Source organism: Oncorhynchus masou, chromosome 13 (assembly GCF_036934945.1).
Source record: "Oncorhynchus masou masou isolate Uvic2021 chromosome 13, UVic_Omas_1.1, whole genome shotgun sequence".
NCBI lineage: Eukaryota > Metazoa > Chordata > Actinopteri > Salmoniformes > Salmonidae > Oncorhynchus > Oncorhynchus masou.
In genome coordinates this window covers 76,201,068-76,344,237 of record NC_088224.1, presented here as the reverse complement: position 1 = coordinate 76,344,237, position 143,170 = coordinate 76,201,068, and the positions used below count along the sequence as shown (strand labels likewise).

The following is a 143,170-nucleotide window of genomic DNA, read 5'->3' as shown; positions in this document are numbered from 1 at the left end:
ACTCGTTCTGTATATATCCCCTCACCCTTCCCCCTCTGCCTCACTCTTTCTGTATATATCCCCTCACCCTTCCCCTCTGCCTCACTCTTTCTGTATATATCCCCTCACCCTTCCCCCTCTGCCTCACTCTTCTGTATATATCCCCTCACCCTTCCCCCTCTGCCTCACTCGTTCTGTATATATCCCCTCACCCTCCACTCACTCTTTCTGTATATATCCCCTCACCCTTCCCCCTCTGCCTCACTCGTTCTGTATATATCACCTCCCCCTCCACTCACTCATTCTGTATATATCCCCTCACCCTTCCCCCTCTGCCTCACTCTTCTGTATATATCCCCTCACCCTTCCCCCTCTGCCTCACTCGTTCTGTATATATCCCCTCACCCTTCCCCCTCTGCCTCACTCGTTCTGTATATATCCCCTCACCCTTCCCCCTCTGCCTCACTCTTTCTGTATATATCCCCTCACCCTTCCCCCTCTGCCTCACTCTTTCTGTATATATCCCCTCACCCTTCCCCCTCTGCCTCACTCTTTCTGTATATATCCCCTCACCCTTCCCCCTCTGCCTCACTCGTTCTGTATATATCACCTCCCCCTCCACTCACTCTTTCTGTATATATCCCCTCACCCTTTCCCCTCTGCCTCACTCTTTCTGTATATATCCCCTCGCCCTTCCCCTCTGCCTCACTCGTTCTGTATATATCCCCTCACCCTTCCCCCTCTGCCTCACTCTTCTGTATATATCCCCTCACCCTTCCCCCTCTGCCTCACTCTTTCTGTATATATCCCCTCACCCTTCCCCCTCTGCCTCACTCTTTCTGTATATATCCCCTCACCCTTCCCCCTCTGCCTCACTCGTTCTGTATATATCCCCTCAACCTCCACTCACTCTTTCTGTATATATCCCCTCACCCTTCCCCCTCTGCCTCACTCGTTCTGTATATATCCCCTCACCCTTCCCCCTCTGCCTCACTCTTTCTGTATATATCCCCTCACCCTTCCCCCTCTGTCTCACTATTTCTGTATATATCCCCTCACCCTTCCCCCTCTGCCTCACTCTTTCTGTATATATCCCCTCACCCTTCCCCCTCTGCCTCACTCTTCTGTATATATCCCCTCCCCCTCTGCCTCACTCGTTCTGTATATATCCCCTCACCACCTCCCCTCTGCCTCACTCGTTCTGTATATATCCCCTCACCCTTCCCCCTCTGCCTCACTCTTTCTGTATATATCCCCTCACCCTTCCCCCTCTGCCTCACTCGTTCTGTATATATCCCCTCACCCTTCCCCCTCTGCCTCACTCTTTCTGTATATATCCCCTCACCCTCCACTCACTCTTTCTGTATATATCCCCTCACCCTTCCCCCTCTGCCTCACTCGTTCTGTATATATCCCCTCACCCTTCCCCCTCTGCCTCACTCTTTCTGTAAATATCCCCTCACCCTTCCCCCTCTGCCTCAAACTTTCTGTATATATCCCCTCCCCCTCCACTCACTCTTTCTGTATATATCCCCTCACCCTTCCCCCTGTGCCTCACTCGCTGTATATATCACCTCCCCCTCCACTCACTCTTTCTGTATATATCCCCTCACCCTCCATTCACTCTTTCTGTATATATCCCCTCAACCTCCATTCACTCTTTCTGTATATATCCCCTCACCCTTCCCCCTCTGCCTCACTCGTTCTGTATATATCCCCTCACCCTTCCCCCTCTGCCTCACTCTTTCTGTATATATCCCCTCACCCTTCCCCCTCTGCCTCACTCTTTCTGTATATATCCCCTCCCCCTCCACTCACTCTTTCTGTATATATCCCCTCAACCTCCACTCACTCTTTCTGTATATATCCCCTCACCCTTCCCCCTCTGCCTCACTCGTTCTGTATATATCCCCTCACCCTTCCCCCTCTGCCTCACTCTTTCTGTATATATCCCCTCACCGTTCCCCCTCTGCCTCACTCTTTCTGTATATATCCCCTCACCCTTCCCCCTCTGCCTCACTATTTCTGTATATATCCCCTCACCCTTCCCCCTCTGCCTCACTCTTTCTGTATATATCCCCTCACCCTTCCCCTCTGCCTCACTCGTTCTGTATATATCCCCTCACCCTTCCCCCTCTGCCTCACTCTTTATGTATATATCCCCTCACCCTTCCCCTCTGCCTCACTCGTTCTGTATATATCCCCTCACCCTTCCCCCTCTGCCTCACTCTTTCTGTATATATCCCCTCACCCTCCACTCACTCTTTCTGTATATATCCCCTCACCCTTCCCCCTCTGCCTCACTCGTTCTGTATATATCCCCTCACCCTTCCCCTTCTGCCTCACTCTTTCTGTAAATATCCCCTCACCTTCCCCCTCTGCCTCAAACTTTCTGTATATATCCCCTCCCCCCCCACTCACTCTTTCTGTATATATCCCCTCACCCTTCCCCCTGTGCCTCACTCGTTCTGTATATATCACCTCCCCTCCACTCACTCTTTCTGTATATATCCCCTCAACCTCCACTCACTCTTTCTGTATATATCCCCTCACCCTTCCCCCTCTGCCTCACTCGTTCTGTATATATCCCCTCACCCTTCCCCCTCTGCCTCACTCTTTCTGTATATATCCCCTCACCCTTCCCCCTCTGTCTCACTATTTCTGTATATATCCCCTCACCCTTCCCCCTCTGCCTCACTCTTTCTGTATATATCCCCTCACCCTTCCCCCTCTGCCTCACTCTTCTGTATATATCCCCTCCCCCTCTGCCTCACTCTTCTGTATATATCCCCTCACCCTTCCCCCTCTGCCTCACTCGTTCTGTATATATCCCCTCACCCTTCCCCCTCTGCCTCACTCTTTCTGTATATATCCCCTCACCCTTCCCCCTCTGCCTCACTCTTTCTGTATATATCCCCTCACCCTTCCCCCTCTGCCTCACTCTTTCTGTATATATCCCCTCACCCTCCACTCACTCTTTCTGTATATATCCCCTCACCCTTCCCCTCTGCCTCACTCGTTCTGTATATATCCCCTCACCCTTCCCCCTCTGCCTCACTCTTTCTGTAAATATCCCCTCACCCTTCCCCTCTGCCTCAAACTTTCTGTATATATCCCCTCCCCTCCACTCACTCTTTCTGTATATATCCCCTCACCCTTCCCCCTGTGCCTCACTCGTTCTGTATATATCACCTCCCCCTCCACTCACTCTTTCTGTATATATCCCCTCACCCTCCATTCACTCACTCTCCATTCACTCTTTCTGTATATATCCCCTCACCCTTCCCCCACTGCCTCACTCTTTCTGTATATATCCCCTCACCCTTCCCCCTCTGCCTCACTCTTTCTGTATATATCCCCTCACCCTTCCCCCTCTGCCTCACTCTTTCTGTATATATCCCCTCCCCTCCACTCACTCTTTCTGTATATATCCCCTCAACCTCCACTCACTCTTTCTGTATATATCCCCTCACCCTTCCCCCTCTGCCTCACTCGTTCTGTATATATCCCCTCACCCTTCCCCCTCTGCCTCACTCTTTCTGTATATATCCCCTCACCCTTCCCCCTCTGCCTCACTCTTTCTGTATATATCCCCTCACCCTTCCCCCTCTGCCTCACTCTTTCTGTATATATCCCCTCACCCTTCCCCCTCTGCCTCACTCTTTCTGTATATATCCCCTCACCCTTCCCCCTCTGCCTCACTCTTTCTGTATATATCCCCTCACCCTTCCCCTCTGCCTCACTCTTTCTGTATATATCCCCTCACCCTTCCCCTCTGCCTCACTCTTTCTGTATATATCCCCTCACCCTTCCCCCTCTGCCTCACTCTTTCTGTATATATCCCCTCACCCTCCACTCACTCTTTCTGTATATATCCCCTCACCCTTCCCCCTCTGCCTCACTCGTTCTGTATATATCCCCTCACCCTTCCCCTCTGCCTCACTCTTTCTGTAAATATCCCCTCACGCCCCCTCTGCCTCAAACTTTCTGTATATATCCCCTCCCCCTCCACTCACTCTTTCTGTATATATCCCCTCACCCTTCCCCCTGTGCCTCACTCGTTCTGTATATATCACCTCCCCCTCCACTCACTCTTTCTGTATATATCCCCTCAACCTCCACTCACTCTTTCTGTATATATCCCCTCACCCTTCCCCCTCTGCCTCACTCGTTCTGTATATATCCCCTCACCCTTCCCCGTCTGCCTCACTCTTTCTGTATATATCCCCTCACCCTTCCCCCTCTGTCTCACTATTTCTGTATATATCCCCTCACCCTTCCCCCTCTGCCTCACTCTTTCTGTATATATCCCCTCACCCTTCCCCCTCTGCCTCACTCGTTCTGTATATATCCCCTCACCCTTCCTCACTCTTCTGTATATATCCCCTCACCCTTCCCCCTCTGCCTCACTGTTCTGTATATATCCCCTCACCCTTCCCCCTCTGCCTCACTGGTTCTGTATATATCCCCTCACCCTTCCCCCTCTGCCTCACTCTTTCTGTATATATCCCCTCACCCTTCCCCCTCTGCCTCACTCTTTCTGTATATATCCCCTCACCCTTCCCCCTCTGCCTCACTCTTTCTGTATATATCCCCTCACCCTCCACTCACTCTTTCTGTATATATCCCCTCACCCTTCCCCCTCTGCCTCACTCGTTCTGTATATATCCCCTCACCGTTCCCCCTCTGCCTCACTCTTTCTGTATATATCCCCTCACCCTTCCCCCTCCGCCTCACACTTTCTGTATATATCCCCTCCCCTCCACTCACTCTTTCTGTATATATCCCCTCACCCTTCCCCCTCTGCCTCACTCTTTCTGTATATATCCCCTCACCCTTCCCCCTCTGCCTCACATTTTCTGTATATATCCCCTCCCCTCCACTCACTCTTTCTGTATATATCCCCTCACCCTTCCCCTCTGCCTCACTCGTTCTGTATATATCACCTCCCCTCCACTCACTCTTTCTGTATATATCCCCTCACCCTCCACTCACTCTTTCTGTATATATCCCCTCACCCTTCCCCCTCTGCCTCACTCGTTCTGTATATATCCCCTCACCCTTCCCCCTCTGCCTCACTCTTTCTGTATATATCCCCTCACCCTTCCCCCTCTGCCTCACTCGTTCTGTATATATCCCCTCACCCTTCCCCCTCTGCCTCACTCTTTCTGTATATATCCCCTCACCCTCCACTCACTCTTTCTGTATATATCCCCTCACCCTTCCCCCTCTGCCTCACTCGTTCTGTATATATCCCCTCACCCTTCCCCCTCTGCCTCACTCTTTCTGTATATATCCCCTCACCCTTCCCCCTCTGCCTCACTCTTTCTGTATATATCCCCTCACCCTTCCCCCTCTGCCTCACTCTTTCTGTATATATCCCCTCACCCTTCCCCCTCTGCCTCACTCTGTTCTGTATATATCCCCTCACCCTTCCCCCTCTGCCTCACTCTTTCTGTATATATCCCCTCACCCTCCACTCACTCTTTCTGTATATATCCCCTCACCCTTCCCCCTCTGCCTCACTCTTCTGTATATATCCCCTCACCCTTCCCCCTCTGCCTCACTCTTTCTGTAAATATCCCCTCACCCTTCCCCCTCTGCCTCAAACTTTCTGTATATATCCCCTCCCCTCCACTCACTCTTTCTGTATATATCCCCTCACCCTTCCCCCTGTGCCTCACTCGTTCTGTATATATCACCTCCCCTCCACTCACTCTTTCTGTATATATCCCCTCAACCTCCATTCACTCTTTCTGTATATATCCCCTCACCCTTCCCCCTCTGCCTCACTCTTTCTGTATATATCCCCTCACCCTTCCCCCTCTGCCTCACTCTTTCTGTATATATCCCCTCACCCTCCACTCACTCCTGTATATATCCCCTCAACCTCCACTCACTCTTTCTGTATATATCCCCTCACCCTTCCCCCTCTGCCTCACTCGTTCTGTATATATCCCCTCACCCTTCCCCCTCTGCCTCACTCGTTCTGTATATATCCCCTCACCCTTCCCCCTCTGCCTCACTCTTTCTGTATATATCCCCTCACCCTCCCCCTCTGCCTCACTATTTCTGTATATATCCCCTCACCCTTCCCCCTCTGCCTCACTCTTTCTGTATATATCCCCTCACCCTTCCCCCTCTGCCTCACTCGTTCTGTATATATCCCCTCACCCTTCCCCCTCTGCCTCACTCTTTCTGTATATATCCCCTCACCCTTCCCCCTCTGCCTCACTCGTTCTGTATATATCCCCTCACCCTTCCCCCTCTGCCTCACTCTTTCTGTATATATCCCCTCACCCTCCACTCACTCTTTCTGTATATATCCCCTCACCCTTCCCCCTCTGCCTCACTCGTTCTGTATATATCCCCTCACCCTTCCCCCTCTGCCTCACTCTTTCTGTAAATATCCCCTCACCCTTCCCCCTCTGCCTCAAACTTTCTGTATATATCCCCTCCCCCTCCACTCACTCTTTCTGTATATATCCCCTCACCCTTCCCCCTGTGCCTCACTCGTTCTGTATATATCACCTCCCCCTCCACTCACTCTTTCTGTATATATCCCCTCAACCTCCACTCACTCTTTCTGTATATATCCCCTCACCCTTCCCCTCTGCCTCACTGTATATATCCCCTCACCCTTCCCCCTCTGCCTCACTCTTTCTGTATATATCCCCTCACCCTTCCCTCTGCCTCACTCTTTCTGTATATATCCCCTCCCCTCCACTCACTCTTTCTGTATATATCCCCTCACCCTTCCCCCTCTGCCTCACTCTTTCTGTATATATCCCCTCCCCTTCCCCCTCTGCCTCACTCTTCTGTATATATCCCCTCACCCTTCCCCCTCTGCCTCACTCTTCTGTATATATCCCCTCACCCTTCCCCTCTGCCTCACTCCTGTATATATCCCCTCACCCTTCCCCCTCTGCCTCACTCTTTCTGTATATATCCCCTCACCCTTCCCCCTCTGCCTCACTCGTTCTGTATATATCCCCTCACCCTTCCCCCTCTGCCTCACTCTTTCTGTATATATCCCCTCACCCTCCACTCCTCTTTCTGTATATATCCCCTCACCCTTCCCCCTCTGCCTCACTTTCTGTATATATCCCCTCACCCTTCCCCCTCTGCCTCACTCTTTCTGTATATATCCCCTCACCCTTCCCCCTCTGCCTCACACTTTCTGTATATATCCCCTCCCCCTCCACTCACTCTTTCTGTATATATCCCCTCACCCTTCCCCCTCTGCCTCACTCTTTCTGTATATATCCCCTCACCCTTCCCCCTCTGCCTCACTCTTTCTGTATATATCCCCTCACCCTTCCCCTCTGCCTCACTCTTTCTGTATATATCCCCTCCCCTCCACTCACTCTTTCTGTATATATCCCCTCACCCTTCCCCCTCTGCCTCACTCTTTCTGTATATATCCCCCCCCTCTGCCTCACTCTTTCTGTATATATCCCCTCCCCTCCACTCACTCTTTCTGTATATATCCCCTCACCCTTCCCCCTCTGCCTCACTCTTTCTGTATATATCCCCTCCCCCTCTGCCTCACTCTTTCTGTATATATCCCCTCACCCTTCCCCCTCTGCCTCACTCTTTCTGTATATATCCCCTCACCCTTCCCCCTCTGCCTCACTCTTTCTGTATATATCCCCTCACCCTTCCCCTCTGCCTCACTCTTTCTGTATATATCCCCTCACCCTTCCCCCTCTGCCTCACTCTTTCTGTATATATCCCCTCACCCTTCCCCCTCTGCCTCACTCTTTCTGTATATATCCCCTCACCCTTCCCCCTCTGCCTCACTCTTTCTGTATATATCCCCTCACCCTTCCCCTCTGCCTCACTCTTTCTGTATATATCCCCTCACCCTTCCCCTCTGCCTCACTCTGTATATATCACCTCCCCTCCACTCACTCTTTCTGTATATATCCCCTCACCCTTCCCCCTCTGCCTCACTCTTTCTGTATATATCCCCTCACCCTTCCCCCTCTGCCTCACTCTTTCTGTATATATCCCCTCACCCTTCCCCCTGTGCCTCACTGTGTATATATCCCCTCCCCTCCACTCACTCTTTCTGTATATATCCCCTCAACCTCCATTCACTCTCCCCTCCCCTCCACTCACTTTCTGTATATATCCCCTCACCCTTCCCCCTCTGCCTCACTCTTTCTGTATATATCCCCTCCCCCTCCACTCACTCTTTCTGTATATATCCCCTCAACCTCCACTCACTCTTTCTGTATATATCCCCTCACCCTTCCCCCTCTGCCTCACTCTTTCTGTATATATCCCCTCACCCTTCCCCCTCTGCCTCACTATTCTGTATATATCCCCTCACCCTTCCCCCTCTGCCTCACTCTTTCTGTATATATCCCCTCACCCTTCCCCCTCTGCCTCACTGTATATATCCCCTCACCCTTCCCCTCTGCCTCACTCTTTCTGTATATATCCCCTCACCCTTCCCCCTCTGCCTCACTCTTTCTGTATATATCCCCTCACCCTCCACTCACTCTTTCTGTATATATCCCCTCACCCTTCCCCCTCTGCCTCACTCGTTCTGTATATATCCCCTCACCCTTCCCCCTCTGCCTCACTCTTTCTGTAAATATCCCCTCACCCTTCCCCCTCTGCCTCACTCTTTCTGTATATATCCCCTCCCCCTCCACTCACTCTTTCTGTATATATCCCCTCACCCTTCCCCCTCTGCCTCACTCACTCTTTCTGTATATATCCCCTCACCCTCCACTCACTCCTGTATATATCCCCTCACCCTTCCCCCTCTGCCTCACTCTTTCTGTATATATCCCCTCACCCTTCCCCCTCTGCCTCACTCTTTCTGTATATATCCCCTCACCCTTCCCCCTCTGCCTCACTCGTTCTGTATATATCCCCTCACCCTTCCCCTCTGCCTCACTCTTTCTGTATATATCCCCTCACCCTTCCCCTCTGCCTCACTCTTTCTGTATATATCCCCTCACCCTTCCCCCTCTGCCTCACTCTTTCTGTATATATCCCCTCACCCTTCCCCCTCTGCCTCACTCTTTCTGTATATATCCCCTCACCCTCCCCCTCTGCCTCACTCTTTCTGTATATATCCCCTCACCCTTCCCCCTCTGCCTCACTCGTTCTGTATATATCCCCTCACCCTCCACTCCCCTGTATATATCCCCTCACCCTTCCCCCTCTGCCTCACTCTTCTGTATATATCCCCTCCCCCTCTGCCTCACTCTTTCTGTATATCCCCTCACCCTTCCCCCTCTGCCTCACTCTTTCTGTATATATCCCCTCACCCTTCCCCTCTGCCTCACTCGTTCTGTATATATCCCCTCACCCTTCCCCTCTGCCTCACTCTTTCTGTATATATCCCCTCACCCTTCCCCTCTGCCTCACTAGTTCTGTATATATCCCCTCACCCTTCCCCTCTGCCTCACTCTTTCTGTATATATCCCCTCACCCTTCCCCTCTGCCTCACTCGTTCTGTATATATCCCCTCACCCTTCCCCCTCTGCCTCACTCTTTCTGTATATATCCCCTCACCCTTCCCCCTCTGCCTCACTCTTTCTGTATATATCCCCTCACCCTTCCCCTCTGCCTCACTCTTTCTGTATATATCCCCTCACCCTTCCCCCTCTGCCTCACTCTTTCTGTATATATCCCCTCACCCCTCCCCCTCTGCCTCAAACTTTCTGTATATATCCCCTCCCCCTCCACTCACTCTTTCTGTATATATCCCCTCACCCTTCCCCTGTGCCTCACTCTTTCTGTATATATCACCTCTTCCCCTCCACTCCTGTATATATCCCCTCTCCTCTTTCTGTATATATCACTCTTTCTGTATATATCCCCTCAACCTCCACTCACTCTTTCTGTATATATCCCCTCACCCTTCCCCCTCTGCCTCACTCTTTCTGTATATATCCCCTCACCCTTCCCCCTCTGCCTCACTCTTTCTGTATATATCCCCTCTGCCTCACTCGTTCTGTATATATCCCCTCACCCTTCCCCCTCTGCCTCACTCTTTCTGTATATATCCCCTCACCCTTCCCCCTCTGCCTCACTCTTTCTGTATATATCCCCTCACCCTCCACTCACTCTTTCTGTATATATCCCCTCACCCTTCCCCCTCTGCCTCACTCTTTCTGTATATATCCCCTCACCCTTCCCCCTCTGCCTCACTCTTTCTGTATATATCCCCTCACCCTTCCCCCTCTGCCTCACTTTCTGTATATATCCCCTCCCCCTCCACTCACTCTTTCCCCCTCACCCTGCCTCACTCGTTCTGTATATATCACCTCCCCTCCACTCACTCTTTCTGTATATATCCCCTCAACCTCCACTCACTCTTTCTGTATATATCCCCTCACCCTTCCCCCTCTGCCTCACTCGTTCTGTATATATCCCCTCACCCTTCCCCCTCTGCCTCACTCTTTCTGTATATATCCCCTCACCCTTCCCCCTCTGCCTCACTCTTTCTGTATATATCCCCTCCCCTTCCCACTCACTCTTTCTGTATATATCCCCTCACCCTTCCCCCTCTGCCTCACTCTTTCTGTATATATCCCCTCCCCTTCCCCCTCTGCCTCACTCTTTCTGTATATATCCCCTCACCCTTCCCCTCTGCCTCACTTTCTGTATATATCCCCTCACCCTTCCCCCTCTGCCTCACTCGTTCTGTATATATCCCCTCACCCTTCCCCCTCTGCCTCACTCTTTCTGTATATATCCCCTCACCCTTCCCCCTCTGCCTCACTCGTTCTGTATATATCCCCTCACCCTTCCCCTGCCTCACTCTTTCTGTATATATCCCCTCACCCTTCCCCCTCTGCCTCACACTTTCTGTATATATCCCCTCCCCCTCCACTCACTCTTTCTGTATATATCCCCTCACCCTTCCCCCTCTGCCTCACTCGTTCTGTATATATCACCTCCCCCTCCACTCACTCTTTCTGTATATATCCCCTCACCCTCCACTCACTCTTTCTGTATATATCCCCTCACCCTTCCCCCTCTGCCTCACTCGTTCTGTATATATCCCCTCACCCTTCCCCCTCTGCCTCACTCTTTCTGTATATATCCCCTCACCCTTCCCCCTCTGCCTCACTCTTTCTGTATATATCCCCTCACCCTTCCCCCTCTGCCTCACTCTTTCTGTATATATCCCCTCACCCTCCACTCACTCTTTCTGTATATATCCCCTCACCCTTCCCCCTCTGCCTCACTCGTTCTGTATATATCCCCTCATCCTTCCCCCTCTGCCTCACTCTTTCTGTATATATCCCCTCACCCTTCCCCCTCTGCCTCACTCGTTCTGTATATATCCCCTCACCCTTCCCCCTCTGCCTCACTCTTTCTGTATATATCCCCTCACCCTTCCCCTCTGCCTCACTCTTTCTGTATATATCCCCTCACCCTTCCCCCTCCACTCACTCTTTCTGTATATATCCCCTCACCCTTCCCACTGTGCCTCACTCGTTCTGTATATATCACCTCCCCCTCCACTCACTCTTTCTGTATATATCCCCTCAACCTCCATTCACTCTTTCTGTATATATCCCCTCACCCTTCCCCCTCTGCCTCACTCCTGTATATATCCCCTCACCCTTCCCCCTCTGCCTCACTCTTTCTGTATATATCCCCTTCACCCTTCCCCCTCTGCCTCACTCTTTCTGTATATATCCCCTCCCCCCCCTCCACTCACTCTTTCTGTATATATCACCCTCCCCCTCCACTCACTCTTTCTGTATATATCCCCTCACCCTTCCCCCTCTGCCTCACTCTTTCTGTATATATCCCCTCACCCTTCCCCCTCTGCCTCACTCTTCTGTATATATCCCCTCACCGTTCCCCCTCTGCCTCACTCTTTCTGTATATATCCCCTCACCCTTCCCCCTCTGCCTCACTATTTCTGTATATATCCCCTCACCCTTCCCCCTCTGCCTCACTCTTTCTGTATATATCCCCTCACCCTTCCCCCTCTGCCTCACTCTTTCTGTATATATCCCCTCACCCTTCCCCCTCTGCCTCACTCTTTCTGTATATATCCCCTCACCCTTCCCCTCTGCCTCACTCTTTCTGTATATATCCCCTCACCCTTCCCCCTCTGCCTCACTCTTTCTGTATATATCCCCTCACCCTTCCCCCTCTGCCTCACTCTTTCTGTATATATCCCCTCACCCTTCCCCTCTGCCTCACTCTTTCTGTATATATCCCCTCACCCTTCCCCCTCTGCCTCACTCTTCTGTATATATCCCCTCACCCTTCCCCCTCTGCCTCACTCTCTTTCTGTATATATCCCCTCACCCTTCCCCCTCTGCCTCACTCTTTCTGTATATATCCCCTCACCCTTCCCCCTCTGCCTCAAACTTTCTGTATATATCCCCTCCCCTCCACTCACTCTTTCTGTATATATCCCCTCACCCTTCCCCCTCTGCCTCACTCTTTCTGTATATATCACCTCCCCCCCCTCTGCCTCACTCTTTCTGTATATATCCCCTCCCCTCCCCTCACTCTTTCTGTATATATCCCCTCAACCTCCACTCACTATATCCCCTCACCCTCCCCCCTCTGCCTCACTCTTTCTGTATATATCCCCTCACCCTTCCCCCTCTGCCTCACTCTTTCTGTATATATCCCCTCACCCTTCCCCCTCTGCCTCACTCTTTCTGTATATATCCCCTCACCCTTCCCCCTCTGCCTCACTCTTTCTGTATATATCCCCTCACCCTTCCCCTCTGCCTCACTCTTTCTGTATATATCCCCTCACCCTCCACTCCTCTTTCTGTATATAACCCCTCTGCCTCACTCTTTCTGTATATATCCCCTCACCCTTCCCCTCTGCCTCACTCTTTCTGTATATATCCCCTCACCCTTCCCCCTCTGCCTCACTCTTTCTGTATATATCCCCTCCCCCTCCACTCACACATTCTGTATATATCCCCTCACCCTTCCCCCTCTGCCTCACTCTTCTGTATATATCCCCTCACCACTTCCCCCTCAACCTCCACTCACTCTTTCTGTATATATCCCCTCACCCTTCCCCCTCTGCCTCACTCGTTCTGTATATATCCCCTCACCCTTCCCCCTCTGCCTCACTCTTTCTGTATATATCCCCTCACCCTTCCCCCTCTGCCTCACTCTTTCTGTATATATCCCCTCCCCCTCCACTCACTCTTTCTGTATATATCCCCTCACCCTTCCCCTCTGCCTCACTCTTTCTGTATATATCCCCTCCCCCTCTGCCTCACTCGTTCTGTATATATCCCCTCACCCTTCCCCCTCTGCCTCACTCGTTCTGTATATATCCCCTCACCCTTCCCCTCTGCCTCACTCTCGTTCTGTATATATCCCCTCACCCTTCCCCCTCTGCCTCACTCTTTCTGTATATATCCCCTCACCCTTCCCCCTCTGCCTCACTCGTTCTGTATATATCCCCTCACCCTTCCCCCTCTGCCTCACTCTTTCTGTATATATCCCCTCACCCTTCCCCCTCTGCCTCACACTTTCTGTATATATCCCCTCCCCCTCCACTCACTCTTTCTGTATATATCCCCTCACCCTTCCCCCTCTGCCTCACTCGTTCTGTATATATCCCTCCCCCTCCACCACTCTTTCTGTATATATCCCCTCACCCTCCACTCACTCTTTCTGTATATATCCCCTCACCCTTCCCCTCTGCCTCACTCGTTCTGTATATATCCCCTCACCCTTCCCCCTCTGCCTCACTCTTTCTGTATATATCCCCTCACCCTTCCCCCTCTGCCTCACTCTTTCTGTATATATCCCCTCACCCTTCCCCCTCTGCCTCACTCTTTCTGTATATATCCCCTCCCCCTCCACTCACTCTTTCTGTATATATCCCCTCACCCTTCCCCCTCTGCCTCACTCTTTCTGTATATATGCCCTCACCCTTCCCCCTCCCTCACTCTTTCTGTATATATCCCCTCACCCTTCCCCCTCTGCCTCACTCTTTCTGTATATATCCCCTCACCCTTCCCCCTCTGCCTCACTCTTTCTGTATATATCCCCTCACCCTTCCCCTCTGCCTCACTCTTTCTGTATATATCCCCTCACCCTTCCCCCTCCCTCACTCTTTCTGTATATATCCCCTCACCCTTCCCCTCTGCCTCACTCTTTCTGTATATATCCCCTCCCCCTCCACTCACTCTTTCTGTATATATCCCCTCAACCTCCCTCACTCTTTCTGTATATATCCCCTCACCCTTCCCCCTGCCTCACTCTTTCTGTATATATCCCCTCCCCTTCCCCCTCTGCCTCACTCTTTCTGTATATATCCCTTCACCCTCCCCTCCCCCCTCCCCTCCACTCACTTTTCTGTATATATCCCCTCCCCTCCACTCACTCTTTCTGTATATATCCCCTCACCCTTCCCCTCTGCCTCACTCTTTCTGTATATATCCCCTCACCCTTCCCCCTCTGCCTCACTCTTTCTGTATATATCCCCTCACCCTTCCCCCTCTGCCTCACTCTTCTGTATATATCCCCTCACCCTTCCCCCTCTGCCTCACTCTTTCTGTATATATCCCCTCACCCTTCCCCCTCCCTCACTCTTTCTGTATATATCCCCTCACCCTTCCCCCTCTGCCTCACTCTTTCTGTATATATCCCCTCACCCCTTCCCCCTCTGCCTCACTCTTTCTGTATATATCCCCTCACCCTTCCCCCTCTGCCTCACTCTTTCTGTATATATCCCCTCACCCTTCCCCCTCACTCTTTCTGTATATATCCCCTCACCCTCCCTGCCTCACTTTTCTGTATATATCCCCTCCCCTCACTCTTTCTGTATATATCCCCTCACCCTCCCTCACTCTTTCTGTATATATCCCCTCACCCTCCCCCTCCCTCACTCTTTCTGTATATATCCCCTCACCCTCCCCCTCACGCGTTCCCACTCCCCTTCCCCTCACTCTTTCTGTATATATCCCCTCTCCCTCCCCTCCCCCTCACCTCACTTTCTGTATATATCCCCTCACCCTCCCCCTCTGCCTCACTCTTTCTGTATATATCCCCTCACCCTTTCCCCCTCTGCCCTCTGCCTCACTCTTTCTGTATATATCCCCTCCCCCTCCCCTCACTCTTTCTGTATATATCCCCTCCCCCCCCCTCACTCCTGTATATATCCCCCTCTCCCTCCCTCACTCTTTCTGTATATATCCCCTCTCCCCCTCCTCTTTCTGTATATATCCCCTCTCCCTCCCCCTCACTCTTTCTGTATATATCCCCTCTCCCTTCTCTTTCTGTATATATCCCCTCCCCTCCCCCTCACTCTTTCTGTATATATCCCCTCCCCTCCCCCTCACTCTTTCTGTATATATCCTTCCCCCTCTGCCTCACTCTTTCTGTATATATCCCCTCACCCTTCCCCCTCTGCCTCACTCTTTCTGTATATATCCCCTCACCCTCCCCCTCTGCTCTTTCTGTATATATCCCCTCTGTATATATCCCCTCACCCTCCCCCTCACTCTTTCTGTATATATCCCCTCACCCTTCCCCCTCACTCTATGTATCCCCTCTCCTCCCCCTCCACTCACTTTTCTGTATATATCCCCTCACCCTCCCCCTCTGCCTCACTCTTTCTGTATATATCCCCTCACCCTCCCCTCACTCTTTCTGTATATATCCCCTCACCCTCCCCCTCCACCTCACTCTTTCTGTATATATCCCCTCACCCTTCCCCCTCTTCTGCCCCTCACTCTTTCTGTATATATCCCCTCACCCTTCCCCCTCTGCCTCACTCTTTCTGTATATATCCCCTCACCCTCCCCTCTCCTCTCTTTCTGTATATATCCCCTCTTCTGTATATATATCCCCTCTCCCCCTCCCTCACTCTTTCTGTATATATCCCCTCCCCCCCTCACTCCCCCCTGCCTCACTCTTTCTGTATATATCCCCTCCCCCCTCCCCCCTCTCCCCCCCCTCACTCCTATATATATCCCCTCTCCCTTCCCCCTCACTCTTTCTGTATATATCCCCTCCCCCTCCCCTCACTCTTTCTGTATATATCCCCTCTCCCTCCCCCTCACTCTTTTCTGTATATATCCCCTCCCCTCCCCCTCACTCTTTCTGTATATATCCCCTCTCCCTCCCCCTCCTCTTTCTATACCCCTCTTTCTCTTTCTATATATCCCCTCACCCTCCCCCTCACTCTTTCTGTATATATCCCCTCCCCTCCCCCTCACTCTTTCTATATATATCCCCTCTCCCTTCCCCCTCCACTCACTCTTTCTGTAATATCCCCTCTCCCTCCCCCTCACGCCTGTATATATCCCCTCTCCCTTCCCCCTCACTCTTTCTGTATATATCCCCTCACCCTCCCCCTCCACCTCACTCTTTCTGTATATATCCCCTCTCCCCCCTCCCTCACTCTTTCTCACTCCCCTTTCTGTATATATCCCCTCCCCTCCCCCTCCTCTTTCTATATATGTCCCCTCTCCCTCCCCTCACTCTTTTATATATATCCCCTCACTCTTCCCCCTCTGCCCCCTCACTCTTTCTGTATATATCCCCTCTCCCTCCCCTCACTCTTTCTGTATATTCCCCCTTCCCCCTCCCCCTCACTCTTTCTGTATATATCCCCTCACCCCCTCACTCTTTCTATATATATCCCCTCTCCCTCCCCCTCACTCTTTCTGTATATATCCCCTCTCCCTTCCCCCTCACTCTTCTGTATGTATCCCCTCTCCCTCCCCCTCCACTCACTCTTTCTGTAAATATCCCATCTCCCTCCCCCTCCACTCACTCTTTCTGTATATATCCCCTCTCCCTCCCCCTCACTCTTTCTATATATATCCCCTCTCCCTCCCCCTCACTCTTTCTATATATATCCCCTCTCCCTCCCCCTCACTCTTTTCTATATATATCCCCTCTCCCTTCCCCCTCACTCTTTCTGTATATATCCCCTCTCCCTCCCCCTCCACTCACTCTTTCTGTAAATATCCCCTCTCCCTCCCCCTCACTCTTTCTGTAAATATCCCCTCTCCCTCCCCCTCACCCTTTCTGTATATATCCCCTCTCCCTCCGCCTCACTCTTTCTGTAAATATCCCCTCACCCTTCCACCCTCCCCTCACCCTTTCTGTATATATCCCCTCTCCCCCCCCTCACCCTTTCTGTATATATCCCCTCTCCCTCCGCCTCCCCTTTCTGTATATATCCCCTCTCCCTCCCCCTCACTCTTTCTGTATATATCCCCTCTCCCTCCCCCTCACTCTTTCTGTATATATCCCCTCTCCCTCCCCCTCCACCTCACTCTTTCTGTATATATCCCCTCACCCTTCCCCCTCCACCTCACTCATTCTGTATATATCCCCCCTCACTCTTTCTGTATATATCCCCCGCCCCCTCCCTCACTCTTTCTATATATATCCCCTCTCCCTCCCCCTCACCTTTCTATATATATCCCCTCTCCCTCCCCCTCAGTCTTTCTATATATCCCCTCTCCCTCCCCTCACTCTTTCTGTATATATCCCCTCACCCTTTCTATATATATCCCCCTCCCTCCCCCTCACTCTTTCTGTATATATCCCCTCCCCTTCCCCCTCACTCTTTCTGTATATATCCCCTCTCCCTCCCCCTCCACTCACTCTTTCTGTAAATATCCCCTTTCCCTCCCCCTTCTTTCTGTAAATATCCCCTCTCCCTCCCCCTCACCCTTTCTGTATATATCCCCTCTCCTCCGCCTCACTCTTTCTGTAAATATCCCCTCTCCCTTCCCCTCCCCTCACCCTTTCTGTATATATCCCCTCTCCCTCCCCCTCACCCTTTCTGTATATATCCCCTCTCCCTCCGCCTCACTCCTTCTGTATATATCCCCTCTCCCTCCCCTCACTCTTTCTGTATATATCCCCTCTCCCTCCCCCTCACTCTTTCTGTATATAACCCCTCTCCCTCCCCCCCTCACTCTTTCTGTATATATCCCTCTCCCTCCCCCTCCACTCACGCTTTCTGTATATATCCCCTCTCCCTCCCCCTCACTCTTTCTGTATATATCCCCTCTCCCTTCCACCTCACCCTCCCTTTTCTGTATATATCCCCTCTCCCTGCCCCCTCACCCTTTCTGTATATATCCCCTCCCCCTCACTCTTTCTATATATATCCCCTCTCCCTTCCCCCTCACTCTTTCTGTATGTATCCCCTCTCCCTCCCCTCCACTCACTCTTTCTGTAAATATCCCATCTCCCTCCCCCCACTCACCCTTTCTGTAAATATCCCCTCTCCCTCCCCCTCACGCTTTCTGTATATATCCCCTCCCTCCCCCTCTCTCTTTCTGTATATATCCCCTCTCCCTTCCCCCTCACTCTTTCTGTATGTATCCCCTCTCCCTCCCCCTCCACTCACTCTTTCTGTAAATATCCCATCTCCCTCCCCCTCCACTCACTCTTTCTGTAAATATCCCCTCTCCCCCCCCTCACGCTTTCTGTATATATCCCCTCTCCCTTCCCCCTCACTCTTTCTATATATATCCCCTCTCCCTCCCCCTCACTCTTTCTATATATATCCCCTCTCCCTCCCCCTCACTCTTTCTATATATATCCCCTCTCCCTCCCCCTCACTCACTCTTTCTTTCCCCCCTCACTATATATCCCCTCTCCCTCCCCCTCCACTCACTCTTTCTGTAAATATCCCCTCTCCCTCCCCCTCACGCTTTCTATATATATCCCCTCTCCCTTCCCCCTCACTCTTTCTGTATGTATCCCCTCTCCCTCCCCCTCCACTCACTCTTTCTGTAAATATCCCATCTCCCTCCCCCTCCACTCACTCTTTCTCTATATATCCCCTCTCCCTCCCCCTCACTCTTTCTATATATATCCCCTCTCCCTCCCCATCACTCTTTCTATATATGTCCCCTCTCCCTCCCCCTCACTCTTTTATATATGTCCCCTCTCCCTCCCCCTCACTCTTTCTGTATATATCCCCTCTCCCTCCCCCTCACTCTTTCTATATATGTCCCCTCTCCCTCCCCCTCACTCTTTCTGTATATATCCCCTCTCCCTCCCCCTCACTCTTTCTATATATATCCCCTCTCCCTCCCCCTCACTCTTTCTATATATATCCCCTCTCCCTCCCCCTCACTCTTTCTATATATATCCCCTCTCCCTTCCCCCTCACTCTTTCTGTATGTATCCCCTCTCCCTCCCCCTCCACTCACTCTTTCTGTAAATATCCCATCTCCCTCCCCCTCCACTCACTCTTTCTGTATATATCCCCTCTCCCCCCCCCTCACTCTTTCTATATATATCCCCTCTCCCTCCCCCCTCCAGTCTTTCTATATATATCCCCTCTCCCTCCCCCTCACTCTTTCTATATATATCCCCTCTCCCTTCCCCCCTCACTCTTTCTGTATGTATCCCCTCTCCCTCCCCCTCCACTCACTCTTTCTGTATATATCCCTCTCCCTCCCCCTCACTCTTTCTGTAAATATCCCCTCTCCCTCCCCCTCCCCTTTCTGTATATATCCCCTCCCTCCGCTCACTCTTTCTGTAAATATCCCCTCTCCCTTCCCCTCCCCTCACTCTTTCTGTATATATCCCCTCTCCCTCCCCCTCACCCTTTCTGTATATATCCCCTCTCCCTCCGCCTCACCCTTTCTGTATATATCCCCTCTCCCTCCGCCTCACTCTTTCTGTATATATCCCCTCTCCCTCCCCCTCACTCTTTCTATATATATCCCCTCTCCCTTCCCCCTCACTCTTTCTGTATGTATCCCCTCTCCCTCCCCCTCCACTCACTCTTTCTGTAAATATCCCATCTCCCTCCCCCTCCACTCACTCTTTCTGTATATTCCCCCTCTCCCTCCCCCTCACTCTTTCTATATATATCCCCTCTCCCTCCCCCTCAGTCTTTCTATATATATCCCCTCTCCCTCCCCCTCAGTCTTTCTATATATATCCCCTCTCCCTCCCCCTCACTCTTTCTATATATATCCCCTCTCCCTCCCCCTCAGTCTTTCTATATATATCCCCTCTCCCTCCCCCTCACTCTTTCTATATATATCCCCTCTCCCTTCCCCCTCACTCTTTCTGTATGTATCCCCTCTCCCTCCCCCTCCACTCACTCTTTCTGTAAATATCCCCTTTCCCTCCCCCTCACTCTTTCTGTAAATATCCCCTCTCCCTCCCCCTCACCCTTTCTGTATATATCCCCTCTCCCTCCGCCTCACTCTTTCTGTAAATATCCCCTCTCCCTTCCACCTCCCCCTCACCCTTTCTGTATATATCCCCTCTCCCTCCCCCTCACCCTTTCTGTATATATCCCCTCTCCCTCCGCCTCACCCTTTCTGTATATATCCCCTCTCCCTCCGCCTCACTCTTTCTGTATATATCCCCTCTCCCTCCCCCTCACTCTTTCAGTATATAACCCCTCTCCCTCCCCCTCACTCTTTCTGTATATATCCCCTCTCCCTCCCCCTCCACTCACGCTTTCTGTATATATCCCCTCTCCCTCCCCCTCACTCTTTCTGTATATATCCCCTCTCCCTTCCACCTCACCCTCCCTCTTTCTGTATATATCCCCTCTCCCTGCCCCCTCACCCTTTCTGTATATATCCCCTCCCCCTCACTCTTTCTATATATATCCCCTCTCCCTTCCCCCTCACTCTTTCTGTATGTATCCCCTCTCCCTCCCCCTCCACTCACTCTTTCTGTAAATATCCCATCTCCCTCCCACTCCACTCACCCTTTCTGTAAATATCCCCTCTCCCTCCCCCTCACGCTTTCTGTATATATCCCCTCTCCCTCCCCCCTCTCTCTTTCTGTATATATCCCCTCTCCCTTCCCCCTCACTCTTTCTGTATGTATCCCCTCTCCCTCCCCCTCCACTCACTCTTTCTGTAAATATCCCATCTCCCTCCCCCTCCACTCACTCCCCTCTCCCCCCTCACGCTTTCTGTATATATCCCCTCTCCCTTCCCCCTCACTCTTTCTATATATATCCCCTCTCCCTCCCCCTCACTCTTTCTATATATATCCCCTCTCCCTCCCCCTCACTCTTTCTATATATATCCCCTCTCCCTCCCCCTCACTCTTTCTATATATATCCCCTCTCCCCCCCTCACTCTTTCTATATATATCCCCTCTCCCTCCCCCCCCCTCACTCTTTCTGTAAATATCCCATCTCCCTCCCCCTCACGCTTTCTATATATCCCCTCTCCCTCCCCCTCACTCTTTCTGTATGTATCCCCTCTCCCTCCCCTCCACTCACTTTTCTGTAAATATCCCATCTCCCTCCCCTCCACTCACTCTTTCTGTATATATCCCTCTCCCTCCCCCTCACTCTTTCTATATATGTCCCCTTTCCCCCTCACTCTTTCTGTATATATCCCCTCTCCCTCCCCCTCCTCTTTCTGTATATATCCCCTCTCCCTTCCCCCTCACTCTTTCTATATATATCCCCTCTCCCTCCCCCTCACTCTTTCTGTATATTCCCCTCTCCCTCCCCCCCTCACTCTTTCTATATATATCCCCTCTCCCTCCCCCTCACTCTTTCTATATATATCCCCTCTCCCTCCCCCTCACTCTTTCTATATATATCCCCTCTCCCTCCCCCTCACTCTTTCTATATATATCCCCTCTCCCTTCCCCCTCACTCTTTCTGTATGTATCCCCTCTCCCTCCCCCTCCACTCACTCTTTCTGTAAATATCCCATCTCCCTCCCCCTCCACTCACTCTTTCTGTATATTCCCCCTCTCCCTCCCCCTCACTCTTTCTATATATATCCCCTCTCCCTCCCCTCACTCTTTCTATATATATCCCCTCTCCCTCCCCCTCACTCTTTCTATATATATCCCCTCTCCCTTCCCCCTCACTCTTTCTGTATGTATCCCCTCTCCCTCCCCCTCCACTCACTCTTTCTGTAAATATCCCCTCTCCCTCCCCCTCACGCTTTCTGTATATATCCCCTCTCCCTCCCCCTCACGCTTTCTGTATATATCCCCTCTCCCTTCCACCTCACCCTCCCTCTTTCTGTATATATCCCCTCTCCCTCCCCCTCCACTCACTCTTTCTGTAAATATCCCCTCTCCCTCCCCCTCACCCTTTCTGTATATATCCCCTCTCCCTCCGCCTCACTCTTTCTGTAAATATCCCCTCTCCCTTCCACCTCCCCCTCACCCTTTCTGTATATATCCCCTCTCCCTCCCCCTCACCCTTTCTGTATATATCCCCTCTCCCTCCGCCTCACCCTTTCTGTATATATCCCCTCTCCCTCCGCCTCACTCTTTCTGTATATATCCCCTCTCCCTCCCCCTCACTCTTTCAGTATATAATCCCCTCTCCCTCCCCTCACTCTTTCTGTATATATCCCCTCTCCCTCCCCCTCCACTCACGCTTTCTGTATATATCCCCTCTCCCTCCCCCTCACTCTTTCTGTATATATCCCCTCTCCCTTCCACCTCACCCTCTTCTTTCTGTATATATCCCCTCCCTCCCCCTCCCCTTTCTGTATATATCCCCTCCCCCTCACCCTTTCTGTATATATCCCCTCTCCCTCCCCTCACCCTCACCCCTCTTTCTTTCTGTATATATCCCCTCTCCCTCCCCCTCACTCTTTCAGTATATAACCCCTCTCCCTCACTCTTTCTGTATATATCCCCTCTCCCTCCACCTCACTCCTTCTGTATATATCCCCTCTCCCTCCGCCTCACTCTTTCTGTATATATCCCCTCTCCCTCCGCCTCACTCTTTCTGTATATATCCCCTCCGCCTCCCCTTTCCCCCTCTCCCTCACTCTTTCTGTATATATCCCCTCTCCCTCCCCTCCCCCTCTTCCCGCCTCACTCTTTCTGTATATAACCCCTCTCCCTCCCCTCACTCTTTCAGTATATATCCCCTCTCCCCCCCCCCTCCACTCACTTTCTGTATATATCCCCTCTCCCTCCCCTCACTCTTTCTGTATATATCCCCTCTCCCTCCCCCTCACTCTTTCTGTATATATCCCCCCTCTCCCTCCCTCTTCTGTATATATCCCCTCCCTCACCCTCTTTCTGTATATATCCCCTCTCCCTCCCCCACTCTTTCTGTATATAACCCCTCCCCTCCGCCTCCTCCTTCTGTATATATCCCCTCTCCCTCCGCCTCACTCTTTCTGTATATATCCCCTCTCCCTCCGCCTCACTCTTTCTGTATATAACCCCTCTCCCTCCCCCTCACTCTTTCTGTATATATCCCCTCTCCCTTCCACCTCACCCTCCCTCTTTCTGTATATATCCCCTCTCCCTCCCCCTCACTCTTTCATATATATCCCCTCTCCCTCCCCTCACTCTTTCTGTAAATATCCCCTCTCCCTCCCCTCCCCCTCACCCTCACCCCTCCCTCCCCCTTTCTGTATATATCCCCTCTCCCTCCCCCTCACCCTTTCTGTATATATCCCCTCTCCCTCCGCCTCACTCTTTCTGTATATATCCCCTCTCCCTCCCCTCACTCTTTCAGTATATAACCCCTCTCCCTCCCCCTCACTCTTTCTGTATATATCCCCTCTCCCTCCCCCTCCACTCACGCTTTCTGTATATATCCCCTCTCCCTCCCCCTCACTCTTTCTGTATATATCCCCTCTCCCTTCCACCTCACCCTCCCTCTTTCTGTATATATCCCCTCTCCCTCCCCCTCACCCTTTCTGTATATATCCCCTCTCCCTCCGCCTCACTCTTTCTGTATATATCCCCTCTCCCTCCGCCTCACTCTTTCTGTATATATCCCCTCTCCCTCCCCCTCACTCTTTCAGTATATAACCCCTCTCCCTCACTCTTTCTGTATATATCCCCTCTCCCTCCGCCTCACCCTTCTTCCCCTCTCCCTCCGCCTCACTATTCTGTATATATCCCCTCTCCCTCCGCCTCACTCTTTCTGTATATATCCCCTCTCCCTCCCCCTCACTCTTTCTGTATATATCCCCTTTCCCTTCCACCTCACCCTCCCTCTTTCTGTATATATCCCCTCTCCCTGCCCCCTCACCCTTTCAGTATATATCCCCTCTCCCTCGCCTCACTCTTTCTGTATATAACCCCTCTCCCTCCGCCTCACTCCTTCTGTATATATCCCCTCTCCCTCCGCCTCACTCTTTCTGTATATATCCCCTCTCCCTCCGCCTCACTCTTTCTGTATATAACCCCTCTCCCTCCCCCTCACTCTTTCTGTATATATCCCCTCTCCCTCCCCTCACCCTCCCTCTTTCTGTATATATCCCCTCTCCCTCCCCCTCACTCTTTCTGTATATAACCCCTCTCCCTCCCCTCACTCTTTCTGTATATATCCCCTCTCCCTCCGCCTCACTCTTTCTGTATATATCCCCTCTCCCTCCGCCTCACTCTTTCTGTATATAACCCCTCTCCCTCCCCCTCACTCCTGTATATATCCCCTCTCCCTTCCACCTCACCCTCCCTCTGTATATATCCCCTCTCCCTCCCCCTCACCCTTTCTGTATATATCCCCTCTCCCTCCCCCTCACTCTTTCTGTATATATCCCCTCTCCCTTCCACCTCACCCTCCCTTTCTGTATATATCCCCTCTCCCTCCCCCTCACTCTTTCAGTATATAACCCCTCTCCCTCCCCTCACTCTTTCTGTATATATCCCCTCTCCCTCCGCCTCACTCTTTCTGTATATAACCCCTCTCCCTCCCCCTCACTCTTTCTGTATATATCCCCTCTCCCTTCCACCTCACCCTCCCTCTTTCTGTATATATCCCCTCTCCCTCCCCCTCACTCTTTCAGTATATAACCCCTCTCCCTCCCCCTCACTCTTTCTGTATATATCCCCTCTCCCTCCGCCTCACTCTTTCTGTATATATCCCCTCTCCCTCCGCCTCACTCTTTCTGTATATAACCCCTCTCCCTCCCCCTCACTCTTTCTGTATATATCCCCTCTCCCTTCCACCTCACCCTCCCTCTTTCTGTATATATCCCCTCTCCCTGCCCCCTCACCCTTTCAGTATATAACCCCTCTCCCTCCCCCTCACTCTTTCAGTATATATCCCCTCTCCCTTCCACCTCCCCCTCACCCTTTCAGTATATAACCCCTCTCCCTCCCCCTCACTCTTTCTGTATATATCCCCTCTCCCTTCCACCTCCCCCTCACCCTTTCTGTATATATCCCTCTCCCTCCCCCCTCACCCTTTCTGTATATATCCCCTCTCCCTTCCACCTCCCCCTCACCCTTTCAGTATATAACCCCTCTCCCTCCCCCTCACTCTTTCTGTATATATCCCCTCTCCCTTCCACCTCCCCCTCACCCTTTCTGTATATATCCCCTCTCCCTGCCCCCTCACCCTTTCTGTATATATCCCCTCACCCTTTCTGTATATATCCCCTCTCCCTGCCCCCTCACCCTTTCTGTATATATCCCCTCTCCCTCCCCCTCCACTCTTTTCTGTATATATCCCCTCTCCCTCCCCCTCACCCTTTCTGTATATATCCCCTCTCCCTCCCCCTCCACTCACCCTTTCTGTATATATCCCCTCTCCCTGCCCCCTCACCCTTTCAGTATATATCCCCTCTCCCTTCGCCTCACTCTTTCTGTATATAACCCCTCTCCCTCCGCCTCACTCCTTCTGTATATATCCCCTCCCCTCCGCCTCCTCTTTCTGTATATATCCCCTCCCTCCGCCTCACTCTTTCTGTATATAACCCCTCTCCCTCCCCCTCACTCTTTCTGTATATATCCCCTCTCCCTTCCACCTCACCCTCCCTCTTTCTGTATATATCCCCTCCCTCCCCCTCACTTTTCTGTATATATCCCCTCTCCCTCCGCCTCACTCTTTCTGTATATATCCCCTCTCCCTCCACCCTCACTCTTTCTGTATATATCCCCTCTCCCTCCCCCTCACCCTCACCCCTCCCCTCTTTCTGTATATATCCCCTCTCCCTCCCCCTCACTCTTTCTGTATATATCCCCTCTCCCTCCCCCTCCACCTCACCCTCCCTCCCCCTCACTTTCTGTATATATCCCCTCCCTCCCCCTCCCTCACTCTTTCTGTATATATCCCCTCTCCCTCCCCCTCACTCTTTCTGTATATATCCCCTCTCCCTTCCACCTCACCCTCCCTCTTTCTGTACCCTCACCCTCCCCCTTTTCTGTATATATCCCCTCTCCCTCCCCCTCACTCCTTTCTGTATATATCCCCTCTCCCTCCCCCTCACTCTTTCTGTATATAACCCCTCCCCCTCACTCTTTCTGTATATATCCCCTCTCCCTCCCCCTCACTCCTTTCTGTATATAACCCCTCCCCTCCCCCCCTCTTTCTGTATATATCCCCTCTCCCTTCCACCTCACCTCTTTCTGTATATATCCCCTCTCCCTGCCCCCTCACCCTTTCTGTATATATCCCCTCTCCCTCCCCCTCACTCTTTCTGTATATAACCCCTCTCCCTCCGCCTCACTCCTTCTGTACCCCTCTCCCTCCGCTCACTCTTTCTGTATATATCCCCTCTCCGCTCCTGCTCCCCTCACCCTTTCTGTATATATCCCCTCTCCCTCCCCTCACCCCTCTTTCTGTATATATCCCCTCTCCCTCCCCCTTCTTTCTGTATATATCCCCTCTCCCTGCCCCCTCACCCTTTCTGTATATATCCCCTCTCCCTCCCCTCCCCCCCTCTCCCTCCACCCTTTCTGTATATATCCCCTCTCCCTGCCCCCTCACCCTTTCTGTATATATCCCCTCTCCCTCCCCCTCCTCCTCTTTCTGTATATATCCCCTCCCCTGCCCCCTCACCCTTTCTGTATATATCCCCTCCCCCTCACCCTTTCTGTATATATCCCCTCTCCCTGCCCCCTTTTTCTGTATATATCCCTCTCCCTCCCCCTCCACTCACTCTTTCTGTATATATCCCCTCTCCCTGCCCCCTCACCCTTTCTGTATATATCCCTCTCCCTCCCCCCTCCCCTCACCCTTTCTGTATATATCCCCTCTCCCTCCCCCTCACCCTTTTCTGTATATATCCCCTCTCCCTCCCCCCTCACCCTTTCTGTATATATCCCCTCTCCCTCCCCCTCCACTCACTCTTTCTGTATATATCCCCTCTCCCTGCCCCCTCACCCTTTCTGTATATATCCCCTCTCCCTTCCACCTCCCCCTCACCCTTTCTGTATATATCCCCTCTCCCTGCCCCCTCACCCTTTCTGTATATATCCCCTCTCCCTCCCCCTCCACTCACTCTTTCTATATATATCCCCTCTCCCTGCCCCCTCACCCTTTCTGTATATATCCCCTCTCCCTCCCCCTCCACTCACCCTTTCTGTATATATCCCCTCTCCCTGCCCCCTCACCCTTTCTGTATATATCCCCTCTCCCTCCCCCTCCACTCACTCTTTCTGTATATATCCCCTCTCCCTCCCCCTCCACTCCCTCTTTCTGTATATATCCCTTCTCCCTCCCCCTCCACTCCCTCTTTCTGTATATATCCCTCTCCCTCCGCCTCACTCCTTCTGTATATATCCCCTCTCCCTCCACTCACTCTTTCTGTATATATCCCCTCTCCATCCCCCTCACTCTTTCTGTATGTATCCCTTCTCCCTACCCTTCACTCTTTCTGTATATATCCCCTCTCCCACCCCCTCCCCCTCACTCTTTCTGTATATGTCCCCTCTCCCTCCCTCCCCCTCACTCTTTCTGTATATATCTCCTCTCCCACCCCCTCCCCTCACTCTTTCTGTATATATCTCCCCTCCACTCTTTCTGTATATATTCCCCTTACCCTCCCCCTCACTCTTTATGTATATATCTTCCCTCCCCCTCACTCTTTCTGTATATATCCCTCCCTCCTCCCCCTCACTCTTGCCCTCACCGTCAGTCAATCATCCATACCCTTCTAACCCCCCCCCCCCTATCCTGCTGCCACCATAACACTTTAATTACACTAAATAAAAATTACGAGCCGGAACACCAAGTCGCAAGCAGGTTGGCTTTAATTGCCTTGTGTTTTAATTCCATTCAGAGGAGGGAGTTTCATAAGAGAGAGTGAGAGAGGAAGAGAGGGATGAGAGGGGAGGGAGAGAGAGAGGAAGAGTAGGATGAGAGGGGAGGGAGGGAGAGAGAGAGTGTGACTTTCAGATGACCTTAATCAATCGACAGCCAGTAGCGTGAAGTAAATTGCGTTTTTCATCTCTCCTGCACAGACAACACCTCCTCCATTCTACCCATCCCATCCCTGTCTCCATCCCTCTTTCCATCTCATAAATGTTCACCCAACTCTGTTCGTGTACACCATGGATGTTGTTGATGCTTAGAATATGACAATGGAAGATTGGGTGTGGAATTCCCAATATTAGTAAATCAATCTGTTCCCTAAGCCTAGCTACAAAACCCTTTTAGGGTGAGAGTCCTAGATACAGCTCTTAGCTGTTGTTGCTTCTTAACATAAGTCATTATAACATTTGCTTATTGGCATATGTCAGTCTCTGGTACAGAGTGTAATAAAACAGAAAGCTAGCTAGGGGACAACCAAGTGCCCTTCGACCTGTCTGTCTATTAAAGAAAAAGAGAAGACACACCCCCACCCTCCCTCTCTCCCGCTTCCCTCTGTGCATTTATAATGAGTATGACTAATAGACCCTCCCACAGCCAGGGTTACCACAGTAAACACTCAGAGATATTAAAATGGAGGCCCTGCTGCTGCCCACTTTCAAATCTAGACTGCTGGGAGAGGAGGATGAGATGCCAAAATAACAGCACTGGATAGTTACCATCATCCAAACAAGCCTGAATGCCATTACTGTAAATACAAACACTACCCACACCCTGATGGTTGGCGATTCTTTGGTTACAATCTATCTGAACCTATACTACTAACTAAACCACATCCATTGTCGAGGCTACACTTCCTCTCTCCACTAATGGTGTATAAGTATTCATGTCCTTTGCGCTAAATGGTAAATATGGATCAGGGTTGGAGTGAGGATAAGTGGTGTGGAGGTGCAGTGATACTGACAGTGACAGAACTGTAACTGACAGTGGCATCTGATCAAGTGCTTCATATAGGATGACATCACACTGTTAGGGCGTGTTTGAGAGAGTGGGGAGGAGTGCGGTTGTCAGCGAGGCCTGAGCTCAGAATATCAATGAGAGGACATCACTAACTCGCAGGCACTGAATCTCACTCGTCTCTCTCCCAGTCTCCTCCATGCCCCTCCTACTCTCCCTCCCTCCCTATCTATAACTCCTTCCCTCGCTGGCTTTTATCATCAGGCCTGACTCCTGTCCTCTCTCCTGTTTTCCCTCTCTCCTGTTTTCCCTCTCTCCTGTTTTCCCTCTCTCCTGTTTTCCCTCTCTCCTGTTTTCCCTCTCTCCTGTTTTCCCTCTCTCCTGTTTTCCCTCTCTCCTGTTTTCCCTCTCTCCTGTTTTCCCTCTCTCCTGTTTTCCCTCTCTCCTGTTTTCCCTCTCTCCTGTTTTCCCTCTCTCCTGTTTTCCCTCTCTCCTGTTCTCCCTCTCTCAGAATCTGCCTCAGATGGTGTATCCAGTTCTCCTTCTCTCTCCCACACTCTCCGCCCCTCAAATGGCTGGTGGATGGTGTATTTACAGTGACTTCAGAAGGTATTTATACCCCTTGACTTATTTTTGAATGTTTTGTGTTACAGCCAGAATTTAAAATTGATTAAATAGACATTTTGATCTCCCATTTACACACAATAACCCATAAAGACAATGTAAAAACATGTTTTTAGAAAATGTTGCAAATTCATTGAAAATGAAATACAAAAATATAAGTTATATAAGTATTCATACCCCCTTTGCTATGATAATATAATATAATATATCCCATTTAGCAGACGCTTTTGTCCAAAGCGACTTACAAGTCGGCTGGGGCCACTACTTTTACATATGGGTGGCCCCAGCGGGAATCGAACCCACGACGCTTGGCTTGGCAAGCGCCATGCTCTACCGACTGAGCCACATGACACTCCAAATTGAGCTCAGATGCTTTCAATTTCCTTTTATCATCCTTGAAATGCCATTACAACTTGATTGGAGTCCACCTGTGGACAATTGAATTGTTTGGACATGATTTAGAAAGAAACACACCTGAGTATATAAGGTCCCACAGTTGACAGTGCATGTCTGAGCAGAAACTATACCATGAAGTCTGAGGAACTGTCTGTAGATCTCTGAGATAGAGCTGTGATGAGGCACATATCTGGGGAAGGGTATACAACTATTTCTAGAGTGTTCAATGTTTCCAAGAGCACAGTGGTCTCCATCATCGGGAAATTGAAAAAATGTGGAACTATGCAGACTCTGCCTAGAGCTGGCCGTCCGACCAAACTGCACAACCGGGCAAGAAGGACCTTGGTCAGGGAGGTGACCAAGAACCCATTAACCACTCTGACAGAATTACCGAGTTCCTTGGCTGAGATGGGACAACCTGCCAGAAGGACAACAGTATCTACAGGACCTCACCAATCTGAGCTTTATGGAAAAGTGGCCACGGAAGCCAACCCTGAGAAAAAGGCATATGACCGTACGGCTGGAGTTTGCAAAAATGCACGCAAACGTCTCTGAGAACATAAGGTAAAATATTCTGTGGTCTGAGGAGACAAACATTTTACTTTTTGGGCTGAATGCAAATTGCTATAACTGGATAAAATCAGGTACAGCTTGTCTAACACCATCCCTACCGTGAAGCATGGAGGTGGCGGCCTCATGCATGGGGATGCTTTTAAGAGGGAACTGGGAGACTGGTAAGGATGGAGCCAAATACAGGAAAATCCTTTTTATTTTAATTGTATTTAACCTTTAGGTTAGGCAAGTCAGTTGAGAACAAATTCTTATTTACAATGATGGCCTAGCAAAAGGCCTCGGGATCAAAACTAAAAATACATCAAATAAAATAAGAGAGACAACACAACAAGAGATATCCAAGACGACAACACAACAAGAGATATCCAAGACGACAACACAACAAGAGATATCCAAGACGACAACACAACAAGAGATATCCAAGATGACAACACAACAAGAGATATCCAAGACGACAACACAACAAGAGATATCCAAGATGACAACACAGAAACATCACAACATCGTGGTAGCAGCACAAAACATGGTACAAACACCATTGGGCACTGACAACATCACAAAGGGCAAGAAGGTAGAGACAACAACACATAATGCAAAGCAGCCACAGCTGTAGGTAAGAGTGTCCATAATTGAGTCTTTGAATGAAGAGATTAAGATAAAACTGTCCAGTTTGAGTACTTGTTGCAGCTCATTCCAGTCAATAGCAGCAGCGAACTGAAAAGATGATCCTTTATCATCCTTGAGAACCTGCTTCAGGGTGCAAATGACCTTAGACTGGCAGCAAAGATATACATTTCTACAGGACAATGACCCCAAGCATACAGCCAAAGCAATGTTGGAATGGCTTCAGAAAAAGAATGTGACAGTCCTTGAGTGGCCCAGCCAAAGCCCAGACTTGAATCCCATTGGAAAGATCTGAAGATTTCTGTTCACTGCCACTCCCCATCTAAGTTAATAGAGCTTGAGAAAATATGCAAGAAAGAATGAGAAAACATACCGAAATCCAGACGTGCAAAGCTGATGCAGACAACTCAATGCTGTAATCGCCACAAAAGGTGCTCCTACAAAGTATTGACTCAGGGGTGTGAATACTTATGTTAGAGATATTTCTGTATTTTCTTTTACTTTTATTAAATGTTTAATACATACAATATACTTGCAGTGAAGCCGCTCAACAACTACATCACATTAGTCATCTAACAGACTCCCATTCAGAGCGACACACAGAAGCAACCAGAGTCAACGCCCTGCTCAAGGGCACGTCAACAGATCTCCCACAAGGTACAACAAAAAAACGGGGAACTGAACCAGCAATCCACCCTCCAAGTTCCCCCGCCAGGCCACCAGCCCTCCAAGACCCCCCCCCCCCAGTTCCCCAAGAGCTGCCCTTCAACCATCCAAGACCCCTCCCCACACCCCCCTCAGAAAAATAAATAATCATAATTAAAATAATAATTACAAAATGTAATTATTCCATTCCCCACCCCCACCCCGAAAGCACCAACAACTAACAAAAAGAAAAAAAGAAAAGAGAAAGACAAAAAACAGAAAACAACAATGCAAAAAACAAGGACATCAGGGACAACAAAAATCATAACAGCAAGGCCAACTGACTATGTCTGAGTGCATGTATGGCACTATTTACCTGTGTGTGCATTTGAATGAGAGTGTGTGTATATGCATGTGTACAAACACCTGCACGGCATCAGCCTCAGGCAACCTGGCATTAGCTACAAAAACACTGCCCCTCAGTGCCATTGAAACATAGTTTTTGTTATGTTTAATTTTGACTTTATTTTTTTATACTTTTATCTTTTACCATCATTCTAACCCCCATCCAGCAACTCCACTCCCGCTTGCCTCCAATTCCAGGCCTGGTCAACAGCTCTGGACCCCACATAGCAACTTGCTCAATCCTCCTCCATTTCGACACTCTCAACCCAAACTGTTACAAACCTATATCTATCCTACCCTGCCTTTCTAAAGTCTTCGAAAGCCAAGTTAACAAACAGATCAATGACCATTTTGAATCCCACTGTCGTGCCTTTACTATCATTAAATTGAACACTTAGTTTTTATCAAAGATTTTCTGTAATTAGTATTATGCCATTAAACTGATTAATCATGTAACTGTAATTAGCTAGGAAGCCAGGGCACCAAGGAAAATATTCAGATTACAAAGTTATAATTTCCTAAAATAACTTTTCAGATATGTTATATCTGATCAAATAGTCTTTGAATAAATGAATTATTTACTTTACCTCACGTTAGTCTCATTCCAAACGTTGTAAATTGTTGGTTATCTGCACGAACCCAGTCTTCACTATGAGTCATCCATACATCAATTGTCTTAAATCATTTATTTATTACTAACTAAGTAATTCACAGAAATGCATATACAAACAAACAAAGTCAATATGGTTGCAAGAAATGATAAGGGAATGTGCCCTAGTGGGCTAAACCGGCATCGCGGCTTGGTGGACAAAACGGGGAGTGGGGGTCAGCTGAGAAGTCTCAGAGAAGTCAACAGAGTTGATAATTATAACAATTGAAATGCTAATCCTTTGCACATGAACACTCACTCATTCGGGAACAATTGCAATCAATATATATATTTACACTCAGTGTGTCGTCTTGATCGCTGGTGAAAAGTTTGTTTCTTTTGTAGAATTGTCCGTCTCTCTCCCATTCTCTCTCTCTGTTGTGGTTAGAGTGGTTTGTTCAGAGTGACATTCATTCATTCATTATAGAATAGATGTTTCGGCGGTTGTCGTTCTTCGAGTTCAATGATACCGAATTCCGAGCTGCAATATAGTAATTAATATCAAAGACTTGTTCTTATTATGTCGGTATCGATAGTCTAAGAGTTTAACCACGTGGTATGGTTAAAAGATTCAGCAATGGTCTGCAACCTTTGTACTCCCGTGATTGAGAGAAACATGGTCTACTTGAAAATTTCTCAAAGTTGGGTTTTACTCGGAATTGCAGAAAAGGGGCTGTCCCTGGATGCCTGACCCTAACTGGCTCATGGGTGGTCCTCTGATTTAGTTCAACTCAAAAGGGAATTGGAGTTTCCTTCATTAAACAGTCCAAAATCACATTACACAATTTTACAAACAGTCATACTCACTCATTCATCTTATACAACAATTAGATGTAAACCTCATATCTGAGGCTATTACAGTGCCTTGCGAAAGTATTCGGTCCCCTTGAACTTTGCGACCTTTTGCCACATTTCAGGCTTCAAACATAAAGATATAAAACTGTATTTTTTTGTGAAGAATCAACAACAAGTGGGACACAATCATGAAGTGGAACGACATTTATTGGATATTTCAAACTTTTTTAACAAATCAAAAACTGAAAAATTGGGCGTGCAAAATTATTCAGCCCCCTTAAGTTAATACTTTGTAGCGCCACCTTTTGCTGCGATTACAGCTGTAAGTCGCTTGGTGTATGTCTCTATCAGTTTTGCACATCGAGAGACTGAAATGTTTTCCCATTCCTCCTTGCAAAACAGCTCGAGCTCAGTGAGGTTGGATGGAGAGCATTTGTGAACAGCAGTTTTCAGTTCTTTCCACAGATTCTCGATTGGATTCAGGTCTGGACTTTGACTTGGCCATTCTAACACCTGGATATGTTTATTTTTGAACCATTCCATTGTAGATTTTGCTTTATGTTTTGGATCATTGTCTTGTTGGAAGACAAATCTCCGTCCCAGTCTCAGGTCTTTTGCAGACTCCATCAGGTTTTCTTCCAGAATGGTCCTGTATTTGGCTCCATCCATCTTCCCATCAATTTTAACCATCTTCCCTGTCCCTGCTGAAGAAAAGCAGGCCCAAACCATGATGCTGCCACCACCATGTTTGAAGGTGGAGATGGTGTGTTCAGGGTGATGAGCTGTGTTGCTTTTACGCCAAACATAACATTTTGCATTGTTGCCAAAAAGTTCAATTTTGGTTTCATCTGACCAGAGCACCTTCTTCCACATGTTTGGTGTGTCTCCCAGGTGGCTTGTGGCAAACTTTAAACAACACTTTTTATGGATATCTTTAAGAAATGGCTTTCTTCTTGCCACTCTTCCATAAAGGCCAGATTTGTGCAATATACGACTGATTGTTGTCCTATGGACAGTCTCCCACCTCAGCTGTAGATCTCTGCAGTTCATCCAGAGTGATCGTGGGCCTCTTGGCTGCATCTCTGATCAGTCTTCTCCTTGTATGAGCTGAAAGTTTAGAGGGACGGCCAGGTCTTGGTAGATTTGCAGTGGTCTGATACTCCTTCCATTTCAATATTATCGCTTGCACAGTGCTCCTTGGTATGTTTAAAGCTTGGGAAATCTTTTTGTATCCAAATCCGGCTTTAAACTTCTTCACAACAGTATCTCGGACCTGCCTGCTGTGTTCCTTGTTCTTCATGATGCTCTCTGCGCTTTTAACAGACCTCTGAGACTATCACATTGCAGGTGCATTTATACAGAGACTTGATTACTCACAGGTGGATTGTATTTATCATCATTAGTCATTTAGTTCAACATTGGATCATTCAGAGATCCTCACTGAACTTCTGGAGAGAGTTTGCTGCACTGAAAGTAAAGGGACTGAATAATTTTGCACGCCCAATTTTTCAGTTATTGATTTGTTAAAAAAGTTTGAAATATCCAATAAATGTCGTTCCACTTCATGATTGTATCCCACTTGTTGTTGATTCTTCACAAAAGAATACAGTTTTATATCTTTATGTTTGAAGCCTGAAATGTGGCAAAAGTTCGCAAAGTTCAAGGGGGCCGAATACTTTCGCAAGGCACTGTATATAAACAGCATTATGGTAATGTGGCCACACCGTCTCCCATGAGCTTCTCCAAGTTGTAACAAATGGACCAGTTCGTAGCTGGATTCTTCACCGATCTTTTATACCTTCTCCGGAACATGAAATTTGTTCTGACCTCAAGTTCTGTGAGGTGGAAGAAATTCCTTTGATCTCTATGAAAATGCACTCAGTATAAGAGACAATGTGGCCATGAGGCAGGGTCTTCTCCTCAGGAATTTACGACCTTTCTTCTGACCACAGCAGTCTGATTGTAGAAGCAGAGAGCGGGGGATGGTGCTCGCTGTACCCAAAGAGGGCAACGTCATGACATCACTTCTCCGCAATGCAATCTAGTTTTCGAGCTGGTCATGGGTGCACCTCAGCCACGCTCAAGGTCCTAAATGACATCATAACTGCCATCGATATAAGACAATATTGTGTAGCCATCTTCATCGACCTGGCCAAGGCGTTCAACTCTGTCAATCACCACATTCTTATCGGCAGACTCAACAGCCTTGGTTTCTCAAATGAATGCCTCACCTGGTTCACCAACTACTTCTCTGACAGAGTTCAGTGTGTCAAATTGGAGGGCCTGCTGTCCGGACCTCTGGCAGTCTCTATGGGGGTGCCACAGAGTTCAATTCTCGGGCCGACTCTTTTCTCACATATACATCAATGATATTACTCTTGCTGCTGATGATTCTCTGATCCACCTCTACGCAGACGACACCATTCTGTATACTTCTGGCCTTTCTTTGGACACTGTGTTAACTAACCTCCAAACGAGGTTCAATGCCATACAACACTCCTTCCGTAGCCTCCAACTGATCTTAAATGCACGTAAAACTAAATGCATGCTCTTCAACCGATCGCTGCCCACACCCGCCCGCCTGTCTAGCATCCCTACACTGGACGGTTCTGACTTAGAATATGTGGACAACTACAAATACATAGGTGTCTGGTTAGACTGTAAACTCTCTTGCCAGACTCACATTAAGCATCTCCAATCCAAAACTAAATCTAGAATCGGCTTCCTATTTCACAACAAAGCATCCTTCACTCATGCTGATAAACATACCCTCGTAAAACTGACTATCCTACCGATCCTTGACTTCGGCAATGTCATTTACAAAATAGCAGTGCCATCAATTTTTGCACCAAAACCCAATATACTACCCACCACTGCGACCTGTATGCTCTCGTTGGCATTAACTTGCTTCATATTCGTCACCAAACGCACTGGCTCCAGGTCATCTATATGTCTCTCAGAAGACTCTAGGTAAAGCCCCGCCTTATCTCAGCTCACTGGTCACCATAGCAGCACCCACCCGTAGCACGCGCTCCAGCAGGTATATTTCACTGGTCATCCCCAAAGCCAACTCCTTAATTGGCCACCTTTCCTTCCAGTTCTCTGCTGCCAATGATGGGAACGGATTGCAAAAATCAGTTGAAGTCGGAAGTTTACATACACTTGTTGGAGTAATTAAAACTTGTTTTTCAACCACTCCACAAATTTCTTATTAACAAACTATTGTTTTGGCAAGTCGGTTAGGACATCTACTTTGCACATGACACAAGTAATTTTTCCAACAATTGTTTACAGACAGATTATTTCACTTATAATTCACTGTATCACGATTCCAGTGGGTCAGAAGTTTACATACTCTAAGTTGACAGCTTGTAAAATTCCAGAAATGATGCCATGGCTTTAGAAGCATCTGATGGACTAATTGACATAATTTGAGTCAATTGGAGGTGTACATGTGGATGTATTTCAAGGCTCTTTGCTTGACATCATAGGAAAATCAAAAGAAATCAGCCAGGACCTCAGAAAATAAATTGTAGACCTCCACAAGTCTGGTTTATCATTGGAAGCAATTTCCAAACTCTTGAAGGTACCACGTTCATCTGTACAAACAATATTACGCAAGTATAAACACCATGGGACCATGCAGCCGTCACACCGCTCAGGACGGAGACGCATTCTGTCTCCTAGAGATGAACGTACTTTGGTGCGAAAAGTGCAAATCAATCCCAGAACAACAGCAAAGGACCTTGTCAAGATGCTGGAGGAAACAGGTACAAAAGTATCCATATCCACAGTAAAACGAGTCCTATATTGAGGTAACCTGAAAGCCCGCTACGCAAGGAGGAAGCCACTGCTCCAAAACCTCCATAACAAAGCCAGACTATGGTTTGTAACTGTACATGGGGACAAAGATAGAGAAATGTCCTCTGGTCTGATGAAACAAAAATAGAACTGCTTGGCCACAATTACTATCTTTATGATTCGAGGAAAAAGGGGGAGGCTTGCAAGCTGAAGAACAAATGCCAACCATGAAGCACGGGGGAGGCAGCATCATGTTGTGGGGGTGCTTTGCTGCAGGAGGAACTGGGGCACTTCACAAAATAGATAATTTTCTTTCCTCATGAAGCTATGTGGATATATTGAAGCAACATCTCAAGGCATAAGTCAGGAAGTTAAAGCTTGGTCGCAAATGGGTCTTCCAAATGGACAATGACCCCAAGCATACTTCCAAAGTTGTGGAAAAATGGCTTAATGACAACAAAGTCAAGGTAATGGAGTGGCCATCACAAAGCCCTGACCTCAATCCCATAGAAAATGTGTGGGCAGAACTGAAAAAGCATGTGCGAGCAATGAGGCCTACAAACCTGACTCAGTTACACCAGCTCTGTCACGAGAAAGGAGTAATAATTCACCCAGTTTATTGTGGGAAGCTTGTGGAAGGATACCTGAAACGTTTGACCCAAGTTAAACAATTTAAAGGCAATGCTACCAAACACTAATTGAGTTCATGTAAACTTCTGGTCCACTGGGAATGTGATGAAAGAAATAAAAGCTGAAATAAATAATTATTTCTACTATTATTCTGACATTTCACATTCTTAAAATAAAGTGGTGATATTAACTGACCTGAGACAGGGACTTTTTACTAGGATTAAATGTCAGGAATAGTGAGAAACTGAGTTTAAACGTATTTGGCTAAGGTGTATGTAAACTTCCGACTTCAACTGTAGGTTAATGAGCCAGATCTCTTTTTCATCCATTTTCATATTCAATTCAAAATTTTTGTTCATTAATATCATCACACCTTTTGAGTTCCTTTGTCCATGACAGAAAACTATTTCACCACCCCATTCCCTTTTCCACGCAACATCATCTCAGGATGCGAGTTTCCTGTAAACAGTATATGTTACATTCCTTATATTTTAGCCATGTAAAGACTGATCATCTTTTTTCATAATCTGCTAAACCGTTACAACTGGCTATACTTATTTCACCCCTTCCCATAACTAGATGCTATTCTCAGTCTAAATTAAAGCTTGTAAAGTTACTACCATAAGAGGTATAATGACAGTCAAAATTTGAGATTTCAAATGTCTGAAATTTAGAATTCAAGAAACAAGACCTAGTAATATTTGTTTTATTCCGTTGTCTGTTTGCGCCACTCAGGAGGCTCCAGCCACAAAGTTTGAATGCGTATCTATCGTCTTGCACAAAGTATCAAAATACTCAAATACTACACAGGACCCTTAAACGATTTCATTTAAATGTTCATTGTATTTGTTTTATCACAGAAACAATGATAAAATATGGAAAAATAAATAATGAAATGTTATTTATATAAAGCAGCCCATGTAATCATCTGCCCGAGAGTAGCCACAATCGGTCCGAGCCCCAAGTAATACATTTGGGCCAGATAACTCACACCGGAATCGGCCGGAGCTCAATTCCCACATCCTAGCCATAAGTAACACTGCCGAAGGCAGCCTAGACTTGGGCCACATGACATCGGCTGAGTCTGACTCTCAGCTGGAATCGGCCCAAATCCACTGTGCTAGGTTGGCTGTGAGTGCCTTGTTTTCTCTTTGGAGCGAGAGAATTTCACTCTGGCTAAACTCCAAAGTCCCCCTCAGCCCTGCTACCTCCTCACACACACACACAGGGGATGTCTTTCCTACAGCCTCCAGCTGAGAGGCAGATCCTGTTGGTTGGTGGTCAGGAATATATATATATATAGTTTTATTTTAACCTTTGTTTAACAAGGAGAGTCAGTTAATAACAAATTATTATTTTCAATGACGGCCTAGGAACAGTGGGTTAACTGCCTGTTCAGGGGCAGAACGACAGATTTATACTTTGTCAGCTCGGGGATTCGATACAGCAACCATTCGGCCTCTGGCCCAACGCTCCAACCACTAGGCTAAGTGCTGGCTCCCTACTTCACTTCCTATCAGTCTGGCTGAGTCAGGGGGGGCATGGGGCAGCAGGGCATAGGCAGGGTCAGGTGGTGCTGAGTGAACAGACACAGAAAACACATTCTTTCTGTTTTGTCCTCAACCTTTTGGCCCTCTTTCTCATGCTAAATCACCTGCCTTTAATCCCACTATCACCCCTCTCCAAAACTATAGAGATGTTGTTTCTAATTATTCACATTATTCTAAACTGGAAACAGACTTTAGCTTTGAAATATCGAAACTCTTCATGTTGGATGTCATTTTCCATTTTAATTTGTTTTAATTACATTCTGTTCTATTTACATGTCTGGCAGTTAGGCAACATTTGCAAGGTGTCCTGGACCTGAATGAACCAGTAGCCTACTTAATTCATATTTTTAGAAGCTCAAACACAGACTCAAAGTTAAGACTCAAAAACTCTTCGATTTTTGTCCTGAAATGGTTGTATGGGTGAGGTTAACACGGTGTGGGTTTCCTCGTTCGTGGCACTGGCGGCAGGTGCACCGTAATTAAACTCCGATGAATAAAAGTCCCAGGGTACCCGCACGCGCCACTCATCCGAAAGCCCGTGTCAAAAACACTAATCGATCGTGGCTCATCTGTTTTCATCGTCCGTGCCCCCCCCCTTTATAATGATAATGACTGTAGGCTTGGTGTCGCAGTGTAATTTCCCGGAGTGCTCAGTCCCCTTGGACGTTACACCTGAGCGAGCAGACCAGACCAGACAGGCCTATGGTGGACCGGCTCAGTGTCTGTCTGCTGCTTCTCACCCGTGTTTACCTTTCAGTTTCCCCTCAGAGCTAGTTTAGGCTACTGGCAGTAGCTTAGTAACACATAACGCTAATGATCTCTCCACACTGACGGTGTGTTCAAAGTGATACCTGTCGATATACGGCTATAGATCTTCTGAAATCAAGTAATTTGACACATACCCACAGGCGTCATCTGAAATGTTTTCCTTTTCTTTGGGTGAGGGATCATGGTCAGCAAATGGTTAGTATATCCAGTCACCGGGAGGCATTGAGAGCAACGAACCTGTTTGATTTATTTTGTCCATCTGTTGACATCTTTACAACTTTTTTGGTCAGTCTAGTGTCAAGATCGGGCGCAACAGCATGGTTTCCCGCCGCCTCTTATTCTGGCAAACGCCCTATGAGATAAGGTGTAATGAAATGGGCAGTTATTTCACTGATTTGCATAGTAACTTTAAATGTAATGTTTGCATTATGTGTGGCTCTATGGGCTTGGATTAGGTTTCTCCACAGTTTAATAACCTCTTAAACTGACTTTTGATGATAATGTAGACTATTTCATTATGTTTAGGCTATAGCCTTGTGCGTATGTTATATTTGATGAAAATAATCAAATGGCAGAATTGAAGACAGGCTATTCACTTATTATAGAAGCAACATTGAAGGCAGGCTATTCACTTATTATGGAGGCAACATTGAACGACAGGCTACTCACTTATTGTCAACCGTGGTTGCGGTAGGCTAAATCTTCAATCTCAGTCTCTCCCTCTCTCTTTCCTAACTCCTCTCTCTCCCTGTCGGTCAACATACGCTATCTCTCTCACACTCACATACGAAGTCTCGCATTTTTGGATTTGCGTTTCATGCTGGGGGGTCAGCTGCTGCAGCGGAGCAGCAGTGAGTGGCTTGTTCCAGCGTCTAGCCCCCTGACCAGCTGCCGTAAGTACATGCATGGACAGGACACGATCAGAACTACTGTCGCAGACCAGACTTACATCTGAAGCGCATGGACAGACTCTGAACACTGACTTCGTGCCGGTAAGTGTGTGTGTACCCATTCTAAGTGTATATCGTGGCATGCCTGTCTAATTCCAAGCAGTTAAATGTGTTTGCAATAGCACAGGCGTTAAATTAATATTGTTTTGCATCGCTTTTATAGCCACTAGCAGAGAGTAGAATTGAAATGTGTTATTTCAGGATGCTCTGTTTGATGAATGTGTTCTATAGCCCCTGTATGTAAACCGTGGAGCAGTGTTCTGGTTTCTCCAGTAGGACCAACGCAATCACTACATCCCAAATTAGTTTATGTGTGAACGTTTAGTATGAAAGTTATGAAGATGAACATTGATCATTTTGCCTTCAGTTGTCAAAATGATGTCAGAATAAGATTAGGAGGCTATTACATGGGATTTCACGCGCCATGTATTTTCCACAGACAAAGTTGGATTTTAAATAAGACTTTCGTCGGTTCGTTTACAAATTGAATGTGACACTCAGTAAAACAGAGAGATCTCCGATCATCTGCCTCTTTCTCACTGTCGTAGCTCCGCCGCTTATCATTGTATCCATTTCAGTGGCACTGATGATATCGAGTGGCCATGGCGAGCGAGTTGACTGAGTGTGTAGAGCCTCGATGTGGTCACCCAAGCCGGGTTAATTGAATTAGCATCCTGGTGGCTGCGTGACAAGGGTGAAAGGAAGAGACCCGGGATGCCCTCGAGGGTCTGGGGCGCACAATCGTTTGTGTAACAGCGTTCCAGCTAGTTACACAAAAGGGCCAGTGGCTGTGTGTAAGAGAGACACGAAAAGTGTAAATTCCTGTCAGAAATATTTCTGTTTCAGGTTCCTTTTGGTTCTTATGCAACAGTGTTCTCTAAAACTATTTCACACTATAGCGTGTCTGTAGCCCTACACCATCACTACGGCTCTCTGCTGTGTGCGCAGCCTCTGGCAGGCGGTGATAAGAGTTGGTGGGAACCAGCCTGCTCAGAAACTCCAGTACTACTGAATGTGATCCGTCAGGGTCCGTGACCACTTTGATTAGAGGGAAATAAACCAATTTACAGTATGGCGCTGTCCTGGGTCTCCAAGCCCGGATGGATGCGTGTACATGGCAGGCAGCGGGAAAGCCAGAGACGCGTGATTCCTCCCCTGCTCCCCATTCTATACGATAACCTATTGTGCGCTGAAATTAATTGGATCATAATAGCATTGATCTTAACCTGACCCCTCCGGCGTCGTGCTCTTCGGTCCATTGATCGTATTTAGGATTTATGAAGGGTGGTTAGCGACTCAGGACATGCTCTGGACAAGATGGGTGTAGTGGGCCTGTGTGCATAAGAGGTTCTTGTGTGCAACCTTTGTTTTATTTGTGTGTGTGTGTGTGCCTATAGTTGTTTGAACTGAACTGTGTCCTAAAGGCTATCTATGTTCTCTGTTTGAGAGGTGATATATGAGAAGAGCTTGACAACTGGTGGGGTACTATGCATCATCCTGAGTGTATTCATGATGCATTTAGGCTGTGTGTGTGCGCAAGTGCAATATGTGTATGAGAATGTGTGTGTGTGGACTGTGCAGGACAGAGCAGCATTCATTTCACTCTCAGACATTAGACCTATCATGTCTGGTAAACAGCCATTCATCAGCTTCTCCTCTCATAGCGATGCCAATCAGAACCAATCCATTAGCCGCACAGTGTGGGCAATACAATTTTATGTTTGTCCACTGCAAGAGGACTCTGTTAGTGTGTGTGTTATGATTCTGTAATTGTTTTCAGGATATATTGGATGTTAGTGTGTGTGTCCCTCTCCATGCACGAGGTTATCCTACCAATTTGTGCCTATGTGTGTATGTTGATATGAGATACAGCATTCGGTGAGTGTATGTATGGTCCATCAAGAGTGAATATCAGTGTTTATAATACATTCATGTGTGTGTGTGTGTGCGTGCGACAGAGGGGGAGAGTCGTGACTTGTGATGGATGATGGAGAGGGTAGATAATGGCATCTTGTGAAGAAACACAATTCTCACTTTTCCTCCCCCTTCATTTCATCTTTCATCCCAGCTCCTCCCCCCACCCTCTTCCCACTCCCCTTTATAGTCAACCCCTTTCTCTTCCTCTTTTACCCTTCCACAAAAAGAGCAACAAATATGTTCTTCCTCACTACCTCTCTCCCTCAATTACACATTCTCTCTTCCCCCTTTCCCATTGGCCAAAAACTGGTTGAGTCAAAGTTGTTTCCCCATCATTTCAACCCAAAAAATCAATGTTATGATGTTGAATCTATTTAGAAAACTCATTGGATTTGCAAAATGTCATCAACGTAAGGGCATATAGGTTTTTAACTTTGAACCTAAATCCAATGACATGCTGACATTTTTGGTTAATTTCACATTGAATTTACGATAGTTGACAACTCTATCAAATGTAAATCCAAACTAGATGTTGAACTGACGTCTGTGCCGAGTGTGTTCTCTCCTCACACACTGAGAAACAACTCTGCCTCTTCCACTCTTACTCCCACTCTCCTCTCCTCTTCTGCTCTCCCTCTCTATAGTTCCTGTACTGGCTAAAGTTGAGCAGGTGTGAATAGCAATGTTGATTTGCAGTCTGGTATCTCATCAGTGGGAGGCAGGTCATCAATGTGATTGTGTCTGTGTCCCTACTGTCCCTACTGTCTCTCCCTCCGCACAAACATCTTCCTCCTCTCTTGTTCCAGATGATGTGAACCACAATTATAGTTAGATTCATTTATATATACAGACATGCTCAAATTCAGATTCCACGCACACATACGCTGATATAATGCAGACTGTGTGTCGTTCTTTCTCACACTCAAAAACAATGACTTTGGTGTGTATTTCTTATTTTTTTCCTCTTGTTTATGAATACTATATATATATATATATATATATTTAGTTAGTTAGTTAGTTGTTCCTGTCAAAACCAGCACTGGACCTCGATCCACTTCTGTGCACAGAGTTTTGTTTTATTTCTTACACTCAAAAACAATATTTGGTGTACTGGACCATAGTGGACGACAGGTCATCATAGAGTACATATTGAAAAGTTTAGTTCCAAACGCTATGTATCCATTTTCAGAAATGTTGGTAAATTAGCTTTTATTGTTGAAAGAAATAATGAAAGGTGTGTTTTTAACATTATCTAATCATGGCATGGGGTTGTTCAATGACAGGCATATAACTGTATTTGTTTAAAATCTATCACTTGATGGTTTCATTTCAGAGAGACAAATAATGTTTGTTTTTTTAAAAGCTCCTCACTCTCAGATAAATAAGTAGTACTGCTAGGTTTTACCCAGACAAATGTAACATAAGTACACTTTCAATAAGAGATGTACAAATTATACATTTCTATTATCAATATTTTAAAATATAATTTAAAATTCTAATTAAATTGAGTAATATGAGATCTGTATGTAAAACATTTGCATTTTACATTTGTCATTTAGTAAATGCTCTTATCCAGAGTGACTTACAGTAAGTGGGTTCATAAGATACTGTAGCTAGGTGAGACCACCACATATCACAATCAAATATACAGGATACTAACATTCTATTCCAGCTAAACAATGGATATGCAGTATAGCGTTTGTCCCCTCCCCTCCGCTCAAAAAAAACAACATTTTCATACACATCTAAAATCTGTGAATGAAAAATCTGAGAACAATAATCATTTACACACACATGAAGGTAAGCAATCATTTACACACACATGAAGGTAAGCAATAATTTACACACACATGAAGGTAAGCAATCATTTACACACACATGAAGGTAAGCAATCATTTACACACACATGAAGGTAAGCAATCATTTACACACACATGAAGGTAAGCAATCATTTACACACACATGAAGGTAAGCAATCATTTACACACACATGAAGGTAAGCAATCATTTACACACACATGAAGGTAAGCAATCATTTACACACACATGAAGGTAAGCAATCATTTACACACACATGAAGATAAGCAATCATTTCTGATGAAAAAACACAATGTGGAAAAAGTGTGGATATATCATTTTAGAAATAAACTCTTTAATGCTGAACTGTACAGAAGGTAAGACAATCACAAGTATCAAGTTACTGATGGCTGCCAAGTCTAACTTCAAGGGACCCACAATTCACTGGGTTCATTTGGTAGACAACTAACAGCCAAACAAACACAGAGCAAGATGCTCATGCACCCTGGCCTCAACACGCACCCTGGCCTCAACACGCACCCTGGCCTCAACACGCACCCTGGCCTCAACACGCACCCTGGCCTCAACACACACCCTGGCCTCAACACGCACCCTGGCCTCAACACGCACCCTGGCCTCAACACGCACCCTGGCCTCAACACGCACCCTGGCCTCAACACGCACCCTGGCCTCAACACGCCAAACAAACACAGAGCAAGATGCTCATGCACCCTGGCCTCAACACACACCCTGGCCTCAACACGCCAAACAAACACAGAGCAAGATGCTCATGCACCCTGGTCTCAACACGCACCCTGGTCTCAACATGCACCCTGGCCTCAACACGCACCCTGGCCGCAACACACACCCTGGCCTCAACACGCACCCTGGCCTCAACACGCACCCTGGCCTCAACACGCACCCTGGCCTCAACACGCCAAACAAACACAGAGCAAGATGCTCATGCACCCTGGCCTCAACACGCACCCTGGCCTCAACATGCACCCTGGCCTCAACATGCACCCTGGCCTCAACATGCACCCTGGCCTCAACATGCACCCTGGCCTCAACATGCACCCTGGCCTCAATACACACCCTGGCCTCAACACGCCAAACAAACACAGAGCAAGATGCTCATGCACCCTGGTCTCAACATGCACCCTGGCCTCAACATGCACCCTGGCCTCAACACACACCCTGGCCTCAACACGCCAAACAAACACAGAGCAAGATGCTCATGCACCCTGGCCTCAACATGCACCCTGGCCTCAACACGCACCCTGGCCTCAACACGCACCCTGGTCTCAACACGCACCCTGGTCTCAACACGCACCCTGGTCTCAACATGCACCCTGGTCTCAACACGCACCCTGGTCTCAACACGCACCCTGGTCTCAACACGCACCCTGGTCTCAACACGCACCCTGGTCTCAACACGCACCCTGGTCTCAACACGCACCCTGGCCTCCACACGCACCCTGGCCTCCACACGCACACTGGCCTCCACACGCCAAACAAACACAGAGCAAGATGCTCAAGCACCCTGGCCTCAACACGCACCCTGGCCTCAACACGCACCCTGGCCTCAACACACACCCTGGCCTCAACACGCACCCAGGTCTCAACACGCACCCTGGCCTCAACACGCACCCTGGCTGCCCTCTTTCCAAATCTTTGACATCTCCGCTCACTTTCCTGAGGCAAAACAAAGAAAGAGAGTGTCATTGTGTGTGTGTGTGTGTGTGTGTGTGTGTGTGTGTGTGTGTGTGTGTGTGTGTGTGTGTGTGTGTGTGTCTGTGACTGTGTGGAACTTGTGTGTGTGGTGTGTGTGTTGTGTTGATGTGTGTGTGTGTATGTGTGACTGTGTGTGTGTTGTCTCACTCCACTATAGTGAAAAGCCAGTCTCAGACTGATGGAACTTCTGGAAGCTGGGAAACGATCTTTGTGAATTGATACTCAATATCTCCTCTGAGAGTTTAAAACTTTGGCTCTGATGTCTTTAACAGTCTTTTCTTCTATTGCTAAGTGTTTTTTACGTGCTTGTGAATTTATCACCTGGTGTGGTGTGTGTCTGTGTGTGTGTGTGTGTGTGGTGTGTGTGTGTGTGTGTGTGTGCTCCCAGCTCTCACGGTCTCACGTCAGAATTGGACATCCATCCATGTTCCACACATGTCAAATTTTGAAGTTGTTCCAAACGTCAGCATTCAAAGTGTTTAAGGTTAAGTTTAGGATATTAACTCAGCATTACTAAGGATTGGCATTAACTTGGTTAAGGTTTGGGATAGACTTAAAACAAAAATATCAAAAACCACTTTCTAACTATAAATTCAAACTTGCAACCTTTGGAATCAGAGGCAGATGCTTACGTCTATCCACCATCCCCATCGCCCTAGCAACCTACTCCAAGGTAACAGCATTCACTGTTACCCCTAGTGACCAGCTTCCACATCATCTCCTGATGTCCTCAGACATGGATGGATGTCGAATACTGACTTGTACCACGGGTGACCTGGCTGGTATGTGTGTCCTCACAACCAGTCCTGCAGAATGTCTATTCCTGCCTGTCTAAATAACTCTTCCATGCCATTTCCATCCCTCTTTCTTCCTTCTCCCCCTTTTTCTGCATCTTTATCTACCCCTCTCCCCTCCCTTTGCACACTCCCCCATCCTCTCTCTCTCTCTCCCTCCCTCTCTCCTCTCCTCATCCTCTCTCTCCATCTTCCTACCTCTCCCTCCCTCTCTCCTCTCCTCATCCTCTCTCTCCATCTTCCTACCTCTCCCTCCCTCTCTCCTCTCCTCATCCTCTCTCTCCATCTTCCTACCTCTCCCTCCCTCTCTCCTCTCCTCATCCTCTCTCTCCATCTTCCTACCTCTCCCTCCCTCTCTCCTCTCCTCATCCTCTCTCTCCATCTTCCTACCTCTCCCTCCCTCTCTCCTCTCCTCATCCTCTCTCTCCATCTCCCTCCCTCTCTCCTCTCCTCTCCTCTCCTCTCCTCATCCTCTCTCTCTCCCTCCCTTTCGCCTCCCCTACTCCCTATTGATCCATCCAAAGTCATGAGTTACAGAGCAAAATCATCTCCCTGATGGATGGGTGTCAGAAATCAATCCAAAGAACTTTAGGAAAGAACGACAGACTGAAAGAAGAGCATCTCAAAAGAGACAGAACCCTTTGTCTTATCTCAGTGCTGTAATCATGGATTCCATCTTCTGTCTCATCCACTCCCTCCCTCCCTCTTCCTCTCCTCCTTTTCTATTGCCAGACAGGCTGAGGCTCCACTGGGTGAAAAGGAAGAGAGGAAGACAGGGCAAAAGGGAAAGAGAGACCAAGACCCAGAGATATACTGACAGAGAAACAGAGAGAGAGCCTCAGTGTTCCCTAACTCTGTAAGGGTAGCAGAGGAGACATACAAGAGGCAGTGTGTTTAGGAGAGCCCAGGGCATTTGGCCTGCATTACCCCTTTAGCCCTCTAGTGGGTGCCCTCGCCCATATCAGGCCGGAAGGGACATGGCCATCTGAAAGACTCTTCTCTCTACCACCTTCCACCACTCCCTCTATCAGTCTCTTTTTTTCAACAACGTAACTCTAATCAACTCTCGTTGCCATGGAGAAGACATACTCCCTCACAGCCCACTACGATGAGTTCCAGGAGGTGAAGTATGGTGGTCGCTATAGCAGCGGCACCCTTAGCAACGGCATGAGCCTGCACCTGGGCGGGAGCCTAGACCGAAATATTGGTCGTGGCCGAGGCAAAGGGGGCGGGGCCAGTGATCGGAGTCGGGACCTGAGTGGCATCAACAGAGGACAGGGACTTCCTCGTTGGAGCCGCAGGGAGATCTGCCTGCTCTCTGCTCTGGTGTTTGCTGTGGGGATGTGTGTCATCCTGGGCAGCATGCTGGCACTCAAATACATCTCCCTGGACTTCCAGCAAGAGGCGCACTGCAGACAGGACTGCCAGAAGAAACGCTCGTTAGTCCGCGCCGCACGCTTCATCCAGGCCAACATCGACCCCACCATCCAGCCCTGCCAGGATTTCTACAGCTTTGCCTGTGGCGGCTGGCTACAGCGCCATGGCATCCCAGAGGACAAGCTGAGCTATGGCATCATCACCTCCATCGGAGAGCACAACGAGGAGAAGCTACAACGTCTCCTGCTGGAGCCAGTGCACCGGCACACCGTGGACTCGGCGGAACGCAAGGTGAAAGAGTTCTACCGCTCCTGTGTGAACATCCAGGAGATTGACAAGCTGGGGTCGGGACCCATGACGGAGGTGATTGACAGCTGTGGTGGGTGGGACCTGGTTGGAGTGCCCTCTGGTGGTGCGGGGTGGGAGAGCAGTACTGCACCAGCCAGACCAGACTTTAACGAGTTGCTCTATAGGACCCAGGGGGTGTACAGCACTGCGGTCTTCTTCTCTCTGACTGTCAACGTGGATGATAAGAACTCCTCACGCAACGCTATCAGGGTAAGAGTGTCTCTGTCAGAGTGTCTCTCTGCGTGTGTGAACACCTTACTGTTTATCATCTGACTGATATACCATCTGTTTACTTACATGTCTGTGTTGATTACACATGTCCATATGTGTTCCCTTGACTGTGATCGTACGTGTGTATTTGTAGATTGATCAGGAGGGGCTCACACTGCCTGAGAGGACTCTGTACCTGGGGCAGGATGAGGACAGTGTGAAGGTAAAGGATTACCTCCTCCCTCTTTCTATCCACCACTCCATCTCTCCATCTGTTCACTTATCGACCAATTCCTTTCTTCTCCATCCATCCACCTGTTTGTTCCTGTCATCTCTGTTCCCTTTGTTATCCTGTCTGCTCTGCCACATGTCACACTGCTGTCCATTGACCATTAATGATGATGTCATGGACAGATCCTGGCGGCTTACAAGGCCCTGATGGAGCGTCTGCTAAGCATGCTGGGGGCTCACAATGCCACTCAGAAATCCAAAGAGATCCTACAGCTGGAAACACTCCTAGCCAACGTAAGTGTGTGTGTGTGTGTTTGGTGTGTATTTGTGTGTGTGCAGTCTATGTGTGTGTGTTTGTGCGTGTGTGTGTGTGTGCATGTGCATGTCTATATGCGTGTGTTCAGTTGTAATGTTTTTTCCCCTCTGTTTCAGATTACTGTGTCTGAGTATGATGAACAGAGAAAGGACATCAACACTATGTACAACCGCATCACCCTGAGACAACTACAGCGCATCGCTCCTAGTGTGAGTACCACACCCACACACACACACACACACACACACACACACACACACACACACACATACATTTGTGTTGTGTGTGGGCAGAAGTGTGATGGATTAAGAGCTGATCTCCAGCAGAGCATTGTGAAGTGTGTGTGTAAGGCGGGGGGCCATTCTAGGCCCCGTGAACCTCTCATACCCACGCCTCCGTGGCTCAGCGAAGCTGTCCGCCTTCCGGGGATAGAAGGAGACCAACGGGGGGCTACGGAAGGAAGGAGAAAGAGGGTAGAGGAAGGGAGAGGACGGGATAAATAGGGGTCGACGGGGGACTTCAGAAGGAGGATGGGGGGGGGGACTGATGGGGGGGCATATGGGATGAATCTGGGGGAAAGAGGGACTGAGGGGAGGAGAGGGGGGAAGACAGGAGGGGAGAGCCGTAAGATGACTTGGACAGCAGCAGGAAACTGATGGAGAATTCAGAGCTGCTCCATCACTTCTGATTGGAGAAGAAGGGCGTGGAGTGAATGGGGGAATGGACATGGACAGAGAGAGAGATGAATGAAGTGAGCTTCACTAGCATCACTGATAAAACGAGAGAAAGAAACATGAGAGAAAAAGAAAGAAAGAATGAATGAAAGAAATGCGAAAGAGATTACTAAAAGGTGCAAATGGAAAGTGAGAGAGATTATTTTCCTGCTGTAGCAAACTGGATTAAATTAAGATCCTACATCAGAACACATTCAGACAGACAGACATGGTCAAATAGGGGGATGTCAATTACGTTCATTCTGATTTATCCCTCTCCCTCTTTCACTCTCTCTTTTCTGCTATCCCACTATTGCCTGTTAATAATAGTGGGAGATTATGAGACAATTTGGGATTACAGGGATGCTGTATGGTCAGTAGTTAAAGAGGAACTTTGTGTTGTGGATGACCTAAATTATGAGCAGGGTTTCTTTTATGGCTTTACCTTCTTGTTATCCTCTATATATCTTTGATATTGTGGAGGCAGCATTTGCACTTTCCTTACTGGTACAATAAAGGTTTGTTGGAATCTCCCTTTCATCAGAGCAGGGTGACAACAATCCTATTTTCTTAACTTGTGTTACGGAAATTCCCACAAGGGACTCAAAGTCAATATTACATTTACCATCTCCATCTCTTCATTCAAAGACTCAATCATGGGCACTCTTACTGACAGTTGTTGCTGCTTTGCGTGATGTATTGTTGTCTCTAACTTCTTGCCCTTTGTGTTGTTGTCTGTGCCAAATAATGTGTGTACTGTTTTGTGCTGTCACGTGTTGCTATTGTACCAGGTTGTTGTCATGTTGTGTTGCTACCATGGTGCATTTTCATGTGTTGCTGCAATGTTATGTTGTTGTCTTCGGTCTCTCTTTATGTCATGTTGTGGTGTTTCTCTTGTTGTGATGTGTGTTTTGTTCTATTTTTTATTTTTATCCCAGCCCCCATCCCCACAGGAGGCCTTTTGGTAGGCTGTCATTGTAAATAAGAATTTATTCCTAACTGACTTGCCTAGTTAAATAAAGGTTAAATAAAAAATTCAATACAATTATTTTTTATCAGCAAGCTGGAGAGGTTCCAACAAACTTAATGAAACCAGGTAGTACATGTCGGTCAGGAGATCCGCCGGGGCAGTCCTGTTAGTTCTCTTATATACTGCTTACACAGATCAATTATATTTGCATGATTTACATGATTCATTATTCATCATTAATTCATCATTAACGTTTGGTTCCTGCATGTAGCCAACCAATACATCACAAGGCTTCTTATTTCCAACCTGAGACCTTGAAACTGAGACACTCTTTTTGGTCCTCAAAGCAATGTTCTGGGCTTACTGCCAAATTGCTTATACTGATAGTGAGGATTCCTCGCAGACATAATCAATCGGTCACTTGCATGAACACAATTGAATTAGTTATTAGAAAAGCACAAACAAAATTTTCTCTCACACTTGTTAAAACCTAAAACCTCCTATCCCTCCACTCCTCTCCCCCTCCTCTCCTCTCCTCTTCCTCTCCTCTCCTCTTCCTGCCCTCTCCTCTTCCTCTCCTCTCCCCTTCATCTGCTCTCCTCTTCCTGCCCTCTCCTCACCCCCTTCCTGCCCTCTCCTCTTCCTGCCCTCTCCTCTTCCTCTCCCCCTTCCTCTCCTCTCCCTCTTCCTCTCCTCTCCCTCTCCCTCTTCCTCTCCTCTCCCTCTTCCTCTCCTCTTCAGCTGCATTGGAAACGTTTGTTGGACAGAATTTTCCATGATAACTTCTCTGAGGATGAAGAGATTGTGGTGTTGGCTACTGACTACATGGAGAAAGTCTCTGAGATCATCAAGACCACCTCCAAAAGGTGAGAAAGGGAGGGTGGGAGGAGGAGGAGGAGAGGGAGGGGGGAGGGAGGGTGGGAGGAGGAGGAGGAGAGGGAGGGGGGGAGAAGGGTGGATGAGAGGAGGGAGGAGGAGGGTGGATGAGAGGAGGGAGGGAGGAGGGTGCATGAGAGGAGGAGGAGGGTGAATGAGAGGAGGGTGGATGAGAAGAGGGAGGAGGGTGAATGAGAGGAGGGAGGAGGGTGAATGAGAGGAGGGAGGAGGGTGAATGAGAGGAGGGAGGAGGGTGAATGAGAGGAGGGAGGAGGGTGGATGAGAGAATGGAGGAGGGAGGATGAGAGGAGGGAGGAGAGTGAATGAGAGGAGGGAGGAGGGTGAATGAGAGGAGGGTGAATGAGAGGAGGGGGAGGGTGAATGAGAGGAGGGAGGAGGGTGAATGAGAGGAGGGGGAGGGTGAATGAGAGGAGGGAGGAGGGTGAATGAGAGGAGGGAGGAGGGTGAATGAGAGGAGGGAGGAGGGTGAATGAGAGGAGGGAGGAGGGTGGATGAGAGGAGGGAGGAGAGTGAATGAGAGGAGGGAGGAGGGTGAATGAGAGGAGGGAGGAGGGTGAATGAGAGGAGGGAGGAGGGTGAATGAGAGGAGGGAGGAGGGTGAATGAGAGGAGGGAGGAGGGTGAATGAGAGGAGGGAGGAGGGTGAATGAGAGGAGGGAGGAGGGTGAATGAGAGGAGGGAGGAGAGTGAATGAGAGGAGGAGGAGAGTGAATGAGAGGAGGGAGGAGAGTGAATGAGAGGAGGGAGGACGGTGAATGAGAGGAGGGTGAATGAGAGGAGGGGGAGGGTGGATGAGAGGAGGGAGGAGGGTGGATGAGAGGAGGGAGGAGGGTGAATGAGAGGAGGGAGGAGGGTGGATGAGAGGAGGGAGGAGGGTGAATGAGAGGAGGAGGAGAAGGGTGAATGAGAGGAGGAGGAGAAGGGTGAATGAGAGGAGGAGGAGAAGGGTGAATGAGAGGAGGAGGAGAAGGGTGAATGAGAGGAGGGAGGAGGGTGAATGAGAGGAGGGAGCAGGGTGAATGAGAGGAGGGAGCAGGGTGAATGAGAGGAGGGAGCAGGGTGAATGAGAGGAGGGTGAATGAGAGGAGGGTGAATGAGGGAGGGAGGAGGGTGAATGAGAGGAGGGAGGAGGGTGATTGAGAGGAGGGAGGAGGGTGATTGAGAGGAGGGTGGAGGGTGATTGAGAGGAGGGAGGAGGGTGAATGAGAGGAGGAGGAGAAGGGTGAATGAGAGGAGGAGGAGAAGGGTGAATGAGAGGAGGAGGAGAAGGGTGAATGAGAGGAGGAGGAGAAGGGTGAATGAGAGGAGGAGGAGAAGGGTGAATGAGAGGAGGGAGCAGGGTGAATGAGAGGAGGGAGCAGGGTGAATGAGAGGGGGGAGCAGGGTGAATGAGAGGAGGGAGCAGGGTGAATGAGAGGGGGAGCAGGGTGAATGAGAGGAGGGAGCAGGGTGAATGAGAGGAGGGAGCAGGGTGAATGAGAGGAGGAGAGCAGGGAATGAGAGGAGGGTGAATGAGGGAGGGAGCAGGGTGAATGAGAGGAGGGAGCAGGGTGAATGAGAGGAGGGAGCAGGGTGAATGAGAGGAGGGAGCAGGGTGAATGAGAGGAGGGAGCAGGGTGAATGAGAGGAGGGAGCAGGGTGAATGAGAGGAGGGAGCAGGGTGAATGAGAGGAGGGAGCAGGGTGAATGAGAGGAGGGAGGGGTGAATGAGAGGAGGGAGGAGGGTGAATGAGAGGAGGGAGGAGGGAGGGTGAATGAGAGGAGGAGGGAGCAGGGTGAATGAGAGGAGGAGGAGCAGGGTGAATGAGAGGAGGAGCAGGGTGAATGAGAGGAGGAGGAGCAGGGTGAATGAGAGGAGGAGGAGCAGGGTGAATGAGAGGAGGGAGCAGGGTGAATGAGAGGAGGGAGCAGGGTGAATGAGAGGGGGAGCAGGGTGAATGAGAGGAGGGAGCAGGGTGAATGAGAGGGGGAGCAGGGTGAATGAGAGGAGGGAGCAGGGTGAATGAGAGGAGGGAGCAGGGTGAATGAGAGGAGGGAGCAGGGTGAATGAGAGGAGGGAGCAGGGTGAATGAGAGGAGGGAGGAGGGTGAATGAGAGGAGGGAGGAGGGTGGATGAGAGACAGAGGAATAATGTAAAGGTTAGAGAGTTGAATGAAAAATGCAGATGCTTGAGTTTAGTATGTGTAAGCATTTTTGTAAGAGTTGCTACATTCCTTTGTGTTTCTGTTTCTATACATTGTGTCATATTGAAGTGTCATAGTGTGTATACATTTGTTTTTGAATGTATCACTGGTGGGTGAACTCTACTGTGGATGATTAGTATCGATCTGGACCCCCTACCTTGACACACACATAGTGTTGTGCTGTCAAGGACAGCTGTTGACAGACTCCAGAGGTGGCTGTGGAGGCTAGTGGGAGTCAGGGTGCCTGTTTCTGACAGCTCTCCAAAACTGACTGGTGTTATACTCTACAGTTCACACCTGTCTGTCTGCCAGTCTGTAGCTGACTCGCTCTCAGTTCATATAATTACAATTCATTTCAATTGATGTCTGTCTGTTTAGCTTTTTTCTCTTCTTTTTCAATACTCTACACCTCAACTTCCTCCCTCATCCTTCATACCCCTTCCCTCTCTCTCTCTCCCTCCAGCTCACCCTCCAGCTCTCCCGCTCTTATCTCCTTTTCTCCTTCTTTCTGATATATCAGTTCTTGAGTGAGATGTTCTTTGAAATGAGAAAAGAGACACACAATGGGGTGAGTGCTCTCATAAAATGGCATGTTATCTAATATCAGATAATGTAATAATAATCTTATCATAATGCTCTTTGCTATAATCACCCTTATTATCATCGCCATGGTGACAACCAGCATTACAGCCAATCCCCTGGAGGCTCCGGAGATTTTCGGTGTCTTTTCTTTTGTTGTTTTCCCCTTCTTTTCTCTACCTCTCTTTCTTTCACCATCTCTCTCTCCCTCCTGGTGATTTCAGTAATAAACACCTCTTTTCATGTTCCCTCCTCTCTCTGTTTTCTCCTTCTCCTTTTTCCCTCTTTTTACTTTCTGTTCTTTTACTATCTGTCCTCTCTCTCTTTTTCCAGTCTCGCTCCTCCATTCTGTTTTTCCCTCCGTTGCTCCATCTCTCTTCCCTCGTCATCTTTCCTACGGTCTCTCTTGCTGCTTCTCTCTCATCGCTATCTCATTTATCTATCATTTATCTTTCATACCTCTCTCTATCATCCTGTGGCTGTTCTCAGTTCTCTCTCTCCCTTTCCTCTGTTCTCTCTCTCCCTTTCCTCTGTTCTCTTTTTCCCTTTCCTCTGTTCTCTCTCTCCCTTTCCTCTGTTCTCTTTTTCCCTTTCCTCTGTTCTCTTTTTCCCTTTCCTCTGTTCTCTCTCTCCCTTTCCTCTGTTCTCTCTCTCCCTTTCCTCTGTTCTCTCTCTCCCTTTCCTCTGTTCTCTCTCTCCCTTTCCTCTGTTCTCTCTCTCCCTTTCCTCTGTTCTCTTTTTCCCTACCTCTCTCTCTCCCCTGTTCTATCTGTTTCTCTGTCTCTCTGAATCACTCCTGCTGAGTCCATTATCTGTGTTTAATCAAAGGTTAGGGTCGCTGTTTCCTCTCTCCCCCCTCCCTCACACACACACAACACACACACATCACTGGGTGTGGCAGACTCTGTTCCTACCGCCACCCACTGTGCACCACTTGTGCATTTGCATAACTGTCGTGAAATGCCCCTGTGCTTCTCAGTATGGGATCTCACCCTCCCCCAACAACACACACACACACATACACAACCAAACATTTTTATTTATTTATTTTATTTCACCTTTATTTAACCAGGTAGGCTGGTTGAGAACAAGTTCTCATTTACAACTGCGACCTTGCCAAGATAAAGCATAGCAGTGTGAACAGACAACACAGAGTTACACATGGAGTAAACAATTAACAAGTCAATAACACAGTAGAATAAAAAAATAAAAAGAGAGAGTCTATATACATTGTGTGCAAAAGGCATGAGGAGGTAGGTGAATAATTACCATTTTGCAGATTAACACTGGAGTGATAAATGATCAGATGGTCATGTACAGGTATAGATACTAGTGTGCAAAAGAGCAGAAAAGTAAATAAATATAAACAGTATGGGGATGAGGTAGGTAAATTGACATTCACACCTACATGAGAGCAATCCCATCGATATAAACACACACACACACAGAGGGACACACACACCTATTTGGGACACAGAGAGTCCCATTTGGGCCCAACAAGGGGTGAGGCAGTGACAGAGGGGTTTGACAAAGGCCAACCATACGTCTGCCTGCTTTATGGAGCAGCAGAGCTGAGGCCCTGGGAGGTCAATAATGCAGCCCAGAAACAGGCCTTCATCTGGACTCTAAACACGCTGGGGTGGGGCCTCCCCATGGGTTACTGCCACTATCACACCACCACAAACTGCCTGGAGAGAGTGGGCGGGCAGACACACACATGTATAAAGTCAGAAATTTTGCTGTCTCAGCCACTGCCTGTCACCAAGGGAGTACCCCAAGGCTCGATCCTAGGCCCCATGCTCATCTCAATTTACATCAACAACATAGCTCAGGCAGTAGGAAGCTCTCACATCCATTTATATGCAGATGATACAGTCTTATACTCAGCTGGCCACTCCCCGGAATTTGTGTTAAACGCTCTTCAACAAAGCTTTCTTAGTGTCCAACAAGCTTTCTCTACCTCTGAGGGTTTAGAGCTTGAGGTAGTTACCTCATACAAGTACTTGGGAGTATGGCTAGACGGTACACTGTCCTTCTCTCAGAACATATCAAAGCTGCAGGCTAAAGTTAAATCTAGACTTGGTTTCCTCTATCGTAATCGCTCCTCTTTCACCCCAGCTGCCACACTAACCCTGATTCAGATGACCATCCTACCCATGCTAGATTATGGAGACGTAATTTATAGATTGGCAGGTAGGTGCTCTCTGTCAGCTAGATGTTCTTTACCATTCGGCCATCAGATTTGCCACCAATGCTCCTTATAGGACACATCACTGCACTCTATACTCTTCTGTAAACTGGTAATCTCTGTATACCTGTTGCAAGACCCCCTGGTTAATGCTTATTTAAAAAAAACTCTTAGGCCTCACTCCCCCCTATCTGAGATATTTACTGCAGCCCTCATCCTCCACATACAACACCCGTTCGGCCAGTGACATTCTGTTAAAGGTCCACAAAGCACACACATCCCTGGGTAAAGAGATGACTCCGGGAAGCTGGCCTTCTAGGCAGAGTTACAAAGAAAAAGCCATATCTCAGACTGGACAATAAAAATAAAAGATGGGCAAAAAGAATGCAGACACTGGACAGAGGACCTCTGCCTAGAAGGCCAGCATCCCGGAGTGGCCTCTTCACTGTTGACGTTGAGACTGGTGTTTTGCGGGTACTATTTAATGAAGCTGCCAGTTGAGGACTTGTGAGGCGTCTGTTTCTCAAACTAGGCACTCTAATGTATTTGTCCTCTTGCTCAGTTGTGCACCGGGGCCTCCCACACCTCTTTATATTCTGGTTAGAGCCAGTTTGCGCTGTTCTGTGAAGGGAGTTGTACACAGCGTTGTACGATATCTTCCGTTTCTTGGCAATTTCTCGCATGGAATAGCCTTCATTTCTCAGAACAAGAATAGACTGATGAGTTTCAGAAGAAAGTTTTTTGTTTCTGGACATTTTTATTATTTTTTATTTATTTATTTTACCTTTATTTACCTTTAGTCAGTTAAGAACAAATTCTTATTTTCAATGACGGCCTAGGAACTGTGGGGTAATTGCCTGTTCAGGGGCAGAACGACAGATCTGTACCTTGTCAGCTCGGGGATTTGAACTTGCAACCTTCCGGTTACTAGTCCAACGCTCTAACCACCTTGCCGCTCCCATTTTGAGCCTGTAATCGAACCCACAAATGCTAATCTCCAGATACTCAACTAGTCTAAAGAAGGCCAGTTTTCAGCTGTGCAAACATAATTGCAAAAGGGTTTTGTAATGACCAATTAGCCTTTTAAAATTATAAACTTGGATTAGCTAACACAACGTGCCATTGGAACACAGGAGTGATGGTTTCTGATAATGGGCCTCTGTACGCCTATGTAGATATTCCATTAAAAATCAGCCGCTTCCGTCTACCATAGTCATTCACAACATTAACAATGTCTACAATGTCAGATTTCCAAGATGGCGTAGCAGTGCAGACGTGTTTTGTTCGTCCTCTCGTGTACCTTTGTATTTTTCATCTTTTTTTGTGTATATTTCAATTTATTTTCAATCTCTTCTCCATTTTAGTTCAATTATACTTTCAGGTAACCTGCCTCACCCAATGTGATACAGAAACGCTATTATTTTACATTTTTAGACCTTATAGCAAGAACCACCTAGCCATCAGAAGCTAATTAGCTACAAGCTATTTAGTCATTGTTAGCCACTGCTAGCGGCCTTTACCTTCTGCACAGATACCAGCCCCTTTTTTTTGCCTGGATAATGCTCGCCAGCCTACCAGTAACAGACTGTCTCTCCACTACAACACCGGATTCCTGCCGTAATCCCTGGACCATTACTCCTGATCTTCACAGCTAGGATAGCACCCACCGAGTTACACAGTACCGAAGCTATGCCTGAGGCCCACCTCCCGGCCTACTCAGTTGTTCACCCGGACTCCACCCAAACACGGCTAGAACCCACTACTCCACCGGATCCTTGCCGTAAGCTCTGGACATTGGCACCGGATCACCGCTGCTACCGAGTGGCCATAGTGGCCAATGCCCCTGCCCCGAAGCTAGCACCAGCTAGCCGTAAGCCAGGCACATCTCCCGGCTAGAAAACTAAATTACTACAACTACAATACCTCTTTCGCTAACCTGGCTTGGATCCTTAGTCGACACGGCGCACCGCCACACCACAACGACTGATCTGCTGTGCCTTCAACCGGCCTACGTCGGACGTCGGAGCAGACGCTTCTACTAGCCCCGGGCTACTAACTTTAAACGCTGTGTCTCCCGCGTGCTAGCATAGTAACAACTACCCCGCGGCTTCCCTGTTCCATCTATTGCTGTTCACTGGACATTATGATCACTTGGCTACATAGCTGATGCCTGCTGGGCTCTCCATTAATCATGGTACTCCATTCTGTTTATTTTTTTGTTTATCTGTCGGCCCCAGCCACAAACTCAGGCCCTGTGTGTAGTTAACCGACCCTCTCTGCCCATTCATCGCTATTTTACCTGTTGTTGTTTAAGCTGATTAGCTGTTGTTGTCTCACCCGTTGTTGTCTTAGCTATCTCTCCAAATCAACACCTGTGCTTACTTTATGCCTCGCTGTATGTCTCTCTCATATGTCAATATGCCTTGTATACTGTAGTTTAGGTTAGTTATCATTGTTTTAGTTTACAATGGAGCCCCTAGTTCCACTCATTATACCTCTGATACCTCCTTTGTCCCACCTCCCACACATGTGGTGACCTCACCCATTACAACCAGCTTATCCAGAGATACAACATCTCTTATCATCACTCAGTGCCTGGGCTTACCTCTGCTGTACCCGCACCCCACCATACCCATCTGCACATTATGCCCTGAATCTATTCTACCACGCCCAGAAATCTGCTCCTTTTTATTCTTAGTCCCCAACGCTCTAGGCGGCCAGTCTTGATAGTCTTTAGCCGTACCCTCATCCTACTCCTCCTCTGTTCCTCGGGTGATGTAGAGGTAAACCGAGGCCCTGCGTGTCCCCAGGTACCCTCAATTGTTGACTTCTGTGATCGAAAAAGCCTTGGTTTCATGCATGTCAACATCAGAAGCCTCCCTAAATTTGTTTTACTCACTGCTTTAGCACACTCCACCAACCCTGATGTCCTTGCCGTGTCTGATCTGGCTTAGGAAGGCCTCCAAAGATTTCCATACCCAACTACAACATTTTCCGTCAAGATAGAACTGCCAAAGGGGGAGGAGTTGCAATCTACTGCAGAGAGAGCCTGCAAAGTTCTGTCATACGTTCCAGGTCTATACCCAAACAGTTTGAACTTCTCATTTTAAAAATGAACCTCTCCAGAAATAAGTCTCTCACTGTTGCCACCTGCTATCGACCCCAGCTGTGCCCTGGACACCATTTTTTAATTGATCGCCGCCCATCTAGCTTCAGAGTTCGTTCTGTTAGGTAACCTAAACTGGGATATGCTTAAAACCCCGGCAGTCCTACAATCTAAACTAGATGCCCTCAATCTCACACAAATCATCAAGGAACCCACCAGGTACAACCCTAAATCCGTAAACATGGGCACCCTCATAGACATTATCCTGACCAACTTGTCCTCCAAATATACCTCTGCTGTTTTCAATCAGGATCTCAGCGATCACTGCCTCATTGGCTGTCTCCGCTATGGGTCTGCGGTCAAACGACCACCCCTCATCACTCTCAAACGCTCCCTAAAATACTTCTGCGAGCAGGCCTTTCTAATCGACCTGGCCTGGGTATCCTGGAAGGTTATTGACCTCATCCCGTCAGTCGAGGATGCCTGGTCATTCTTTAAAAGTAGTTTCCTCACCATCTTAAATAAGCATGCCCCGTTCAAAAAATGCAGAACTAAGAACAGATATAGCCCTTGGTTCACTCCAGACCTGACTGCCCTAGACCAGCACAAAAACATCCTGTGGCGGACTGCAATAGCATCGAATAGTCCCCGCGATGTGCAACTGTTCATGGAAGTCAGGAATCAATACACGCAGTCAGTCAGGAAAGCAAAGGCTAGCTTTTTCAAGCAGAAATTTGCATCCTGTAGCTCTAACTCCAAAAAGTTTTGGGACACTGTAAAGTCCATGGAGAACAAGAGCACCCCAGCTGCCCATTGCACTGAGGCTAGGTAACACGGTCACCACTGATAAATCCATGATAATCACATTTCTCAACAGCAGGCCATGCCTTCCTCCTGGCTACTCCTACCCCGGCCAACAGCTAACTAACCTCCAAACGAGCTTCAATGCCATACAACACTCCTTCCGTGGCCTCCAACTGCTCTTAAACGCTAGTAAAACCAAATGCATGCTTTTCAACCGTTCGCTGCCCGCACCCGCCCGCCCGACTAGCATCACTACCCTGGACGGTTCCGACCTAGAATATGTGGACAACTATAAGTACCTAGGTGTCTGGCTAGACTGTAAACTCTCCTTCCAGACTCATATTAAACATCTCCAATCCAAAATCAAATCAAGAATCGGCTTTCTATTTTGCAACAAAGCCTCCTTCACTCATGCCGCCAAACTTACCCTAGTAAAACTGACTATCCTACCGATCCTCGACTTCGGCGATGTCATCTACAAAATACCTTCCAATACTCTACTCAGCAAACTGGATGCAGTCTATCACAGTGCCATCTGTTCTGTTACCAAATCCCCTTAAAACACCCACCGCTGCGACCTGTATGATGGTTGCCAGACTTAAATCAGTTCACTGGTCACGATAACACCCACCCGTAGCACACGTTCCAGCAGGTATATCTCACTATATCTCACTCATCATCATCAAGCCAACACCTCGTTTGGCCGCCTTTCCTTCCAGTTCTCTGCTTCTAGTGACTAGAACGAATTGCAAAAATCGCTGAAGTTGTAGACTTTTATTTCCCTCACCAACTTTAAACATCAACTATCTGAGCAGCTAACCAATCGCTGCAGCTGTTCATAGTCCATCTGTAAATAGCCCACCCGATCTACCTACCTCATCCCCATACTGTTTTTATTTTATTTACTTTTCTGCTCTTTTGCACACCACTATCTCTACTTGCACATCATTATCTGCTTATTTATCAGTCCAGTGTTAATCTGCTAAATTGTAATTATTCGCTCCTATGGCCTATTTATTGCCTACCTCCTCATGCCTTTTACACACAATTTATATAGACTTTCTTTTTTCTACTGTGTCATTGGCTTGTTTATTGTTTACTCCATGTGTAACTCTGTTGTTGTCTGTCACACTGCTTTGCTTTATCTTGGCCAAGTCGCAGTTGCAAATGAGAACTTGTTCTCAACTAGCCAAACTGGTTAAATAAAGGTGAAATAAAAAAAATTCTGATCAATTAGATGTTATTTTAATGGGCAAAAACATGTGCTTTTCTTTCAAAAACAAGGACATTTCTAAGTGACCCCAATCTTTTGAACGGTAGTGTATAAATATTTTGTATTATTATTTTTAAACCCCTGTCCCAGCAGGAAGCCTTTTGCCTTTTGGTAGTCCGTCATTGTAAATAAGAATTTGTTCTTAACTGACTTGCCTAGTTAAATAATGGTTAAATAAATAAAATAAATAAGTAAAATATACACTCAGAGATACACACAAAGTCTGTTCACAAAGTCTGTTCTCGCAGTGGGCACTCACTGAGCTTCTTTACCTGCTGAGTGGCAAAATGGTGTCAGACAGAGAAAGAAACAAAAACACACATCTACTGTGTTCCAGAACAGTGCGTGTGCCCCTCTTGTGTTCCCCTCCTGTGTCCCCCTCCTGTTATTCAGACAGTCCAGATTTATGTGGCGCTCTGGCCCCTGTGTGTCGTAGTCAGAGGGAGAAGAAAATCTAGACACACTTTTTACAAGACCTTTGTGTGGGTCTCATCTTTCTGTCGCCCTCAATTAATTTCTCTAATTGTTTGCAAACCCTGTGCCGTCCCATCTCTTTCCCCTCTTCATCCCACCCACCCTCCCACCCTCCCTCCCTCCCTCCATCCTTCTTCTCCCCCTCACACCCCCCACACACCCTCCCTCCCTCCTTCTCCCCCACCCTCCCTCCCTCCCTCCTTCTCCCCCACACACCCTCCCTCTCTCCTTCCTTCTACCCCACCCACCCACCCACCCACCCACCCTCATTCTCCCCCACCCACCCTCCCTCCCTCCCTCCCTCTTTCTCTCCCACCCTCCCTCTGGCACTGTGTGTAAGGCCCATGTTGCTGGGTTCTATTGACAAGACCCAGACAACTGCATCCAATCCCATTAACCAGATGAGCTGGTGTCCAATGAGGCTGAAACAGTAATGACAACACCAGTGTCTCTTTACAACCTCTCCTCCTCTCCCTCTTATTCCCACCTTCCTCTCTGCTCATCCATCTGTCACTATCACTCACGCTCGTCTCAAGGGGGAGAGTGTGTGTGTGTGTTTAGACTGTGGGTAGGAGCTGTAGGACCATTATTACAGAGGGTAATATCTGAAAGTATTCTGGAGGGACAATGTATTTTATCTTAACAATGAGCATTACAATCCAGTCTTCTAGTGTTTTTTTATTCCCATCCCATGATGATTCAGGGCTATTGTTTTATCATTAGAATACATTTAACTAAAGCCTTTTCATTTCTGTCTAATCTCCCAGGTCTCCTAAAGCTACCTACCACCGCACACACCAACTCCATATGGGATTAGATTTTCACACACATCTACAACAAATGAATAAAACAGGTGTTTTATTCAACAGAGTAAACAAACTCAAACACAAAACCAAGCAAAGCTGCAACAACTCCAACACATTGATCTGTACTGATTATTAGAGGTATAAAAGAACAGACATTGTCTCAGTCTTCCTCTTCCTCCGTTCTCTCTTTCTCTTGCACTCCCTCTCTCCTCAATTCATTTCACTTCAGAAGCGCTTTGTTGGCGAGACACTTGGACTGCTTTGATTTAATATGCAGCGCACACATCAAAAATAAAAACAGAAAACAACGTGGAACGGAGTCTCGCAGTTGGAGACAGGGCCACTTGTCCTGAGGGCAGAATGGATATGTTCACTCTGTGGGACCCCTCAACTCATTAAGCACAACTTTACATTACTGTGAAGGGAAAATAATGTTTGAAGACATGAATGAAATATATTTTTTACTTCTACTCGTCTGAGTCACTCTTTGACCCTTCCTTTATGCCCTCCTTTCTCTTCATTTTCTATCCATCACTCCTCTCTTCCCCCCGCCCATACTCTGTCTCTCCTCTAACCTGCTTGTATCTCCTTTCTCTTCATTTTCTATCCATCACTCCTCTCTTCCCCCTGCCCATACTCTGTCTCTCCTCTAACCTGCTTGTATCTCCTTTGCTGTCCTCCCCCTCTCTCTCCTCTAACCTGCTTGTATCTCCTTTGCTGTCCTCCCCCTCTCTCTCCTCTAACCTGCTTGTATCTCCTTTGCTGTCCTCCCCCTCTCTCTCCTCTAACCTGCTTGTATCTCCTTTGCTGTCCTCCCCCTCTCTCTCCTCTAACCTGCTTGTATCTCCTTTGCTGTCCTCCCCTAACCTGCTTGTATCTCTCTCCTCTAACCTGCTTGTATCTCCTTTGCTGTCCTCCCACTCTCTCTCCTCTAACCTGCTTGTATCTCCTTTGCTGTACTCCCCCTCTCTTTCCTCTAACCTGCTTGTATCTCCTTTGCTGTCCTCCCCCTCTCTCTCCTCTAACCTGCTTGTATCTCCTTTGCTGTCCTCCCCCTCTCTCTCCTCTAACCTGCTTGTATCTCCTTTGCTGTCCTCTAACCTGCTTGTATCTCCTTTGCTGTCCTCCCCCTCTTCTAACCTCCCCTTTGCTCTCTCCTCTAACCTGCTTGTATCTCCTTTGCTGTCCTCCCTCTCTCTCTTTGCCCACCTTTTCTGTCTTTACCCTTCTCCTGTATTTTTTGCATTCATCTTTTTCCGGAAGTTTTCCACATTGAATCTTTGAAGGGGCACTCCTTAATTATACAATAAAGCCTTGTTAAAAACGAAAAGTCATCGTTCCCCCCTCCTCTCTCGATTTCTCTTGCCAGGGTTCTCCATAACTACATGCTGTGGCGGATTGTAGCAGCTCTCAGTGAACACCTGTCCACGGCGTTCCGGAGCACCATCCATGAGTTTTCCCGGGAGATTGACGGTACGGAGCGTCAACTGGAGCTGGGGAGGCTGTGTTTCACCCAGGCCAACAAACACTTCGGCATGGCCCTGGGAGCACTCTTCGTCCAGCAGCACTTCTCCTCTCACAGCAGGGCGAAGGTGGGGCAGCTTCTATCTCTGTTTCTCACTCTCTCCTCACAGCAGTGGTGTAAAGTACTTATTAAGTAGTTTTTGGAGTATCTGCACTTTTTACTTTTTCTATTTTAGACATTTTTTACTTTACTACATTCTTAAGAAAATAATGTACTTTTTACTCTATAGATTTTCCAACACCCAAAAAGTAGTAATTACATTTTGAATGCTCCCTATCCCTACTGCCGCTGATCTGGCAGACTCACTAAACAGAGAAATCCCTGGTCATGGTCTGATTCACAACATCCCTATCCCTAGGAGAGACTCACTCAGAGAACATCCCTGGTCATCCCTACTGCCGCTGATCTGATCTGGCAGACTCACTACTACAGAGAACATCCCTGGTCATCCCTACTGCCGCTGATCTGGCAGACTCACTATACAGAGAACATCCCTGGTCATCCCTACTGCCGCTGATCTGGCAGACTCACTATACAGAGATCTGGCACATCCCTGGTCATCCCTACTGCCGCTGATCTGGCAGACTCACTATCCCTGGTCACAGAGAACATCCCTGGTCATCCCTACTGCCGCTGATCTGGCAGACTCACTAAACAGAGAACATCCCTGGTCATCCCTACTGCCGCTGATCTGGCAGACTCACTAAACAGAGAACATCCCTGGTCATCCCTACTGCCGCTGATCTGGCAGACTCACTATACAGAGAACATCCCTGGTCATCCCTACTGCCGCTGATCTGGCAGACTCACTATACAGAGAACATCCCTGGTCATCCCTACTGCCGCTGATCTGGCAGACTCACTATACAGAGAACATCCCTGGTCACAGAGAACATCCCTGGTCATCCCTACTGCCGCTGATCTGGCAGACTCACTATCCCTGGTCACAGAGAACATCCCTGGTCATCCCTACTGCCGCTGATCTGGCAGACTCACTATACAGAGAACATCCCTGGTCATCCCTACTGCCGCTGATCTGGCAGACTCACTATACAGAGAACATCCCTGGTCATCCCTACTGCCGCTGATCTGGCAGACTCACTATACACAAATGCTTTGTTTGTAAATTATGAGTGTGCAGCAATCCGTAAAAATAATAATTACATTTAAAAAATAGTGATGCCTGGTTTGCTTAATATAAGGGATTTGAAATGATTTATACTTTGACTTTTATATTATATAATATAAAAGTAAAAAATAAGTATTTTAGCAATTGCATGTACTTTTGATACTTAAGTACATTTAAAACCAAATTATTTTAGACTTTTACTCAAGTAGTATTTTACTGGGTGACTTTCACTTGAGTCATTTTCTATTAAGGTATCAACTTTCACTCAAGTATGACAAATGGGTACTTTTTCCAACACTGCCTCACAGCAAAGCCAATGTGGGGCAGCTTCTGTCCCTCTTTCACTTGAGTCATTTTCTATTAAGGTATCAACTTTCACTCAAGTATGACAAATGGGTACTTTTTCCACCACTGCCTCACAGCAGGGCCAATGTGGGGCAGCTTCTGTCCCTCTTTCTTTGTTTCTTTTTGTAATGGTCTGGTGATTCTATATGAAGTAGAACTGAAAATGCCTCTATCTCCATCCCACCCTAAGCCTTCCATCATCACACCTTATCCCTCTCTATCCTCGTCTGCTTGTATATAGTAGCTTGTTCATTCTAGGGGATGTGGTTTCCAATGGCATTCCTAACCCCTCTGACCCTTATCTTTATTTAAGCTCTTCATCATCTATTCCTCCTCCTCTCACTCCTCCCTTCCTTCCTTTCTCCCCCCTCTTTCCCTCACTTGTGTTCAATGCCAACATAGCCTCAACCCCCAAACCCTAGCCATTGTATGTAGGAATTTCCTTCATATTACAGCTAACCCATCCTTTCAGTTTCAGATCTATGAAAAGTCCCTGGAATAGGAGGAAGGGTCCATCTGACTTTGGGCTTACCTGATACAGCTATCTCTAGCCCATTCCCAATAGAATCCTTAAAAACAACTGACCTCTAACCCCTGTTCTCTTCCCTCAGGTACAGGAGCTGGTAGAGGACATAAAGCACTCACTGAGCCTCCGGCTGCAAGAGCTGGACTGGATGGATGAGGTGACCAAGGAGGCAGCCAGGGCCAAGGTCAGGATACCACACTATCTCAAATAGGCCTACTTTAGTACAATGTAGGATGAAAGCAGGGGTTGTCTTATTCTGGATCAGTTTAATACTGGTTTATTAAATCCCTATCTCAGTATGTTGTCTGATCCATTCAGAATGTAAGGTCTTAATCCTTTTAGAGCACTTGCTGAAACAAAAGTGCTCCAGTGTAATCCCATTATAACAGTCTGCTTGACTAGCTGGTCGTGTGTGTGTGTGTGGTCTATGAAGGACATGTCGGCTCAATATGTGCAAAGTCTCTTTCACTCTCTCTTCCCCTCTTTTCTCTGACCGTTTCCTCCCTTCCCTCTCTCAGCTGCAGCATATGATGGTGATGACAGGCTATCCAGACTTCCTACTCAAACCAGAGCTCATAGACCAGGAGTATGGGGTGAGACCACTTCTACTCAGACGTACTCTCTCTCTCTTTCTCTCGCTCTCATTGACTCTCTCCATCTCTGTTATTTGTTCTCCAGTTTGATGTGGATGAAAATACCTATTTCAAAAACATCCTCAACAGTATTAATTTTAACATCAAGATGTCTGTCAAGAAGATCCACAAGCAGGTGGACAAGACCGCGTAAGTGATGCTTTCAACTGCTCCAGATGTTCAGTCTCACACTAACACAACTACACACAGATTCAAAGTTCTATGCACCTCTTGACACAAAACCGTACATTTTATGACAAGAGGAACTAAAGTGAAGATTATACAAGTGATGTACCCACAAATTGAAGAAACCATAAGCTCGTCTTTTGTGTAACTGTTTAAAATGTGCTCCTAGGACAGAACTCAAAACTGAGCTTGTGTCCGAACAAGCTGAAGCCCTCCACCCAGTACTGCCAAATCATGACTTCCTCTATCACAAATATACTCCTTTCATCATTAATCTCTCCCTCTGCAGAGAAAACATGTCCTCATCCCTCCACCCGTCTGCCAATCTCTCCGCTGTCTGTAGGGCCATCCGTCTTTCCCACCTGAACAAGGGCATCTCTGAATTTCAAAGTTATTAATTTGGGAAATGTCCTCAAATCGATGCGCCTGGATGTAAAGATTATGACGAAGGGAGTGTTTTCTTATGCAGACAGGAATTATCAATATTGGACTAATTATAGAATATTTTCACCTTAAAAAAAACTCAAAAGTTTTGAAACAAATTGCCTGTGTCACTTAAGTGTCTTTGTGTCTCTTGTTGTTTGAAGATGTTTAGTGAATGGAGGATTAATACATCTCTGATTGACTTTGTTTCCCTCTCAGGTGGCTCCTTCCCCCTCAGGCCCTCAATGCCTACCATCTCCCAAACAAGAACCAAATGGGTGAGTCAGTGTGTGATCCCATAGCACATCAACGCTCTTAGTATATACAAGTTAACACACTCCTCCTTCTTTCTGGTCAATCCATGTGATGAGGCACCCACATGCCCTAACACACTTATTCTGCATTCACTTGCTTACACCAGCTCCCCACACACACACTGTCATCTCCCCTCAGTCTTGGCCTCTAGTGGTGTCTGTATCTGCCCCGAGGATTTACTTCACAGAAAAATCAATGGTGAGTTACAGAGCAGGCAGCATAGGACAGAGAGGGCCAGACAAACACAGCCATCAGCCACAAGAGCTAATGGTTACCCTACCTCTATTTACTCCTCTTATACTGCATCACTGCCTCCCTACCCCTCTCTTTATCGTCTGCTATCACCTCTTTCTTTACTTGTAGTATTTCCCGCTGGAATCCTTCAGCCCACACTGTACGACCCAGACTTTCCACAGTGAGTACAACTCGGAATATTTTAATCAACTGCTAATCAAGACACTGATTAGTTGTATCAAGTGAGTTAGTTAATAGCCTACTAGACCGGAACGAAAGCCTGCACCCGTTGTACTGTAGCACTCCAGGACAACCCTTCTACAGCATTACCAATGCTTTCCTCCTACATTACCCCTCGTATTCTACCTCTAAACCATTCCCCTTTCCGTTAATGGTCACAGTTATACTGCAACCCTCAACTCTCACAGCACGGTATTATTTATTCACATACTTATTCCATTAGAAGGGACCACTCCACATAAACGACCGCTGCATCCACCCATGCATACTGATGAATGGAATATGATATTAGATGTGTGTGCGTGGTCCCGTTCCCTGCAGTTATTACTACAGTATCCCTAACCTGCCATATAGACGGAGGCTAGCCCAACGCTGCTATCAGGCCCCAGGTAATGAAGCCTCACTCAGTCAGTTATTTTATTCAGGTTTGGAGGGCAACTCTCAGCAGGGTATCGACATCCTGTCAGAAAGTCATTTTCAGAATTAGCCATGTGGATACCCCCGAGCCTCTGGCCGTCCTTGCATCGTATCAGTCTCCATCTGCATGGTCTGCCAGACTACACTAAACACTCCTCACCCACCTGGGTCAAGGAGAGGTGGTCAGGACTCTCACGCTCTTCAGTTGTTAATAACAGTTGGATGTGTCAACAGGTCAGAATATGATGTATGTAATACTCTACTGTCCCCTTCAGGACGGGGGTTAGAACTTCAGGCTGAACAGAAGTTTATCAGTTTGTGTTATACTGTGTTATTATAAATATACATTATGTTGATGTCCTCAAATGTTAAGTGATTAGTAACTCATCCCTCCCCTATCCCCCTCTAGATCTCTAAACTATGGAGGAATAGGAGCCATCATCGGTCATGAGCTGACACATGGATATGATGACTGGGGTGAGAGAACGTCCCCTTGTCTTAAATGTGTCCTAGAAAAGCCTAAAATCCAATAGGGTATGAACAGTTGTAGCCTAACAGTAGTATAACTGTAATGTCAGTATAATATCAGTTCTGAATAAGGGGTTCATGTCTTTGTCCACATTGGTCATCCTAACTTAAGCCTTGCCCCCCCCATCTAAGTGGGTTGTCACTATTAGGCCATGCTGCAAGGTACGGAAGTTCCGCCTCCCCCTATCCCAACCAATGAAATCAGTCAAATTACTTCAGACAGAGTAAAAGGCTATAGCCAACTGTACCTTGCAGCGTGGCCAAATAGTGACCCCCATGCTAAGTGATGTCACCTTACTCTTAGGCGGACAGTATGATCGCCACGGCAACCTGAAGCAGTGGTGGACGGAGGAGTCATACAAGAAGTTTCAGAAGAAAGCAGAGTGCATCGTCAAACTCTACGACAACTTCACCGTCTATAACCAGAAAGTGGGTGCATAGCATACCTTGTTGTACTGCTTACTGGACACTCACACACACCTGTAATGGGAGTTGTAATGGTGTCTTTCCCCTGTGTGTCTGCAGGTGAATGGCCGTCTGACTCTGGGGGAGAATATAGCAGACATGGGAGGCCTTAAACTGTCTTATTTTGTGAGTGAAATCTTCCAATAGACTGTGCTAGCTGTCAATCATGACTGATTACTCTCTGTCAGGGATCCATTCAATCCGCATTACGGAAGTTCAGCTTTAACGCATCATTGAAATTTAAAATAAATGTTCCTGCTTTAGAGGAGAATGCATTCATGGTAAACACTGTATGTTGGCTCAATCGGAAAGTATCTTTAAGTTTCTATCGCATTGAATAGAGCCCTCAGTCACTGTCTCTATGGACTAATGACAAGCTGTCTGTAAACCCACAACTCAAATCTCATCTCTCTCTTTACCTCTATCCATTTCTGTTTCACTCTCTCCAGGCATATCAGAAGTGGATCAGAGAACATGGTCCAGAAAGACCTCTCCCTGGACTCAAATACACACATGAACAATTACTCTTCATCGCCTTCGCACAGGTACAAACTATGTAGTGTTGTTTCGACCTGGGAATCTTTTTGTTGTTGCAGTGGAAGTAAAGATGATATTTTTTACTGCAAACTGTCTCCTATTAGAACTGGTGTATGAAGAGACGTTCTCAGTCCATATACCTGCAGCTACTGACTGACAAGCACGCACCAGAGCATTACAGGTACATACACTTCCTCACTTTCCTGATGTGCATCAGCCTATCACAGGCCGTACATAATATGTATCGCCTCTCTGATTGGACCATTATCTCTCCCCTCCACCCCTGCAGGGTAATTGGCAGTGTGTCCCAGTTTGATGAGTTTGCCCGAGTGTTTCACTGTCCAAAGGGTTCCCCCATGCATCCAGTCAACAAGTGTTCTGTATGGTGACCTCTGAAATCCTCCACCCACCAACAACTAGAACTTACCTGTGACCTCAACTCTCCTCACCAATCTGTCTGAGGTGTTCTGTTCAGATTCACTTCCATCTCAATCCTGGGACTACCTTTTTCTCTTATCACAGAATTTGCAAATAATGTCATCACCACCAGGCAAAACCATGATCACTTCACTGTCTACTCATGTACATATCCAGTGCTTGACTTGGGAAGGAGGTCACTGGTACGGAGTACTGGCACCTCAAATGTTCTACCGCTTGAGCTCCTGTTCCTCTTATAGAATAGTATTAGCTCAAAGTATTGTGGAGCTCCTGTTCCTCTTATAGAATAGTATTAGCTCAAAGTATCGTGGAGCTCCTGTTCCTCTTATAGAATAGTATTAGCTCAAAGTATTGTGGAGCTCCTGTACCGAAAATGAGTACCGGCACCTATTTCAATCCAAGTCAAGCACATCATTTATTTATATTTACTTTTTGGTGTCATGGGTTTACCTTTTTGGTTTTGAAATGGCATGTCAATTCATTCATTATTTGAATCACTTAAACATCAGATGTTGACAGTAGTAAAGAGCGTTATTAAATCATATTGAGGGGATTGTACTGCCAGTATGGACTGCATTCACTCAGATCAGTGTTTTGCCTGCCAATGTTTTTGGGAGTCTTTTCTATGAGGTAAATAGTGGACACTGTGCTGCCGTCCAGTGGCTGAACAGAGAAGTGGTGTCCGATGTGGAGACCTTGTTCGTCTTGACTGTTGTTACCTGTCTGGCCTTGTGGACGCCATTGGAATGGTGTTACTGTGCGCTTTTGAATCCATAGTGACCTTTTGCTCAGGATTTGTAGCTAAGTGTGTCCCCAGTGGCAAAGAATAGTGATGGGACATCATGGACTAGTCTGTCTGTACCATTAACACCTCACACCTTAGTGTACATCAAGGTAAACGATGCTTCTCAATCCACCGCAGACTCCAATCTCCAAATGTCTCACTGTCACACTCCAGAGTATGGATTCTTTAGCATGACGATTGTGTTTAAGATAGAAGCATGAACCTGTTGAACAACATCATCCATCCTATTGGACATTATGGACTCTGAGCCCTTCCTATTGGTTTATGTTAACTCTAGGGCCTTCCTTGATACAGCGCATACTGACTCTGAATGGCCCTGGCCTGCACAGCCAAGAAGCTTTCAAAGGAAGGATCAATGTCATTACAAATCATCCATCTTCTGTACATACAAAACTGTGAATCCAGTCAAAAAAACATTTGTACAGTAATATTATAATTTTGTATGAAGAATATAAAAATAAGAACAATCTTTGTATAAGTTATAATTGTACAGTTCTTATTCTGAAAACAGCATGTTCAAAACCAGCTTTACACAGTGCAGACTGAGATAAAAGGATGACATCACAGTTCTCAGCTGCTATCTCACTCATATTTCTTGGTGTTCAATGTTTTGGATAAATAAAAGGGATCATTGTGTGAGGGGTTGGTTTCTCCATGTGACTTGGTCCAGTGTGTGTACTATACAGTATGCGTGTCTTATTGTGAGTGTGTCAGTGCCTGTATCCCACCAGGTTTGTATCCATTTGCAATGCGAGCCAGCTCTCTCTTGGTCTCCCAGCGTTGCATGGTGGATCTCCATCTCTCCCACTCTGGAGGTTCTGGAGGCCTGCTATCACACAGAGTCTGGAACATGACAAGAGTAAAATAGAGAACTTATGAGTCTACGTCCGGAACCACTCTCATCCTGTTCAAGTACACATCCCCATAGCCACTGGGTAACTGTCTGTAAGACAACACCACTCTCTTTGACAAGACACAGAATAAAGCCATTGAGACGAACACCTCAGACCATTTTCATAAAGTGTCTGATAAATTTATTTGGATCACACAACTGGTGTTAAAACTGGTCCTTTTTACTAGAAATGTCCTTCCCTGAAAAATGTGAATAGTCTGTGCCTGCAACCGAGAAAGTTCTCAGCGCTTTAAACCCCCCCCCCCCCCCAAGAGAACCAAACATTTACCCAGTAGAGCTAAGAGGTTTGAGGACTATTTATAAGTTAATGAATAGCTGTAATTCTTACTCCTACAGATTGGACAATTCTCTGAATTTCTCAGCCAGTGAAGACATACTTTTCACTCAGGGATTTTAGCACTCCCTAGAGTCTCTTTCATTGAGTTTAATGGAGTCACTTTGGGAGAACTGTGGTAAAGAGCTACCATTGAAACACCAAACAAAGAAGGCATAAAAGCTGAGAGGACTGCAGACTTATTATTAGTGAGAGTTGATAAAGTGATATGAGAGAAAAGCACCTTTCTGTTGCGTTTGCATGATGAACTTTGTGCACCCCCTTTACTGCCTCCCGGGGTGTGGTCTCCATATTCTTGTGGTTCCTCGTCCCCCATGGATCTGTTTGGCTCTCCATCACTCTTCAGGCTGTCAAACTTGGACCGGAACCAACTGTGAGCTTCCTCTAGGTTCTCTGATATCTGAGTGTGGGGACAAGCATGATGTCAGGAGAATTCCAATTCAGTTCAACTTCACTCACCCATCAGGGGCTATTTGGGTGTACACGCTTAACAGATGGGAGATACAGAGTGAGAATTAATGACCAAGCAGGGAGGTGATGAAGATGAGGGAGCAGGAGAGATTACCTGCTGTGACTCCAGGCTGACCTCTTTCATTTTCTGCTCTGCCTGGTCTTTGGCCTCCTGCAGCTTCTTGATGCTCTCCTCCAGCCTCTGCTCGGACAAAAACAGAAACACACATATGCAGACTATAAACAGACATGGCTGTCTCAATATGCCATCAAAGTCAAGAAGTAAAGGAGATGAAATTAAGCCATTTAAAAACATTGAGTTAAGGGAGGCTAGCTTATGACAGAGATACGTAACCCCTGCTAACCTGACACTTGTCTTGCATGACGTGTCTCAGCTCCCTCTCAGCCTCTAGCTCCCCCTCCTGGCTGGAAGACAGGCGCCGTAGCTCCCGCTGGAGGGATAATGTCTCGGACCGGAACTGCTGGATCAACTCACTCTGAAAACAGACAGGACAATGGTGACTGATGTATACCATACTGTAAACATCCACAGGGGTAGAAAGTGTGAGTAAGGTGTATTACCTGCTCATAGTTCTTCTTCTGATACTGATCCTTCAAGGTCTTGAGGCTCTTTAGTTCACCTTCCATGTCCTGAGTGCAGAGGGAGAACATGAGTCACAAAAATAGGACATCTGGTTTTAGCAGGTGCTTGTCCACAAGATGGCACCAACAGAGCCAGCCTCCCTGTTTCTGACTCCTAGCTAACTTTGAAGTAATTTTTAGTATTTTGTGTGTTAATTCTTACATTATTTGCGCAGAACGTTTCTAGTCAGACATTAAGATGTATTGTATTATTACTATGATTATGTGTACTTGTTTGACATTTTACTGCATTGTTAGGAGTTAGAAACTTAAGCATTTTGCTGCACCCTCTATAACACCTCCTAAAATGTGTACGCGACCAATACACTTTGATTTGATATAGTAGACAGTACTGTAGATACTTTTATTTTCTGAGAGTTGCCCAGAGTGGCTCTATTATCTAGGTGTTGCTTGAGCTGTGTCTTCTGATCTCTGAGACGGGCTTTCTGATTGGACACCACTTTCTCCAACTCAGAGGTCTTCTCCCGCAGCTCCCGATTTGCCCTGGAGAGGTCACCTGACCTAGATGACAAGTCCTCAAGAGCCTTTCTCAACTGAAGAGAGAGAGAGACACACACAAACAGAAGGGAAAGAGAAATAAAGAGGGGTGAGGAAGGATGATATTTAGAGTTCTGACTGATGGACAGAAGCAATGGTGTATGAGAGAGTGTGCAGTACCTCTGAGATTTCTCTCTGTGACAACCTCTTCACGGAGTCCCTCTCTTTCCTCATCCGAAGCTTCATCGATTCCAGATGCTCTGACCATCGACCAATCTCTGCCCTGGCCTCAGCCAGCTCCACCTCTCTGACATACACGCAAAATATAGACATGAATGTCACATTCATGCAAAGTAACCATGTACACTTTCACGTATTTAAACCACACTTAAATAAACTCCCATTATCCACATTAGTCCCTGTTAGTTACCTCTGTGTGATGGTGCTCTGGTGTTGGTCTCTGGCTCGGTCCAGGTTGGCCTGCAGAGTGCTGTTGGCCAACACAGCCTGCTCTAAACTTTGGGCTAGTTTCTTGTTATCTAGCCTTGCCACATCCAGGGCCTTACGCAAGGGCTCCAGCTAGACAATCAAACATATAAACTACCATTTATACTACTGAAAGCTAAGAGCTGTTTGAGGGTGTGTGTATATGACTCATTAATGATGTAGTTACCATTTTGTTTTTCTTGGAGTTACTTGTTGCCATGATGTCTTGGAGCTTTTCCACCTCTGCCTGTAGCTTCTGAATCTCTCGCTGACCCTGCAGTCTGAAAAATACATGAATGTTCAAACATACACCCATATACAGTGCCTTGCGAAAGTATTCGGCCCCTTTGAACTTTGCGACCTTTTGCCACATTTCAGGCTTCAAACATAAAGATATAAAACTGTATTTTTTTGTGAAGAATCAACAACAAGTGGGACACAATCATGAAGTGGAATGACATTTATTGGATATTTCAAACTTTTTTAACAAATCAAAAACTGAAAGATTGGGCGTGCAAAATTATTCAGCCCCCTTAAGTTAATACTTTGTAGCGCCACCTTTTGCTACGATTACAGCTAAGTCGCTTGGGGTATGTCTCGATCAGTTTTGCACATCGAGAGACTGAAATTTTTTCCCATTCCTCCTTGCAAAACAGCTCGAGCTCAGTGAGGCTGGATGGAGAGCATTTGTGAACAGCAGTTTTCAGTTCTTTCCACAGATTCTCAATTGGATTCAGGTCTGGACTTTGATTTGGCTATTCTAACACCTGGATATGTTTATTTTTGAACCATTCCATTGTATTTTGATTTTGCTTTATGTTTTGGATCATTGTCTTGTTGGAAGACAAATCTCCGTCCCAGTTTCAGGTCTTTTGCAGACTCCATCAGGTTTCCTTCCAGAATGGTCCTGTATTTAGCTCTATCCATCTTCCCATCAATTTTAACCATCTTCCCTGTCCCTGCTGAAGAAAAGCAGGCCCAAACCATGATGCTGCCACCACCATGTTTGACAGTGGAGATGGTGTGTTCAGGGTGATGAGCTGTGTTGCTTTTACGCCAAACATAACATTTTGCATTGTTGCCAAAAAGTTCAATTTTGGTTTCATCTGACCAGCGCACCTTCTTCCACATGTTTGGTGTGTCTCCCAGGTGGCTTGTGGCAAACTTTAAACAACACTTTTTATGGATATCATTAAGAAATGGCTTTCTTCTTGCCACTCTTCCATAAAGGACAGATTTGTGCAATATACGACTGATTGTTGTCCTATGGACAGTCTCCCACCTCAGCTGTAGATCTCTGCAGTTCATCCAGAGTGATCATGGGCCTCTTGGCTGCATCTCTGATCAGTCTTCTCCTTGTATGAGCTGAAAGTTTAGAGGGACGGCCAGGTCTTGGTAGATTTGCAGTGGTCTGATACTCCTTCCATTTCAATATTATCGCTTGCACAGTGCGCCTTGGGATGTTTAAAGCTTGGGAAATCTTTTTGTATCCAAATAAGGCTTTAAACTTCTTCACAATAGTATCTCGGACCTGCCTGGTGTGTTCCTTGTTCTTCATGATGCTCTCTGCGCTTTTAACGGACCTCTGAGACCATCACAGTGCAGGTGCATTTATACTGAGACTTGATTACACACAGGTGGATTGTATTTATCATCATTAGTCATTTAGGTCAACATTGGATCATTCAGAGATCCTCACTGAACTTCTGGAGAGAGTTTGCTGCACTGAAAGTAAAGGGGCTGAATAATTTTGCACGCCCAATTTTTCAGTTTTTGATTTGTTAAAAAAGTTTGAAATATCCAATAAATGTCGTTCCACTTCATGATTGTGTCCCACTTGTTGTTGATTCTTCACAAAAAAATACAGTTTTATATCTTTATGTTTGAAGCCTGAAATGTGGCAAAAGGTTGCAAAGTTCAAGGGGGCCGAATACTTTCGCAAGGCACTGTACATGCACAACACAGACACACAGACACACAGACACACAGACCGGTCTCTCCTGAGTGAGGCCAGCTCCTGCTCTCGTCTCCCCAGCTCCTTCTGTACTGTCTCAGTGTTGTGTTGCAGACGGGAGTGGGAGACCAAAACGTTCTCCAGGGTCTGAGCCACACTGCCCCCACCCTGACGAGACACACCCAGCCAGCCCTCCAGCTCACACATCTACAGGACAAACAGAGCAAAATCAGGTGGGTTAGTGCTGGTCTGGAGCAAAAGCCTGCACACACCCTGTAGCTGTCCAGGACCCAGGTTGGGGAACCATTTTACTATCCCTCTGACCTTGTCCCTGTGCTGCTTCTGCAGTTTGTCCAGTTGTCCCCTCAGGGCCTGGCTGTCCCGCAGAGCTTCGTCTCTGGCTGCCACCACCGACATCACCTCCCCCTCCTTCACCTGGACTTCAGCCTGGGCCTGTCTGAGCTGAGCCTCCAGTTTATGACAGGTTGTCTTCAGGGTGCTAATTTCAGAGCTGACCTGTAAGGGAGTAGACAGGTGTATGTTAGGGAGTCACCTTGTTTTTGACACATTACTACATTACCACATTACTACCATGAGTGTGTGTACCTGTGTGTACTTGTTCTCTAACACAGAGCTCAGCTTGCATTGTTGGACACTTTCTACATGGGTGTCCCTTAAAGCTTGCAGCTCCTCCTGGAGTTGATCTACCCTGGTCTGGTTGAGAGGAAGAGCATTAGGAGGAAACACACTTCAACATGAGGATACATGAACACACACATTAAGAGGTATGGCCAGTGTGTTTTAGTCAGTGGTATAAAATACTTAAGTAAAAAATACTTTCAAAGTACTAAAGCAGTTTTGGAGGGTATCTGTACTTTACAATTTATATTTTTGAGTACTTTTACTCCTCTACATTCCTAAAGAAAATAATTTACCTTTTAGTCCATACATTTTCCCTGACATGCCAAAGTACTCGTTACATTTTGAATGCTTAGCAGGACAGGAAAATTGTCCAATTCGCACACTTATTAAGAGAACATTGCTGGTCATCACTACTGCCTCTGATCTCATGGACTCACTAAACACACATGCTTCATTTGTCAATTATGTCTGAGTGTTGAAGTGTGCCCCTGACTATCCATAAATAAAATAAAAAAACAAGAAAATGTTTGTAAGCAATTTGAAATGATTGATGCTTTCACTTTTGATACGCATGTATATTTTAGCAATTACATTTACTATTGATACTTAAGTACATTTAAAACCAAATACTTTTAGACTTTTACTCCAATAGTATTTTACTGGGTGACTTTTCTATAAAGGTATCATTACTCAAGTATGATAAATCAGGTACCTTTTCCACCAATGGTTTTAGTGTAAACTCCTTACCTGTAGCTTCCCTTTCTCATAGGCCAGGTTGTTCTTACTATCCGTCAGCTCCTTAAGCATCTGCTCCACCTGCTGCTGAGCATTCTGGGTAAAGAGGAGTTGAGAGGTGAGGGGAAAGAGGAAACGGTCAGGATGGAGAAAGAAAATAGAGAGAGCATGTTACATACAAACACACATTCACTATGAATGGACAGGTTTAAAGTGATGTTATTTTATTTTTTATATTTCACCTTTATTTAACCAGGGAGACAAGTTCTCATTTACAATTGTGAACTGGCCAAGATAAAGCAAAGCAGTTTGACACACAACAACATAGAGTTACACAGAGTAAAACAAACATACAGTCAATAATTCAGTAGAAAAATAAGTCTATATACAATGTGAGCAAAGGAGGTGAGATAAGGGAGGTAAAGGCAAAAAAGGCCATGGTGGCGAAGTAAATACAATATAGCAAGTAAAACACTGGAATGGTAGATTTGCAATGGAAGAATGTGCAAAGTAGAGAGAAATAATGGTGTGCAAAGGAGCTAAATAAATAAATAAATACAGTAGGGGGAGAGGTAGTTGTTTGGGCTAAATTATAGATGGGCTATGTACAGGTGCAGTAATCTGTGAGCTGCTCTGACACCTGGTGCTTGAAGCTAGTGAGGGAGATAAGCGTTTCCAGTTTCAGAGATTTTTGTAGTTCCTTCCAGTCATTGGCAGCAGAGAACTGGAAGGAGAGGTAGCCAAAGGAAGAATTGGTTTTGGGGGTGACCAGAGATATACCTGCTGGAGCACGTGCTGGTGGGTGCTGCTATGGTGACCAGCGAGCTGAGATAAGGGGGGACTTTACCTAGCAGGGTCTTGTAGATGACCTGGAGCCAGTGGGTTTGGCGACGAGTATGAAGCGAGGGCCAGCCAACGAGAGCATACAGGTCGCAGTGGTGGGTAGTGTATGGGGCTTTGGTGACAAAACGGATGGCACTGTGATAGACTGCATCCAATTTATTGAGTAGGGTATTGGAGGCGATTTTGTAAATGACATCGCCGAAGTCGAGGATCGGTAGGATGGTCAGTTTTACAAGGGTATGTTTGGCAACATGAGTGAAGGATGCTTTGTTGCGAAATAGGAAGCCAATTCTAGATTTAACTTTGGATTGGAGATGTTTGATGTGAGTCTGGAAGGAGAGTTTACAGTCTAACCAGACACCTAGGTATTTGTAGTTGTCCACATATTCTAAGTCAGAACCATCCAGAGTAGTGATGTTGGACGGGCGGGCAGGTGCAGGCAGCGATCGGTTGTAGAGCATGAATTTAGTTTCACTTGTATTTAAGAGCAGTTGGAGGCCACGGAAGGAGAGTTGTATGGCATTGAAGCTCGTCTGGAGGGTTGTTAACACAGTGTCCAAAGAAGGGCCAGAAGTATACAGAATGTTGTCGTCTGCGTAGAGGTGGATCAGAGACTCACCAGCAGCAAGAGCGACATCATTGATGTATACCGAGAAGAGAGTCTGTCCAAGAATTGAACCCTGTGGCACCCCCATAGAGACTGCCAGAGGCCCGGACAACAGGCCCTCCGATTTGACACACTGAACTCTATCAGAGAAGTAGTTGGTGAACCAGGCGAGGCAATCATTTGAGAAACCAAGGCTATCGAGTCTGATGATGAGGATATCCTTGATGAGGATGTTAATTTTTATTGTTTATTTCACTTTATATATTATCTACCTCACTTGCTTTGGCAATGTTAACACATGTTTCCCATGCCAATAAAGCCTTTGAATTGAATTGAATTGATGTGGTGATTGACAGAGTCGAAAGCCTTGGCCAGGTCAATGAATACAGCTGCACAGTATTGTCTCTTATCGACGGCGGTTAAGATATCGTTTAGGACCTTGAGCGTGGCTGAGGTGCACCCATGACCAGCTCTGAAACCAGATTGCATAGCAGAGAAGGTATGGTGAGATTCGAAATGGTCTGTAATCTGTTTGTTGACTTGGCTTTCGAAGACCTTAGAAAGGCAGGGTAGGATAGATATGGGTCTGTAGCAGTTTGGGTCAAGAGTGTCCCCCCTTCACCACTCTCATATCTTTTGGACTTGCCCCGCAATCGAAACTTACTGGGGAGAAATAAGATCTAACATTGGAAAAATAATGGGATTTGACATAGAACAAACATTTATTTCTTTGTACATGGATGAAATACCTGATAACTTACACAATAGAGAAAAGTACCTCTTAAAGGTCCTACTGGCAGCCAGTAAAAAGGCTATCACTAGGAAATGGCTACAAAAAGACCCTCCCACAGTGACACAATGGATAGACATTGTAGAAGAAATACACCACATGGAGCGTATGACCTTTGCTTTAAGAACTCAACAGGAGAGAGATCAAGAATACTGGGAAAAATGGGTTTCGTACTTGGAAAAGGAATAATTAAAAGATGTCAATGTAACTAATATGATATGATGATGATGATGATTATTTGTACTTTCTTTGTGTTCCTACAATAAAAAAAAAGTTAAAAAAAAAAAAGAAAAAAAAAAGAGTGTGTCCCCCTTTGAAGAGGGGGATGACCGCAGCTGCTTTCCAATCTTTGGGAATCTCAGACAACACGAAAGAGAGGTTGAACAGGCTAGTAATAGGGGTTGCAATAATTTCGGCAGATAATTTTAGAAAGAAAGGGTCCAGATTGTCTAGCCCGGCTGATTTGTAGGGGTCCAGATTTTGCAGCTCTTTCAAAACATCAGCTGACTGGATTTGGGAGAAGGAGACATGGGGTAGGCTTGGGCGAGTTGCTGTGGGGGGTGCAGTGCTGTTGACGGGGTAGGGGTAGCCAGGTGGAAAGCATGGCCAGCCGTGGAAAAATGCTTATTGAAATTCTCAATTATAGTGGATTTATCGGTGGTGACAGTGTTTCCTATCCTCAGTGCAGTGGGCAGCTGGGAGGAGGTGTTCTTATTTTCCATGGACTTTACAGTGTCCCAGAACTTTGCAGGAAGCAAATATCTGCTCGAAAAAGCTAGCCTTGGCTTTTCTAACTGCCTGTGTATATTGGTTTCTAGCTTCCCCGAAAAGTTGCATATCACGGGGGCTGTTCGATGCTAATGTAGAACGCCATAGGATGTTTTTGTGTTGGTTAAGGGCAGTCAGGTCTGGAGAGAACCAAGGCTATATCTGTTCCTGGTTCTAAATTTCTTGAATGGGGCATGTTTATTTAAGATGGTGAGAGGAAGGAATAAAAAATAAAAAACAGGCATCCTCTACTGACGGGATGAGATCAATATCCTTCCAGGATACCCCGGCCAGGTCGATTAGAAAGGCCTGCTCGCTGAAGTGTTTCAGGGAGCGTTTGACAGTGATGAGTGGAGGTCGTTTGACCGCTGACACATTAAGGATGCAGGCAATGAGGCAGTGATCGCTGAGATCTTGGTTGAAAACAGCAGAGGTGTATTTAGAGGGCAAGTTGGTTAGGATAACATCTATGAGGGTGCCCGTGTTTACGGCTTTGGGGTGGTACCTGGTAGGTTTATTGATAATTTGTGTGAGATTGAGGGCATCAAGCTTACATTGTAGGATGGCTGGGGTGTTAAGCATGTTCCAGTTTAGGTTGCCTAGCAGCACGAGCTCTGAATATAGATGGGGGGCAATCAGTTCACATATGGTGTCCAGAGCACAGCAGAGGGTGGTCTATAGCAGGCGGCAACAGTGAGATACTTGTGAGAGAGGTGGATTTTTAAAAGTAGAAGTTCAAATTGTTTGGGTACAGACCTGGATAGTAGGACAGAACTCTGCAGGCTATCTTTGCAGTAGATTGCAACACCGCCCCCTTTGGTCGATCTAGCTTGTCTGAAAATGTTGTAGTGAGTGATGGAGATTTCAGAATTTTTGGTGGTCTTCCTAAGCCAGGATTCAGACACGGCTAGAACGTCCGGGCTGGCAGAGTGTGCTAAAGCACACTCTCCATCACCAGAGGAACAGAGGATGAGTAGGATAAGGGTACGACTAAAAGCTATGGGAATTGGTAATCTAGAACATCCGGAACAGAGAGTAAAAGGAGGTTTCTGGGGGCAATAAAATAGCTTCAAGGTATAATGTACAGACAAAGGTATGGTAGGGTGTGAATACAGTGGAGGTAGACCTAGGTATTGAGTGATGATGAGAGATATATTGTCTCTAGAAACATCTTTGAAACCAGGTGATGTCATCGCATGTGTGGGTGGTGGAACTGAGAGGTTGGATAAGATATAATGAGCAGGGCTAGAGGCTCTACATTGGAATAAGACAATAAACACTAACCAGAACAGCAATGGACAAGGCATATTGACATTAAGGAGAGGCATGCTTAGTCGAGTGATCATAAGGGTCCAGTGAGTAGTGAGGTTGGTTGGGGTCACAGTGATTCAGACAGCTAGCCGGGCCATCGGTAGCATGCTAGCATAGGATGGAGGTCTGTTTTTAGCCACCTCGTGCATTTCAGTCGGTAGATTAGTGGGGTTCTGTGTGGTAGAGGGGATCAATCCAATTGGCAAAATAGATATAGTTATAGTGAACCAAGAAAAATTGTCCGATAGACCTATTCAGATAGCAGCCGATAAGACAGCTAACGATTAGTGGGCCACAGATGGGCGTTCAGGTAACGTCGCGACGAAGGGGCCAGTTGGATAACTCCCTCCGGCAGATAACGTCGGTAGTCCAGTCGTGAAGGCCCAGTGGGGCTCCGCATCGGCAGTAAAACGGGTCCGGATAGGTGATTGTAGCCCATGACTAGCTCCGGAATAATTTATGTTTGCTCCAGGATCGATGTAAGCCAATAGTCACATGGATAGCAGCTAGCTAGCTGCAAGATCCAGGTGTAAATGTCCAGAGCTTGGGGTTGAAATCCGGGGATATGGAGAGAAAAATAGGTCCGGTATGTTCTGGTCTGAGTCGCGTTGTACAAAACTGGCAATAGCTTTCGAGCTACAGGATAGCTGATAACCACAAACAGTGGTTAGCTGAATACAAACGTTAGCCAGTAAACTGGCTTCTATTGTGGATTTCAGATGAGGTAAATAATACCTTTTTTATTGGTGAGACAGATTGCAGGAGAGTGTTTTGAAGTTGAGTTTTTGGAAAATAAAATATATAAAAGATATGCGAAGAAAGATGTAAATATATATATATATATATATATATATATATATATATATATATATATATATATATACACACACACACACACACAAAGGACGTGACTGCTATGCCATCTTGGTATGAATTTTAGTGTGACCTCAGTCTCTAGATACTGAATGGATCTCTCACCTGCTGATGCTCTATGACAGCCAGTTTTCCCATGAGCCTCCTATTCTCTTCCTCCTGCTTCTGCAAGGTGGAGTTCAGAGATTCTGCCTCCAGCTGTCAATCACACAGGATGCAAAGTGGACAGAGGACAGTTAAGAAAGCTATGGTCAGATTCAGACAAGAAGTGTGTTCACTGTGAATGAGGAGGTCCTTTTCATACAGGTCTGAGATCAGTCTGAATCGTTGTCAGTACAGTACCTTGACATTAGCGAGTTGTGTTTCCAGAGCACTCCTCTCACCCTCTAGCTTGGTGACCACAATGCACATCTGTGACCCAAAAACAGAGGAGATAGGAGCATAACATTTAAGGACATCCACAGAAGCTATAAAAAGAGAAAATGCAAAGCTCAGTTAAGCTTTAAAAATAGTTGTGGAAAATCTAAAATAGTCATGGAAATTCTCAATAACGAGGAGACAAGGTCAATCACCAATCAGGATATACATTTTTTCAAAGCGTATTAATAAGGGAGCATAGAGTAAGTGCTCTTAAATAATGAGGCTGGTCAACCCAACACTCTTGAGTGTTATGCTGAGAGCGCTGACATAGAAAGAATACAAATATATTTTATAGCAAAGATACACCCTCTTAGTCTACATGACAAACAGCAGATGTGTGGAATGGGTCAAAGGGTGAGACTTGATATATGAAAGAGGAGTACAGATAGCATTTGCTGTGAAGACTGTTGTTATTGTATAGAAACCAGAGTTTGGCCCCTAAGACAAGGTTCCTCTCATCATTATCCATACCTGAGCCATCTTTCCCTGGTACCTTACATTAAACAAACACCAACTCATTCTATGAAATGTATTCTATGAAACCAAACCATTCATAAATCAATTGTCAGCGTTAAGCCTCAGAGGCATCTCTCAGTTCACACAAACACAGATGAGAGAGTACTAAGAGTACTATTCTATTGCATAAAACAACCATTCGATGCATAAACAGTATTAAACATAATCTTGTAATTTTTCTATCACACAACCTTGTACTCTTAGGCTATGTATTTTCTAAGAGACAAGGCAGCTGCACCTCAGTCTTTGCACAGTCCCGGTCTGTCCTCATGACCTCCCCTTCCTTTACAGCCGAGTTCAGATTCCCCCGCAGCCTCTCAATGGTACGCTCCAACAGCTCCCGCTGAGTGGCAACTGTCTCTTGGGCAACCGTGGAACTCTGAAGTAGCTGGGTGTGGTCAACCTTCAGAGTCTCCCTGTGGAACAGAAAGACAGGGGCTGTTATTAGTGGATGTGTGTGGCTAGCATTATCATTGAGAGCCTATTCATTCATAGAGGTTATTCATTCCTATGAGTATTTGCAGTTAGCTTTAGCACCCACAGTTCCATCTGCAATTTAACTTTAGCTGATAGCGCCCCCTGCAATTCTGCCTGGATGTTGCGTCTGGCTGCATCCAGCAGGAGGTCTTGCTCCTGCAACTGCTTGGTCACACGACTTCTCTCTGCCTGAGAGAGACACAGGAACAGAATAACATGTAGCCTGTACTAATATATATATATATATATATATATATATATATATATATATATATGAATGAGAGAGAGAGAGAGAGGTGAGTGAGTGAGTGAGTGAGTGAGTGAGTGAGTGAGTGAGTGAGTGAGTGAAGGGCTAGAGGCAGTACCTTAATGCTAGCCTGGTGTTCAGTCAGTAGCTTGGATTTCTCCACGGTAAGAGAATGTAGGGCTGAACTCAACTCAGAGCACTGACTCTCCAACTGGTTGTTAAATGCCTGTGAGAGGAAATGAGAGCAAAATGTCACCATTTATTCCTGAGATTTTTCATGATTAAATGGTAATCTACACATGGTCTTAGAAATATACGAAAAATAAGGGATAGCCAACGATGGGATACATTCTATGGAAAAGAATGAATGACGTGGAAGGTGTGTTGTACGACGTGCCAGCGGAGTGGAACTGACCTTCCACAGAGTTACATTATTTTCCAGAGAGATGCATAAAGTCCCAAGTTGATTATCCCTTTAATAGCATGGCCATAATTTACCACATTTGCAACTAGAAATGTGTTCAACATCCAATGAAGTTGCTAGGGGGTTTACTAGATAGCCACAGTAGTTGCCATGACAACCAAACAAATACTTGCTAGTTTTGCTAGTTAACCAAACCATCAGTCCTAGATTTCGATTTTCATAATGGCATTCAACAAAGCCAATAATGTTTCCAATTTGACTTATGTTTTCAAAAGCAGCTCAAACATATAGTTGAAGTCAGAAGTTTACATACACTTAGGTTGAAGTCATTAAAACTAGTTTTTCAACCACTCCACAAATTTCTTGTTAACAAACTATAGTTTTGGCAAGTCGGTTAGGACATCTACTCTGTGCATGACACAAGTAATTTTTCCAACAATTGTTTACAAATTATTTCACTGTATCACAATTCCAGTGGGTCAGAAGTTTACATACACTAAGTTGACTGTGCCTTTAAACAGCTTGGAAAACTCCAGAAAATGATATCACGGCTTTAGAAGCTTCTGATGGACTAATTGACATAATTTGAGTCAATTGGAGGTGTACCTGTGGATGCATTTCAAGGCCTACCATCAAACTCAGTGGCTCTTTGCTTGAAATCATGGGAAAATCAAAAGAAATGAGTCAAGACCTCAGAAAATAAATTGTAGACTTCCACAAGTCTGGTTCATCCTTGGGAGCAAATTTCAAATGCCTGAAGGTCAAAATTCAAAAGGCACTCGTACATCTGAGCAATCTTTTTTGCAGGTGCATGGCAACAGTTGAACAAAATGAAGGAAAAAGGAAACTGCACACTGCTCTTGATAGTATCACTGATATTTAATAAGCGTATGTATCGGCCTCACGGCCTTCGTCAGAGCTTTTGTGAATATTTTTATAAATGCCGGAAGGTACCACGTTCATCTGTACAAACAATAGTACGCAAGTATAAACACCATGGGACCATGCAGCCGTCATACTGCTCAGGAAGGAAACGCATTATGTCTCCTAGAGATGAACGTACTTTGGTCCGAAAAGTGCAAATCAATCCCAGAACAACAGCAAAGGATCTTGTGAAGATGCTGGAGGAAACAGGTACAAAAGTATCTATATCCACAGTAAAACGAGTCCTATATTGACATAACCCGAAAGGCCGCTCAGCAAGGAAGAAGCCACTGCTCCAAAACCGCCATAAAAAAGCCAGACTACGGTTTGCAAATGCACATGGGTACAAAGATCATACTTTTTGGAGAAATGTCCTCTGGTCTGATGAAACAAAAATATGAAAGAAATAAAAGCTGAAATAAATAATCATCTCTACCATTATTCTGACATTTCACATTCTTAAAATAAAGTGGTGATCCTAACTGACCTAAGACAGGGAATTTTTACTATGATTAAGTGTCAGGAATTGTGAAAAACTGAGTTTAAATGTACTTGGCTAAGGTGTATGTAAACCTCCGACTTCAACTGTCGAACATGTAAGAATTAACTATAGCCATTGAATTATACCGTGCAAATATACTGTGCGTTATAGGGAAATAATGAACGCTCTAGAATGACCTTCAAGCCAATAAGAAATAAGTATTCAACAATGCCATGGTATAATTAAGCAATAAGGCCCGAGGAGGTGTGGTATATAACCAATATACCACGGCTAAGGTCTGTTCTTAAGCACGACAACGCGGAATACCTGGATACAGGCTTTAGCAGTGGTATATTGGCCATATACCACAAACCCCTGAGGTTCCTTATTGCTATTATAAACTAGTTACCAACCAAATTAGAACAGTAAAAACTTATTTTTTGTCAAACCTGTGGTATACAGTCTGGTATACCACAGCTTTCAGAACTCAAACCACCCGGTTTATAATGGCCTTTAATGTATAGTATGTATATTCTGGGCCACTGACTTGGACTTTGTCAGCTGCAGTCCTCAGATCTCCCCCATCTCTCAGTAACCTGCTGTTCTCTTGCTGCTGCTTCTGCAGGGCTAGCCGTGCACTCTGCATACACAATACACACTAATTAACACACACTGCATACACAACACACACTCAGGTAGACACACTCAACACAGTTGATTGATATCACTCAAGTGCTGGCACTTACTTTTAGTTCACCTGTCAACTCCAAAACAAGGGAATCTTTTACCTCTGTAAATAAATGAAGAGATCAACCATTTAATTGTCCATATGAAATCTGTCATTCAGGAACACTAGCACATCAAATGATGGGACCACACTGTAAAGCAGAATAGGAAAACATCCACAATGCAGTGTTGCTAACCTGCCTGCCCTTTGAGCTGCTCACACTGCTCCTGCAGCCTGTGGCCTCTGTCCTTCTCCTCTTGTAGTCTCTGTCTAGTGGCCTGTACATCAGAACGCAGGGCATGGCAGTCTGCCTGCACTGAGTGGGCCTGGGGTCAGAGAGGGACAGGATATCAATGGTTGTTTTCTTTCTCAACTTGTATTGCTTCACACCTACCGTACCTGTCGTCTCTCCATCTCCACCACTCTCTCCATCTCCTCCACCCTCTGAAGTAGTGCACTGTGGGATTTCTCATTCTCAAAAGACCGAGCAGACTCCTGGGACATCTGTTCCTTCAGCTAAAAAAGGTTAGGGATCATTAGAGTTGAAGTTTTTTTAGTTAAAGTACACAGGTAAATCACGAGTCATGTATTCCCTTCTCTGTCAGATGGCCCATGTGACATCCCCTACTCCACCACCTTGTCCCATGATACCCCTACAGTGACCGCACCTGCAGCAGCTTCTCACTCATCTGGACTTTGACCATCTTCAGCTCCTCTGCAGCCAGAGCCACATCCATCTGCAACAACAGTACCAGAACGTATAGGGTTATTATCTAAATATCAGAAAATGCATTTTATTTGCCATATATTCATCTTGGCGCTATTAGTAAACAAAAGGTGGGTAAACTCTGACATAAAGACTGTGTTTTGCTGAGAGATGGAATGTGGTTGGTCTGGGTACCTTGGAGGTGGTGGCGACCTCCAGGGCCTCCCCCAGTCTCTGCACCTCCACCCGGGACTCGTCCCTGTCCAGACAGGCCTCACGGAGCAGGTCCCTCAGCCGCATCACCTCCCTTCTGGAGACCCGCTGCTCCTCATCACTCTCCTGCTGCAGCGCAGACAGCTGCTCCTTCAGACGGGCTGCACAGGCAGACAGAGGGACAGATATGGATAGGAAATAAAAGAAAGACTGATTGAGCCAAAAAGGAACAGAATGGTGTTGACACATCATTAGCAAAATATAAAATGACTGACTTCCCTAATGTGTTTGTGACATTGTTTTGATTCTGGTTGTCAAAGCCATTACCTGAGTGTGAGGGATCCAGGTCTCTCTCAGTCTCCAAGCGAAAAGTTGTGAGCTTGAGGGTCTGCAGGAGGCTCTCCATGCGACATACCCTGCTCACTAGCCCATCACACTGGCGCCACAGTAGCCCTTCTCCTCCGGGCTCTCTTAGGGCATGGTGCATCTTCACAGGGCTAATGGGACGCTGAATGGGGTCCCTCTCTACGGGCTCCAGGAGCTGCTCTCTAGACACTCCCAGACTGCCCATGTCTCTGATGAGAGACTCTGCCTGCTCCTCCGCCACCAAGAGTCGCTGGTGTAGCAGGGACAACGCCTCTGGGGCAGTGGCCCCTGCACTCAGGGGCTGGATCACTGGGCGGGACATTACTGGTGAGCGGGAGGGGGTAGAGAAGGGCCACAGCATCAAGATGCGCATATGATGCCCACCTATGCGCTGACGAACATCTTTACTTTAGTAAAATGCATCGGTTGCAATAAACCTAGCTGGTTTGACAAGTACAAATATGCTGGCTTGTTAAGTTAACGAACTAACGTAGTTAGTGTGCTTACGAACACCATCAAGTTGTCAGTATCAAGCCAGAATCAATAGTCCCGCCCGTGCAACATTTGAACCGACGACCGATAGTACTAGCTAAATCACAGTTTTGGCTAAAGTTAACATTAGCTTGCGTCTAAATATGAGCCAAGCAACCGCACAACTTCCTAATGTGAAAACCAATACACATGCACCATAATTCAGTAACGTTAATATAAATGCCTAAAATACGTATCACAACACTCCTGATTACAGAAAATAATGCTTACCAGAAATCGCCCGCAGCAACTTCCTGCACTTGTTTCTATAGCGACGCGTCTTCACAGCTTCCCCTTAAACCGACCGCGCTCGGAAACTGCCTCATAAATTACAAAGGCCACCGCTGGAGGACCAGCGCAGTTGCAACTGCCTCGAGCTGGGGCGTATCCCATTACGGAAACACAGCGAAACGAGATTTATTGCACAAACTCATGGAGGTCCCTCACCATTTCGTTCAATTAACGTTTTTTGCAACAGAACCGGCGTAATGAATATGCCCCTGTTTATCACTGGTTAAAATGGTGGGAGGCCTTTATTTCACAGACAAATCCTTTAATTTCAGTTTATTCAAGGGGCCTGCCATCATTACACGTTTAAGGATTTGCAAACGCAGCAGAAAAAAAAATCATATAAAGACTAAAACAACAAATTATTTTACAGGTACCTAAAGCATATAGTGTGTAATAGTGCACTGGTTGCTTTTGTTGTGTGAACATAGTAATAAGTAGTGATGAATAGACTGAACACTAATTTATGTATATACACTTTATTACAAATATTATCTTTTAAATTACTGATTACAAATTGCACAAAAATACATGTATACACGCAAGTACAAAATATGTGCAAACACACATGACAACAGCAATCGATCTTCAAAATCATTGCGAAGACTGCTTGCCCCGTAGCTTCTGTAAGGTTTTCTGTAAAGAGAGAAAACAGAATTCATATAAATTCAAACGGACTAATGTTGATGTACATCAACCAACTTTAAATTTCAATATCATTTTACATTTACGTTTTCGTCATTTAGCAGACGCTCTTATCCAGAGAGACTTACATTAATGAGTTCATACATTTTAAAACCTCTCTGGGTTGGGGGGCAGTATTTCCACATCTGGATGAAAAGCGTGCCCAAAGTAAATTGCCTGCTACTCATGCCCAGAAGCTAGGATACGCATATTCATTAATAGATTTGGATAGAAAACACTCTGACGTTTCTAAAACTGTTTGAATAATGTCTGTGAGTATAACATAAATTATTTGGCAGGCGAAACCCCGAGCACAATCCATCCAGGGAATTTCTTTTTTTAGGTCAATCTGTTTTCCATTAGTTTTCTATGGCAAGCCGTTTTAATAGAAATATGCTTGCAGTTCCTATGGCTTCCACTAGTTGTCAACAGTCTTTAGAAATTGGTTGATGTTTTTCCTTTGAGTAATGAAGAAGTAGCCCTTTCCTTTCTGGGAGTCGAGCCAAGTGGACTGTTTTGTTTGGGGCGCGTGACCTGAAGCTCGCTCCACTTTGATTTTATCCGCTATTGAACACAGTTTATCCCATCTTAAATTTGATTGATTATTTACCTTTTAAAATACCTAAAGTTGGATTAGGAAAGTTGTTTGAAATGTTTGGACCAAGATTACAGGTAACTTATTAGATCATTTGTAGTTATGTTGTGCAAGTTGGAATCAGTGTTTTTCCTGAATCAAACGCCTCAAATAAATTGATATTTTGGGGATATAACGACAGAATTAATCGAAATAAAGGACCATTTGTGATGTTTATGGGACATATTGCAGTGCCAACAGAAGAAGATCTTTAAAGGTAAGGCATGAATTATATAGTTATTTCTGAGTTTTGTGTTGAGCCTGGCGGGTTGAAATATGATTGTCATGTGTTTGTTTGATGGGGTGCTGTTCTCAGATAATAGCATGGTTTGCTTTCGCCGTAAAGCATTTTTGAAATCTGACACAGTGGCTGGATTACGCTTAAAGTTAAGCTTTATTTTGGTGTATTGCACTTGTGATTGTATGAAAGTTAAATATTTCTAATAATTTAATTTGAATTTGGAGCTCTGCCATTTCACCGGATGTTGTCAAATCAATCCCGCTAAGTTATAATACTTTTTTTCATACAGGTCCCCCGTTGGAATCGAACCCACAACCCTGGCGCCATGCTCTATACCAATATCACATTTCATTCATTTAAGCATTGGGGTATTTTAAATGTTACCTTATGAAACTCTTTGGCCTTCTCCCTGTTGTTGGCATATGCCACCTGTCTGCTCCTGACCTCCTTCTGAAGCTTCACCTCATCTAGTCGGCTATACAACCTGCAGAGAGACAACCAAGAGGGAGGTCATGAGAGAAACATGTCGGATATCAGATCATGTTAATGTGATGTGTGGTTGGGTCTTGTTCGAGCAGAAAACAGAAATAACCTGTTACCTCTCTGTTCTCTTATGCATCTCAGCCACGTCCTGTTTCCTTATCTCAGGAGTGCTGATCCTCACCTCCCCAACCTTCTTCAGCTTGGCTTCACTCACCGAGGACAAAGAGAGGAGGACTGTGTTATTTGTTGTAGAGTGTTACTGAACCGAGTCTTTGACCCATTACTAACCCCACTTTCCTTCCCCAAGAGTTTCCATGTGTTGGTTGGTTGTTAACACAATATTATACTTATTTTAGTCTATTCTATTGTTACCTAGCATGGGAGGCTGCAAGGGAGTTTGGGGCTTTGGCTGTTGCTTTTTCTGCTTGGCATATCCTCCTGCATGGGTTGACTCTGCACTCCTCCCCTCTCTCCTGGGTTTAGAAGTGGTTGACTGAACAGTGGTTGGGTCAGACTGGGCCCTGGTGGTTGTGTTGGCCCTACTCTCATTGATGTCAGACTGGGCCCTGGTGGTTGTGTTGGCTCTGGCTTCATCCCTCTTGGCTTGAATCTCCTCCACCCTGCGGGCAGACCTCTGAATCAGGGCTCTGCATTTCTGCTGGAAGGCCTCCTGTAGATTCACGCTGGGACACGACTGGAACTCCAGTAGCATCACTTGCCATAGAAAAAAACAAAACAAGTATAACCAAGGATTCATGTATGCATTTAAAGACCTTGTAAAGACCAAGGAAGGATTCAGAGAATGAAAGAAGAGTAGGAACCAGAGAAGTTTCAGGTCTTCTGATTCTCACCTGCATGAGAGGGGGTTGTCTCTTTCTCCTGTAGACTGGCGTCCTCCTCTGGCAACATCGTCGACTTTGATTCCTAGAAAACGTCACACCAAGTTCAGGGACTACCCAACAAAATGCATGCAGCGGAGGAGGTTACAGACGAGATTCAGTTACTCAGTCTTCAGACTCCTCTGGCCATTGGGCAATCAACTTTTCCACAATGTATTGTTTCTCAGCGTCTTCTTCTTATACCTCTATCTCTCCTTCCTCAGTGAGTTCCTGGCCCTGTAGTGTGGTGTCTGTCAGGCTCACCAGGGTCAGCATGGACTCATCCATAATCCCCTTCACACTGCCCACCTCCTAAGAGAGGAGAAAGACATCACACAGATCAACCAATAGCAGCACACAAGACTCACCTCTCAAGTGACATCCAATTAACACAACCCCTTCACTGAACCCAAAGTCTGGGAAACATTTAATAGTGAAAAAAAATGTCATGAAATACATACCATTATTCTCTCCCAGATGGGAGGGCTGATCTTTGACTCTGAACATAGCTGGTCATCTGGCTCTCCTGCATCCAGGACCTCAATTTTAATAGCACCTCCTTTGTCAAGTCTCTGAGGTGTTGGTGTACTCTCCATATCAGTGTCCCCTCCTTCAAGTGGTATGTCCAAAGTGGAGACATCTTCACAGGCTGCTAGACCAACCTCCTCCGCTCCAGGGGATACCTGCAGGGCAGAGTCATGGGGGAGGCACTGGGATATGGTCAGCTGGTACAAGGAGTCGTGCAGGGCGGGCGAGGGCTGTGGTGGTTCCTCCGCTCCTCTCAGGCGCTCAGGAGACGGTTCAGAGGTGACAGAGGGGTCTGTGTCATCCTCAAACTCCTCTGAGCATGCAGAGAGCTCAAGGTCCCCTGCAGGTGCTTCATGGTCACCATCTTCGTCGTGGGAACATAGCCCCTCCACTTCCTCTTCTGGAAGGTGAAAGGTCATGAAGGGTTCGGCTGTCTCGTTATGCGTGACCTCAGCCAGGAGGGGGTGGAAGGAGTCCGAGGCTGGATCCACTGAGGGACAACAGATGTAAAAAATATTAACAGTCAGAACCTAGTACCTAAGCCATATCATCACAGCAAATGAGGGATTGGGGAATACTAGTTAGCTAGTGGGTCAGTGTGAATGCTGCATGAAATGGAGGTTGAAAAAAGAATATCAGGGAATTCCGATTCATCATTAGAAAACGACTAATAGACTCACCCCCAGTCCTGTCTGCTTCCTGGGAACAGGCCCCAGAGTGCTGCAGGCTCTGGTAGTGTGGAGGCTCCCGTCCAGGGAGAGAGGAGCTGCTCAGTAACTGGGATTCAGGGGCTCCCTCTTGATCAGAAAACACTCCTGTCTGGCCCGAGACCCTCAGATCCACCCAGCTTAGGGAGTTAGAACCACCAGCTTCTAATGTAGGGAAAAAAACAAAAAAACAAAATCAGGTTTCAGTATAGCATTAGCAAGAAATGTGCTCTTACACACTGAAATAAGACATGCAATGACACAAGCCAACACACAGTAATATTTCATCCATTTTCATTGACTCGGTTACCTGAGCTGCCACTCCATTGGGCAGCAGACTCATCCAGCTCTCCAGCCAGAGGCCTCATCACCCGGCTCTCATCCTGGACTTCATCTAGCCACTGGGATGACTGGTCCAGTCGCTGGCTGACAGAGATTGACTGATTGGAGAGCCCGCCAATCATTCTGCTCAAAGTCGAATCCCACCCGTGGTCCAGTGAGGTTGATTGACCTGAGAGCTGGCCAATCATTCGGCTCAAAGTAGAGTCCCAACCTTGGCCCGGCGAGGATGACTTATCTGAGGGCTGGCCAGTCATTGGGCTGAAAGTGGAGTCCCGCCCCTGGTCCAGAACCAATGAGGGGGACTTGTCTGAGAGGCGATCCATGATACGGTTGACAGTGTTGTCCCATTCCTTAACAAAACATTTTAAAAATAGATGCCTTGAATTAGTTAATGTTGATACTAAAAATTTGAATATTTACTCTGAACCCATAATGCCATTGAATGGAGTACAAGGGTGTTGATGGACCCACCTGGTCCTGCCCCTGAGCTCCTGACTCCCAAACAGGTGACCTGTCTGGTCCCTCATTCTCCTGCAGTAGCTTAGACCAGGGCTTCTGCTGCGACACAGAGGAGCTTGGCTCCTCAAACACTGACTCCTCTAGTACTGCAGATGGACCTGGATGGGAGAAGGAAGAGTAAGAAAAGGGGAATTGTGAGAGACTGCCGTTTGGAAATTCTATAATTTACTATAATCAAAAAGAGAAATTGTGTGTGTACCCGTCTGGTTCCCAGCAGTATTAAGAGAAAAGTTGAGCTCCCTGGTGTATTTGTCTATGATGCGCTGGATACTGCTGCTGTGTATGAGGGAGTCTAAAATGGTACCAGATACACCCCTACAGGAACTGTGTCTTGATGAAGAGGAGCCATTGACCGATATCTTTTTATTTGTTCCTCCTCCTCCCATTCCAAACCCAGCCATGAGCAGGGAAGAGTTATGGGGGAAAAAAAGAGAAGAGGATAAAAGATACATTTCAAATATAACTCATTTCTGACAAGACCGAATTGGTATATACTCAATTGATCAGGCCTACAGACAAGTCACACACACCTATTTGGGTGGAGGTGTGTTCAGGGTCCGTGGAGGTGTGTTCAGGGTCCGTGGAGGTGTGTTCAGGGTCCGTGGAGGTGTGTTCAGGGTCCGTGGAGGTGTGTTCAGGGTCCGTGGTGGCATAGCTTCCAGAAGAGATGGTGGTAGAGGACAGGTAGTCAGGTTCTGAGGGTCTACAGGCTGAATGGAAGGACAGGCTCTCCAACTGGACAACACAGATGACAGGGACACAATACACAGGAAGACACCAGGGTTAGACAGGAAGGGTATAATAACATAGCGACTGTATATAAATAAAACTGGAAAGAGCTCAGTTCAAGTGTAGAAACCTTCATGAAATATGTTTTCACATATACATCAGGAACAATTGATTTACATCATGGCCCAGAAAGAATACACACACACAAATAAAGATACACGGACACACACACAAATAAAGATACACGGACACACACAGAGCTCAGTTCAAGTGTAGAAACCTTCATGAAATATGTTTTCACATATACATCCGGAACAATTGATTTACATCATGGCTTAGAAAGAAAACACACACACACACACCGCAGTTCAAGTGTAGGAACCATAATGAAATATATTTTAAATATACTTTAGTTCAGGGTAATATTGATTGACATCATGCTCAGAAAGGAAACAGAAACCCAAACAGTCACGAACACAAGACAAACACAAAACACAAAACTGCTTCTCATGCAATATCATGGTATTGTAGGACAGACCACAAACCCTCAGATTTGGCAACTTATCATTTATCCACAATATGGTGGACCGCAGAGGGGGAAATAGAACCAGTAAAAACCCTTACCCCTGTAGGAGATTTACCAAGGACACCTCTCCCAAACTGACAGGAGTGATAAGACCGTTCTGGGAGTGCTGTGGTGGGATCTAGGATATAGGACAGTTGGATTAGAGGAATTGAAAATGTCTGAGAGGACTCCATGACCATCAGTCTAAAGCTTATAAAAGTGAAAGGATCCTCATCTTATACTCCTGTGGTAACCATCCTGGCATAAGATCTCTCTCTATTCCCTTCATCCATTCCTCCTTTCCTTACCAGGTCCAGGAGAGGCACCAGCCTCCAGCTGTAGTCTCTCTCTCCAGGACAGCTTGCTGGATCTACCAGACCCGGTTAATGTCTCACTCCCAGTCCCGGCTGTGTGTTCCCATGCACTGGACACAGAGGTGCTGGAGTGACCTCTTTCAGAATGGCCCGAGTGGTCCTGTTCTTCTGCGATTGCCCTTTCAATAGATACTGCCACACTCTCTTCTGCACAATACACAGAAGCTGGTTAGAGATACACGCTTGTTTATGAAGGATGTATACAAGTGGTTACTAGAGTTGAACACTGCCGTGTGGTGTATTGTGCCCCCTGTGGGTGTGGCTGGCTGACCTGTGATCAGGCTGGCATTGGCTGGCGTCTCCACCTCCTGGATGGCACTGAGCTCATGCTGCTCTGTCATCTCCGTGACGGTCAGCCTGGCACGGGCCACCGGGGGTTTGGCTGCCCGGGGGTGGGGGAGTGGGTGAGGGGCGGGTCTGTCTGAGTGTGAACTCTGGACGTAGAGTGTGTCATCTTGGCTCTGACTGGTCTCTACCGATGTTGAGGTTTGCCCATTGGACTCCTCGATGGCCCGAAGCAGAGCTGCCATCAGACGGAGACGCTCTGACCCCAGGACTTCTGACCCCAAACCATCAGTGGTCTCTGGACCAGGCTGGTGGAGCCACACAGAGATCGAGACAGACAGATATGGCTGGTAAGCTACTTTGTAGGCAGAGTATATCCATGCAATTTCATTGACATAATTTACATGTTTGGGCTAACTATTAGTTCTACATGTTAGTGTTACTCTTACTTTTTGAATCACTTTAAACCAATAGCAGACCTGCCTCTGTAACAGCAGGTAAAACCCTTAAGGTGTTGTTTGTTTCCTTACCTGTGTGTCATCAGCAGTGAGCAATGCCTGTAACACCTCCCTCTGTCTCCTCCTCTGCTCCCTCTGTTCCTCCTCCAGTTCCCTCTGCTGCATGAAGAGCACCTCCCTCTGGGCCTCCACCCGCCGCTGGGCCTCCCGTAGCTCCTGCCTCTGCCTCTCCACCTCCTCCCCAAACTTGTCCGGGGCCCGCAGGACAGACCCAGGATTTACCGGGGCCCCCACTTCTGAAAGGGTTGGGCTGATGGGTGGGATGGGGTCAGTTCTTGATGGGAGTGGGATGTGTGGAGTAGGGTGGAGGGAAACAGGATGTGGTCTGTAGGACTGGGGGTCTAACGAGGTAGAGGGTGGAGGTAGCTTCTCAGGGACATCCTCTGTGACCCTACTAAACACATTTTCCGCCAGCCATACACCTGCTCTTTGGTCCCTTAGGCTTTCAAAGGTGGGTTCTAGCTGCACTGGTGAGGTTCTGGAGTTAATATGCGAGGCAACTGTAGTGCCAGGGAGGAAGAGAGTTTGAGCCAAGATGGAGGGCTCCTGTGTGGGGAGGTCCAAAGGGGTGTGAGCTCTAGAGTGGGGACTAACTGCTACCGGGAGACAGGGGAGCAGGGCAGAACCAGAGGGGAGTTCTAGGGGCACTGCCAGGGGATTGATTCCTCCTTTAAAGTGTGGTAGAAGACGGGCTGTGGTACCAGGAGGGAGACATGTTGAGCTAGTTTGACCAGAGTAGCGGTTTCTTAGCGTGCGTTGGTACCCTTCCAGACGCCGGCGAGCCTCCTCCACAGACTGCTTATGAAGCCTAAGAGATTGAAACATTGAAAATATTTTTTATTTTTTTTTAGATAAATGACCAAAACATCCATAAGTAGACATAAGTTAGGTGTTTATATTTATATATATATAAATATAAACACCTGAGTCAAATACGGCAGATAGGGTCAGCCACAGCAAATGGGCATTCAGTGCCTCGCTCAAGGTTTGAACCAGTGACTTTTCAGTTACTGGCCCAACGCTCTTAACCCGCTAGGCTACCTGCCACATGAGACACAAATCAGCAATAGGCAGCTGTTTTAATTTCATCATATGAATCAGCCATGGTGAGAAACACACCTGTTCTGGTCAAAGAGACGCTGCTGATGCTCTCTGATTCTCCTGGAGTGGTCATCCTCAGCAGCTGAGTGTATAGTAGACTGCACAGGGACAAACACAGAACAAGTCAGTGTTGCATATGTGGAAACACACAGTCAAACACACAGAGCTCAGTTCAAGTGTAGAAACAATCATGAAATATATTGAAAATATACTTCAGTTCAGGGTAATATTGATTTACATCATGGCTCACACACACACACACACACACACACACACACACACAGAGCTCAGTTCAAGTGTAGAAACAATCATGAAATATATTGAAAATATACTTCAGTTCAGGGTAATATTGATTTACATCATGGCTCACACCATCATGAAATATATTGAAAATATACAGTTCAGGGTAATATTGATTTACATCATGGCACACACACACACACACACACACACACACACACAGCTCAGTTCAAGTGTAGAAACCATCATGAAATATATTGAAAATATACTTCACATCATGTTCAGGTGTAATAAACCATCATGAAATATATTGAAAATATACTTCAGTTTACATCATGATTTACATCACACACACACACACACACACACACACACACACACACACAGGGTATTGATTCACATCATGGCTCAGATAAATACCACAATCCCACCACAGGCTCAGATAAATACACACAATCCCACCACAACCTCAGAGCTCAGTTCAAGTGTAGAAACCATCATGAAATATATTTTAAAATATAATTCAGGGTATTATTGATTCACATCATGGCTCAGATAAATACACACAATCCCACCACAGGCTCAGATAAATACACACAATCCCACCACAACCTCAGATAAATACACACAACCCCACCACAACCTCAGATAAATACACACAACCCCACCACAACCACAGATAAATACACACAACCCCACCACAACCACAGATAAATACACACAACCCCACCACAACCACAGATAAATACACACAACCCCACCACAACCACAGATAAATACACACAACCCCACCACAACCACAGATAAATACACACAACCCCACCACAACCACAGATAAATACACACAATCCCACCACAACCACATCTCTTCACACACAACCCCACCACAACCACATCTCTTCACACACAACCCCACCACAACCACATCTCTTCACACACAACCCCACACACACCACATCTCTTCACACACAACCCCACCACAACCACATCTCTTCACACACAACCCCACCACAACCACATCTCTTCACACACAACCCCACCACAACCACATCTCTTCACACACAACCCCACCACAACCACATCTCTTCACACACAACCCCACCACAACCACATCTCTTCACACACAACCCCACCACAACCACATCTCTTCACACACAACCCCACCACAACCACATCTCTTCACACACAATCCCACCACAACCACATCTCTTCACACACAATCCCACCACAACCACATCTCTTCACACACAATCCCACCACAACCACATCTCTTCACACACAATCCCACCACAACCACATCTCTTCACACACAATCCCACCACAACCACATCTCTTCACACACAATCCCACCACAACCACATCTCTTCACACACAATCCCACCACAACCTCTTCACATCCCACCACAACCACATCTCTTCACACACAATCCCACCACAACCACATCTCTTCACACACAATCCCACCACAACCACAACCACAATCCCACCACAACCACATCTCTTCTTCACACACAATCCCACCACAACCACATCTCTTCACACACAATCCCATCACAACCACATCTCTTCACACACAATCCCACCACAACCACATCTCTTCACACACAATCCCACCACAACCACATCTCTTCACACACAATCCCACCACAACCACATCTCTTCACACACAATCCCACCCACCTCGGGAGTTGGAGCAGCAGGGCTGACGTCTTGGGCTGGTGTTTTCTGTGTTCCAGAGGCAGCAGGAGTGTCCTGGTTCATGGCCGTCTGCAGCTGCTCTCTCTCTTGCTGGGCCTCCTGCAGCAGCAGCTCCAGCCTGCTCTTCTTCTCCTCTAACTCCTGTAGCAGGGCTATCTGCTCCTGCTTTTGCCTCTCCAGCTCCTCCTCCTGGACAACAGAGGCAACCACAGGGCAAACTATGAGCTTTCAGCTTTAGACACTTTCCCAGAAAGGTTAATACATTCACTTTATTTTACACCTCCCACCCACTCAAGACAGATCTATTAAGCAGACATGTTATGGACATGCATGAATACGTAGATACAAAGACACACACCCTCCTCTTCCTCTCGGTTTCAAATGTGTGGATCTTGATGGCTTGTTTATCAGGATGGAGCAGGGTACCAGCCACTATGGACTCTTCTGTTGTCTCTATAGCTAATCAGATAAAATACATGAAATGGATCATTAAGAAAAAAACACTACAGAAAAAAATGTTTTTCTTGAACCTTTAACCTTATAGCAGCAAATCAAGAAGGTCTACAAAGGGCTCACTAACCTTGGGCTGGCTGAGAGGGGTCTGGGAGTCTGGAAATAGTGGTCAAAGGACGACCCCTCTCCTCACTGGCCAGAGAACCTGTCTCAATGGTCATAATGCCTGCGGACGTGTCGCACTCTGCTGTCGGAGTAGTTCGGCAGTCACCTGGGGGTTCAACCAGCCTCCGGTAGCTCCACTGGTCTCTCTGTGACCGGATGCGGGTCAATAGTTTCTTCAAGGCCTGTCTGGGAGCGCCACCTAGAGGCCTGGATGGTTCTACAATGACAGACAAAACAATAGTTTATTTCACGCACACGATCCAACTCCATTTATTACAGTTTCCACATAACCTTTCGTGACAACACTATGGTCATACTCTGATAGTCAGTAAATCAAACATTAACCAGAGCCGGAGTCCAACGGCAGAAATTAATCCACCTCTTCACCTTCATTCTGTTGTTCCTCTGCCCCAGCCAAGGGTGTAAGGTCAGGGGTGGCCTCCTGGGTCAGGTCTAGGTCTTCATCCTGGCTGCCAGTGGACACAGCTAGGAGAGGCTCTGGGACCAGCTGCAGCACCAGGTCACCTTTCACTCCTGCAGGCAAGAGATCAGTACAGGTTTAATTAGACGAAAGAGAAACTCCAGTCCAACATACTAAAGGTAATTACTAATTAGGTGCCATAATAATAATAATGTGTGTCCACACTACTCTGTCTGGGATAGAGTCAATATCTCCATTTCAATCAAGTAAAACTTATCTACGCACCATGACAATACCAACAAATGTTGTCCTCGGGGCCAGAGTAGAAAAACATTGCTGCAGAGAAAACTATGAAAATGTATTATGATTTGGATCACCCCTCCTTACTCCTCTCTCCAGTGTACATGTCCTCGAAGGCGAACTCCATATCCCTCTGCCAGTCCTCCCTCATCTCCTGTCTCTTGTGGAGCGGCTGGAAGATCTGGGCAGGCATCTGAGCCATCACCTGCCTGCGCCTCAAAAGGTCTGTCTGATGCATGTGCTCAAGCTCCACCAGGAGGCGCTCTCGGTCCTATACAGCCAAAACAAACATGGGTATTGCTGTTGTTTTGGCCTTGACGCATACATTTACATTTAAGTCATTTGGCAGACGCAATATGCATTCAAAGGATTTCAGGAATGAATTTAACATCTCAGGACAGGTTTAGCCTCGTTACGCAGAAAGTTGTACATTGACTTTTCTTTCATGTTATCACTTGAATCATCTTGAACAAGGCGAGTGTGTTTGTGTAGCAGTATGTACCTGTGTGAGCTGTTCCCTCCTCAGCGCGTGGTTACCCCTGAGACGAGCCTTCTCCAGCTGCTCCCGTCTCTCTCTCTGCTCCTCCTGTCCTAGCTCCTGCAGGCGCTGCATCTCCTCCAATGCCGCCACCTGTGCGTTTGGCTGGGGGAACAAAACACACCGGTTACAATAGAAAGAGGACAATATATCACACTGGGCCATTGCATCTTTTTGAACTTTTAAAGATAGATTACCTGTTCTGTGTAGACTTCCCTGTCCACTGCAGTCTCTGGCATATGATAGTGAGTCACAGAGAAGGCATCCACGTCTGATTTCTTCACTGCATGCAGCTTCCTTGACTCAATACTCTGTTAACAGTAAAAAGAAATGCACAACATTTGAGAATATATTTGCTGGAATTGTAAGATCTGAGACTGCTGTTTGCTCATACTACAATAGAATATTGTTAATTAAATGTGTGCTTTAATAATGGTATGTGGGTTTGGAAGGAGAGCTCTATATTCCATTGTTACAGTGCCTTTGATTAAGAACTTTCCATCGCAATGACCATAGTTCACAATGTGCCCGATTCCTAACATTAAATTGTACCTCAATTGGGTTGGGTGGAAGGGATGGGAAGTTGGCCACTTTTGCTGCCCTCTGCTTCTCCACCTGTATGGACTTCTTCCTAGCCTCAATAAAACTTGAGGGAGAAGAAAAACACTCCAGATTTAATATCAAACATTCCAGATTTAATATCAATGTAACAAGCCCATGTTTGTTTGACCAAATAAAATCCAGTTGATAGCCTCACCGATTTTGTTCCTCCTGATCTTTCTGTCTCTGTGATTTGAGCTCTTTGAGGGCTACTCGATAGCGCTCATCTGCCCGAACATGATTCTCCTCATTTTTCTGTGCAATTGCCTCCCAGTCAGGCTCCTGGGGAAACAAGAAGTGTGCATTGATCAAGCAGTTGTATAGTGAAGTAAAGACACAGGTATTTTGTGATCTGGGGCATGACCCAAGTTGCTTAAAAAATCTTACAAAACCCAGTCAAGTTACACTGGCAGCCTGTAATGTATCACACATTGCTAAGACACAGGTTGAGAGTTGAGTGTTTACATTTTCTTTGGCACTTCTATGTCCCTCTCCCAAAACTCGGAGATTGTCCTGGTATAACTTTTGCAGGGTCTCCAGTTTCTCACTCTGCTGTTGCTCCCACTCCCCCTTCAACTCCTCTGCCAGGTTTTGTAGCTCGCGCTCCCTTCGCAGTTGCACCTCCGTGCGGATTTGTAGAGCGATATACCGCTCCTGTTCCCGCACCTATGAGAGTGCTGATCATTAGCTACCATTTGGTAGTGTATGCATTGACAGGATGTAAGCATCGTCACTGAGAGCGAGTGTTAGGTGTTAGCTACTATATACCTGTTGTATTCGCAGCTTCCTTCTCCTCTCGTGTTCCTCTCGAATGAGTTGAGATTCTTCATTTGGACTTAAACGTAATCGAGACACATTTCTCTTCATCTTTATAAAATTCAGGGATGTTGAAAGGCGAAAATATTAGTTAGCTGATCAACGGCACTGTCTGAAAAACACCCATGACAAACAAAGGCCAGCCAGTTGTGCTAAACTAGCTAGCTTGCACCAGAGACTTCAGAGTAGGAAAAATATTCCCGTTCGCAATCTAGATTAACTAAACAAAACACTATGCTAATTTGAAGTAGCTAACGTTCAAATGCGTTACAAAACCCCCCTCCAAAGTGTTGTTTATTTGCCGAAATCCATGCCAACGAGTGAAAGCGTTCGTTGTTAAACGTCACTTCCTGAATTTTAAACCGCGCTAAATCATGTGATTGGATGCGTTCCACCATGCCCAAAAGGTGGCCGATCTTGCATTACCGCCACCTACTAGACTGGAGTACAACTCCCTTATACTTTGCTTGAAAAAATAAATAAATACCCTACCATTTAACACCACACTCACAAAAAATAACACCACCCCACTCCACTATTTATATATATTTAGTCCTACCTCATGCCAACAAACTGAAAGGGTGGGACATCATCACTAAACACCCTGTAACTCTTCTGATGTCAAGTCTCGCACACCCAAGTACCTCTCTGCAAATGCCACCACAACCTCAATTTTCAGCGACTTACGTTCCATCCCTACTGTTGATAACCATTGCTATGAATGTTAAAAATGCAATCTTACTGAAACATATCACTATCCCTCTGTACTGGTACAGGTCTACTACTCACACCACTCCTCTCAAGACCCCCCCCCCCCTTGACCCATCTTCCTCTGCTTTCTTCACTGCCTCAGCATATGACAACTTCTGCACTACTCTAACTCTGAAGGTGGCTGATTATGGCTGCGTTTCGACATGGAGCCCAAATCTGATATTCTGAACCAATTTATGGTTGATCCAAAAATGTGGTCGGAGGCTCCATATGGAGGGTGTGACACAGTTGCGGAGCCTCAGGAAGCATGCTGATTAGGGGAGGGATTGGCCGGGGGGGGGGGGTTACATGTAGGCCGTCATTGTAAATAATAATTTGTTCTTAACTCACTTGCCTAGTTCAATAAAGGTCCCATAAATAAAATGGGGAGGGGGTGTGCTGAGGAGCATTTGTCTCTGTAATAGGGCCCTTTTGTGGGGGGAAACTCATTCTGATTGGCTGGGCCTGGCTCCCCAGTGGGTGGGCCTATGCACCCCAAGGCCCATCCATGGCTACACCCCTGCCCAGTCATTTGAAATCCATAGATTCGGGCCTAATGAATTTATTTCAATTGACTGATTTCCTTATATGAACTGTAACCCAGTAAAATCTTTGAAATTGCTGCATGTTGTGTTTTTATATTTTTGGTCAGTATATATTTGCTGCATAGCTAGCTGTAGTCTGTTTAGCAAGCTACTTATTTGTCTAGACTTGCCCTGGTCTGTGACCATAGTCATGGTGGGTAAAATGTAGTGAATCGAATGGTTTTGTGTGTGAAGTTCTAGGTGTGACTAATCTTCGCCATCGTCATGTTGGGTGGTGGTCTAGCAGTGCGTGTCGGCATCGAGTTGTCCTGCGAGAAGAAGGCCCAGGAGGTGTCTCAAGATGCCATGAAGACATATGTCCCTCCCTTGTCCATGTCCCAAAACCTGGCCTAGCTAGCCCAGAGGATCGACTTTGGCCAGGTATCAGACTCCAATGAAGAGGGGATGGAAGCAGAGCCCAGGGACCCCCAGGAGTGGGGGAAGCAAAAGCCAGAGGAGGATGAATGTATCTCACCCCATGGACACATTCAGTGTTTGTCTACACCAGCTTCATTAGTTGACTGTAAAAGTGATTCTTTCTGCCTTGGAGAGTTATTATGGAAAAACCACCACACGTGTTCCTGAGACCATCTGATAGACATCTGTAGCAGGGCTGTGACGATACCAACATCGTAATATTTGTTCCATGGCAAAAATGAAAACACGAAGCAGAACTCACTTTTTGGTCCTTTAAAAACAAGCTGTTTGTAAAATATTGTGTGCTATAGCTTGGGGAAAAATGTGACTCTGAATGACAACATAACATTTGTTTCCAACATTAGGGCTGTTTTCCGAAAGAAGTTAAATCTGCTTCGTGTTTTCTTTCCTTTGCCATGCTACAGGTATGGTCCTCGCCCTAATCTGTAGCAACATTTATGTTTCTATTAAGCGCTCTGTAGGGAGTTGGTCTGAACAGAATGGTTAATTGATACTTGCTCCTCCTCCTTCCAGCCACAGTGAAGTTCTAGCCGTCCTTGTGGCCCTGGGACTCAATGCGTAACAACCTCCGCAGCTCCCTGACAGAGATGTGTGTGCTATACGACGTCCTCAGCGTAGTCAAGGAGAAGAAATACATGGCCCTGGACCCAGTGTCCCAGGACCCCTCAGGCGGAAAGGTTGGCCTCGATAAGAGGCTTTACTCACAACTTCAATCTTTTCAATGGATCTCCGTAGTCTCAAGTGGTTCATTATTCATTTGCAATGATGTGGAAGAACTAGAATGACAATGAAAGCAAATTCCTGGTACACAATATACATCCAACATATTGCTTATTTTGACCTATCCTGTGTTTTGAGGTCACTGCAGATGAAGGAGAGGAAGCCACTTTGGACTATTTGACATGTACCTATGACCTCACTCTCTCTCCCCTGACCTCCCCAATCCCTACCTCACACCCTACTATAGACACCCCGGGTGTTCCAGCTCATCTGTAAGAAGATGGCCACAGCAGCTCAGCTGCTCCTGAAGGGGGCAGAGAAACGAACCAAGTCAGTGGCAGAGAACCAGGAGAACAGAAGACAGAGGGACTTCAACTCAGAGCAGCTCCGCTCGGAGTGGAAACTACACAAAGTAGGAGACAAGATCCTGGGAGACCTCAGCTACAGGAGCGCAGGTATGGAGGCTTTAACTCTGCTCAAATGTCTCATTTAGTGTCATTGCAGTATTTACCACCTTCTGCACATTCAGTGTTTTCTGACATTATAGCTAATTTCATTATAGCTAATTTCTAATGCCATGTCTCTCTCTGCAGGATCCTTGTTTCCTCTTACCGGCACCTTTAAGGTGATAAAGAACATGGATTTCGACCTTGACAAGCAACTCCTGGAGGATTACTGTCCACTGAACGTCCAGATCCCCAGCGATCTGGAGGGATCAGCTTACATCAAAGTGAATAAAGACTGCTGGCCCTCTTGAACTTTTCCTCAGCTCAGAGAACATACGTCCTTGTGATGTCAATGTTCGGCCTGGCCTCTTAAATATTGTTATGTGTTGTCTTCAAGGTTTCAATCTAGAAACAAGCCCCTGACATAGGTGACCTGGGCACTGTGAGCCTGTTCAGGCAGCCTAAAGCTAAAGCAGGCACTCAGCCGTGGCATGTGAAGCTGGAAGCTGCTCAGAACGTGCTGCTCTGTAAGGAGATCTTAGCTCTGCTGTCCCGGGAGGCGGTTCAGATCAAGTCCCACATCGTTGTCAAGAACCAGATCATCTCCCAACAGTTTCCAGGTGAAGACTCTTTACAATGCTTTTAGGAGGGTTATGGTAGCCTATGGAAAATTCATATTCTGTGAAATCATGCAAAATCAATGCATTTAAATGTTTTTTTGTCTGTGTTACCTTGAGTAGAACGTTCTAAGTGTCCTGAGATGCTTTTGCTGTTATTCACCCCTCGTCAGGTGTGCAGAGTCCTACTCTTGGAGATTTCTGTATTACACCACCGTTAAGGTTGTCTATCCTCTCTGCAGGTCTCCAGTTGTCCGTTTCTCAGTGTCACTCCACTGGAGAGAAGAAGAACCAGAGGGCGTCTCCAGAGAAACCCAAACCTGACGACCACCTCTACGTTTTAGAACACAACCTGCACCAGCTCATGAGAGATGTGGGTCTGCCTGTCTATCTGCCTGTCTATCTGCAAGTCCCGTGTTAAAAAAATATATTATATCTTATATAATTATATCTTAAAATATATTATATATAAAATATCTTATACATATGCATGTGTTTCATTGCTGATTGTGTGAACTGTGGTACATATTGATCAATATAAATGCCCCTCCTTCCCACCCACAGTTCCACAAGCAGACCCTGAATTCGATAGTGATGCCCCACCCAGCTAGCGCCCCTTTGGACACAAGAGGCAGCGTATGGCAGGGCCCATGGCCTACGACAAGGCTGAGATCTCCAACCTGCAGCAGAATGAGGGCCTACTGGAGAAGATCGTCAAACAGGCCAAACACATCTTCTTACGCAGCAGGTAGGCACAAACACACACCACATCACACATCAATGACAAGCTAATACTGTTATACTGTTTTCTTTTTTTTTAAATTCAAAAGTATTTTCTCCTGTCAGGCTTGTTGTTTCAGTCAAAGCACCTCCTATCTTTGTTGTAAAATCACAAATCAGGAAAATGTTGGCACAATGAAACCGTTTGATACTGAATTAGAGTTTTACAGGACAGCAACTCAACATTGACTGAAAGTCTACCCCTCGTGTCTGTTTCAGGATGGCGCGGACCATCGACGACCTGGCCAGCCGTATAGAAGACCCCCAGATCCAGGCCCACTGGTCCAACATCAACGACGTGTACGAGTCCAGTGTCAAAGTCCTCATCACCTCCCAGGGTTACGAGCAGATCTGCAAGTAAGTGGAGCAGGAGCCAGGAGGACTGGCTAAGCCAGAGTAACAGAGGCAGAGTACCGTTAAAGCCAGGAGGACTGGCCAGGAATTGGTGACATATCCTCTAGAATAGAACATTTGGTGAGAGTAGAGAATTAATTAAAAGGAAAAAGGTAGGTTCCATGTTCGAACAACAGAAGAAGAGGTTTGACCTTAATGAATCACCAACAATTTAATTCTGCAATTATTCCGCTTTGTCAATGTTCGGTAAAGGTCTTGTCTAAATAAAACTTTGACCATGGAGAAAGAATGTACCATGACCTTCTGTGTGTGTGTGCAGGTCTATCCAGCTGCAGCTGAACAAGGGTTGAGCAGAACTGAGTGGTGCACAGGGACGGCCGTGTCATCACCCTCTCTCACTAGGAACCGGAGCTGCAGGACTTCCTCCTCTCCCAGGTCAGGGGACGGAGTGACTGCTCTCACATCATCACCTTCTGTTTATGTACTCTGTATTACAGTCAAGTATAGCTAGAAGGCACCTAAAATGCTTGCTGTATGTTCTAAAATGCATGACTAGATGCATTTGCTAGACCTGCTGTAGTTCTTCACTGCCTATTGCTCCAGGGAAACTTGTATTCAAATCTATTTCAAAGTATTGATGTAGCCTTTTTGTAGCTTCCTGTCTGAACTAGTGAGTAACAGTGCCTCCCTGTCCGCTGGTACTGCAGATGTCTCAGCAGCAGGTCCATGCGGTACAGCACCTGGCTAAAGTGATGAGTTGGCATGTTCTGAGCTTCAGTAACCATTTGGGCCTTGGCTCTTTGGAGAGCATTGAAAGCGCCTGGGCCATCACCATTGCCTCCTCCAACAGGGAATACGCAATCTCAGGTACCGTCCTTCAATCAATCACTGGCATATTGGCCGTCATGCACCTTAAACAGCTCATTTAGTCTGAAAACTAATATGATGATCTGAATGACTGAAACTTAAGATAATGCTAATATTTGTCCAAATGAATGTGTTGTATCTTTTCCAGTGCGTAGTGGTCCAGAGAGTGGCTGTAAGCTCCTGGTCCAGTTTCCCACGTAGCCAGAACAAGGAGCTGCCCAAGTCTGACGTCATCCAGGACGGGAAGTGGAACCACCTGCGAGGGCCCTACAAAGAGGTCCACTGGAGCTAGATGGAGGGAGGCAACTTTGTTTACAAGATGGATCTTCTGATGGCAGCCCTCACTCCCTGTCCTTAGGTCCGGCCACTATCACACTCTCTCGCTATCTCTGATTTTGTTCTATGGGCTGAATCCTAACTTGACCCACTTTTGTGGAAATCATGCATTGATGTCTGTTGATTTGCTTGGACATTTGACTTACCTGTGCCAATGTATTATTATTATTAATAATATATACTAGACTTGTAGAGGTCTACAATTTATTTCTGAGTACTTGGCTGATTTCATTTGATTTTCCCATGATGTCAAGCAAAGAGGCACTGAGTTTGAAGGCAGACCTTGAAATACATCCACAGGGACACCTCCAATTTACTTCATTTATCAGAAGCTTCTAAAGCCATGACATAATTTTCTTGAATTTTCCAAGCTGTTTAAAGGCACAGTCAACTTAGTGTATGTAAACTTCTGACCCACTGGAATTGCGATACAGTGAAATAATTTGTCTGCAAACATTTTTTTGAAAAATTGTGTCATGCACAAGGTAGATGTCCTAGCCGACTTGCCAAAACTATAGTTTGTTAACAAGAAATTTGTGGAGTGGTTGAAAAACAAGGTTTAATGACTCCAACCTAAGTGTATGTAAACCTCCGACTACAACTGTATATTTTAAATGTTACAGTAAAAGAAACTGAAAACAGCTGTGAAAATAAAAATATATTTTGTTTCCACTTGTCAGTGTGTTTCCTTACATAAAATCTGGTGGACTAATATCAGTTGTGTATACAGTTTTCATGTACAGTAAAATAATACATGCAGCTCGTCTTGAGGCACGTAGGTTGATAATCCTTCATCTGTTCCTGGAATCAGTAACTTGGTGACATTTACACTCTGTGGATGCTTTCATTGATTTATAAAATGAGTCTTTCATTTTAGCTCACATTGGTTGTTGGGCAGTCCCATCTGGCTTTCTCAGATCTTCATATCAGAGAGGTTGCAGCTCAGTTACATCATTCTCTGGAGATAATACAAAAAATGAGAAATTCAATGAACCATGTACACACAAGAACAATCAAACTTGAGTCATTGAATTACTAATGATTGAAATTCCCAAAATCATTCTAAAAGTATTTACCTGGCATCTGCCTCCTCTGTCTCCATGCATTGATCTGGCTGTAGGCTTTGTCCATGAGCCACATGGAGACCATGAGAAAGCCAGCCAGGGAGGCCAGCACTACAGCAAACACTGCCAGGTACTGGAGGTCCTCATACAGAACCTCTACAACACAGGGAGGGACAACACACCATGTTCATTCTCACTTCCACTAACTAGCTTACTCATAATGGTAGAGTTCAATGAAGGTCACTTGTACTGAACTACTTGTAAAGATATTGTTCATTAACACCATAAGGCCGCTACAGAAACTGCCTCCAGGACTGAGAGGAAAACAGTTCCATAAAGCGGTTCTTGTAAATGTCGACTATGATGAAACACTAACACTGTAACTTAAAGCAAAATGCCACATTGTGATATAGACCTTCACCCACCATTCACTCACCTTCCACATTCAAGACAAATCCTGCATCTTTGCTGCTCCCGGACAGTTCAGTCACAGTGATCACGTAGAAGCCAGTGTCCTGAATACGTAGGTCCGACAGTCCCATAGATCCATTAGTGTATGTGTGGACTCTGTCCATGTAGTCCTCTGATACATTGGTAAACACCCCAGGTTGCCACGCCCCAATGTCTCTGCTCACCCTGCCAGACATAAAGGTCCACTGTATGGTGGGAGTCCCAACACAGGCGATGTCCACAGAGAACAATACATCCTGTTGGACAGGCCTGGTCAGACTCTGCTGAGGAGACCGTATGGAGATGGCTCCAGCTGCCGGAGGAAGGACATAGTGGAGGGAGGAAGGGAAAGAGAGGAACAGTGTTTTTTAATGTATGACAGATAAAGATTTGTATTTTAGAATCAGATACAGTAAGTCAACATATTATTACCCACACACTGATGTGTTATTGACATGTTATCACCATAGCAATTTTCTGACTTCCCACTTGCCTTTTTTATGAGCAATGGATCAACTACCTTCAGTTTTTTTATTTTTTAGAGCCCAATTGGCCACTCAGTTCTGACAGAAGAAATACCCCCCTTTACCCTACTCCCTTACATAACCACCAGTTAATATTCAACCTCTCCACAAAAGACAATGTTTTCAGTCCACAGACATTACATAACATATTGTTATGCTGTATGATGGGTTTGCTGCCATCAAATTACTTTGAGATGACACATTGGCATGTGATTCTACCACGTCGCTTCATCTCAAATCAAAGTTTATTGGTCACGTACACAGATTTGAAGATGTTATTGCAGGTGCAGCAAAATGCTTGTGTTTCACGCTCCAGCAGTGCAGTAATAGCTTGCAATACAAAACAATACATGCATAATCCAAAACGTAAAAAGAAAGAAATGAAGAAATATCAGAATGAGTAATGTCAGAGTCCAGAATTCCCTGCTTTAGGTCAGTGAGGATCACCACTGTATTTTAAGAATGTGAAATGTCAGAATAATAGTAGAGAGAATTATTTATTTCAGCTTTTATTTCTTTCATCACATTCCCAGTGGGTCAGAAGTTTACATATACTCAATTAGTATTTGGTAGCATTGCCTTTAAATTGTTTAACTTTGGTCAAACATTTCGGGTAGCCTTCCACAAGCTTCCCACAATAAGTTGGGTGAATTTTGGCCAATTCATCCTGACAGACCTGGTGTAACTGAGTCAGGTTTGTAGGCCTCCAAGCCTCCATTTTCCAAGCTGTTCAAAGGCACAATCTACTTAGTGTATGTAAACGTCTGACCCACTGAAATTGTGAAACAACTGGAAAAAGTGAAATAATCTGTCTGAAAACAATTGTTAGAAAAATGACTTGTGTCATGCACAAAGTAGATGTCCTAGCCGACTTGCCAAAAATACAGTTTGTTAACCTCTCTTGGATAGGGGGACGCAAATGCCCCACTTGGCCAATTGCCAGGGAAAATGCAGAGCACCAGATTCAAATAAAATACTATAAAATTCAAACTTTCATTAAGTCACACATGCAAGACAGCAAATTAAAGCTCCATTCGTTGTGAATCCAGCCAACATGTCAGATTTCAAAAAAGCTATTATCTGATGATAGCACAGCATTAAACAAAGAGAGTAGCATATTTAAACCCTGCAGGCGCTACACAAAATGCAGAAATAAAATATAAAAGATGCCTTACCTTTGACGAGATTCTTTTGTTCGCACTCCAATATGCCCCATAAACATCACAAATGGTCCTTTTGTTCAATTAATTCCGTCCATATATATCCAAAAAGTCAATTTATTTGGCACGTTTGATCCAGAAAAAAACAGCTTCCAATTTGCGCAAAGTCACTACAAAATATCTCAAGTTACCTGTAAACTTTGCCAAAACATTTCAAAATACTTTTGTAATACAACTTTAGGTATTTTAAAATGTTAATAATCGATCAAATTGAAGACGGGTCTATCTGTTTTCAATAGAGGACAAGAGGAAACTTAACGCTACTTTTCAAGTCTTGGCCAACTCTCAACAGCGTTACCCTTTTCCAGGATGGCCGTACTTCTTCATTGCACAAAGGAATAACCTCAACCAAATTCCAAAGACTGGTGACATCCAGTGGAAGCGGTAGGAACTGCAAACAAGTGCTTAAGAAATATCGTTTCCCCATGAGAACTCATTGAACAGACAGCGACCTCAAAAATAAATAATTCTGAATGGTTAGTCCTCAGGGTTTTGCCTGCTACATAAGTTCTGTTATACTCACAGAGATGATTCAAACAGTTTTAGAAACTTCTCCAAATGTTTTCTCTCCAAATCTACTAATAATATGCTTATTTTATATTCTTGGCATGAGTAGCAGGTAGTTGAAATTGGGCATGCTATTTATTCAAAAGTGAAAATGCTGCCCCCTATCCCAAAGTGGTACCACTCCACTGGTACTATATAACTGTATATATATATATATGTGTGTGGAAACAAGTCAAGGGGTCTGAATAGTTTCCAATGGCACTGTTTACTGTCCGTACCGCATTGTCCCTAAGCCACATTCAGACCCCTTAACTTGTTTCCACGTATATATCTATATATATATACAGTTATACAGTCCCAGTCAACTGTATATATACAGTTGAAGTCAGAAGTTTACATACACTTAGGTTGCAGTCATTAAAACTCGTTTTTCAACCACTCCACAAATAGCTGCCGAATATGCTTTAACAAAGTACTGAGTAAATGAAGGGTCTGAATACTTATGTAAATCTGATATTTCAGTTTTTTATTTGGAGTAAATTTGGCAAAACGTACAAAAACCTGTTTTTGTGTTGTGTGTAGATTTATGAGGGAAAAACAATTTGATGAGTTTTAGAATAAGGCTGTAACCTAACAAAATGTGGAACAAGTCAAGGGGTCTGAATAGTTTCCAAAGGCACTGTTTACTGTCCGTACCGCATTGTCCCTTAGCCACATTCAGACCCCTTGACTTGACCCCTTAAAACCATCCACAGAGACAAACTGATATCTTTCCTACAGATAAGATCTAAACCAGGCAGGAACTTATCCGTGTAGCTAGTCGGAAAACTTCCAATTTGGTGGAGCGCCATTTCCGTTCCAATTTTCTGGAAGCTTGCCTCAGGGCTTGGGTATTTTCTGTAAACCAGGGAGCTAGTTTCTTGTGACAAATGTTTTTGTTTTTAACGGTGCGACTGCATCTGGGGTATTACGCAAGGTTAAGTTTAGATCCTTGGTTAGGTGCATTTAGAATTTTGTACTCCGGAGTCCTGAGGCAGGTGTGGGCAGTCTGGAAGGGCATCTAGGAATCTTTGGGTTGTCCGAGAATTTATAGCACGTGTTTTGATAATCCTTGGTTGGGGTCTTAGCAAATTATTTGTTGCGATTGCAAATGTAATAAAATGGTGGTCCGATAGTCCAGAATTATGAGGAAATATTTATTACACAAAACTAGATCCAGGGTATGATTGTGGCAATTCGTCGGTCCCAAGACCTGTTTACCTGATGTGTTACCTTGTCCCGGACCTGCTGTCTCTCTCGTTCTCTCTCTGCCCCCCCCCCAATCTGCTGTCTCGAACTTTGAATGCTCGGCTATAAAAAGCCAACTGATATTGACTCCTGAGGTGCTGATCTGTTGCACCCTCTATAACCACTGTGATTGTTATTTGACCCTTCTGGTCATCTATGAACGTTTGAAAATCTTGAAGAAGGATCTGGGTTTCTAGGTTTCTTCCTAGGTAACTGCCTTTCTCGGGAGTTTTTCCTTGCCACCATGCTTCTAAATTTGCATTGTTTACTCTTTTGGGTTTTTGGCTGGGTTTCACTATAAGCACTTTGTGACATGTGCTGAGTTAAAAAGGGATTTATAAATACATTTGATTGATTGATTGATTGGTTTTGAATTGCCCTCATAGCCACCTGCTTTCGGTTGTTTTCTCATGTAAGATGTGTTTCAATCAATGTGAATTACTGACTCAGACACACCAGTCCAACTAAAGGTGTGTGCACACAAGATGAAGCATGCACAAAGAATTTTGTTAAAGCATGCAAAGAATGACAGAGAAACATTATGGCTGCCAGGGGTATGCCTTGAAACCATCACGCCCTATCCAGGTTTTGGGGAATTAACAAACCACTGTGTGTCTAAGTGCACTATCATTCTGTTTCACCGGTACAAACCACATCAGAGCAAAAGTTGGGAAATACTCGAAGTTAGTCAGCCGATACTAGAAAAAAGTTTCTTCTGAAATTGCTTGGCATACACCATAAACTCTGAGGCAAACATAGGCATGCCCTTAAACACACAAGCACTCACATTTAAACACATACAAATCAGTATGTCCATATATGGATACATGCTCACAGAAGTGTTTCCATGTATGGATAGGGTACATACCTAGGTGGCACACATACAATGTGATGCTGAAGAAAAGAGCGACTTCCTGTGTGTCCCAGAGCCACATTAGAACCCCAGGTCCATCTATTCTCACCAGTACGGAGTGTCTACTGGGTCATTCCACATTCTGGAGCATTCGCTTTGCTCTTCTCTCAAAATCCATTATTTCCTGTGTTCCTCCTTCCTTTTTATTTTTGTTAATGTCTTAATCTGGTGGAAAAGAGTATATCTCTTGTTGGTGATGTTCTCTTCTGTCCTTCTCAGCTCTGTGTTCTCTGGCTACCTAAGCTACTCTGCCTGTGCAACGACACCTCACCCATCAGACAGGATCAGCAGGAGATTACTGTGCAAACATTCATACTAAGAAACAAGCACTGAGAGAGAGAGAGAGAGAGAGAGAGAGAGTAAGAGAGAGGGAGCCAATAACATAGTAAATACTCATGCAGAAACACACACAGAGACACGCCTGTATGGCCTCCCACAAATGCACCACGTGGGATGAATAAGTGGTATTGGACACACCTTGCTGAGCAGGTCAGACAGGGAGGAGTGTCTATTCTGAGATGACTGCACTTCTTTTCAATGGCCGCATTAACAGAAGTTACAATATAGTATATCACAGATCCACTTTGTCTATTTGCTGCCTGGTCACTGTTGCAATAGCTTATTTTTGAGGCAGATAATCAGGGGCGCGACTTTCACTGGGGACGGGGGTGTCATGTCCCCCCCACATTCTGAAATGGCATTTTTGTCCCCCCCAGTTTCATCATTGTAATGTGATACAGGAAGCGACAACGGTGTGCTTTAGGACTAGGCTGGCTGGACCTGCACGGGAGAGTTGAGCATAGTTCAGTGTGTATGTGTTGCGCTCTTTTACAGAGTTGTAAAACCAAACCAAGCAGAAAGTGGATACTATTTAGTTGACTGATGTAGTTGGCAAGGTAACTGCTGTTTATCTTAACTGAAAAAAATAAATGAGTTTATTCGCAGTGCTGAGCTATTATTTTAACTGACATGTAACGTTAGTTAATGTTTCATCTCCTCTTGACTGAGGTGAATGAATAAGCTACGCTAGCTAGTAGCTACCACAGCCAGGTCAGCTCTAGCCTCTAGTTATCTGTCAGATAGCGTTATGAGCTGGCTATTATTACTATCTAACAGCTGTTGTTTGTATGGACATGTTTTGTAGCCTTTGTTTTGTCCTGTTTCAGAAGTAAATCAACTTGGCTAGCTTTCGCCAGTTGATTTATCATTCGAGAGAGACCGTGCCAAATGTTGACTAACATTAGCTATTCTTTTTGCCTCAATCACACTAGACCTGAATCAGATGATGAAACCATTGGCCAAATGATTGAAGATTGATATTCTGATGATTTTTCAGTGAAATGTGAGTTGTATTAGTCAGTATGGTTATGTAAGGTTATTGACCTGTCAGTTTCCCTAGCTAATTCCTTACTTTTCACATGGACACAGTAATAAACAGCTCTAACATTACAGGCTTCACTGTCATGGTGCACAGTAGACTTCTGTATACCAATTTCTTCATCCCTCTCCCACCCGCACCCACTTACCGCAAGAACTGTTCCCAAACCCAACCTCAGTTGCTTTAGGTGTATGTGACGCAACTCATTTGCCAGCCATGGTGCCAGCAAATTTGCACCCTATAGGCAACATCAAATGTGCAAAAACAACTTAAGAAATAGGTTAGCTTACCAGAGATTCTCACATGGCCCTTACATTGTATTACTGGGCTATATCAGCCAATATGCTAGATGTAGTTTGAAGAGAGCAGAGCTCGAGAGACTTCTTATAGCCTACCATTTAGGAGTGGGAAGATTTTCAGACAGAGAAATATGGGTGATCAATATTTAGGCCTGTTTCTAGGCAATGTAGTAAACTATAGCCTAATCATAGGCCTATTTAGGAAGTACATTTCCTTGGAAAGATAATGGCCACGTGCTTCTCCGCCCATGCATAGGCTCAGTGGAGTTTGCAGAGGGGAGGATTGCTCATAATAATGGCTGGAACGATGCAATTGGACCAAATAGAAACCATCAAAACAAATAGAAACCATGTGTTTAATGTATCTGATACCATTCCACTTATTTTGCTACAGTCATTACCACAAGCCCGTCCTCCCCAATTAAGATGCCACCAACCTCCTGTGCATAGGCTATAGTCTACTCTATTTAATTGAGACCACATGTGCACCTGATCTGGCAGGTATGGCTGCTAAACTGGAAGCAGCAAGAATGATGACTGCAACACTTGCTACGTTTTGCATAGGCCTATAGGATATAGCCTACCTTTTAGGAGGACGGTTTGCAGGCAGAGATTAATCAATACTTATTGAAAATTATTAGTAGCCTAAGCTATGTGCTGCCACGTGATTCACCACCCATGTAGGCAGCCTACTCTATTTCAATGGGACCACACATACTAGGCGCACTTGAACTCGCACTCCAAACTAGGAGAGGTACTGAAGATGAAGCAGTGAATTCTGAGTGTGTGAATAATGTGAAAAATCTGTGCTTTTAATACAATAGGTAGGCTAATGCATACAAAGCAAAAAGAGGACCGTCTCCAAATAACCTATAAGGTAACAAAAAATCATCCCAAAGTCTTCTGTCTGACCGACAGCACCCGCCCACAGCATGAAAAAGGACTACCACGCTGCAATGACTTTAGTGCATTCACTACACAACACTATGCTCATCATGTCTTAGGATCAGATGGTGACAGGATCAGATGATGTCCCTGCAGGGTCAGACAGCCAGGGAAGACCAGTCTACGGAGCTCAGGTGAATTTTGCAGTATATTAACAATATCAGTGACTGATACAAAGGTCCATTTTGAAATGATGGGTAGACCTACAGTAGCTACAGGACAGCAGCTTAAATCCACAGTCTGGGATCGGGGAATAATGGCCATTTCAATTAATGAACCATATATTCTATTCTTGGATAATATAATGTATAAATGTACATAAAGGTAATTCTTTGTCATGCCTCATTTTAGGAGGGTCAGATGGTGACAGGGGTCTCAGCAGGTTCAGGCAGCCAGGGTGTTACGCGGAGTGGAACAGGGGAACTCAAGAGCAGACTCAGACAAGGAGACTGGGATGAAGAAACCAAGGTATTTATTGAAACACAGGGGGGAGATAGAGTGCAGGTCAGGGGAAGCTCGGGCGGGTTGCTGGAAACCAGGTGCGGAGGCTGAGGCTGGAGTGAGAGGGGTTGAGACGGGGTAAGCAGGTCCTGAGGGGAATCCAAGGGCATAGTAGAGTGGGGAATCCAGGACAGAATAGCAGGATGACGAGACGTGGGACTGGAGACAGGACCAGAGTCAGAGCGGGCAGAACTGTAGCGGAGAGGAAAACAGCGTCAGGCAAGGAAAACAGGCACAACAGGATAACAGGATCTGAATACTAACAATCGGCTAGAAACGTAGACTGACTGAGCAGAGATTATGATCTGGCAGCGTGAAAGTGGCAGGGCTGAGTGTTTGTAGAGGTCTTGATTATGGAGCAGGTTGCAGCTGGTGGGGATCTGCTCTGACTCCAGCACATCTGTCCCCACCCACACAATCATACTCACACAAAGAGAGAGAGACGGAGAGAGAGAGAGTACTGGAGGAGTGGCAGCAGGTCAAGGAGACACAGGATGAGCAGTAGAGGGCGTTGCAGGAGCAGATGTGAAACAGGGAAGACCAGTCTATGACAGAGGTAGGGTGATTTTTTGAAGATACAACACTTTATTCTGTCTTAGCAGCAAACACTAGACAAGCCAGATGCCATTTTAAGACAAACCTCCAAAGTCGATTTACAAACTGTATCAATGGTTGATAGAGGCTTTTCCTGATGACACAAAAATGGGAGAAGATATTGATGATGATGAATGGAGTCAGATAGGTTTGAATGCTCCATCATGTTCATATAATCTCAGACATAAATTACTTTTTAAATTACACTCTAAGACCATCCATAGAACATACTACATGCCAGTGAAACTGAATTACAGCGCCTTCGGAAAGTATTCAGACCCCTTGACTTTTTCCACATTTTGCTACGTTACAGCATTATTCTAAAATTGATTAAATATCTTTCCCCCCTCATCAATCTACACACATTACCCCATAATGAGAAAGCAAAAACAGGTTTGTAGACATTTTTGAAAATTTGAAAAAAGTAAATAAATGAAATATGACATTTACATAAATATTCAGACCCTTTACTCAGTAATTTGTTGAAGCATCTTTGGCAGCAATTACAGAATCAAGTATTCTTTGGTATGACACTACAAGCTTGGAACACCTATATTTTCGGGAGTTTCTCCCATTCTTCTCTGCAGATCCTCTCAAGCTCTGTCAGGCCAGTGTTGCTGCACAGCTATTTTCAGGTCTCTCCAGAGATGTTAAATTGGGTTCAAGCCCAGGCTATGGCTGGGCCACTCAAGGACATTCAGAGACTTGTACTGAAGCCACTCCTGCATTGTCTTGGCTGTGTGCTTAGGGTCGTTGTCATGTTGGTAAGTCACCATCTAATCCTCCTAAAATGAGGCATGACAAAGAATGTTGGAAAGTGAACCGTCGTCCCAGTCTGAGATCCTGAGAGCTTTAGAGCTGGTTTTCATTAGGGATCTTTCTGTACTTTGCTCCGTTCATTTTGCCTCGATCCTGACTGGTCTCCCAGTCCCTGCCGCTGAAAAACATCCCCACAACATGATGCTGCCACCTTCATGCTTCACCTTAGGGATGGTGCCAGGTTTACTCCATACATGACGATTGACATTCAGGCCAAAGAGTTCAGTCTTGGTTTCATCAAACCAGAAATCTGGTTTCTCATGGTCTGAGAGTCTTTAGGTGCCTCCTGGCGAACTCCAACCGGGCTGTCATGTGCCTTTTACTGAGGAGTGGCTTCAGTCTGGCCACTCTAGCATAAAGTCCTGATTTGTTGAGTACCGCAGAGATGGTTGTCCTTCTGGAAGGTTCTCCCATCTCCACAGAGGAACTCTGGTGCTCTGTCAGAGTGACCATCGGGTTCTTGGTCACCTCCCTGACCAAGGCCTTCTCCCCCTGATTGCTCAGATTGGACAGGAGGCCAGCTCTAGGAAGAGTCTTGGTGGTGAAACTTCTTCCATTTCAGATTCATGGAGGCCACTGTGTTCTTGGGGAACTTCAACGGTGCAGAAATGTTTTGGTACCCTTCCCCAAATCTGTGCCTCGACACAATCCTGTCTCATGGCTCAACAGACAATTCCTTCAGTCTCATGGCTTGCTTTTTGCTCTGACATGCACTGCCAACTGTGGGACCTTATACGGACAGGTGTGTGCCTTTCCAAATCATGTCCAATCAATTACCACAGTTGGACCTCAATCAATTTGTAGAAACATCTCAAGGATGATCAATGAAAACAGGATGCACCTGAGTTAAATTTCGAGTCTCATAGCAAAGGGTCTGAATACTTATGTAAATAAGGTATTTCTGTTATTTATTTGTTCTAAAAACATGTTTTTGCTTTGCCATTATGGGTATTGTGTGTAGATTGCTGAGATAAAAAATAATATTTAATCAATTTTAGAATAAGGCTGTAACATAACGAAATGTGGAAAAAGTCAAGGGGTCTGAATACTTTCCGAAGGCAATGTACATGCACTCAGAAATGTAATGTTCTGTATGTTCTTTATCTCAGCATGTCTACAGATTCTCCCTTCTCCCTGTTTTTGTTTGCTTGGAAATGTTGATACTGGAGACTGTTATCAGAAGAAACTGTGTAACCAAGCATTTATAGCCACTAAGAAATGCATTGCCATTAATTGAAAGGTTGGTTTATCCTACAATTGCCAATGGCAAGTTATGCATCTCTAGATTTACATTTACATTTACATTTAAGTCATTTGTCAGACGCTCTTATCCAGAGCGACTTACAAATTGGTGAATTCACCTTATGACATCCAGTGGAACAGCCACTTTACAATAGTGCATCTAAATCATTTAAGGGGGGGGTGAGAAGGATTACTTTATCCTATCCTAGGTATTCCTTAAAGAGGTGGGGTTTCAGGTGTCTCCGGAAGGTGGTGATTGACTCCGCTGTCCTGGCGTCGTGAGGGATAGATTTGATTAATTATAAGATTAAGGGTATACTGGGCAACCTTCATAAATTCTGGATGCCTTATATGGAATACAGTACAACTAAAGGAGTCTGTATTGAAAACATGCCCACATCAGGGGAGATACCTATTTAGGCAATCCCTAGCTACTGGGCTGCTCAGTCATGGTCCTGGGGGCCATCCTGTGTGTTGTCACTCTGACCTTGGCCTAGGAATTACTGTTTCTGTGTGTTAATGTATATTTGTGGTGTTTGTGTTTTTTGTTGTTGGATTTTTTGTTTCCAAACCTTTCCCTTGATAATTAAACAAATTAGGTGTGAACTGGGAAGGAAATTGTGTTGGGAGTGAGCAGATTTATAGACTAGACTGCTGGGGGTCGGGAGTGCAGGAGGCTCAGGCTGGCTGGCTGGTCGGTCTGGCTGAAATTTGATATAGAGGATGTCTTAATAAAGACAATCAAAGTCATTTGGTTAACACAATATGTATTATTTAATTTCCTAGGATATAGTTCAGTCTTATTAATTACAAACAAATGTAATACTGATCTCTTACTTACCTTGATGATTGTGGGCATTTTTGCTTTATTTCTGTTCTAAATAAAGACGGCATATTGGATTGTGTAAAAATGCAAGAAATGAGCTTTAGATGCCTAAAATAATTCTGGGGGAGGATCCAGAGACCCCCCCGCCAGGTTATGCCCCCTCCCCCACTTCTAAAACTAAAGTGGAAGAAAACGAAGTAATTTCTTTCCTCTAAATGTGTTTTGTTTAGTCAAGGAGAAATGTAAGAACTGTGATCCTTCTGTTTCAGTCTGCAGTGAGCCTTTATCCTATCTAAAGGGTTTTGGTGTAACACTATATTATGTATGAATTGGATTAAATGAGTCGTGTTTTTGTCACTTATTCAACCACTCCCAATCAAAGTACAGAAGTAGAATCTTAATTTGATCACCCTGTTGTTGCATGCAAACTTGAAGTGTATTCAAAGTTTAAAAAGGCTTCTTAAGTTCGTAATTTCCACATTAAAATTGCATACTTGATTTACCCTAACAAAAAATTTAGTAACACATATTTTAATTAATTATAAACCACACAATAATTCCTATTTCTTGTTGCTGCAGGATTATTTTCTTGCTGTGCGAAACTGGTCAAATTAAGATCCTATATCTGTAGACTCGTCTACTTTTGGGGTGAGGACCAATGGCTGTATATGAATGGACAAAGCCATCAAAGCCACCATATATTCCTAGATTTAATAGAGATCACCACCAGATCACCACCAGATCACCATTTAATAGAGATCACCAGTTTGTAGTCCTAAAACCCGGACATGACTTACCTCTTATTCGTTCAACCATCCTATGGGGAAATAATAGGGTCCCTATGGGGAAAGAATAAGGTATGTGATAAACACAGGCTTAGGAGATCTTATACATTTTGCTCTATGAGATAATAGGATACTCATGAATTATGAAGCCTTTATGTGCTTTTTTAAATGACATAAATCTTTCAAAATTCACAAAAAGTAACGTTAGCTGATTAAGATTATCTCATAGAACAAAACCTGTAAGATCTTCTAAGCCTGTGTTTACCACATACCTTATTTTCAGTGTTTATCCCCCCCAAATGCCATTAATTTCCTCATAAGCTTTGTCCAACAAACCATGGCAGATGATGCCTACAAAAAGACGGCATTAATATTTCTCTCTATAGCGCTTTGAATCTATGTCGGTTAAAACCGCTTGGGGCTAGGGGGCAGAATTTTCACTTTTGGATAAATAGCGTGCCCAATTTCAGCTTCCTGCTACTCATGCCAAGAATATAAGATATGCATATTATTCATAGATTTGGATAGAAAACACTCTGAAGTTTCTAAAACTGTTTGAATCATGTCTGTGAGTATAACAGAACTTATGTAGCAGGCAAAACCCAGAGGACTAACTGTTCAGAATTATTATTATTTTTTGCCTCTCTCTGTTCCCTTACTTGTCATTGCCAAGGGATATTTCTTAGGAACCTGTTTTCAGTTCCTACCGCTTCCACTGGATGTCACCAGTCTTTGGAATTTGGTTGAGGTTATTCCTTTGTGCAATGAAGAAGTAGGCCAACTAGGAACTGGGTACACTGTTGATTGAGAGTTGCGCAAGACACGAATAGTGGCGCTGGTTGCCCCGTCTACAATTTGATTAATTATTAACGTTTAAAATTACCTAAAGTTGTATTACAAAAGTAGTTTGAAATATTTTGGCAACGTTTATAGGCAACTTTTGAAATATTTTGTAGTGATGTTGTATTTTTTGTAAGCTGTTTTTTTCTGGATCAAACGCGCTTTATAAATGGACATTTTGGATATATATGGACAGAATTAATCGAACAAAAGGACAAATTGTGATGTTTATGGGACATATTGGAGTGCCAACAAAAGAAGCTTGTCAAAGGTAATGCATGTTTTATATTTTATTTCAGGGCATTGTGTAGCACCCGCAGGGTTGAAATATGCTAAACCCTTTGTTTACTGCTGGTGCTATCATCAGAAAATAGCTTCTTATGCTTTCGCCGAAAATCATTTTAAAAATCTGACATTTTGGCTGGATTCACAACGAGTGTAGCTTTAATTGAGTATCTTTAATTGAGTATCTTACATGTGTGATTTAATGAAAGTTTGAATTTTATAGTATTTTATTTGAATCTGGCATTCTGCATTTTCCCTGGCAATTGGCCAGTTGAGACATTTGTGTCCCACCTATCCCTAACTTGTTTTAAGTTAAGATGGCGTCTCATGGAGACAACATGCGCAGTTTGAACTCATTCAGGAAGTGACGTTGCTGGCAAGTTCAGTGCTGCCGCCTCTGACCCCTCTCATCGAATCCAAGATGGCGTAGCAGTCAGACGTCTTGTCCTGTCGTGTCCCTTGCAAATATTGTTTTTTACATATTTTTCTTCGCATATCTTTTAAAATATTTTGCTAAACCTCAACATCTAAATACTCTCCTGCGACCCGCCTCACCCGATGTAGCGTGGATCTTCTTTTTTTTCTAAAGTATTTATATTTACTGCGGATCTGGAACCCCTCTGAAGCTAGCCAGCTAACTACCAGCTATCAGTCAGCAAACCATTGCTAGCGGTCATCAGCTAACCTTTAGCTCGTAAAGCTCTCGCCAGTTCGAACAACGCGACTCTAACCAGAGCATAACGGACCTATTATTTTTATCCCCGGATTCCTACCGCAAACGGAACATTTTCATCTGGATCTTCACAACTAGCTACCCACTACCTATCGATGTTTATGAAGAGGCATAAACAGACTTAACCCCATCGCGACGTCCCCCAAAGGCTAACTTTCTAGCCCTTGCTATCTGCTTGCTTGCTAATTCGGCCTGCTAACTGCTAGCCTGCCCCAGTCTACTAACTGCTAGTTTGTTTAGCCCCGTCCTACTAACTGTTAGCTTGTTAGCACAGGCCTGCTAACTGTCTGAATCGCCGTGTCCCCAGCCAGCCCAACCACTCACTGGACCCATATTCATTTTCAATCTCTTTTCGATTTTTAATTTGATTATACCTTCCGGTAACCTGCCTCACCCAATGTGATACGGATTCGCTATTATTTTACATTTTTTAGAACACATTCAAGAACCTCCAGAAGCTAACCAGCTAACTAGCTACAAGCTATTTAGTCATTGTTAGCCACTGCTAGCGGCTTTTACATTCTGCACAGCCAGCCAATTTTTTTTTAGCCTGGATAATACTTCTACCAGTCTACTAGTATCGAACTGTCTCTCCACAACAACGCTGGATTCCTGCCGTAATCCCTGGACCACTACTTCTGATCTTCACAGCTAGCTTGCACGCAGTACCGAAGCTATCCCTGAGGCCCAATTCCCGGCCTACTCAGCTGTTCACCCGAACCACACTCATACACGGCTAGAGCCCAATACTCCACCGGATCCTTGCTGTAAACTCTGGACCTTGGCTAACGCCACTGCCACGAAGCTAGCACCAGTTAGCCGTGATCCAGGCACATCTCCCTGCTAGCAGGCACATCTCCCTGCCAACCCCCCCTACCACCCCCGAGCTTCTAACTTTAAACGCTGTGTCGCTAGAGTAGTGGCGGCTTCCCTGTCCCATCTACTGCTGCCCACTGGACACTGATTTCACTTGGCTACATAGCTGATGCCTGCTGGACACTGTGATCACTTGGCTACATAGCTGATGCCTGCTGGACTGTCCATTAATCACGGTACTCCATTCTGTTTGTTTCTGTTTTTATCTGTCGGCCCCAGGCGCACTCAGGCTCTGTGTGTAGTTAATCCGACCCTCTCTGCCTAGTCAACGCCATTTTACCTGCTATTGTTGTGCTAGCTGATTAGCTGTTATTGTCTCACCTGCTGTTTTAGCTAGCTCTCCCAATCAACACCTGCGATTACTGTATGCCTCGCTGTATGTCTCTCTCAAATGTCAATATGCCTTGTATACTGTTGTTCAGGTTAGTTATCATTGTTTTAGTTTACAATGGAGCCCCTTGTTCCACTCTTCATACCTCTGATACCTCCTTTGTCCCACCTCCCACACATGCGGTGACCTCACCCATTACAACCAGCATGTCCAGAGGTACAACCTCTCTTGTCATCACCCCGTGCCTGGGCTTACCTCCGCTGTACCCGCACCCCACCATACTCCTGTCTGCGCATTATGCCCTGAATATATTCTACCAAGCCCAGAAATCTGCTCCTTTTATTATTTGTCCCCAACGCTCTAGGCGGCCAGTTTTGATAGCCTTTAGCCGCACCCTCATACTACTCCTCCTCTGTTCCGTGGGTGATGTGGAGGTAAACCCAGGCCCTACATGTCCCCAGGCACCCTCATTTGTTGACTTCTGTGATCGAAAAAGCCTTGGTTTCATGCATGTCAACATCAGAAGCCTCCTCCCCAAGTTTGTTTTACTCACTGCTTTAGCACACTCTGCTAACCCTGATGTCCTTGCCGTGTCTGAATCCTGGCTTAGGAAGGCCACCAAAAAGTCTGAGATTTCCATACCCAACTATAACATTTTCCGTCAAGATAGAACTGCCAAAGGCGGAGGAGTTGCAGTCTAAATGACGAGATAGCCTGCAAAGTAATGTCATACTTTCCAGGTCCATACCCAAACAGTTCGAACTACTAATTTTAAAAATTACTCTCTCCAGAAATAAGTCTCTCACTGTTGCCGCCTGCTACCGACTCCCCTCAGCTCCCAGCTGTGCCCTGGACACCATTTGTGAATTGATCGCCCCCCATCTAGCTTCAGAGTTTGTTCTGTTAGGTGACCTAAACTGGGATATGCTTAACACCCCGGCAGTCCTACAATCTAAGCTAGATGCCCTCAATCTCACACAAATCATCAAGGAACCCACCAGGTACAACCCTAAATCTGTAAACAAGGGCACCCTCATAGACGTCATCCTGACCAACTGGCCCTCCAAATACACCTCCGCTGTCTTCAACCAGGATCTCAGCGATCACTGCCTCATTGCCTGTATCCGCTACGGATCCGCAGTCAACCGACCACCCCTCATCACTGTCAAATGCTCCCTAAAACACTTCTGTGAGCAGGCCTTTCTAATCGACCTGGCCCGGGTATCCTGGAAGGATATTGACCTCATCCCGTCAGTTGAGGATACCTGGTTATTCTTTAAAAGTAACTTCCTCACCATTTTAGATAAGCATGCTCCGTTCAAAAAAATGCAGAACGAAGAACAGATATAGCCCTTGGTTCACTCCAGACCTGACTGCCCTCGACCAGCACAAAAACATCCTGTGGCGGACTGCAATAGCATCGAATAGTCACGGTAAATAGCCCACCCAATTTTACCTACCTCATCCCCATACTGTTTATATTTATTTACTTTTCTGCTCTTTTGCACACCAGTATCTCTACCTGTACTTGACCATCTGATCATGTATCACTCCAGTGTTAATCTGCAAAATTGTAATTATTCACCTACCTCCTCATGCCTTTTGCACACAATGTATATAGACTCTCTTTTTTTCTACTGTGTTATTGAATTGTTAATTGTTTACTCCATGTGTAACTCTGTGTTGTCTGTTCACACTGCTATGCTTTATCTTGGCCATGTCGCAGTTGTAAATGACAACTTGTTCTCAACTAGCCTACCTGGTTAAATAAAGGTGAAAAAAATCAAAAATAATAATAATAATTTTTGACTCAATTTGAAGGCCGACCGTGGTACTGCAGACTGCCATTAACAACTAAATGATCAGGTCAAGGACAGGTCAAGGACATTCATCTAGTGTTTTTGAAGCAATTATTGACTATGATTGTCTCAGAATCTTTTTTTTTTTCAAGAAGATTGACCGTGAAGATTGACATTTTTCCATTCACTATAATGAGAGATAATAAGTACCGGGTCAGCCTTGACCTCCCATGGCTTCAGTAACAGGGCAGTAGTTCTCCCCTGGCCAGGACATAACCTTGATTGGTAAACAAGAGAGTTTGCGTTATTGAGGAGCAAGCTCGCACAATGCCAACCTTACTATATTTGACCTGAAGAAGGCACTGTTTACCACAAACCACTGTTCTCAGTCCTAAGCAAGTCAACACATGTTGTGATGTAAAGTGGTTTACATTTACATTTACATTTAAGTCATTTGGCAGACGCTCTTATCCAGAGGTTTGATTTCAACGGGCCATTTGGGTCCCTTCAATTAAATATAGGTCAGCATGTAGAAGTTGTTCTAACAGCATTGCTGTTAGGACCCAAATACAACTATAAAGCAATGCGAGATGGAGTGAAAGGTTGCCAGAGATATAACGTTACTCCCCACCAGCTACTTGTCTGAGCAAGACCATGCAAACCTTAACCTTGTGGGAGATTTTTCCATTTAGTCTTTGAAAAACATATGTATAGACTATAGGTTGTAATGTTGTATGTCATCTGTGTCACACATTCCTACAGAGGCAGACTGGCCATAGGGCAAATGCCAGATGGGCTGGTCCATCTGTAGCACAGTGGTCCTGTCTAAGTTGATGTTTATGCACATATGTATAATTATTTGGCTAATAATAGGGCCTCTGGAGAAAGAATGGGCAGGTGTGCATCCCAATATGAAAACTTCTGAAATGAATATGTTTTTTTAAGTTAATGAATAGGCCTGTGCTTGTGAGGTTCTATTCATTGAGTTGTTTGGACTATAATTAGAGAATTTAGTTCAACTGGTTAGCTTCTTTAACCAGGTTATTTCCTGGTTATTTCCCAGCAATGGGGATAACACTCTATTGTCTGATTTGCATGCCCAGATGCTGCTGCCAGATTCACTGGGAAGACCGCATTCTTTGAACATAGAGAGGACTGAAAAACCACTTCACCATCTATAAGCAGGTCAACTTATGAAATAAATACACGCCACAAAAGTACACACCAAGGGCTTATCTGTGAAATATAAATATAATATAAAAAAATCAAGCTCATTGAAAGTGCTTTCAGTGCAGGACTAGGGTGATTTTAGTAGACGTCAACTAGCAGGACATACATGTTTAAGTCATATTCAATCCTACAATTTCCATCCTCTACAGTAGACAATCGAACATCATCAGATCATCTTTGAAATGATTATTGATTGTCAAATAAAGATCCCAATCAGTCCCTCCACTGTAGTTGCTCCTCCTCATTGTCTTGCTGATTACTTGAATTTCTCTTAGAAAATGAAGGGGAAAGGAATGCATTTACTGTAAGTGCATTGTGATTCACAAGGAAATAAAGCAGCCTGTTTAAGTGAGTTCTCGGGGCAGTACAAGGTGTACCAGTATAAAAGCTGCAGTTGTAGGTTGCTCCTTCACACTACTGGACATAATGAGGACCCTGCTACTTACAACCATGCTGCTGGTGCTGCTCTGTAGCACTCAAGGTGAGCAAACATAATAAATAGAGACTGGTTTATAAATACGTTTCTTTGAAATCAAATAGGAAATATCACTGCAATGATAGGTGCAAGTCTTGGTTGAGGTGTGCTTTAAAAATCTATATTTCAGGTCCAGGGCAAAATGATTAATATGTAGCCTATTATTCATTATGTTGTTGACCTATGTTAGTTAGGTGAAAAGTTTAATGTTATAACAGTGAAGGATCTTCAGTAACTTAGTAAAGGAATTAAAATGCTCATACTCCTCTTCACAGACTTACAACTAACTTTCTCATAACCAATTATTTGATAAGCTAATGATGATCCACACTTTAAGAATCCTATCATCACTTCTGCTCTAAACGTCCATTTCTCCACAGTGCTCACACTTAGGTGTTACACCTGTGACATGGCTGATGCTGACTGCAAGCAAGAGACAGAATGTCCACCATCGAGTATGTACTGCAGAACTGTGGTGACTGGTAAATATTCCATTTTTATTCTTTCATTCATGTCTTTCAATCTCTATCGATAATATGTAATATATGTATTATGAATCAACTGAGTGCAATAATCATCTGTAAATTGCTCAAACATTTTCTTCTTCCTTCTTTTCCTTCACAGCGGACACAGTGACTCGTACCTGTGAGGAGATGTGTGTCTCGGGTGTCAACGCCTACTGTTGCCAGGGAGACCTGTGTGAGAACTGACATGATCCACAGAGAGCTATCGCCACTAAACACTTTCACCTTCTGTTTAAATACAGTAGAATGTTGTGTGGGAAATACGTTAGAATATCGGGATACATTATAACCTTTGAATAACATACATTTATATTTTAGCCATTTAGCAGACACTCTTATCTAACGTACATTTAGTGCATTCATCTTAAGATAGCTAGGTGAGACAACCACATATCACAGTCGTAGTAAGTACATTGTTCCTCAATAAAGAAGTTATCAGCAAAGTCAGTGCTATTATTTGTGATAATCTTAACAATAACAAAACCGTATGAATCTATCAATATTTTGGGGTACAGCAAGCCCTTTGAACGATTCATCTGTTTCTGCTGTCCTTCTATGGCTTGAATTAATGCCATTAAACTATGATATTCACAGATGTGGAGGTTTTACAGCAATGAGGATTTCCAATGCCTGAGCTGTGATGCTGGTGTGTCACTTTTATAAATGAATACTAAGAGGCGCCCCAGCCAGGCAGCTAGTGTAGCCTCTCCTAATCTCCTCTCTCTCCGGATGCTCCTGAGTGGGTCATGCTGGCTCATGGCCTCCTGCTGGGATGTGGGTCGCCAGACAGTGACAATGCCTGCCTGTTGTAGCCGTATGCATCTGGGCAGGCAGGATTACCTAAATCCCTCCGATGAGGGGGAGTTATGGAGAACCTGTACGACTCACCTGGCAACTCAACTCCACTCTCCCTCCCTCTGAAAAAAGTATGCTTGATCATGGTGTAGTTTGCTTTGTTTTTGAGAGATTAAGAACGAAGAAAATGGAAGTAAGAGTATGTTTTTGAGGGAGAAAAGAGGAAGACTTCATACATACAAAATCATCTTATTCTGCTTAACTGTAGATAAGGCAAATGTTTAAATGTCGTCACTCAGCACATGTCAAGACGTCAATTCAACGTCCATTCGTCTATTCAACGTCTAACGTCTATTCAACAAAATTTCATTGACATGACATGGAAACAATGTTGATTCAGCCAGTGCATGCCCAGTGGGTGGTCTGTGGCTGGTCATCTTAATTAAATGGGAAATAATGGTCCCGTCTAGATATGTATTTATCTTCCAGCCATTATTTCCTTTTCCATTAGAGCTCCAAAATGTTGAGATTGAGGATTTGTGGGTGTTAAAAATAACCCTGGAGCTTTAGACAGACAACCTTCACTCCTTTACACATCATGTGAAGGGTGTTTCATTCAGTCCTCATAAAGGGGTCAATATAAAACACACATCCCATGAACAAAAGAGCAAATGTAATCCCAGAAAACCTTGCTTTCTCTGATCTTACAGGGCACTTTTATCAATTTATAGTTGCCCAGAAAAGGCAGAAACTGGTTTACAGTTTACAGAAACAGCACTCAAATGGATTAGATATTGTGCATTAAAACAATACATTATGATATGAATGTCATGAATGGCATGTTCGGCATTCAATCAAATTAAAGAAATGTTATACAAATGAATTTCTGAATTCAATTATTTGTTTCCTTTTCCCATTGTGATCCAACAACTACAACCCTGTAGACAATTAGCGGCCTGGTATACAGCTTTCCATTATTGTTTTAATATCTATTTTGAATCATAAGATACACTGTTATTAAGCAGGCTTTATGATAAACTCATGCAGTTGCCTAACTTACAGTAGAGAACAAAAGTCACCAGAATCAGCATTACCTTCATTTTAACAGGGAAGATATTGAGACCTGCAGACCTCTCAATATGTGCATTCAGAAAGGATTCAGACCCCTTGACTTCTTCCACATTCTGTTATGTTACAGCCTTATTCTAAAATTGATTAAATTAAAATGTTCCTTGTCAGTCTACACACAGTGCCCCATAATGACAAAGTGAAAACAGGTTTTTAGAAATGTTTGCATATGTATTAAAAATAAAAAACAGAAATACTTTATTTACCTAAGTATTCAGACCGTTTGCTATCAGATTTTGAAATTGAGCTCAGTGTCACGGTCGTCATAAAGAGGAGAACAAGGCGCAGCGTAGTAAGCGAACATAACTCTTTAATTCAAATCAAATCAAATTTATTTATGTAGCCCTTCATACATCAGCTGATATCTCAAAGTGCTGTAACAGAAACCCAGCCTAAAACAAACAGCAAGCAATGCAGGTGTAGAAGCACGGTGGCTAGGAAAAACTCCCTAGAAAGGCCAAAACCTAGGAAGAAACCTAGAGAGGAACCAGGCTATGTGGGGTGGCCAGTCCTCTTCTGGCTGTGCCGGGTGGAGATTATAACAGAACATGGCCAAGATGTTCAAATGTTCATAAATGACCAGCATGGTCCAATAATAATAAGGCAGAACAGTTGAAACTGGAGCAGCAGCACGGCCAGGTGGACTGGGGACAGCAAGGAGTCATCATGTCAGGTAGTCCTGAGGCATGGTCCTAGGGCTCAGGTCTTCCGAGAGAGAGAAAGAAAGAGAGAAAGAAAGAGAGAATTAGAGAGAGCACACTTAAATTCACACAGGACAGAATAGGACAGGAGAAGTACTCCAGATATAACAAACTGACCCTAGCCTCCCGACACATAAACTACTGCAACATAAATACTGGAGTCTGAGACAGGAGGGGTCAAAAGGCACCTAAAGACTCTCAGACCATGAAAACAAGATGATCTGATGAAACCAATATTGAACACTTTGGCCTGAATGCCAAGTGTCACGTCTGGAGGAAGCCTGGCACCATCGCTACGGTGAAACATGGTGGTGGCAGCATTGTGGCATTGGGATTTTTTTCAGTGGCAGGGACTGGGAGACCAGTCAGGATCGAGAGAAAGATGAACGGAGCAAAGTACAGAGAGATCCCTGATGAAAACCTGCTCCAGAGAACTCAGGACCTCAGACTTGGGCGAAGTTTCACCTTCCAACAGGACAACGACCCGAAGCACAAAGACAATACAGGAGTGGCTTCGGGAAAAGTCTGTGAATGTCATTGAGTGGCCCAACCAGAGCCTGGACTTGAACCCGATCGAACATCTCTGGAAAGTCCAAAAAATAACTGTGTAGCAACTCTCCCCATCCAACCTGACAGAGCTTGAGAGGATCTACAGAGAAGAATGTGAGAAACTCCTCAAATACAGGTGTGCCAATCTTGTCGCATCATACCCAAAAAGACCCAATACTGTAATATCTGCCAAAGGTGCTTCAAGAAAGTACTGAGGAAAGGGTTTGAATACTTATGTATATGTGATATTTCCCGTTTGACTTTTTTTATAGCTGTGCAAAGATTTCAAAAAACTGTTTTTGTTTTGTCATTATGGCAATTTAATAAATGCTTTGTCATTATAACTATTTAATAAATGTTGAAAGACTGTAACGTAACAAAATGTGGAAACAGTCAAGGGGTCTGAATACTTTCCAAATGCATCGTACACAACATAACTATACACATTAAGGGTGGAGAAAATGACTTGGGTAAATAAGCTGTCAGTTGTTAAGGTCCCCTGCTGTGTTGAGTGGTGGGTGTCTGGGAGGGAGAGTGCTTATTGAGGATATTGTACAGTGATGTAAGAGTACATACTACATTCTCGCATGTCTAGGTCTCTCATCCTATATACTGAATCACAGCAGGGTCTCGAACACGAACATGCACCCCACTTGTTTTCCACATTCCCAGGCCAACTGTGGAAGAGCACGCTATGTAGGCTTCTACTGTAACGCTGCTCTGCTCATTTCAGGTTAGGAGACAACGTAGCCACTGCCAGCTAGCCTACTCCAGCAGTACTGTATCATTTCAATAATTTTAGTCAATAAGATTCTTGCTACGTAAGCTTAACGTTCTGAACATTCGATAAGTGTAGTCCACTTGTCATTCCAATCTCCTTTGCATTAGCGTAGCCTCTTCTGTAGCCTGTCAACTATGTGTCTATCTATCCCTGTTCTCTCCTCTCTGCACAGACCATACAAACGCTCCACACCGCGTGGCAGCGGCCACCCTAATCTGGTGGTCCCAGCGCGCACGACCCACGTGGAGTTCCAGGTCTCCGGTAGCCTCTGGAACTGCCGATCTGCGGCCAACAAGGCAGAGTTCATCTCAGCCTATGCCTCCCTCCAGTCCCTCGACTTCTTGGCACTGACGGAAACATGGATCATCACAGACAACACTGCTACTCCTACTGCTCTTTCTTCGTCCGCCCACGTGTTCTCGCACACCCCGAGAGCTTCTGGTCAGCGGGGTGGTGGCACCGGGATCCTCATCTCTCCCAAGTGGTCATTCTCTCTTTCTCCCCTTACCCATCTGTCTATCGCCTCCTTTGAATTCCATGCTGTCACAGTTACCAGCCCTTTCAAGCTTAACATCCTTATCATTTATCGCCCTCCAGGTTCCCTCGGAGAGTTCATCAATGAGCTTGATGCCTTGATAAGCTCCTTTCCTGAGGACGGCTCACCTCTCACAGTCCTGGGCGACTTTAACCTCCCCACGTCTACCTTTGACTCATTCCTCTCTGCCTCCTTCTTTCAACTCCTCTCCTCTTTTGACCTCACCCTCTCACCTTCCCCCCCTACTCACAAGGCAGGCAATACGCTCGACCTCATCTTTACTAGATGCTGTTCTTCCACTAACCTCATTGCAACTCCCCTCCAAGTCTCCGACCACTACCTTGTATCCTTTTCCCTCTCGCTCTCATCCAACACTTCCCACACTGCCCCTACTCGGATGGTATCGCGCCGTCCCAACCTTCGCTCTCTCCCCCGCTACTCTCTCCTCTTCCATCCTATCATCTCTTCCCTCTGCTCATACCTTCTCCAACCTATCTCCTGATTCTGCCTCCTCAACCCTCCTCTCTTCCCTTTCTGCATCCTTTGACTCTCTATGTCCCCTATCCTCCAGGCCGGCTCGGTCCTCCCCTCCCGCTCCGTGGCTCGACGACTCATTGCGAGCTCACAGAACAGTGCTCCGGGTAGCCGAGCGGAAATGGAGGAAAACTCGCCTCCCTGCGGACCTGGCATCCTTTCACTCCCTCCTCTCTACATTTTCCTCCTCTGTCTCTGCTGCTAAAGCCACTTTCTTCCACTCTAAATTCCAAGCATCTGCCTCTAACCCTAGGAAGCTCTTTGCCACCTTCTCCTCCCTCCTGAATCCTCCTCCCCCCTCCTCCCTCTCTGCAGATGACTTCGTCAACCATTTTGAAAAGAAGGTCGACGACATCCGATCCTCGTTTGCTAAGTCAAACGACACCGCTGGTTCTGCTCACACTGCCCTACCCTGTGCTCTGACCTCTTTCTCCCCTCTCTCTCCAGATTAAATCTCGCTTCTTGTGACGGCCGGCCGCCCAACAACCTGCCCGCTTGACCCTATCCCCTCCTCTCTTCTCCAGACCATTTCCGGAGACCTTCTCCCTTACCTCACCTCGCTCATCAACTCATCCCTGACCGCTGGCTACGTCCCTTCCGTCTTCAAGAGAGCGAGTTGCACCCCTTCTGAAAAAACCTACACTCGATCCCTCCGATGTCAACAACTACAGACCAGTATCCCTTCTTTCTTTTCTCTCCAAAACTCTTGAACGTGCCGTCCTTGGCCAGCTCTCCCGCTATCTCTCTCAGAATGACCTTCTTGATCCAAATCAGTCAGGTTTCAAGACTAGTCATTCAACTGAGACTGCTCTTCTCTGTATCACGGAGGCCCTCCGCACTGCTAAAGCTAACTCTCTCTCCTCTGCTCTCATCCTTCTAGACCTATCGGCTGCCTTCGACACTGTGAACCATCAGATCCTCCTCTCCACCCTCTCCGAGTTGGGCATCTCCGGTGCGGCCCACGCTTGGATTGCGTCCTACCTGACAGGTCGCTCCTACCAGGTGGCGTGGCGAGAATCTGTCTCCTCGCCACGCGCTCTCACCACTGGTGTCCCCCAGGGCTCTGTTCTAGGCCCTCTCCTATTCTCGCTATACACCAAGTCACTTGGCTCTGTCATAACCTCACATGGTCTCTCCTATCATTGCTATGCAGATGACACACAATTAATCTTCTCCTTTCCCCCTTCTGATGACCAGGTGGCGAATCGCATCTCTGCATGTCTGGCAGACATATCAGTCTGGATGACGGATCACCACCTCAAGCTGAACCTCGGCAAGACGGAGCTGCTCTTCCTCCCGGGGAAGGACTGCCCGTTCCATGATCTCGCCATCACGGTTGACAACTCCATTGTTTCCTCCTCCCAGAGCGCTAAGAACCTTGGCGTGATCCTGGACAACACCCTGTCGTTCTCAACTAACATCAAGGCGGTGGCCCGTTCCTGTAGGTTCATGCTCTACAACATCCGCTACGCCCCTGCCTCACACAGGAAGCGGCGCAGGTCCTAATCCAGGCACTTGTCATCTCCCGTCTGGATTACTGCAACTCGCTGTTGGCTGGGCTCCCTGCCTGTGCCATTAAACCCCTACAACTCATCCAGAACGCCGCAGCCCGTCTGGTGTTCAACCTTCCCAAGTTCTCTCACGTCACCCCGCTCCTCCGCTCTCTCCACTGGCTTCCAGTTGAAGCTCGCATCCGCTACAAGACCATGGTGCTTGCCTACGGAGCTGTGAGGGGAACGGCACCGCAGTACCTCCAGGCTCTGATCAGGCCCTACACCCAAACAAGGGCACTGCGTTCATCCACCTCTGGCCTGCTCGCCTCCCTACCACTGAGGAAGTACAGTTCCCGCTCAGCCCAGTCAAAACTGTTCGCTGCTCTGGCCCCCCAATGGTGGAACAAACTCCCTCACGACGCCAGGACAGCGGAGTCAATCACCACCTTCCGGAGACACCTGAAACCCCACCTCTTCAAGGAATACCTAGGATAGGATAAAGCAATCCTTCTCACCCCCCCTTAAATGATTTAGATGCACTATTGTAAAGTGGCTGTTCCACTGATGTCAGAAGGTGAATTCACCAATTTGTAAGTCGCTCTGGATAAGAGCGTCTGCTAAATGACTTAAATGTAAAAATGTAAATGAGAAGGGGAAACAGATGAAAGCGGAGCAGAAAAGACACTTAAAAGACACTTAACTTAAGCTGTGATATGGACTACTTCTTTAATCCTGAAGAAAGAATAAAAAGGGGAGGAAAGAGAGTGAGAGAGACAGATAGAGTGAGAGAGATGGAGAGACAGAGACAGATAGAGTGAGAGAGATGGAGAGACAGAGAGAGATAGAGAGATGGAGAGAGAGAGACAGATAGAGCGAGAGAGATGGAGAGACAGAGAGAGATAGAGAGATGGAGAGAGAGAGAGATAGAGTGAGAGAGACAGATAGAGTGAGAGAGATGGAGAGACAGAGACAGATAGAGTGAGAGAGATGGAGAGACAGAGAGAGATAGAGAGATGGAGAGAGAGAGACAGATAGAGCGAGAGAGATGGAGAGACAGAGAGATAGAGAGATGGAGGAGAGAGAGATAGAGTGAGAGAGACAGATAGAGTGAGAGAGATGGAGAGACAGAGACAGATAGAGTGAGAGAGATGGAGAGACAGAGACAGATAGAGAGATGGAGAGAGAGAGACAGATAGAGCGAGAGAGATGGAGAGACAGAGAGAGATAGAGAGATGGAGAGAGAGAGAGATAGAGTGAGAGAGATGGAGAGAGAGAGATAGAGTGAGAGAGACAGATAGAGATAGAGAGATGGAGAGAGAGACAGATAGAGTGAGAGAGATGGAGAGAGACAGATAGAGTGAGAGAGATGGAGAGAGAGAGATAGAGTGAGAGAGATGGAGAGACAGAGAGAGATAGAGAGAGATAGAGAGAAGAACACTTGACTGGTATTTTCTGAACACTAATTTATACCCCAAAAACCTTTCTAAGAATCATATAACATTTTCAACTATTCCTTTTATGCAGTTCAATAACATTCAATAATGTCTCCTTTCCATTGCGCTTTAATACAAGGTAGTATTTCCTCATGGACTTGTGGGATAGCCAACTGTGGTAATACTGTAGTATTAATGCTTATAAGAGTAATACATTTATGAAATGGCAGCTTACCAACATTTTTACATTTAAATAATACCATTTACATATCCCAAGCTGAAGAAAAAAACAGGAAGTAGCGTGCATATCACATTAACATCAAAACCCAATTGAACAAAGAGCTTCCAGGATTTCCCAGAAGTTGATTGAGAATCGGCTTATCCAGGTACAATTTATTTCGAATACATTTCTGATCGTTTACAGAAAATAGGAAATTGCTAGTTTGCAAATGTGAATGATATGAATAATAGACTTCTGATAATATTCCTGATCACAAAGCTAATGTTTTTGCACGCCTGACTATTTGAACTATTGCGGAGGTCAAAGAGCAGTAGCACAGTCAAATGAGCTCAAGCCTTTTCAGTAGTATTATAAATGTTGTGATATGGTACCAAAAGAGGAAGTGACTCTGTGCTTCTGAAATACTGAACAAAGCTATCCATCTCTAACAGACCTGTTTAAAGAAGAACATACGTCAGTAATATGCATAAGCTGGAAGTGGAAAACATCACACCATTATGAACTCAATACCTCTAAATCACTGTTCACGTCATTCAGTAGTATTAGTGATCCGCTGAAATAACCTATGAAAGCATAGCACCAGAAACATTGACTTTCTATCCACCCCATGGCTTAATCTAGTATTCTGGTACTCCAGTGAGGGGCTTCTTTTGTGAATGAATGAGGTCTCTTTGGTCGAATGGAGTAATGGTCCCTCCTTCTATTGGATTATGGGATGGGTGTGGTATTGTGGTATTAATCTGAGCAGACGGCAGGCAGCCTGCCCTTGACTAGTGACTAGCGGAGGGCTGTTGTGTTTCTGTTGGAGTGACTTCACACCGCTCTACAGCTCTGTCCAGTCCACACTGCTCTCTACAGCTCTGTCCAATCCACACCACTCTCTACAGCTCTGTCCAGTCCACACTGCTCTCTACAGCTCTGTCCAGTCCACACGGCTCTCTACAGCTCTGTCCAGTCTACACTGCTCTCTACAGCTCTGTCCAGTCCACACTGCTCTCTACAGCTCTGTCCAGTCTACACGGCTCTCACCAGCTCCAAGGGAAAGAGACTGGTATAGTTTCTCCTCTCCACAAAGATGAACCTCTTCTGCTTCTCTCTGGTAAGGCTCTTTTTTTACTTCTCTTCAGATTGTCGGGCTCTCTCTCTCAGACGTGTGTGGTGAAGAGGGGCTGATGTATTCCTAAAAATTACAGCGGAGTGAGAGGCACACTAGCGTAGCCTCCCCCCGCGCGCAAGAAGAGGGGGGCAAGCATTAATTGATTGCCTCACTGCAAAATGTGTAAAATAGCATGAGAGTAGCTATAACACTTGACATTTTTGTCTCTTACCCATGGCAAAAGAAATTCCAACAAAATGGGGGGGGGGGGGGGGGGGGCTTCCTCAAAACTTGTGGGGGACTCCGCGAAACTGTGCTATGCCACTGGAGAGGCATGGCTTGATTTGGTGGTGGATTTGACCCCAGCGGGACTGAAACAGACTGGGATTTCTGTGGGGCTTTACTTCAGCGGCTTTTGATAAATTTTATGATGCTATAAAATCTCAGTTTAGTCATTGGAAGCAGTGCAATTGTGTCTTGTACTGTAAATTTCTGTGATTGTGTATGGAAGCAAATAAGTGATGCTATTACAGTACTATTACACTAGAGAGTAGCTTTGCCGTGTGTTTTTTTAGATGACCGAAATATGGGAGATTTCATAGATTTTTAGTAGGAAATAATCACAAGCACAACTGTATTAGAGGAGTACAGTCCTCTCCTTGGCCAGATGTTGGGAATGTTGAACACAGCTCAGGATTATTGACCGACATGTCCTCAAAACTGATCCAAGGTCATCAGGTTGAAGAAGCATGATTGCTGCTTCAGGCTTTTGATTGCAGCGTTGTTGTTTCTGTTGTTATTCACCACCACGTGTATCAGGATCTACTACAAAATGGATCAATGGATGTAATGGATCAAGAAAGTTCTAGAGGTGCAGCTGAGAAATGATGTCTTCTGAACTAAAATATAAACACAACATGCAACAATTTTATAGATTTTACTGAGTTATAGTTCATATAAGGAAATCAGTCAACTCACTCTTCAATGGCTGGAAGTTGCTGGATAGTGGCGGGAACTGTAACACACTGCCATACAAATCGACCCAGAGCATCCCAAACATGCTCAACGGTTGACATGTCTGAGTATGTAGGCCATGGAAGAACTGGGCCATTTTCAGATTCCAGGAATTGTGTACAGATCCTTGCGTCATGGGGCCGTGTCTTATCATGCTGAAACATGAGGTGATGGTGGCGGATGAATGGCACGACAATGGGCCTCAGGATCTTGTCATGCTATCTCTGTGCATTCAAACTTCCATTGATAAAATATACTTGTGTTCCTTGTCAGTAGTTTATGCCTGCCATACCCTAACCCCACCACCGCCATGGGCACTCTGTTCACAACGTTGACATCAGCAAACTGCTTGCAACATGATGCCATACACGTTGTCTACATCTGCCTGGTAGAGTTGAAACCGCGATTCACCTGTGAAGAGCACCCTTCTCCAGCGCGACAGTGGCAATCAACGGTGAGCATTTGCCCGCTGAAGCTGGTTACAACGCCGAATTGCAGTCAGGTGAGGACGAGGAGCACGCAGATGAGCTTCCCTGAGACGGTTTCTGACAGTTTGTGCAGAAATTCTTCGCTTCTGCAAACCCACATTTTCATCAGCTGTCTGGGTGGCTGGTTTCAGACAATCACGCAGGTGAAGAACATGGATGTGAAAGTCCTAGGCGAGCGTGGTTCGACGTGGTCTGCGGTTGTGAGGCCGGTTGGATGTACTGCCAAATTCTCTAAAAGGACGTTGGAGGCGGCTTATAGTAGAGAAATGAACATTCAATTATCTGGCAACAGCTCTGGTGGGCTTTGCTGCAGTCAGCAAGCCAATTCCACGCAGTCAACAGTGTGTCCCTGATTGTGTGTGTGTGTGTGTGTGTGTGTGTGTGTGTGTGTGTGTGTGTGTGTGTGTGTGTGTGTGTGTGTGTGTGTGTGTGTGTGTGTGTGTGTGTCCAGGAGGGTTCTATGGACAGTCTGTATGAGGCAGTGCAGGACTCCAGTGATGCCCAGGTCTACACCATCCCCAGCCGTTCCTCCAGCCGCTCCTGTAGCCTTGCCATGCTGCTAGATGAAAACCCCAAGTTGCGTGGCTCGGGACGATCCATTTCCATGGTGAGTACACATACATATGCATTATACACACTTGTGCACAAACCTAACCTAACCATACCTATGCAAATGCATGCATTCACACACCGACGCACACATACAGACACACACACACGAGCACACATACACTTTGTACCCTTAGATTGAGTTTTCATTGCGAAGTACATTTTCCAGAATGAAGCTCTTGACCTTGAATAGACCAAATGTTAAAAGCTGTAGCTCATCTTCTCTGTGTGCCCAACATACTCACTGATAAGCGAGTTCATGAAATTGTCAACTGTATAGTTTATAATTTATATGATGCCATGTCATGGATATACGTTATCTATCTGGACAAACCAGAGCTAAATCTTGTGGGGTACCTGTTCTTGCAGGAGTTGAGACTTGTGGTCTGCCAGAGGATCAGATTTGACCCAAACAATAAAGCTGATTATGAAATTATGATGATGAAACAATCAATTTACAGCTGATCCTAAAGTCATTACCATTAGCCTCCAATCCATTCAGTTCTTCTAAGTTATAGCATGAACATCACAACCAATAGTTTTGTCATATTTACGCAAACTTTTTCATGCCAATAGGCAAACTCTTCCACATTTAAGCATGTAGAATCAAATATTGATAATGTTCTCTTTTGCTTTCAGGAGATCTCCCAAATGCAGACCAACAACAACAAAAAA

The 143,170-nt window shown here is 45.8% G+C and overlaps 6 protein-coding genes and 1 long non-coding RNA gene across 8 annotated transcripts in view; 4 read left to right on the top strand and 3 right to left on the bottom strand.

The window, feature by feature from the left end:
* Window positions 1-41,244: 41,244 nt before the first annotated feature.
* Window positions 41,245-72,388, top strand: LOC135553084 (endothelin-converting enzyme-like 1). Its single transcript, XM_064985177.1, has 19 exons — window positions 41,245-41,355; window positions 48,292-48,792; window positions 48,829-49,490; window positions 49,645-49,713; window positions 49,905-50,015; window positions 50,154-50,246; window positions 52,462-52,586; window positions 65,399-65,621; window positions 67,640-67,738; window positions 68,073-68,147; window positions 68,233-68,336; window positions 69,015-69,073; window positions 69,474-69,525; window positions 70,411-70,478; window positions 70,834-70,958; window positions 71,055-71,120; window positions 71,444-71,539; window positions 71,636-71,712; window positions 71,821-72,388. The coding sequence occupies exons 2-19, from the start codon at window positions 48,630-48,632 to the stop codon at window positions 71,918-71,920; spliced, it is 2,367 nt and encodes a 788-aa protein (XP_064841249.1). The 5' UTR covers window positions 41,245-41,355; window positions 48,292-48,629; the 3' UTR covers window positions 71,921-72,388.
* A 1,081-nt stretch (window positions 72,389-73,469) lies between these two features.
* On the bottom strand, window positions 73,470-90,930 carry ccdc150 (coiled-coil domain containing 150). The gene is made up of 26 exons (XM_064985176.1): window positions 90,884-90,930; window positions 90,083-90,445; window positions 89,738-89,916; window positions 89,505-89,573; window positions 89,236-89,352; window positions 89,033-89,162; window positions 88,856-88,899; window positions 88,657-88,749; window positions 86,399-86,506; window positions 86,098-86,222; window positions 85,795-85,972; window positions 84,963-85,031; window positions 84,726-84,818; window positions 79,441-79,524; window positions 78,658-78,765; window positions 78,376-78,567; window positions 78,089-78,258; window positions 76,285-76,378; window positions 76,042-76,190; window positions 75,792-75,918; window positions 75,476-75,667; window positions 75,054-75,122; window positions 74,837-74,968; window positions 74,587-74,673; window positions 74,245-74,421; window positions 73,470-73,617 (listed from the first exon to the last, which is right to left on the bottom strand). Exons 2-26 carry the CDS (start codon window positions 90,441-90,443, stop codon window positions 73,471-73,473), a joined length of 3,294 nt encoding a protein of 1,097 aa, XP_064841248.1. The 5' UTR covers window positions 90,444-90,445; window positions 90,884-90,930; the 3' UTR covers window position 73,470.
* A 473-nt stretch (window positions 90,931-91,403) lies between these two features.
* cep295 (centrosomal protein 295) lies at window positions 91,404-105,566 on the bottom strand. 2 transcript variants are annotated; one of them, XM_064985174.1, is made up of 28 exons: window positions 104,712-105,566; window positions 104,409-104,609; window positions 104,101-104,225; window positions 103,896-103,989; window positions 103,541-103,654; window positions 103,308-103,448; window positions 102,893-103,076; window positions 102,472-102,618; window positions 102,047-102,301; window positions 101,825-101,925; window positions 101,449-101,655; window positions 99,547-99,626; window positions 98,440-99,235; window positions 97,896-98,217; window positions 97,559-97,771; window positions 97,310-97,389; window positions 96,487-96,691; window positions 96,156-96,335; window positions 95,909-96,054; window positions 95,406-95,787; window positions 95,069-95,260; window positions 94,322-94,878; window positions 94,065-94,172; window positions 93,834-93,906; window positions 93,355-93,696; window positions 93,099-93,186; window positions 92,884-92,983; window positions 91,404-91,576 (listed from the first exon to the last, which is right to left on the bottom strand). In XM_064985174.1, exons 1-28 carry the CDS (start codon window positions 104,808-104,810, stop codon window positions 91,535-91,537), a joined length of 5,574 nt encoding a protein of 1,857 aa, XP_064841246.1. In that variant the 5' UTR covers window positions 104,811-105,566; the 3' UTR covers window positions 91,404-91,534. The 2 variants fall into 2 exon arrangements, with proteins under 2 accessions (XP_064841246.1, XP_064841247.1); XM_064985175.1 differs by having other exon boundaries at window positions 96,156-96,332.
* A 1,519-nt stretch (window positions 105,567-107,085) lies between these two features.
* LOC135553430 (mediator of RNA polymerase II transcription subunit 17-like) lies at window positions 107,086-110,607 on the top strand. Its single transcript, XM_064985550.1, has 10 exons — window positions 107,086-107,208; window positions 107,499-107,706; window positions 107,845-107,981; window positions 108,107-108,317; window positions 108,557-108,687; window positions 108,926-109,062; window positions 109,314-109,451; window positions 109,946-109,949; window positions 110,156-110,315; window positions 110,471-110,607. The coding sequence occupies exons 1-10, from the start codon at window positions 107,086-107,088 to the stop codon at window positions 110,605-110,607; spliced, it is 1,386 nt and encodes a 461-aa protein (XP_064841622.1).
* On the bottom strand, window positions 109,107-116,948 carry LOC135553081 (V-set and transmembrane domain-containing protein 5). The gene is made up of 4 exons (XM_064985173.1): window positions 116,572-116,948; window positions 112,152-112,478; window positions 111,728-111,871; window positions 109,107-111,609 (listed from the first exon to the last, which is right to left on the bottom strand). The coding sequence occupies exons 1-4, from the start codon at window positions 116,636-116,638 to the stop codon at window positions 111,578-111,580; spliced, it is 570 nt and encodes a 189-aa protein (XP_064841245.1). The 5' UTR covers window positions 116,639-116,948; the 3' UTR covers window positions 109,107-111,577.
* A 13,525-nt stretch (window positions 116,949-130,473) lies between these two features.
* On the top strand, window positions 130,474-131,541 carry ly6d (lymphocyte antigen 6 family member D). The gene is made up of 3 exons (XM_064982747.1): window positions 130,474-130,580; window positions 130,955-131,056; window positions 131,199-131,541. Exons 1-3 carry the CDS (start codon window positions 130,526-130,528, stop codon window positions 131,282-131,284), a joined length of 243 nt encoding a protein of 80 aa, XP_064838819.1. The 5' UTR covers window positions 130,474-130,525; the 3' UTR covers window positions 131,285-131,541.
* An 11,616-nt stretch (window positions 131,542-143,157) lies between these two features.
* The window catches only part of LOC135553080 (uncharacterized), a 2,474-nt gene continuing 2,461 nt past the window's right edge, over window positions 143,158-143,170 (top strand). The window contains exon 1 of the long non-coding RNA XR_010457551.1: window positions 143,158-143,170. This exon is cut by the window's right edge and continues 11 nt beyond it. This is a non-coding gene — a long non-coding RNA (uncharacterized LOC135553080).

What these genes read in the sequence shown, in the direction of transcription:
- LOC135553084 (XM_064985177.1), top strand. Translation starts at nt 48,630, where the DNA reads ATGGAGAAGACATACTCCCTCACAGCCCACTACGATGAGTTCCAGGAG. An exon ending in TGGAAACACTCCTAGCCAAC is followed by an intron (nt 50,016 to 50,153) that starts GTAAGTGTGTGT and finishes CCTCTGTTTCAG; the next exon opens with ATTACTGTGTCTGAGTATGA. An exon ending in TCTTCATCGCCTTCGCACAG is followed by an intron (nt 71,540 to 71,635) that starts GTACAAACTATG and finishes GTCTCCTATTAG; the next exon opens with AACTGGTGTATGAAGAGACG.
- ccdc150 (XM_064985176.1), bottom strand. Translation starts at nt 90,443, where the DNA reads ATGTCCCGCCCAGTGATCCAGCCCCTGAGTGCAGGGGCCACTGCCCCA. An exon ending in CTGCAGCTGACAAAGTCCAA is followed by an intron (nt 86,507 to 88,656) that starts GTCAGTGGCCCA and finishes TTCCTCTCACAG; the next exon opens with GCATTTAACAACCAGTTGGA. An exon ending in ATGAGAAAGGGAAGCTACAG is followed by an intron (nt 78,766 to 79,440) that starts GTAAGGAGTTTA and finishes CCTCTCAACCAG; the next exon opens with ACCAGGGTAGATCAACTCCA.
- cep295 (XM_064985174.1), bottom strand. Translation starts at nt 104,810, where the DNA reads ATGAAGAGAAATGTGTCTCGATTACGTTTAAGTCCAAATGAAGAATCT. An exon ending in GATCAGGAGGAACAAAATCG is followed by an intron (nt 103,990 to 104,100) that starts GTGAGGCTATCA and finishes TTCTCCCTCAAG; the next exon opens with TTTTATTGAGGCTAGGAAGA. An exon ending in TTGGTAAATCTCCTACAGGG is followed by an intron (nt 96,692 to 97,309) that starts GTAAGGGTTTTT and finishes TGTGTTGTCCAG; the next exon opens with TTGGAGAGCCTGTCCTTCCA.
- LOC135553430 (XM_064985550.1), top strand. Translation starts at nt 107,086, where the DNA reads ATGCGTAACAACCTCCGCAGCTCCCTGACAGAGATGTGTGTGCTATAC. An exon ending in AGGGATCAGCTTACATCAAA is followed by an intron (nt 107,982 to 108,106) that starts GTGAATAAAGAC and finishes GTTTCAATCTAG; the next exon opens with AAACAAGCCCCTGACATAGG. An exon ending in CATCTCCCAACAGTTTCCAG is followed by an intron (nt 108,318 to 108,556) that starts GTGAAGACTCTT and finishes TCCTCTCTGCAG; the next exon opens with GTCTCCAGTTGTCCGTTTCT.
- LOC135553081 (XM_064985173.1), bottom strand. Translation starts at nt 116,638, where the DNA reads ATGTGGCTCTGGGACACACAGGAAGTCGCTCTTTTCTTCAGCATCACA. An exon ending in ATTGTATGTGTGCCACCTAG is followed by an intron (nt 112,479 to 116,571) that starts GTATGTACCCTA and finishes TTCCTCCGGCAG; the next exon opens with CTGGAGCCATCTCCATACGG. An exon ending in ATTTGTCTTGAATGTGGAAG is followed by an intron (nt 111,872 to 112,151) that starts GTGAGTGAATGG and finishes CCTGTGTTGTAG; the next exon opens with AGGTTCTGTATGAGGACCTC.
- ly6d (XM_064982747.1), top strand. Translation starts at nt 130,526, where the DNA reads ATGAGGACCCTGCTACTTACAACCATGCTGCTGGTGCTGCTCTGTAGC. An exon ending in GCTGCTCTGTAGCACTCAAG is followed by an intron (nt 130,581 to 130,954) that starts GTGAGCAAACAT and finishes ATTTCTCCACAG; the next exon opens with TGCTCACACTTAGGTGTTAC. An exon ending in CTGCAGAACTGTGGTGACTG is followed by an intron (nt 131,057 to 131,198) that starts GTAAATATTCCA and finishes TTTCCTTCACAG; the next exon opens with CGGACACAGTGACTCGTACC.